The sequence below is a fragment of the Xiphophorus hellerii genome, chromosome 16 (genome assembly GCF_003331165.1).
Source record: "Xiphophorus hellerii strain 12219 chromosome 16, Xiphophorus_hellerii-4.1, whole genome shotgun sequence".
NCBI classification, from domain to species: domain Eukaryota; kingdom Metazoa; phylum Chordata; class Actinopteri; order Cyprinodontiformes; family Poeciliidae; genus Xiphophorus; species Xiphophorus hellerii.
Genome location: NC_045687.1, coordinates 25,041,170 through 25,185,348, shown reverse-complemented (window position 1 = coordinate 25,185,348; position 144,179 = coordinate 25,041,170). Strand labels below are relative to the sequence as shown.

Sequence of the window (144,179 nt, the reverse complement as noted above, 5' to 3'; positions counted from 1 at the left end):
GAAAGTTCTCCCTGACGAGGGAATTAAAGCTCCATTTCACTCTGCCAGACGTTCCCGGCAGACCATCATAAAACTTTTGGGCCTGCCAGGTCTGACCGGCATCCTCTGCCACCACCAGAGTCAACTCACCACCAGGTAGTGGTCAGTGGACAGCTCTACACTGCTATTCATCCGAGTGTCCAAGACATTTGGCCACAAATCAGATGAGATGACAGCAAAGTGGATCATTGAACTGCAGGGTGTCCCGGTTCCAAGAGCACATATACCAGCTGTGAGGAACCAGCTGAGAACTGCGTGCAGTTCTAGTTCATTTTGTGTTCCTATATCATATCTCCCAATTATTTTTACTATTCAGAATTGTATAACAAAATTAAACCAAACCAATTTAAGGCACAATATACAGTAAGTATAGTTAAAGAAAAATATTTCTTAAATCTGCTTTCAATTGATAACTAAGCAACAAAATGTGTGAAATACACTGATACACTGACTGACCGGTTATTTCACTGAACTTTCGTACTATGATAATTCTAGGTAAATACATGTACAGGCTTCTACTCTAATAACTGTATTATGAGGAATGCAGAGTGAATTTTGTAATCCTTTGGTCATGACTCTATCATACAATGTTTGGGATGTGGGAGAAGCAGAACTTTCCTTTCAGTGTTTCCAAGAGGCCAGACAATGAGGTCATGGCATGTTATCACTGGTAAGAAATGGTTTGGTTTGATAAACCCCTCAGAGACCTTCCCCGCTTAGAACCCAGAACAATATGAAAGAGGTTGCAAGGCATAAAGACTTTTATGACACTGCTGACATGAGTATTTTTTTATCGCTGGCTGAATTATAGGGTCGGTTTGAAGTTGCTCATTCCACTTTTATGACTCCATTGGACACAAGAGAGACAGATTTCGTTGTATTTGTCTGCATCCTTATTGTTGCAGGGTCAGGTTGAGGTTGCCAGTTCACTGTTTTTCCATCCACTGTTTGTGAGTCACCGCAGAAACCTTTATTTTGTGTTCCATTTGTGTCAGTTCCAGTCTTTATGTGAATAGTTCAGTTGGTAACCTCTATTTGTTGTAAAATATATATGGCTTCCCATTTTTCTCACTGTGGATAAGGGGTTGTTGAATAATTGCAAGGTTTCTTGAGTCCATCCTCCTTTTATGGTTGTTTTTGACATGGCTCTTACCTCAATGTGCCCCACCTCACCATAAATACCGAATGTCAATGAGTTTACATCACTGTTTTCAACAATCCAGTGTAATATTAAGGTTACTGATGCTTTCATTTAGCTTTCTGTTATTTGGCGCGCTATGGAGGGCAGCAGTGGACCAGGTTTGATAGGTACCAGAACCAAGAAGGGATTTTTATTACAGATGCGTATGGACAGTGGATGAATCTTTATTCAGAAACAGTGTAGTTCCAGTTCAGTACTTCTCCTGTTCCACAAATGAAAAAGGGGCAAATGGATAATGCTCAATCAGAAAGTAGTACTATGTATAGGGATGCAAGTTATTGATTAATGAGTTGATCTAATGTTGATTGATCATATTGATTGACTAATGGTAATTGATAAGCAACCATTTTCTGAAAGCCCTGAGTTTGCTCTTATATGAAGAAGGTTGACCGTCTTTTCATGAAGAAAAAAAATGAAAACATGAAGGGCTGGATTTTTCAGACTGTTAAATTTTTTAAAAAACATAACATTTTAACAGTAATTTGTGTCAGCTGTATTACATACTGACTGAATAAACATAAAATCATATTTGTTTCACATTATTGAACTTAGACAAATTTATAAAGAATAACAAACTGGAACACTAATCGAAGGTCTAAGTAGACATTTTAAGTTAAACGATTGGAACCAATTTTAATCTAGTTGCTTTCCTAGATCTGTATTAAAAGGGATATATTATTCAAAATCCACCTTTGTAGCCCTTAAATACATTTTTTTGTACTTTGAGTTTCTAAGAGTGCAAAAAGGTTTAATATTTTTCTTTCCCAGAATTGCATAGAAATCTTTATATTCTATTTGGGTTATATATTTTTATAAAAATATTTTTCAACCTGTTAATTTTTCTCTATTCGCTATAATGTTTTTTTTGCCTGTGACATCATTGCATTTGCTGTTGAACTGTTAAACAAGGTCATGACGTTCAGCTAACCAGTGTTGTGAATGTGCCTCTTTTTTTTTCATCCCAGCGATTTTGTAGTCCAAGTTCAGTGGCAACAAAGTTGTAAGTAAAACCAGTCAAAATGTTTGGTTCTAGCACAGGATTCCTTAAATCGCTCTCTGGTATCAGAGACTCTTTGAGGTGTCTGATTAAATTGTGTTTTTCTCTGGAATATACCCACATCAGTGGGGAAAGTTCATTCGGGAGCACTTATGGACCACTACTTTAGCAACTTCCACCAGTATCAAGAGGGATTTTCTGAAATACTTTGTGTGATTGAGGTGTCAGTTCCTTCTTTCTATTGAAATTAAGACACAGTAAAGCAGTAAGCTCCAAATAATGCTAAAATGACAGCTGGTATGGATGCTGAGGGTGTAAATACAGTAGTAACTCTGTTGTGATGCATTTATTTGAATTCTGCAGGTTGGTCGTCTTCATTCTCCTGCTCTGGATCAGACTCTGGCTCCAATGAGTTAGGTTGGATTAAAAAGTCTTCCGTTGTTGACAACTTTAATAAACTTTGGAATAAAAACCAAAAAACTAACAAAAATAACATGAAACTAAGGGAGCTAGAGCATCACAAAAATGAAAAATCCAAGATAAAAGGACAGTAGACTACTGACAGGGAAACAACAAGATTTAACAGGATTTGACAGGAGGAACCAGGAAGGAGTGTGAACAGGAGAAGGGTAATACTGTGAGGGTGAATACTGGAACAAAAGACCTGGGCTAATTAGCTAACAAGTTGCAGGTGTGAAGGGGGAGAGAGAGAGAGAGAGAGAGAGAACGCTGTGAGGGAGGAGTGAGGGAGAATACACAGAGGACTAAAAAAATGGATGTAAGAGAAATAATTTAACTGTTTCTATGTATTAACTGGGACCACAGTCAGAGATTTTTGTCACTGTAGAGAAAAAGTTACATGTATTCATGTGCTTGATGTGATGTTTTTTGTTGAATATTAAACTGAATGAAAATGAAATGCCATTGTATATGCCATTTTTGTCATTTAAAAAAAATTGGGTAAATAACACCTGACTATTCTTTTGCTATTGCCTCTGTCACAATGACAGACAGCAAAGAAGTCTATCACAACCTTTGGTCTTAAAGGTTAAGAAAAGTTAAGGAGTGCCATCCATTACTGTAATTAAGGTAATGTGTTTTGAAAGTACAGTTGAGCTGAGTGCAACTCCATAAAGAGCAAAATGACAATAAGTATTACTTTGCAAGTTTCAATATGAGCCTAATGTTATGCTTCTGAAAAGAAATTCAGAAACATCAAATAGCACAATACTGAAAATACTGCTGTACAACCAAGGTATTAAGGTATTGCATATGTGTTCTCCTTTAAAAGGTCAGCTTGTTTCATCTCTTCAAACAAATATTCTAAACTTACAATCAGAGAACATGGTGGAATGCAGCGTGGAAAGATAAGAAAGGTTTAGGGGTCAACCAAGAAACATTTTTTTACCCTGACCTTCTGCGATAAGAGTTTTGGTCATTTTAACAAGATGATGGTTTTTGGTACATTCAGCAGAAAACTTAAGTGTTGGATCAGATTTCAACAAGACAGCATGACGCCTGCACTGGTCTGTCAGTAGAAAACAAGAACTTTGCTGCATTGTTCTTGCTTATGACTATTCCCTTTCTGACATGTCAGTGTTGTCAGAACATTAGCATGGACCTCTCTCTCGATTTGATCAACTTTATTCATGTTAAAAACTGTTCCCCGTCTCATTTTCAGAAAAGTGAAACTGAATGAAGTGTTGAACAACAGCAAAGAAAAGCTGCTGATTAAATATGAGAACATTTTGTATTAAATTTAATGTTTCAGCTCGTTTCAGTGTTACTTTTGATTATTTCATGTTTTTCTATCTTGTTTCTTTTTAGCTTATATGAACTAACTTCACAATATTTTGCATTGAGGTACTTAAAATCTGCTTTCATGTCTTGTTCTTTTCTACTACCATCACACAAGCTATTTATCCAGAAAACCAGTCAAAAAAGATTTAGAAATGACCATATATTTTCTTATATATCACAAAGGTTTGTTCTCAAGCTGTCTGTTCTCTTTCACAGTTTAAGGTTGACACCCTGTCCTGACATCATCACCACCAGTCTCCATCTGGGCAAGTATGTGTGTGTGAGGGGTTAGAGAGATAGTTTGGCTCCTGGGACTCAGGTTTCATTGACTTGTGTTGACCTTTACTGGGGTCACTGTGAGGTTGGGTAAAGAGATTCTTGACATTTCTCTCCATAACACCTGACCCAGTACATAACTCAGACTGAGTGTGTGTGTTGTGTGTGTATGTTGGGGGTGGCTGTTGGAGGTAAAGCACACATATCCTGCAGCCATTTATATGAATTATGTTGGTTATCAGTTTTCACCAAGGTAGTCCGCTGACAGTTTTATATTTATTGTATAACTCAACATCATTAAAGTCATGAAAGGGTGACAAATATAGTCAGCACTGTCATAAATAATTTAGCTGTAAATATAAACTGTGCTTGTTTAACACTGTTGGAAGGCAGCCTGTGGTGTAACAAAGCCTTGAAGTGGATTTTATATTTTATTTTTAAACCAACATAAAATGTATGGCATCTATTTGTTTTTACTGTACAGTACACTGACAATGCACACTGCTGTGGTAAAACCCAAACATTTATCAAAGAGTGTGAGGAGTAGTAAGTAAGTAAAGTCATTGAACCACGACAACATGTAAGGTACATGTGTGTACAAAAGATTTTGATAAACTGAGCTGGGGAAGTCATGGATTCAAACTATTCAAATTTCATTCCAATAGTTTGATCACTGAAAGATCGGTAACATGAGCTTGTTACGTTTCATTGGTATTTTTACTTTGGTATTAATTTTCCTTGATGATAAGATAATAGAAACAAGAATGAAAACCACATATAAAGTTACATATAAGTGACCATAAAATCCATATGTTGACAGTTTTGGCTTTCGATGAGCAAGTTTTGTTTTTGATACCGAGGTTGTTGGAAAGCAGGCAGACTGATGAAAGCTGTGGAAGGCTGTGGTGGATGACCGCAGAGCGTGTGGAAATCGGATCCTATCTGACGGCAGGACCCAGAGGTGGTGTGGAAGCACAAGGAACGACTTCAACCTGGAGGCGCAGGGAACATGAGACGAGAACATGAAGCAGGATAGAAAGTAGTCAAGAAGTTGATCAAACAGCAAGAAGGTAAATTCTCAGAGAACTTTTTCTACCAGAAAAAGTTGAGTGTCAGGCAAAGACAGATAATCCAACAGCTTCTTAAATCCCCTGCAGATGATGGAATGATTGTAGACAGGTGTGGAATCTGCAGCAACGATCCTCTGTTCAGGAAAGATCACACAATTGTATGTTGCGTGATTAACTGTTGCATAATGCAAGGCGAAAACTGCAGACATTCAGTCTGTAGATGGGCAGAAAATGAAGACATTCTTAGATCCTCCTGTGTGCATCTGAACTGAGAAACAGGTTATTTTTTATGCAGATAATACGATACTGAGAGTGGTGCACAACAACTTTGTGTTTAAAGCCCTGGATACATTTGGACAGCTTATATGAGAATCAGTTTAAGCCTTTTATTCTGTTGACCACAATGTTCATGTGCCAGAATCTGCAAAGATCACATTGTGTGATGTGAAAAGATCAATTGCTCCATAATGGTGTACATGTAGCTGCGTGTTATTTTCTGATATATGTGAAATGAGTTTTAGACATAAAGTACCCAGTCATTTCTTGTTCTTTTTGTTTGAAGTCACTGAAAATCATGTAATTTCCAAACAGTTCATTGCATTCTCTATGTTGTTATGGAGAAATATCACCCAGAGTGTACTTTAAAAGCCTAAGACTGCATGGTGTGTATGTTTTGTGTACATGCCGCCATGTGTGCATACACAGCTGACCTTTGCTTTCTTATCTGTGCCTGCAGTGGCCTTCACAATTTGTTGCCTTTTATGATTCAAAATGTTAGGACCTAAGAGTTGATCAAGCAAACCCCAAACAAGTGACCTTTCAATGTGAGAATGAGAAGCATGAAAAAATTGACATTTCATTCCACCATCATTATTACTGACCACAACAGAGTTCTGTTCTATTAAAGTAACTTAGAATGTTTTGGCATATTGGTAAAACATATCCAATATATCCAATGTAAAAAGAATTCTTCATCTTGACCCATAGTCTAAAATGTTTTCCATATCTTTGACGTTGACTCACTGGGGTGAATCAAACTACTAAAGCAGAGGACAGAGAGGTCTACTTGGGAGTCTACACCTGTGTTTCCATAACAAAAGTGCGCAAATTTAAAATACGTACACTATTTTGTAATTGTGGTGTTTTCATTAAATAAAAAATTACGTTAAAATCACAGATGAATAAGCTCCATAACAATCATGTAAACAGCTACATCAGTCGCCTTAGCGCCATTCAGTGATGGCACTAACACTCTTCACCTATCAGCCAATCAGAAGCGACGTCTGCGTTTTATTCAGTTGTTGGAGCGACACCAGCTCCCCGCCTACTTGGGAGCAGCTGCAATTTTTGGGAAACTGTGGTTAGTGAATTTACAGAAGAGTTATGGATTCAACACGTTGGAATGAACTGTGAAGCTGTGAGAGGTCTGGTGGAGTCAGCTGCACAATGTCCAAACGAACATAAACAAACCATCACCCTCCTACTATTTCTTATGGTCTCCACTGTTGTTTTGCCCAGTAGTAACATCTGGCTTAGACTTAGACTTAGACTTAGGCTGACTTTATTATCATTTTGCATGCACAGGGTGTATACAGAACGAAATTTCGTTGCATACGGCTCAGAACAATGTTTTGAGGTTCCAATGTTATGAGGTTACTCCAGAATAAAATAAAATGCAATATAAAATATAAATATAAATATAAATATAAAATATAGAGTGCAGGAATGACAGTAACATAGAAGTTATTTAGCTATTTACATGTGCAAGGTATGAAGTGGAGACCAGTTTTTGAGTGCAGTCCAGTTAAGAGTTCAGCAGTCTGATGGCAAGTGGGAAAAAGCTGTTTTGGAACCTGGTGGACCTGCACCGGATGCTGCGGAACCTCTTTCCAGAGGGCAGAAGGGAGAACAGTCCATGGTGGGGATGTGAGGGGTCACTGACGATGTTTCGGCCTCGGGACACGCAGCGCTGGGATGAAATGTCCTGAATGGAGGGAAGGGGGCCCCGGATGATCCTCTCTGCTGTCCGCACCACTCTCCTCACGTTCTTCCAGTCGGAGGCGCTGCAACCTCCACACCACACAGAGAGGCAGCTGGTCAGAATGCTCTCTATGGTGCTTCTGTAGAACGTCTTGAGGATGGGCGGGGGCAGGTGTGCTCTTTTCATTCTCCGCAGGAAATACAAGCGTTTCTGTGCCCTCTTGACCAGAGACGTGGTGTTCACAGTCCAGGTGAGGTCGTTTGTGATGTGCACCCCCAGGAATTTGGTGCTGCTGACCACCTCCACAGCTGAGCTGTTGATGAGCAGTGGAGCGTGGCTGGGCCGGTTCTTCCTGAAGTTGACGATCATCTCCTTCGTCTTGTCAACGTTCAGGATCAGGCTGTTGTTTCTGCACCAGTCCACCAGCTGCTCCACCTCCTCTCTGTAGTCCAGGTCGTTGTCGTCTCTGATGAGGCCCACCACCGTTGTGTCGTCCGCGAACTTCACGATGTGATTGGTGGCGAGCCTGGGGGCGCAGTCGTGTGTCATCAGAGTGAACAGCAGAGGGCTCAGGACGCAGCCCTGAGGGGAGCCTGTGCTGAGGGTGATGACATCAGAGGTGTGTTGTCCGATCCGGACTGACTGAGGTCTGTCGGTGAGGAAGTCTAGCAGCCAGTTGCGCAGGGGGGTGCTGAAGCCCAGGTGTCCCAGTTTTTCTGCCAGATGCTGTGGGATGATTGTGTTGAACGCTGAGCTGAAGTCCAGGAACAACATCCGTACATGAGTGTTCTTCTCCTCCAGGTGAGCCAGGCTCAGGTGTAGGGCGGAGGAGATGGCGTCCTCAGTGGAGCGGTTTCGGCGGTAGGCAAACTGGAACGGGTCGAATGTGGAGGGGAGTCTGGAGACGATGTGTTCTTTTACCAGCCTTTCAAAGCACTTCATCATGATGGGAGCCAGTGCCACAGGCCGGTAATCGTTGAAAGAGGTGATTTGAGGTTTCTTTGGCATGATGGAATGATGGAGGCAGTTTTGAGACAGGCTGGCACTGTGGCTTGGTCCAGTGAGGTGTTAAAAATGTCTGTTAGGACACCAGCCAGCTGACCTGCGCATTCCCTGAACACCCGCCCAGGTATGTTGTCAGGGCCTGGGGCCTTCCGTGGGTTGACTCTTTTCAGAGTCTTCAACACATCGGCTGTGTTCAGGCAAAGTGCCTCCTCTTCCTGGTGGGGAACAGTTTTCTTTGCCGGAGTACTGTTCAGTGCCTCGAACCTCCCAAAGAAGTTATTGAGTCCATTTAGAAAGTCAGCATCAACTTCGCCCACTGGGGAGGAGGATGGATTGTAATCTGTGATCGCCCGTATGTCTTGCCACATACTCCTGGTGTTGCTGGTGTCGTGGAAGAACTCCTGTATTTTCTGACTGTGGGTTCGCTTTGCTAACCTGATAGCACAGTTCAAGTTGACTCTCGCTGTCCTCAGTGCCTCCTTGTCGCCAGACTTGAAGGCTGAGTTCCGTGCTTTTAGCATTTCCCGTACCTCCTTAGTCATCCAGGGTTGGGCTGACAAATTCCCGCTGTCTGCCAGAGGCACACATGCATCCAGGGCTGTTGATCACATGACTTTTCTGATGTGAAAAAAGTGTTTCCTGTGCAGTTTTGCGAAGTACATAAATTTGGATATGGCCGAAAAACCACCTCATCTTAGTGTTAAAACCTTTTATCCAAAAACGTACAATTTTTCAAAATCGGCACGTTTCCATTAAGCAAATTAATTTTTGTAATTTCAATTTACACAAGTCTATGGTTAATGGAAACGTAGCTCGTAAGACTTACTTCACACCAGACTAGGTGTAAGATCCAGGAACCTGAATAAATAATATGTTTTATTTCTATAATACTTTTCTAAAAATTCAAAGACAAGGATGAAACAAAAAACCATTAAGCATACCAAAAAGAACTGTGAAAACAAGAATACTTCAGTACACAGCACTTGATATTAAAAACACAGGATAAGCATAACAGGACATTGATCACTCATTAAACGCAGTCCTAAAAATGTGTGTTTTGATATGTGATTTGAATGTGAATAGGTCTGTACAGTCACAGGTGTGTTTGGAGAGACGATTCCAGAGTGTGGGAGCAGCAATGGAGAAGGCTCTGTCACCAGGTGTGGTGCTGGGTCCTGAGTGGTGGAGGAGACAGGAGGTTGGCATCAGAGGAGCGGAGGCTGACGATTATGGAGGACTTTGTGGGTAAGAAGGAGGACTATGAAATGGATGTGCTGAGTGACAGGGAGTCAACAGAGCATCAGGTAGTGTGATCACAGGAGTGGGTGAGCTGCAGAGTTTTGTATGTGCTGGAGTTTGAGGGCTTTGAATGAAGAACCATAAAGAAGTAGTCCCAACCTGGTGGTGGGAAAGAACCCCCAGTTAAGCATTCAAATTTGCCCAAAGGCAGGTGAGACCCACACTGTGGGTGAGCTGCGCCGTGTGGCTCATCCACAGGGTTTAGTATGGCTCCATTCATCACTGGGCTGACAAATTCCCGCTGTCTGCCAGAGGCACACATGCACAAACACATCAGCTGGCTGCTGTCCACCCACACAGCACCATGCGGTCAGACTTTGAATCCTGTTATCTGCAGGCACTGAATATATTCTGTTCATCTGACAGAAATGAAGAGTTTAAGAATTTTGAGTTGGTTGGTTTTTCATCCCTTTCCTTTCCTCAGATACACAATAAAAAACATTAACTTCTGGATTCAACAGTGTAATAAAATAGATTTTGAAAAATGGATCCTGTGGATGGAACTTGTATAAACACTTTTTAGTGAAATCTATATCTCCATCCATTTGTACAAAGGTAGAACCAAGACCTTGTTATGTAAGTGGCAAGTCTCAAGTCTTTTCACTAAAGTCTCCAGTTATTTCTCAAGTCTAGTCCCAAATCAGGACATGCAAGTCCCAAAACGTAAAAGTTCCCAGTATTCTGAGTTTGTGCTGAAATCTGTGGATCCCGTCTCTGTTGGAGAAAGGTGGTCAAAGCAGTCCTGACTGTTAACAGCAGAAAAAGAAACTTAATCTTTCGGCTGTGCTACCATTTGTCCAATGTTTGTCACCATGGTGAAGCAATATTTTGCCTGCCAGGGTAGCGCATGTTGTCAACATGCTATCCATAGTAAGATTTTGGGGTGTGAGTTTCAAGGGTATTTTTTTTAAGAGTTAGTTTCTACACTGATGCATTAAAACTACACATTGCAGCAAGACAAGATATCGACCTAGATATATAAATATTACAACTCGGTATATCAAGGAATAGTTATGAATTCACTAGTAAATATTCATGATTTTTTTGTATGTGTGCTGGAGTAGAGTTGGATGTTTCTGGCTGTGTGTGTGATTCGCAAATCCTCCCTTTGCAGCCGTGTAAACAGGTTTATTGGATAACAAAACCTTGTGTGTACATCTGCACTCTTGTGATTGAGCAGGTGGTCAGTCCAGTCTCATTTTCCATCCACTCCCTGACACGCAATCTGACAAACACACCAGTAGAAGCTCTAGTGGAAAGAAAATGTATGTAGATGTGTACACTGACAGAACAGCTGTTGCACAGAATGCATCTCTAATTTGCTGCTTCTCTATTTCTTTGCATGTGTTTGTGCCAATTTTCTAAATGAAGGAGAAATCTCTGTGGAAGTTCTAGTATTTTCTCTGCATCTGTTTTAACGTACATATAGAAGCGTAGTTCACACACACTCCCTAGATCTGATACTTCCAGCACATTTTATTACTTCCACGAAGGCTATTCAAAATGCCTTGACCATGACTATACATATGGTAAAATCAACATCTCTTACTCCACAAATGTGCCACAATTTTTTTTTTGTTAGCAAAAGTATTAAGTCCTCCCTCTGTGATTATGTATTCTAATAAATTCAGCAGTCACAATGATACAGCAATCCAGTACCTAGGGATGCAGACTGTTTCTACAAAGCCTTTGTAAAAGGTTGGATAACTCTCATGAGCTTAGGGAGATCCAGGGTCCAGCAATAAGTCCAGTCATGAAACTGTCCAGGTTCTGAACATGGCACACTTACAGTAGTTTCACCGATCTTTCCCAGGATGTGTTCATGATTCCTTGGCAGGACTTCAGGGAGGCCATGGAGAACAACATCAGTACAACTTTAGGGAGATCCTAGAGGCTCATGTACAAAAACGTGTACAGCATTCACACTGAAATGTGCGGTAAGGGAATGATTCTGCAACTTGAAGTCACATAAAAACCTTTAGATGTACGAAGCCATGTGTAGACATGTCAGCACACACACTTTATCTTGATAAATCTGTACTTGTAGTCAATTAGATGCAGCTAAACATCAACTGGATGTTCATCCAATCCAAGACGATTGATTTTCACCCCTACAGATGTATGCAAATTGGTATGAATAACTAGAAGGCACCCACCACATGTCTGAATACCCATGACAAAAGCAACAGTAAGTAAAGTAAGTAAGAGGAAATTTACAGGATATGAATTGTAGGTGTTAGTGACAAAGGCCACCGATGACAGTGGATAAACTGTTTTCCTGTAGAAAGTTGTTTCTCTGCCACCTCAACTGGCTCCTGTTGACATGAAGGAGCAGCGGCTCTACTCTGAGTCCCTCCTGGATGACCAAGCTTCTCACCCTATCTCTAAGGGAGAGTTCAGACACACTGCGGAGAAAACTCATTTTGGCCGCTTGTATCCATGAACTCATTCTTTCAGTTATGACCCAAAGCTCATGACCATAGATGAGGGTAGGGTATACACATTGTTAAATGTTTTTAAGTCTGCCAAATTATCTTCAAACTGGTGCTGTACTGCACCATATTGGTTATTGCACATTCCATTAATCTAAATGTAAAAGACTTTTTACATTTATATCCATGTCCTACAATTGATTCTGCATGAGTCAGAAAACTGCCTGGAAACACATGACAATATATTTTTATGACGCTCACAGTACTTTTTGAATGATGCTGTTTCAGCATCTCTTTTCAAGCGTCACATCAAGTTTCAGTTGATAAAAGTGGGACCAAAAGAATAGCAAAAGGCAGTCTAACACTGTTCAGCAGGATCAGAAATGCAATGTACAATTTTCTTGCACACTCATATGCTACGGCCTGTTGCTAAGGCAACACAGTGACAGAGAGACTTCAGACTCATTTTAGGGTCACCCAGAGTGTGAAGAGAGGGAGGAGGGATGTGTGTGAGTGCAGGGAGATCTTGCTGAGCACATCTGTCACTACCTCTTTGGTGTCTTGCCAAAGACCCAACCTGGTTTCTGAGTGTTTGAGTGTGTGGTGTACCAGTCACTGTCAGCCTTCACCATCAGTTTTCACTTAAGAGGGTTTGTCAAGCTGAGTTGGATCATAAAACAAGCAACATTACTCAGATTAGGGCATAATATCACTGTAATACATCAGGCGAAGGTAAAGAAAACAAAGCAAAACATTGGGGTTAAAAATACTCCTGATGTCTGAGACTCGTGTAGTGTCACTGTGGGAGTTATCTGTTGGACCTATCTGCTGACTGGAGTATTTCACTGACTGGCTAAAATATTTTGGATAAAGCTATCCAAAATATGTAGTTTAGTTTAAAGCTCAATGAAAAAACATTTTCCAAAAAAAGCCACACAGACGTACCCACACAAGCACACAATGAGAGTTTAAAAATAAGTGAGCTATACTACCACCTAATGGAAGCTTGGGATAAAAGCATCTTATTCTGAAGGTCTGTTTTGCATAGGAGAACCACTAATGCTATCTAAATCAATATGACATTTTATGAAATTCTTTTCAATTTTAAATATTACAGTATTTTATGTGCATATATATATACAGTATATATATATATACAGTATATATATATATATATATAGTATATATATATATATATATATATATTTTTTTTTTTTTTTGCTTTTCTTGTTGTCTTTCAAATTGTATACCTAAAGGTGCAGTTTTAGATTTATATGCTGACCATATAGAAAACAAACTTGAAAAGTAAAAATCTGTGAAGGAAATTTACCAGGAACTACAGTCAGAAAAGTATTCACTATGTGTTTATAGCATTCATTGTCTATTAACTCTATTAAACATTATGTTCAAGGGCCTCGTCCTTTAGTACCTAATTACCCAAACCCCCAAACTCCCCTAGGCAGTTTGTTGTTTGCAGTTTATTCAATTACTTTCTTCGACACTGAGAATTGAAGAAAGAGAGCTCTAGTCATAACAACAAAAAGCCTTGAATTTTGTCCAACCACCTACAATGATTGGCTCCATTAGGCTCCATCCACGCAGAGATGATTACCATAAATGTTCATGAACAGTTAGGAAAAACTGTGTCCACATTAGAGTTGCAAACAATTAATTGACTTACGATTAATTGTCTATTAATGCTTTATTAGATTCACATTTGTTTCATTCTAATAATGTCTGCTTTAACCTTTTTTTCAGGTTAAAAAAGGTTAAAGCAGCTACAACTACAACTACAATGGCAGTTGTAGTGAGGCTGCCATTCAAAAGAATGTGCTGCTAGTCATACTTCTTAGGTTTAGCCTGTTGTAAGAGAAATAAAGATGGCTGCAACAGGACAGTAAAACAGTCCAAATGGAGTGTAGTGGAATACGAAATTCATTTTATGCTGTTCTGTTTTCAAACATAAAACTCAACAAGTTCCGTAGCTTTCACCTTAATACCATTCATTCACCTGAGCTGCATGGAGGAGCAGCAGCTTCTCAACCACTGATGTTGAAAAATCAGCATCATGTTACAATGAATGTTGTAACATGATGCAAAAAAGACATGATGCCAATAAGCATGGTAGATTTCAAAGGCTGTCATGAGTTAATGCACTTCATGGAGCAAAGTTTTAACATTCCTTAGAGAACAACCCCAACCAGATGTTTAGAGAAGCGCTACAATAAGAAGACAGCTGAACTGGAAGCCCAACTTACAGCACAAAGTGTCGTTCTCACCACTGACAGTAAACTCCCCTGACAGCAGAGAACTAGATCACAGTTTCTCTCCACTTCTTTGACATGGATTGGCAAGTAAATTTGTGGTCCTGAGCATCTCTCTGTTCATGGGAGATAAAGTGTTTGCCATATTTCATTCTTTACATCTTTTTATTTTTCTATTCAGCAATCTAAAAGGTTCCTGTTCCTGCGATATTTCATAAATATGTCAAAGTTTAATAAAGTGAGATAACCCATATTTTCAGTTCATTCAGTTGGCATTTAATACAGCTGACACAAAAAATGTTACACTATGTTGATGTCCTTCTTTTAAATTCAGCATATGAAAATTGTATCCCTTCTTATGGAAAGACTGCATAAAAAGTATTTCTGCTAATGTAAGACTTTCTTATGCAGAAGAAGTTTGCATGAGAGTTCTCATGAAAGAAAGACTTATGCAGTGTGACGCTAAGGGTAGGATACACCTTACCATCGTGCTGAGGTGTATCCTTAGCACGACGCTCAGGTTTGTCCTGTCAAACCAAAAGCACACAAAAAAATAAATAACTCTAAGTAAGTGTGAGTGGGGTTTGGAGATAATATAAGGGCCCAGGAAACTACCGTGGCTCATAGAAACTGCTCCTGGAGGGAAAGCAGTCCTCATGCGCAATTACTTTTTAAACAAATAGCAAATCAGCCAGTTGTGTGATTTATGCTTACTTAGGCTCCTAGTTGTGGTAAATGCAACTTGCTGAAGTGTGTGAACATCAGAATGGGGAAGACGGATGACTTAGGTGACTGTGATTGTGACATGGCTGTTGGTGCCAGACAGGTTGGTCTGGGTTTTTCAGAAACAAGATAGTTAGTAAACTTTATATACCACCTTTTACAAATACAAATCATAAAGGCTTTCTAGTAAAATACAAACATATGAAAAGAGAAGAAATTGGTAAATAACAAAACATACAATCATGTGATACAAAGTAACTCAAAGATTGTCTGGATAAAAGTCTTCAGCTTTTTTTGAAAGAGACAGTGAGTTAGCATGTAGAGACAGTATTTTTTAGCTTGTCTTAAGTAAGATTATTAATGAATACACTCAAGAACACGAGCCACAAAATGCTGGAAGCATTTATTTAAAAGTCTATTCAAAAGCTAATCATTACACTCATTCAACTTTCTTTGGCAAGTTTTTATGCTTTTCTTTCTAAGGTTACTAAGGTTTTGAGAGCTTGTTAACCTCTCACATACACAACACTTCAACCCCAAACAATGGTGGTTTTGTGTTTGTCCTTCATTCTCTCTTTCTGTCAACACCTGCTTTAAAAATACTTAGGATGAAGTAATATTTGCTTCCAATCATTTGTCTGTGTTTGGATAAGAGGCAGAGGCAGAGACCATTCCACATTAGAGTGTTTGACTAAGGCTCTACAAGCTTGTGTGTGCAAGTGTAAGTTTGTGTGTTCCTGTACGTGTGTTTTTGTTGGCAGCGGACACTAGCATCAAAGTCTGGTTAAGCTGATGGAAAATGCTTCTTTCTCAGCAACAGAACAACCCAGAACAGGCAAACACTTCACAGTCAAAGACTCAGCATTGCCACTGTATTAAAGGCAGGGTGTTGTCCATGAAAAACAGACAGGCCCACGTTCCACTCTACTCCAAGCTGTATATTGTGCAATACATGTATATATAAACCACAAAAAAATAAATAGTTTAAATTAAGAAAGTATACTTCAGAAATGGCTTGAAACTGTATAAGTTTTTTCCTGACAAAATTGAAAAGTGGCTCCTCCTGGAGACAATTGAACCATTGAATCAGGAGCAAAAGGGTTTCGCCTGCAAAATTTCCCTGACCTGTCTTCTTTGAGCATGCTGCCTTTTCAGGCTGTCATAGACATATTTCTAGTAAGTTGCCTTCTGTAAGAACTTATTGCTCCCTCGGTAGCTTGGTATTTTGAAGATACAGAATGGCCCCCAAGCAACATTGCTTAATTCTCCTGGGTCTAATAATATTTGGTCAGCAAGCACACATTCTGTGTGAGGGACAAAGTAATCAACCTGCTGCACAAACGACGAGCTGATGCTGTAACTGTGAGTTTAACCATAGGCTAGTGGAAAGACTTTAACCAAGGAGTTACAAACGGCATGAACAGATGCTTTGGGTCTTGCTCCTGTATTGTTGTGGGGTCAGATCCAGGCTCAGACAGGAAAACGGCAGCCTCAAGTTGATGGTGAAGGTTTGACTAAATAAAAGCTGACAAGCTAGAATGATGTATGTGGCAAAATAACAGGCTGGAAAGCAAAAAGCAACGGGTGGTTCAAGAAAAGCAGCACATTCTTTACGTCACAGAACATGGTGACATAAGGAACCAACAGGGTTTTAATTACTGGAAAAGTGGATGAGTTGCATGAGAACCAGGCGTGATTGATAAGTGGAATACGTTACAGCTGGAGAAAAAGCAAAGCAGGAAAAGGTGTGAAAGGTAAAAGTAAAGGTGACTAAATACACAGAAATTCATTCAGGGGAAAGAACAGAGAGGAGGAAAGGCAAGTGAGTGTTCAGAGCAGAGACAATGATTACAGTTAGAAGAAGATATGCACATGTAATGACTTACCACTCACAACGTGATTTATTAAAGCAGAACCAGATTTTGGTGATATTTTTAAAAAGCAGATGCAAACTGGGACGCAAAAATGTCTGCAGTGACTGTGGCGAGTGGGCAGCATAGATACAATGACAGAAGACATTGCTTGTCAAAAATTTGGAATATTTTAAGACTATAAAATAAAATATTGAAAATTAAATGAAAATACTCTCCACAGATGATCATTTTAAGCCGGAGGGTTATTGAGTAATTCCAGTGCATCATCACTTTATGGCACCACAATATTTTGTCCTGATGATCTGCAAGAGTGTGTCTGCCTGAGCCAATTGATTACAATTCTACATGCCGTCGTTGTAAATTGTGTACAACAAGCCCAGGAACTGCGTGTGCATTTTGTTTTAGTTTAAACTCTGTGTGTTCTCATGAACTACTACTTGGTTTGTTGTCTGTTTTTTCTGCAGATTTAAGGTTAAATGTTTTATTTTAAGATGTCTGAGTTACAGTTCTGCTTGTTAATACCCACATTTTATTGTATTCAGTGTTTTGCTTTTTGAAACTCTGAGTTTGGCTTTTGATTGTTGTTAATTCTCACCTGTGATTTAATAACAGAACTGAGCAATACATCACTTCACTGTATGCCATTATCAATGAGTTTTTATGTTGAGTCGTTAAATTATCAATATTAACAAACAATAAATAAACATAAATCAAAGAAATCAATTTTAGCCCCTAGACTTGCATAAAATCCACAGAGCAAAGAGTCCTCCTTCAGTTAGGAGTTTTATATTCTGTTCAGGTTTATATTTGATTTAATGTTCTGGCCTAAAGGCTGGAAATTATATAGTATTTCACAGAAACTTGCTCCTCCAAATCAGTGACATAGAAATACTTTTGTAGAGTAGACATATGACTCTTTCTTGTTTCATATATCATCTTACAACTGCCAGAGGCTTCCCATCTACGCCAAGACTGCAGATAACTCTTGAACCACACTGCCCCAAGTGGCTGTATCTCTCTCTCTTTGTCTCTTTCTCTCTTTCTCTTTCTCATTCTTTCTCCCTCCCTCTCAGTCTGTGTGTATGAGAGAGAGGCAGCAGTGGGGCAGAGGGGTTAAAGAGAAAGTGGTGTGGATAAAGGAGTATCATAAATTGGACCCCAGTGTGTTACCTCTAATTTTACAAAATGAGACAGATGATCCTCTTAATATTATAGACTGTGCAAATTCTAACCCAAACAGACGCACGTAAACTCTATTCTAACACCTTTCACACTGCACTGCCCTCTAGAGTTTAACCTAAGCAAGGACCACGATCTCCATCACACACACACACCCCCAAGCGCGGACACCCCAAGAGTCTTCAGATTTATCACAAAGCTTTTTTTCCCGCGAGAAATATTCAGAGCAACTGGCTGAAAACCAGTGATTCTCAACATTTTCTGCCATGATTCATTTTCAGATTCTGTTATTATTTCAGGTTATTGCTGAGCTTTTTGAATGAAGGGTCAACTAGTTATTTCAAAGTAGACTTGGCTCATTACTCACAGCTTTGGAATCGGGTGGGACACTGTGAGCTTAAGAATACAAGATGTGCTCCTTTTAAATGTTTGACTGGTTACCCATTAACCTACAAACTTGCTCCCAACATTTTAACAGCTAGCCAGTGCAATCTTCCCTTCAAATAAATTGAAGAATAGGATTTAATTTAAAAATGAACAGTTCAGGTCTCAAGTTAGACTTAATTATACACTTTAATCAAGTTATATTTATTTCAATACTTGCATGTACACAGTGTTAGGTTACTTTGCTATTCCTTTTCTGGATGCACAAAAGATTAAAGAGCAACAAACTGTGTTGACAGTCAAAGCTTCTGCATTTCTGTGTTCACAAGTTTATGATAGTTTGCTCAAGTGCTTTAATCACCTACACCAGAATTGTTTAAGTTGTTGTTGACTTTTCTCTACATTATTCTACTTTTTACATGTCAATATTTAAAATTATATTTTAAAAAAAAACCATGTAATTGCATTTCATTTAATTTGCTTTACTTAATATTCTGTCCAAACCAACTGAACAACGTTTCTCGTTGCTGTGTAGATGTTTTCATATTTGGTTCCAAAGTCACATTTAGGATTAAATGTGACAGGGTTACACATTTGGAAATGCACTAGTATAAAGATACATTGACTGGTACATTGACTCGCTAAGACCGAGTCATGGAAAGTGAAACTCATACATTACATCCTGTGGCACTGCTGGGTGTAGTTGAAGCCAAGGTTTCTTTAGAAGCAGCCTTCAGGTCATCTGCATTGTTGCCACTGATAACTCTGATCTTTCTCTTTACAAAACTCCACAGGATCTCTATGGGATTCAGGTTAGTCCACTTTGTTGATGTTACCACGGTGATTAAAGAGCTATTGGCATTTTTGGTAGTGTCCTAAACTTAGCATTTCCATCTCTTCCTTCTGCTTGTCAGTGCTCTAAACTTTACTGGTAGATGGCTGCATTGACTGTAGACAGTTGACCAACAGACAATATCACTGACAGTGCAAACTTCACACTGGACTTCAGCAAAGTGGATTTGGTGGCTGTCTAGGCTTCAGTCAGTCTTAATATCCAAATAAAGTGGAAACCTTTCTTCTGAAAAGAGAACTTCCCAAGACTATACTGTACATAGGCCATACTATAATGATTACAAAGCATTTATACATTAAAAAATCCTTTTTATTTGATGTGTAATCTTGTAAAAAATATATTCTTACAAGTATGACACAAACACTTTCAGATACTTGTTACAGTGTAGTTGCCTTGTCCTAAAAATCTCTGTGTCTTCTCACATCCCCTCCATTGAAGTTTAGGAAAAATGTTAAACATCATAAACATTATGTTTTTTATGATTTTTAAAAAAGACATTTGGAGTTTAAGTTTCTCTCACGAATAAATGAACAGTGGTTTCCAATCTATGTATTATTTATCCAATTAACTTTTTAAACATTTTAGACTGTGTGGACAAAATAAGTATCAGGAGAAAGCTTGTACCAACATTGGGGGAAAACTCTCCACCTTCACAAAGAAGTGTAAAGGCAAAATTATAGGTCTGAAAGAAAAGCCTGTGAAGCCCTTACTGATAACTGGAATGTTAATGTTACCTCAGGATGACCTCAATGTGGCCCACAACTGACCACATAATGACAACACAACCAGACAGAATTACTATATCAATGCTTCCTACAGTCAAATTAGGAGACTTGTTTTCCAGCCTGGGGGTGCGGACTGATCAAAGAGCAGTGTAATCAGCCCGTGTGTGTGGGTGCATGTGTGTGTGTAAGTGGCATTCTTTGATCTAAGTCCTTGAACTCTGTATTTCCTTCCTCCACCTCCATTGACATCTGATCTTCCTTGTACCTGCATGGTTTCATGACTGTCTTCTTACAATTTGGATCAAAGTTGTTTGATACTTTCACCTTTCAGGTTGGGAGGTTGGTAGCCAGGTGGCCAGTGAACAGATCCAGCTACACAGTGTAGACGAGTGTGTTGTATTGATTTGATGGATCAGAAAAGGGCCACGGTGTTTCCCCTGTTGGGACTTGGCTTTAGGGATACAAGGGAAGGAGAAAGGGGGTGAGCTGAGTAATTTTTAGGGGTGCACAGATTGTCGGCCCTGATTTCTTTAATTTTGGGCGATTGCTTATTGGTTGATACTAGCATGTGAAACAATATTATTCAACAATCTTTTCTACCACCGCAAGGGATCTGAGCGTGGTCTACATCTCACAATAGTTGGTCTACTGTGGACAACTTTGCAACTTTTTTGCTATATTTAGTACAAAAACAAATCGGTGTGGCCAAAATCAATCTGGCTTTTTCAATATAGCTGATCAGCCAGAAAACTGCAATAGGTGCCCCCCTCCTTTCTTTAAATAACATAAATAAAAGTGACACCAGCTGATACCTGCAGGGGAGCAAGCTTCTGCTAATAAAACAAAATTTAGCCTGTTTAGCCCTCCCACAGCGACATTTTTACTTTGTGAGCGGTCCAACGGGGTCACACAGAATGGGTGCTTTAACAATTGTTTTTATTTTCTTTTTTTTGCATGAGATTCCAGAAACTGATGGGACAACAGCCACAGGAAGAGTCACCACGCTTCTTCTGAGCGTCGCACTAAGACCGAGTCATGGTAAAAACGTTGATATCTTTTCCTGCTTTACAGGTTTTTGACTGTGTTTTTCTTCTTCTTTTCTGTGCGCTCTCTCCCGCGTGTAACAGAGTAAAAGCACATGTTCTCGCTCAGTTTTTGTCAGCGTAGGCATTGGCGCAATGACTGCACAAGCCGAGCAAGTGGAGGGATGTAGCTTAGTGCGCACGCAGTAGCGCTCAGTTCAATGACTCCGTCAAGTTGGCGGGCGACCATTTAGGGAGAGAAATTGCTCATGATGTGATCTGGCTGTTAATTGAACGGCTGATAAAAATTTATAGCAACCACTGTGAACACTGACAATTACTAGATATCGCGATATTCTTGTTGCGACGGGGGTTGCGGGCGGCTTTGGGAGGGCGGTTTCGTGGACGGGTCAGGCAGCTCCCCTGGATAATGGTAAGGAAACACTGGAGTAAAGGTTGTGACAGTCATTAACACTTTGAGGTTTTTACACCTCTGACTAAAAGCTGACAATGCTGAGTTGGAATTAGCAGAGTTTCTTTTTTACAACAATTTTATTTTCAGTCTTGGTCTGAAAAGGTCGATGCAAATGAAGCAGAACTGTATGTCCGATAATATATTGACAATTTCTGTGTTTTTTAGGTTAAGAAACACCACACAACAAAAAATCTTTTTTCTTTCTCTCTCTGAATCTCTCGCTTACACGCACACACACACCACGGCAGAGACTTGCACGCCCATAGGTGTGTATGTCCATGAATGTATTGTGTTGTCTGTGTGTTGCCACGGTTCAGTGTGTTTGTATAGCTGTATTTACATAAATGCGACATGATTGCGTATATGTATTAGCCAACAGGGTGTTGTCTGTTAGAAGGATTATGTGTTTCCATGGTATCACTGTGTACGGCTGTGTGAGTGTCACACCGACATCATCACAAGATGCCCTACCCACCGCTATACGCCCTAACTCGCTATGCCAACCTGACACTGCGTGATAACGTTAATCATGTCAACCAATGGGATCACCAGACGTTGTCAGTTTTTGCAATCTTTCCGCCATTTGAAGGTCAAGGCACGCAAGGCTCCTCCCACCCATTGCCCCGCCCTTCCATTCCTTCGGTTGGATTCTAGTCTGGCCAAATACTGCCCCCTTGTGCCAAATTAGTCTGTGTTCCTCTTTTTGCCTTTTTCTTTATTGTTCCTAGTTTTGATCATCTGTTTTTCTTTGAATGACAGCAGAAATTTTGTTTTGTTTTGTTTCATTTTTGAAATGAAAACAAAACAAAACCTTTCTGCCATTGTTTCAAAAATAGGTTTTAATTTTTCTTTTGTTTGCTAATTCTTTCTCAGGAGATTCCGAAAAACTCTTTTCCTGGACATTGAATTAATCTTGAGTTTTTAATTCTGCTCTCACACATCACCCACTTCTGGAAAAGGTCTTAACGAGGTGAGAGTTCAGTAGGAGTTCACTGTCTCCTCCCTTCAGCCAGTGACTTATCACTTCCTATTCACAACAGAGAGAGACGTCTATATACATGCGTTGGTTGACATATCATGATGTGATTTTTTTTTTTGTGCATGTATTTGCTTGTCTATGTTAGAGTGTACACTAATCAAAACTGTAATCACACGATGGCAACAACTGTTAAAAATTGGATACAGAACCAATGAACAATTCAAAATAAAGAGAATGAATTTTTCATTTTAAAGCAGAAAATAAAGCAATATAAACCCATTAGTAAAATGTAGCTCTCATCTTAGCAATGAAATGGTATTTATTTATTTCAATAAAAATAATATACTTTACTGAGAAAAAAAATCAAATAAAATAGAAGAATTTTAAAAAGTATAGAATAAAGTATAAAGTATAAAGTATAGAATTCAAAAAAGTTGACTTGTCACACATTTCTATCACAAAATTCAAGTAACTGGTTTTCAGTGCTTGTCACATTATATTTTTTATTGAGATTTTTACCATTCAGTGAAATGTTCTGCTGCGGACAACCATACAAACACCTTATCAATTATCAATATGGGATTCATATGCAGTGATGCTGAAATGACAGTGGGATGTTTTATAAAATAGCTTTTGTGATGCAGGATTTACAAAAGAGCATTTAGTTGGATGACATGGAGTTGTCTTGCTGTCTGCAATGAGCCTGGGCTTACGACAGAAATGTTGGACTAGTTTTGGTGGTCGAATTCAATTTTAAAAAGTAACAAAAGTTAGCTTAGCAGCTGAAATATTCATTGTATGTGAAAAATAAATTATAAAATAAGGAGGACTATATACAAAATAGATGCTACACAAAATAGATACAAAAGAATTTTCCAAATTAAACCTACATCTAAAAAAGAAAATAGAAAATGAAAAATTCTACCATATCATTTAAATTAAATTTTTACTACAAAAATGTATTTATATCCATTGCTATCATTTTGTGTTAATCTAATGTTAATTTTAATTTATTATAAAAATACTTGCTTTTTTTTTCAAAACTTATGTATTCAGCAAACTTTTTACCTTTGCTAATTGTTGCACTATATGTTATTTTTCCTGCTTAGCGTTGTAAAAACAGTTCATCTCATGACACAAAACAACATTATAACTAGTAGCCTGCTGTTTCTATTGTTTTAAACCCTAAATCTCTTAGCTACCGTCCAGCTGTTAGTCAACATTGAAACAATGTGTAAGTATACTGGCCATGAATGGGGCAGGTGTGTTAAAGTATTAATTGTAAGTTTAATCAATATGAACAAAAAACGTACGCTTGTACCAGTGGGGACATTAAAAAAAACTTCTTGCCCTTCTCATGACCTAGCTGTTGGTTCAAGTTCAGTTCAGTTCATTGTATGTTCACATGGTGATCACACACACTTGTTCGTGTGTGAAAGGATGAAAGACTGTTCTGCTGCTGACAAGCTCTCACAGCCTCCAATTAGTGCAATATTCTCAAATAATGCTGCTGAAATTATGGTGGGACATGTCTCAGTAAGATTATGTATAGTTTGCAATGCTTGATTTCCGAAATAAGTTGTTTTCCAATTTAATACTGAGTTACAAATGGAACTGCACACTAAGGAGATGAAATTAAAAAACAAAACAAGAAAAACCTTTTGCATTTTAAACAGACATTTGATTTTAAAAAAAACAATTCTTTGAACTGTAAAATGTGTTGGACTAAATTAAAATTTGCATTAAAAAACTGCACAATACATTAAGTGATGTATTTAATTGATTGATTTATATATTATATATATATGTATATATCAAATGAAATTTAGAGAAACAACACCAGAGTAAAAGAATTGTTACATGTCTATTATTTATCATGTTTATAATTTGAACTGAAATCATTTCTGTTCATAAACTACAAACACATGATGAATGTCGATATTTTATATAATATACATTTTATTTGTTTTTGTCGTATAATATAATTACCTATACATATGAAAAAAAAACTGACAAAAAAATTAAAAGGAACTGCACTAATATTATCTAGTCACTCTGGATGAGAAATTACAATTTGTACAAAAGTAACAATCACAACAAAGAAATGTATTTAAAATGTATTTTAATTCAATGATCCCTGATTTAAAAAGACCTATAAACAATTGTAAATGCTGGGATATTCTGTATTATTTGTTTTCAGAAACAAATATCTTTGTTTTTTATCTACAAATTAATTTTCCTGCAACAGTGTTTTTTTGTTTGAATCTTGTTTTGATTGTAGCAGAGTATATCCAATTTAAAAAATAAATATTTTTAAATAAAACATCAAACAATAGAAAGCAATTCATACAACACAATGTTAAACTGATTTAACAAAACCTTCAATTTTGAATCGATGTGTTTGTGAATTATTTGAAGCTGAAATTGTATCATAGTTCACATCCAAATGTTTAAATGTTCAGTTTACATTTTAAATTTTCATTCAATTTGATTTCCTGCTTTTAATGATTTATTGGTTTTACACACACAGATACACCCCCGCACACGCCCGCACACACACACACACACACATATATATATATATATATATATATATATATATATATATATACTGTATATATAATGGGTTATATATATAATGTGTGGGTGTGTGTGTGTTTAAAATATGCCTACATTTTTTATTTTATGCATTTCAACAGCATACATGCATACAAACCAAATCACCAATAAATAATCAATAATTAAAGCAAATTTAATTTTGTTACCACAAAGCTTTTCATAAGGAGATAATTTTAACATCTAGTTATTGTTCATCATTTATGCAGATGACTTATAAATAATCACTTATGTGTGTGAAAATGTGTGTGTGTCTTCATACACCAACATCTTTTGTCAGACATTCAGAAGATCACTGAGTAAATGTAGCCCTGAGTTCAAAGCGCCTGAATCCAGTTAATTTGCTGCTGACATATAAACACACACACACACACACACAGAGAGAGAGAGAGAGAGAGAGAGAAAGAGGGTGGCAAAAAGACTTGGATGAAAAAAAATGTAGGTGTCAAAAACAGGAAGACAGAGAGGAAAGAGAAAAGCAACAATACAGGCCAGATGAAGGATGTACAGAACAACAAGGAGTGTGAGAGAGAGAGGAGGTTATATACAGTTCAAGGGTTCAATTTCTGCTCACTGATGTGCATGCGCACACTCACATGTTCTCCAGTTTATCAGGTAACTGATGCAAACCAATCTGTGGGCGTGTGCGTGTGTGTGTGTCCACTCTGTGCACTCTTTAACCTCAGGAGGCTGCTGTCTCTGTGATGGTGAACTTTATTCTCATAATGAGACAAGTGTGCAAATGCGAGTGTGTGCGTGTGTGTGAGTATGTTAGTGGGTGGGTGTGGGTGTATATACAACCACACAATAGAAGCTCTACTGTTGGCGTCACTTGGTTACAAATTTGGTCTCACCCAGCCCAATGGATACTAGACACACACAGACAGCCATACACACACACTGATCTGTATGGTAATGTGAACTTTGTTTCACCTAAAAACGAAGCATTTGACCTGACCGTGTACTCCGCTTCACTTCTCGCTCTCCTCTCTTTCATCTTCATCACCTCCTCTCTTTCCTCATGTCAGTTCTTCCTCATTCTGGGTTGTGGCTTAGATTACAACAATGTTTGGATAGAAAGCAATCTCATCACTTTACAATTAATTGGGTTTTTTTTTTCAATCAAAGCAAAATCCAAAATATTCAAAATATGTTTGATATTTAAACCTTCAGAGAAAGTACATCTCAGTCTCAGGTGAAATTTAACCTCTGTTTCCATGGTGACACTGATCCAGTCAATAGTCTTAAGTGTTTCTGAAATTGAATTTACGGTATTTCACTGACTTTGTTCTGTTGTATGTACTTAACAATGCTAAATTTAAACAGTGTTATGCAAAAATACAATTAAGATAAGAAACGTAGACTACTGGCTACAGTCTGATTACAGTGGTACTGGTTACAGTGGTACTGGTTACAGTGGTACTGGTTATAGTGGTACTGGTTACAGTCATACAATCCAACTGACACATAGGATGATGCAGATTTTAAGTTAGTATTTGGCCTTTGGTGTCAATTCATGATTTTATTGGGAAAGTCATTTATAAGATCAATTTAATTATTTATTAAAGGATTATTTATTATTATTACTATTCTTTCTCTACTTACTTATTTATGTATTTATTTATTTAATTTGAATTTGAATTTGAAACATATTTTAAAAAAGAGAATGTGGTTAAACTTTGGACAAGTATTGCAAAATCAAGAACAAGCAAGCGTGTTCTGTTTAGGATTTGTAAAGAAGCATTTGTAATTCTGTGTTCCCTAATACATGTGTTGGTGTATAAGTAAAAGTGAATGACTAAACTTCAACTTCACATTTTTATAATGACCTCTAGGTAAATGCTTATTCGTTTCTTTAAACCCAAATTACAGTTTTATTGGATTTAGACAGACAGCCTGTTTCCTCGCCTGAAGTGGAACTGGTTCACTTTAATCCTCCTGTGCTGCATTCAAACTCAAATAACATTCATACTTTCCTGATCCATCAGCACCCACCTGCCTGTCACCCCTCCAACAAATCCTGTTATGTTGAACTCTGAGGAGAGAGGAAGAGAGCTCAGTTCACCCTCCATCCAGCATCAACCTCAGATCTGACTTACCTCCTCCTGAATCTTCAGGGTTATCTCTGTTTGAGACATCTCTGGGTCATCAACCCATTCTCCTCCTGCCCAACTTTCCAAATCTCCTCCCACCATCCATCCAAATTCACCTCAGATACTAAGAAGAATTTGCAACCATGCTCAGCAGACCCCTCTTTTATAATAAAGGATGGGCAAGTAAGCGCATTTCAGCTTCATCATACTCTCTTGGTCAGAAGGTTTGGCTTTCTGTGAAACTTTCCCCATTAAATCCTCTACTGGTAAACTCTCTCCGCTATCTGGACCCATCTACCGTAGAGTATGTCATCAGCCCCATCAATGTTCACCTTTCATTTCCCTCCTCACTTTCAAGTCCACCATACCTTCAGCGTCTCCCAGGTTAAACCAGTTGTTTCCAAGCCATTGTGCCCTTCTACTGAGCCCCCTGCATCTGCCCAGGCATCCTGCCTACACTATCTGGGTGACTTTTTTTACCAGTCGTTGGGGGCATAGGTTCCAGTACCTCGTTGACTGGGAAGGATACGGTCCTGAAGAACGTTTCTGGGTTCTACGATTCTTTTTTGGGCTTTCACTCCAAGTACTTGTGATCAGCCACCAGGGGGCATCCATTGGTGAGGGTTGCTGCCAAATTCATTTATCTATGTGAAGAGTGGCTGTGCTTCTCCTTTTCCTCTCTCCAGGTGTGCAACTCGCTGGTGGAACACTTGCAGCCTAATTATGAAGATACTATAGAGCAACAGGTCTGGGTTCCCTCTGACTGATCCTGGATCATCACTCTTACTTATTGGAAACCGGCTGTGTCATCCCTGAGAAGCCAAGTTTTGGCTTGCAGTCTGGTCCAGTTGTCTGAATTGGAGCTTGTTCACCTGAATCATCCTGCACTGCATTCAACCTCCACTAACATTCATGCTTGTCTCTTCCATCTGTGCTCTCCTGCCTTTTCACCAGAGTGTTGTTAGTCACCAGAATAACTAACATTTACTCAATTAAAATGAGTAACTTGAGTAAAACATTTTTTTTATTAAAAACTGTACTTTTAAGAGTATTTTTACTACAGTGGACTTTTTACTTTTATTTGAGTAATTGTATTATGAAGTACTGTATCTCTACTCTTACTTGAGTAACATTTCTGTAGTCTCTACTCACTGAATGAAGAACAAACATGTTTTAATCAAAATTCACCAGACAAAGACACACACCTAGAGTTTATGTTAAAGTTTCAGAATTTTTTTATTGAAAGAAACTGATTTGGGAAAAAATGATTTTGCCTGATTTTGAGTTTTTTTGTTACTAATATGAACTATTGGTATTTTGTCCCTTTGATGATCTAATTTTTAAATATTAAATGATTGATAATTTCATCACTTTCTCTGTAGTTGAGTAGACTTTTTACTAAATACTTTTCTACTCTTACTTGAATAATTTCCTGGACAGATACTTTTTACTTTTACTTGACTAAAAATATGTTGAAGTAGTTTTACTGTTACTTTAGTGCAGTTCTTGGGTGCTCTACACACCTCTGTTCTTCACCCTCCAACAAATCCTTCCGCTTTCGTGTTCAACTCTGAGGAGAGAAGAAGAGAGACGTTCATCTGACATCCAGCACCTGCCGCCTGCCGACCTCAGATCTAGCAGTGCCACTCACCTCCCACTGAATCCTCACTCCATGCTGCACAGTCAGCTCCATCAGTCAACTTAACTGTTTAATTAATGAAACATGCTGCTCAGTCTAACTATTTATGCGTCTAGAGCAGGTCCTTAGGAAGGCTTCAGATTCCGCTGCACATTTTTATCCTGAAAAAATTAACTTGTTAAAACTTCCATCACTGCCTGTTTAATGCACCAGAGTCAGGGCTCTAACCAACCATGACGGATTAAAATTAAAAGATAGATTCAAATTTAAAGGAGAACTGAAATCAAATCTCAAATATTGATATTCCATGAGCATCTCTTAGCAAAACACTTCCACAACACATTCCAGGGATTCATGTCTCCGACCTAAAATTTAAATAATTTGTTTATAGGAATTTCATCAATAGATGCCAAAGTGGGATCCTTTTTTTTTTTGGCTGGGATTGGAATTACCGTCCAGTACTGTCCTCAGAACTGGACGGTTCCTGTTGAAACAACGCTACTGTCTGGGTGTTTATTAGTGGAATTGGAAGAAAAAAAACCTTTGCATATAAAGAAGACTTCAGGTTCAGACTGAACCTGAACTGACAGCTGGTTCCATTCAGACTGAGCTTCTGATGATCAGGACCATCATGACCAATGAGATGACGCAATGAACAACTGATATAGGAATGTGGAACAGTGAGAACCAATTACCATTTGTAATGTATAGTTTGAGCATGTAGTGCATTAATACAAGTTCATATTATGGTAGCACATAAAGACATGAGTACATTCTCACTTGGGATAAGCTCCTCGTTTTATCACAATCCATATGCCTTTATTTTTATAAGTTCAAATCACAATTTTTACATCTGAGTGTTCTTATTGTCTTGTAAGCCCGTGTGGGCTGATTAAGTTTTTCTTCTTCTTTAGTGAAGCTGAAAATCAAAATTCTTGTAGGATTTTTTGGCTGGTTCAAAAAAATAATTGCAATACATAGAACCATGTAATGTTGAATGCTTGTAGTTTCTGGCGCCAGCACTTACGTCACAATTTGGGGTGAAGGTCATTCATGGACAATGCCAAACACACCCCAGTATTTTTTCAATATTCAGTGTAAAAAAAAATTTATAACTTTTTTTATTTTATATTTCCTTCACCTGATGTTTGCTCAAAAGACTTCAGTACTCATTAATTCTATTATTGTGAGAAATAAGAGGAACGTTTTTACATTTTTACTCCAGTCTCTGGATCTGCACTGCTTTTCCCTGCATGATGTCATTTTCAGTGGCAGGTCAGTCAGGGTGAGCTGGCAGTTTCCTGTCATGTGACTCATATAAGGATAGTAGAGTTATTTGTCTTCAGAAATAAAAATGTTGCCATTCAATCAACAGAATATGACACATTTCAAGATTTCTATTTGATTGCTAGATATTTAGATTTTATTGGTTACATCTCCATATTTAGCAGTTAATGACCAGATAAGTTGATCCATCAGATAGATTGTATCTGATCTCATCTCTTCGACTTTGCTCAACAATTAGGAGTAAAAATTCTTCCTCTGCTGCCTCACCATCACCTCATCCTGGGTAACATGAGGATGTTACCCAGGATGTGCCCTCTCACACAGTTTTCCTTTTCCTGCTTTTCTCTGCACACTCTGATGGGTCTGGTGTTAATGATCATTTTCCTTGTTTACCTCCATTTCCTTATCTAATCTATCACTTCCTCCTTCTTCATCTACAACCGTAATTCCAATGAAGTTGGAACAGTGCATAAAACACAAATAAGGACAGAATGCAATGATTTGAAAATCATTTTCAACAAATATTTAATTCAATTTACTTCAAATATATTTAATGTAAAAAAAAAAAAACAGAATGTAACAGTTTGTTGCAAATATTCAATAATTTGGATTTTGATGCTTGTAAAATGTTCCAATAAAGTTGGAAGAAGGGCATGTTTACCACTGTGTTACATCACCTTATCTTTTAATTAATTGTTTGGGAACATCTGGAGGTTTTGTGGGTGGAATTCTTTCCAGATCTTACTTGATGTAAAACTTCAGTTGCTCAAGAGTCCGAGGTTTTTGTTGTTGTGTTTTGTTCTTCATATTTCGCAGGCACACTCTTGATCTTGTTTTAGCCAATGGTTTTACTGTTTGTAACCTTGAAGGGGGGTGATGTCATGTTTTCAGACCAAATGTCTGTTATTTTTGTCATGCCAATCCTCCATGGTTAAACCTCGTGCCACTGCATCACGTTTTCATGTTGTTAACTCCTCCTCTGCAGCTGAGTCAGTGATAAGTCCAGTTGATTCTCTGTGTTTTAATTCAGACGTGGAAGAATTTTCTCCACATTTTCATATGACTTGTTGGTTTTGGATTCTTTGGCTCCACTGAAAATTAGCCGCTCCAGACCCAGATCTGAGCCCGGGTTGAATGAGGCTATTCTTGCTGCCAGATGCCACTGCATCTGTCTGACCTGCTGCAGCCGTTCGCTCCGTCACTTTCTCTCAGGTCAGCAGATCAGTTGTTGTTAATTGTCCTGAAATTGAAGAGGAAGTTGAGAGCTGACCGCTAGGCTGTGATTATTTATGTAAATGTGTTTCCTATTTTTATCAAATTTGGAAAAATCTCAAAAATGTTTTCACATTGTCATTACGGAGTATTTAACTGCAGAATTTTGAGAACAGCAGTATATTTAATACTGAAACAGAAGTAATAACGGTGAAACATAAAATGGTGGGAAAAAGTGAAGTGTGAATACTTTCGGTTCACACTGAATGATTAACCAGAAACAGAAGGAAGAACATTTTAAATTTATAGTAGATGACAAGCCTTTTTATTAAACAAAAATAGTCCAAATAAAGTTTATGTAAAATTATTGGTCCAAACGTATCTGTCAAACCTTTGCACTGATATTGTTGTATGAATCCAGTGTTTATCTCACCTATTACCGCAAAGGTTGTTGTAAAGTCAAATGAGAAAATGATTACAGTGAATCAGAACACATACACAGTGGGCTGTAAATTATGTTTCCCTATGCACAGATGGTTTGTCTACATGTGCGTTAGTGAGTGTGTTTGCATGCTTGTGTCTTTCTGATTTACAACCTCTGACATGTCAGGAGGAGAAGGAAATTAAAGTCTAAGACCAAAGACCATAAATCTACGCAAGGACACACACATACACACCCACACAAACACACACACACAGAACGGCTGGTGCACTAATTAGCTCTGCCATGCTGAACACACTAATCACTATTGCCTCACTCTGTCTGCTAATTCAAAGATCAATTTCATTTTATGGATTCTTCATTGGAATTGGAATTCATGCAAAACCCTGCCACCCTGCCCTGAAAGACAGATTTAACCACCTGTTATAGGATTGCTAATGTCAAAGGAGTGTGTCGTATATTAGACTGTTATAGTTTGTCTTTATTTGTAATAACCTAAAACATCAGATTTCTCATTTACTCATATTTAGAAAGGTGAGTTAATTAAGCAGTTTATCCAAGTTAGTTGATCTGATAAAACCCAATCAAGATTCCAAAACAACATAGGTACATACGTAAATAAATGAGAGAAAATTAGAGTTTACTAAAAATACAAATATTGGTAGGAAAATAAAATGTTGCTAGAAATCTCTCCACCAGTCATTTTTTGTCCCATCTATAGGCAAATAAATACTTTTTAAAAAACTGTATATTGGTCGATGTTATGAATCTCCAGTACAGCACAATTTACATGATGACATTTAACACTTTAACAGAAACTAATATTACAGAATTATACAATATTAGAAAAGCAACAGCAGATTCACAGCAATAAAGTCATGCATAAAATTCAAGTGAAGATAATTATCTAACAATGCTATCAAGTTCACTGTATTATTCAAGTTAGTTAAACAAAAGTTTTCTGAGAAAACCCATTAGATTGCATCAAATCATTCACTGGCTGCATTCAGTCTTCTTGCAGTACATAGTGACAGTGATCAGTTACTTGCATTGTGTCATTTTCAGCAATCCCTCATAGTGAGCATGAATGTAGCAACAGCAAAAAGCAAACTCCCCTTCAACAAGAAGAAGTACCCAGCAGAACCTGGATCAGTATGAATGACCATCTGTCGACTATTACATTATTAACAACATAGTTTCTTCTGTCTTTCCTGAAAACATTAAGCTTAGATTCCTCTGACAGGATACTTTGATTAGGGTTGACAATTTAAAGGACAGCCTGTGTCTGTTAAGAACCTGAAGTGTGAGAGTGTCTTTGTTAGAGTTCATATCGGGCCTCAAACCTCCAACCCGAGCCCAGAGACATTGTGTCCTGGACCAATTCAACAAAATAAATGAAGTCTGGATAGAGGCCTGATGCTGCAGTAAGCCCAATATTGGACAGTTGCTGAACTCCAGTCTGACTTTCCTCTCTGCTGGCTTTGAAGTGTGACTTCTACCAGTCTAAGCTTTTGTTGGCTTCAAGCTCCATTTTGTTGCTTGTTGGAACCACAGGATGAGTCAAGGTCAAATCTTCTTTGATGTGTGGTTGATAGGAGTGGAAAAGGGTGGAGCCACATTCATATAGTGTGCTGTGCTTATTACAGTGTAATTAATGTTTGCACCTTATTTTCTTTCTTACCTCATCCAGGTAACTATTTGCTCCTCTAGTCAGACTAGAAGAAGTAGAGTAACACTTCTTGTTTAGATTTATATGTGCTGTATGTATTAGAATAGAATAGAATAGAATAGAATAGAATAGAATAGAATAGAATTTATTGATCCCAAAGGGGAAAATCTTGTATGTTGACAAGCTACTCCATCCAAGGTCTTAAATGTTAGTGTATTATTATATGATATTGGAAGCTTATTAAAAGTGCACCACAGTAGCCCAACCCCCACCTTCAGCCAAATAATTTTGGCCCAGTTTCAGGTCAGGCGTTCCACCTTTGGACTGACCGTAGAAAACATCTCCCGGATCTCCTCCGACATCACCCTCAGGATTATTTACCTTCTGTCTACACTGCCCTCCATCCTCAGAACAGTATGGCGTCACATTCCTCTGCTTCACTCATCCTTCATCCTTCTCTTTTACTGATCTTTGGAGGGTAGATTTTTGCTGCACTGTGTGTTGAGGTGACTCTCCTCCTACATTTCACTCTATCAAGAAAATTACATTAAATCCGTATAAAATAAAGCACTAACGCTCGCAGAAAAAGGAAAATAAAAAAAATATGTCAAATATGTTGACTCACCCCAGAACTGCTTTCTTTTTAAGACTGCTCTCAAACAGCTCAGAGGATTGGTGCTAAATAAAAACTCTTAACAGTCAAAAAAAAAAAACAATCTAACTAATAGAATAACTTATATATCATTGTCATTACATGGTAGTGTTAGCTCTAAGGTTTTTGACCCAAATTCATTTCATGAAATAAAGTTTGATTGTTTTAAGTGTCTTTTCTGCTCTCTCTTTAGGAAAAGGTTTTGTGTGACAGAACAACTGAGGAAGAGAAGGTGGAGGTTAACAGATGGTCAGAGATGAATAAGTATATAAAGGTGGAAGTAAAGCTGGCTTAGAGTTTACAAGAGGAATGTTGCCGATGCCAGGGCAACAGGCTCAACACAGTAGTAACAGAATGGCCATAACAACAAACAACAGTGGGCCGGTCAGATTAGCCACTGTCACCCTGAGGCAGCTGAAATGTTCATAAAGATAGACTTTTCATGTATGGAGTACTGCAGGTATTTATGTTACTGAGACACAGAAATGATAACCAACACATTACATGGAATCTTGCAAAGCTCCATCTCTGTGGCAGCATACAGCATTAAAAGCCATATCTGCCTGGAGTGGAGAGTGTCTGTCAACTTTGCAACTTTAAGCTAACTGCACTACTAGGATGTGATAGGAAAATGATTATTAGTTAACATCTGCTGATCATGTTATATTAAATGCATGTGAACTTTCACAAAAAGAACCTGTTCTGGTAACACACAAAAAGTTGAAAGTTGTTTCCCTGCAGCTGCATGGAAACCAGACTCTCTCCCATTGGTAAGGATAAGAGTATAAGGTATAAGGATAAACCTGTTTGTATTGTGCAATATACAAATAAACCTGATTGAGTGATTTCATCTAACAGTGCTTGGTAATTAAATTTTTCCACAACTGGAGATAATTCTCAATTCCAGTTGTAGTCGGAGACACAAATTCTCAGACGGAAAATCAACTTGATGTGTTGGAAACATGTTTATTTTTACACATGTGAGTCTAAAATCAATGCTACATGCAGCAGCTCTTAAAATTAACAAATTAAAAGTGGATCACTTATGGAAAGTAAAATTTAAAATAAAGTCTGTAAGAAGTACTGCAAATAATGTCCATGTTAAAATCCTGTCTACTCCAAGTATGGTCCAGTAACTGGACAGCTGTTACATCAGATGTGACGTCAAACCGAGCTCCAAGTACTGATTTCCAAGATAACCAGAATGCATCATAAAAGCCCTATGAGAGTAAAACCAGACATTTGGAGTGAAGGAGACAAAACGGTTTGTCTGCCGGTACACTGCTATAATATGAGACATGTTGTTTGGAGGTTGCAGTGCCGTAAATCACGGGCTGATTAACCAATGAAGTCAGCTCTCTAGCTTGGCGTGGCTTGTACTAACCCTGAACAGGGAACTAAAAACAAGGAAGAGCCATGCAGGTTCTGCTAATGGAGATGGATCTGGCTGGAGCAGACTGGGTTGGAACCAGTTAAAGCTGCTCTACTGGGGAAGCAGCTAAAGACTCTTCAGGAAACCGAGCAAAAGTCTGGTCACATTACCTGGATGTCCCAGAATATAAACAGACATATTTATTGTTCATTGACTGATATTATTATTAAACTTATTTTTATGTGAACCTAGTTTTAGCTTATTGTGATTTTTTTCTTGTCGCTCTGTGACAGAATCAGCATCTGTTCCTTCCATCTGTGCAGCAGGCAGCAGATTAAAGGAACTGGATGACATTACACACACATCACATTCACACTGCTGCTGTGCAACCATCTCATCATGTTCATACACACTGTATGTTTTAGTGCACATGTGACTGTATTTATGTGCAGAGAGTTGATGGCATAGCTGTCAGAGGGTGGTTCATCAGGAGGTCAGACACACACATACCCACACACACACACACCCCATCTTCAGAAGGATGAATGACGTCTGAGAATTCTTGTTGCTTTTGTAGGGAAATACATGATGCTGAAGTAGTGGCAGTAGAAGTCAGTGCCTACTGCATTACTCAACTTGAGGGGGAAGTGAGGAGCCTCCTCAAGTTGAGGGGCCCACCGGCACCATGCCACTGGGCACAGAAAAATAGGATGGCGCCGGTGAGCTTGTTTGCCCAAAACCAAACAGACTAGGACCGCCTCTGAACACACTGCCAACCAATGAAGAGCTTCACCAGGGGAATCTTATGTGACAGCACGCTGAAATTCATAGAAGTAAGCATCCGACTGTCACAGCACTGTCACGAGCAAGTATTCTTCCTTTACCTCTAACAGACAACCAGAAAAAAATTTAAACTTCAAAGCGTTTGAGCTTCAGGTTTACTTCATTCCTTTTTTCAAAGTGTGTGGATAAAAGTAATCTCCTGGATTTTGGCAAATCTGCATAATTTCAGTTTAAAACAACCCTCATTATGTATACTTTTTGCATGTAAGCAGTAATACAGCCAGTTGAAAGTGGTTATTACTGCATTGATCGTTCTCACAACCTCATGACAATAAGTGACCAAATGTTTTAAATTGTCAGAAATTTCCGGGAATTGGGCTGTGGATTTCAGTAACATGGGATGTTTGGTCAGAAACGTTGTCATTTTGATAAACCCAGGTCCTTTTTCACAATGAGAGCTGGATTTTAATGGGAGTTTTACCTGGTTAAATAGAGGAAAATATTCTGATCTAGAATAGAATAGAATAGAATAGAATAGAATAGAATAGAATAGAATAGAATAGATACCATCTATTGTCCCACAGTGGGGAAATTCTGTTGCCACACCAAACTGTCAAGCATCCATCCATCCATCCATCCATCCATCCATTTTCTGTTCACCCTTGTCCCTAATGGGGTCGGGAGGGTTGCTGGTGCCTATCTCCAGCTACGTTCCAGGCGGGAGGCGGGGTACACCCTGGACAGGTCGCCAGTCTGTCGCAGGGCAACACAAAGACATACAGGACAAACAACCATGCACACACACACACACACCCCTAGGGAGAATTTAGATAGACCAATTAACCTAACAGTCATGTTTTTGGACTGTGGGAGGAAGCCGGAGTACCCGGAGAGAACCCACGCATGCACAGGGAGAACATGCAAACTCCATGCAGAAAGACCCCGGCCGGGAATCGAACCCAGGACCTTCTTGCTGCAAGGCAACAGTGCTACCAACTGCGCCACTGTGCAGCCAACTGTCAAGCAATCAAACCAAATAGGTTCACACAAAGATAGAAATATAGAATTCATAAAAACAAAAGTAAGAATAACTTACTGTAAAAAAAAGGGAAACGTTACAATGCAAAATAATGTGTAGTACTTTGAAAGAGTGTACTCCGACTTAAAGAAATGTGAAACTGAGTAGGATAAATGTACAAAATTGCATGTGCATTTGTGCAAAGAATTGTGCATACAACAGAGATGTACAAACACGAGCAGGGATTTGTTTTTAAGAATACCAGAGACAATACCAGAGAAAATTGAGACAATACCAGTAGGAATGATCCTATAGTTTTAATTGGTTTATTTCACTCTATATTTTTATGGGATGAATCTCATTGAGAAAATATATTTTTATTTTCAGGAGAGATCTGTCTTTGCCCTTGATTTAAAGATACATTTTATTGTGAGATGGGCCTGTACATTTTGTTCATTCAGTCTAGAACTATAAATTGTGTATGGCGCGTGCGTGTGGGCGTGGGCGTGGGTGTGCACCAATGTCCATGCAGTGACCTTTATCCTCTGTGCAATTACAAATCAGTAAAGTGGCTTGAAGATGACCTCTGACCTCTTTGTAAGTCTTGTCAATGCCCAACTTGGTGATTTTGCATAACACTGATTTTTTTTTTTAACAGATATTTGGTAAAGTATTTTTGAATTAAACTGTTTTCAGCTCCACTGACAGAGCCATATGTGTCATAAATCAAATATGAGTGTCTCTAAAAGCGACTTGCTTCCTGCCCAACATCTGCATCACATAAACACCTTGACATGTGAGTGTGTGTCTGTCTCAATCCTTTGATTGTGAGAGTGTGTAATACACTGATCTCACTGTGGTTTACTCTCCATATGTCTTCCTGTGTGACTGTGTGAATACTTCTCTTTCTATGACGACTGAATAGCTCACTCTGCTTTCCATACCTCCATCCTTTTGGAGATACACACAGGGCGATGAAAGGAATATCCGAGCTGCTCTTCTTTGATCGTGTTTTGCTTTTCAATTTTTTTCTGTCATAAGCCCACTGTTCCTGCTCACATCATGTTGTTTGTGTGAGCGTGTAAGCAGCCATTCCTTCAGCAATTCTACTGAGCAGAGCAGAGGTCACTCCCAGGACAAGCTTGCGTGTGTGGGGGTGTATGTGTGTGGGGGGGGGAGGGTGTGCAGTGTGTGTAAGTGTACATGGGGCCTCCTCTGTCCAAGATGAAGGATGATGGGAGAGAGGTGAAGGAGAGGTGAGAGGGTAACTTAGAGAAGGTCGGCCTGCGGTCAAATACAAATGCCTCCTCCTCCTGTCTGGGAACTGGAGCAACACGAGTGTGAAGAGAAGCCACTGTTTGTGATTATGGTCTTCATGGAGGTCTACGCTATTTCTTCTCTTCCTCTTCTTCTTTCTTTAGGCTCAAGAGGAAAAGGCCAGAAAGACATATTTGTTTAAAGTGATCCAATCTGCTGACATGGTTGAGTAGTGTGTGTTTCAAGCACATTCATACACACAGCCATGACCCAAAATGTGACCCTGAAAAGTAATGGATAAAAAATGAGTGTGAACTTTGACCCTGTTCTTCTCTCTCCCATTCCTCCCCTTTGTTTAGCCCTCAGTCACCTACTACAGTAAACTCCCTCCCTTGTTCCATTTTTCCTTCCCCCTGTATGTTTCTCTTCCTTTCTCTTGTGTTTACTCCTTTTTCCAGTCACTATCTTCTTCCTGTTTCTTTTGACATTTGATTTTTGCTTTTTTATATGATAGCATCTCTTTAATACTCCCAAAGGAGTAGCATAGCTTACAAGGGCTTCCAAAAACAATTTGAGATATGAACTTTAAATAATTTTTTTAGCAGTGGATAAAAGTATTTTTTCTTTCTGCTGAGATTTTTATTTTTTTTGTGTGTGTATACTTAAAGTTTTTACCTTTTCCATGTTGACCATCTTACAGATCTGCTCTAATTCAAAGATCTTGCTTAATTCTTTTGAGATTTTGTTTTTCAACTTAACATAGTTTCTTACATCGGAGTCCCAGTTACTGCACTGATACATTAGATTTCTTAAATCAAAACAGGATTCTACACGTTTTTTGTTAGTTGTTTTTTTATTATTATTTTTATGTTAAGTATTTTATCTCCCTGTTTTCCATAAACAGTAGAAAAGTAAATGTTTTTCAGTTTACTACATGCAATGTGTTGACATGCTGATTCATTTCTCACCTTTTAAGGTCCATTTTTCCAACACATACTATATTGTGAGGACCCACTACTGCTTATGTGGCCTGAAGCCCGGGCCCATGAGAAGAAGTGCTGTTTTTGGGTAAGTTAGCGGCTTGGCTATAGAAATAAATGAATGATGCTTTTTGCTCAGCAGACATTTCATCGGTGTCTTCTTTGTCATCTGATGCTGCTTAGCGTTTTTGGTGTGTTGGTTTACTTCACATTTTCAGGCTTTTGCCTGAAGTTACTTTAAGAGATATTCAGGTCCAATAAGATGACCAGTTTGGTCTTAACAGTCTAAGATTCCTGAAGGTTATGAAGTCGTAATCCAGGCTTTAGCCAAAGTATAACAATGTAGCTACACTATAAGACAGTCTCCATTAAGAGACCCACCTCCAAAACACGTCTCTAAACATGCACCACTGATGTTAGCAGGCTGTTTTCTGTCTAATGTGGCTAACGTTAATGCAAAACATGAGCTAAAGCTAACAATACACCTTTGCACCTTCGCTGTCTGTCACCCAAACATTTCATAAAAAAAAAAACTAATATAGGTTAAGTCCAAAAAACAGAAACAACTCAGTGAAAACGATGATTGCTTGATACTGTAGTCCAAACCGAAAGTGTGTGGCGCTGTTGTCCAGATGTTTTCTACTGGAGCCTATTTGAATTCAAAGGCCTTGATGTGTAGCCATGCTCAGACTTCAGGAGGAAAACACTAAGTTTTGAGACGAGATGCTTCTTATACAATTTTTATTTTCCATTAAAACTGAATTTGTATCCATAACTTGATGACTTTAAAGAAAATTGACTTCATGAGCTCAACAGAATGTACAATTAGCAACACATTGTACTCTTTAAAAAAATACAAAACATTACTTAAAGTATAAAGAAAATAATCTGTATCAAACATATTAAAAAGAAAGGCTTTAATAAAGACTTGCAAAGATTTGGTTGTACTCCAATATGATGCTTGAGAAAAAAGTGTCATACTGCTTATTCATACAATCTCACACAAATCACCAGCATAAATGTGTGAATCACTTCAAAGTAAGTTTGTTTTTTGTTTTTTTTTAAAAAAGCACTTTCTAATCTATTGTTATGATGTGAAATTATTATTGTGAAATTAAAGTATTTAAAATTTGCAATGCATACCTAGAGTGCAATTTGCTCTTCACCTCGGTAAAACAAAAATTGCTGCCACATGGCAAAATTCTGAAGAAGTTTGCAATGAAAAGGGCAAGAGTGTTTGGTGATGATAACTTGACTAAAAACATTAACATAGGTTTGCTAGATGTTTGTTTTTTCTTCTTCGTTGGTAGTTTCCAGAACACTTGCGCCAGGTTCAGAACTAGAAGGTGTGAATACATAATGTTCAATTACTAAGTCTAAAATGGATAGTGTATAGAGTAGAGTATGGGATAGCATAGGAATAATGAGAAAGTAAAATGTGAAACTGAGAAAAGGTGGTAATACAGGTTAGTACTAGACAGTTTCATAAAATAATTAAAAAGTCCCACCCCCCCAAAATAATTACAAAAGAATTGACAAGGTCGCCTTTTCTCATGACTCAAAGAACTTTTGACATTCACGATCACATTAAAGAGAAACTGAAACAAGTTAGGCAGAATTGTAAGCTCTTCTCCTTGGTTTGCCAGCTTTTGACCTTTTAAAGAATTATTGGCAGTTCTTCAAAAATGCTTGAGGAGTTATTAATAATGTCTTGGTATGATATGACCAAGAGCACAGATATATTCAGCGCAGTCAACAGTATTACTAATGTGTATGGAAGCTTGGACAAGCTTTCCACACACCGGTACAGACACACCGGTTTCTGTAACAAAATACATTATGCTGCACTTTTTTATTCAACAAGTGAGTGAGATGAATTAATGCATTTATTTATGCATTTATCAACAAGAAGCTTTCTGCACCATGAGTTCCTTTGAATCGACGCTTATGTTCCACCTGATGCCTTTGAGTCATAACTGGAACATTAATCAACATATTTGATGTATTTTGGATTGATGATTTTGATGATGGCATTTGACAAAATGTAATGTTTATTGCTTGTTTCATAATTAGTTACTGCATTTATGGTGTACAATACATAGAACTGCCTTGTTGCTGAAATATACTATAAACTTGATATATGATGATTAGTCCAAGTATGTAATAAATACAGGAAATTGTTGTCAAATATATAACACAACTATATTAAATTCTTACAGCTCCTTCAGGGCTTGGCCAGATTCTTGGCAGCCTGTTTGATCACTTTCTGAGACTGTGCTGAGATTTAGGAGAAAAAAGCAGTTTTATATAGTTGTTGTTGTTGTTGTCCCACATTTTCTCCAATTATTGAAGATTGCTTTTTCTGGGCCTTGTAACACTTCTAATAAAAATGTAAAGGCAAGGAAATAAATGACAATTATTTGCGTTTTGTGCTTGTAATCATATTGCAAGTAACACACACACAAACATGCACACATTTGCATATGCATACACGTACAAATTAAAGTGTGTATCCCTTTCATTCAGATCTACGTTGTATTGATTTTGCAATTTGGCTGAAAAATAATGTGTCTATACCTCCACGGCTCCACCTAAGTTAATCACACACACACGCACACACACACAGACACATATAGCCTTTTGGACAACCGGCTTGACTGAGTGACGCCAGACATTCCCATGAGCAGAGAGTGCTGGTGACGCCAGGCTGTATTGGGTTACATTAAACTCATAACATTAATTAAACCCACAATTGCTCGTCTCCTTCCTCTTTCCATCAGGTGTTCTGTCTCTCAGTAGTCTATGTTTTGTTATTTTCTTTGTGGGCAGAATAATGGGTGCCTACACATAATAATAATAATGTACAAAGAAGAAAAGTCATAACTTAGTCTCTAAAGCAATCAATTAGGATTTTAAAAAGCTTGTACCTAAAGCATATTACAATAAAGTGTAAATGTGACACCTGTAAGCCTTGTGTTCTACTGTATAGAATCCAGAAAGTAATCAAAGTGCTCCACTATTTCCACATTTTGTTATGTACAAACTTATTCCAAATTGTTCTAAATTAACTTGTTTCCTCACAAACAAATACCCCGTGGCAGACCTAGAAAATTTCAGCTGGAGAGCCGAGGAGGGCAAAGGAGTGACAAGAGATCTAGGCAGGGTGGCCATGCCGGAGCTCCTCGGTATCTGAAAAAGTTCACCAAATATCTATTTATTGTTTTATGTCTCTTCTAAGAAAAGAAAAAACATAACTTTTAGGTGTAGACATCCTTTCTCTTATCAGCCAAAATTACAAATTTTCACTACAGTTAGCCTCCTTGAAAATTCCACTGGTCTCTACAGTTTTCAGCTGCCAAACTTATCGTGGTGAGACTGTGGTTTGAGGTCCCAATATCTAGGGCTTGCTGTCTGGCTTCATGTGTGTAGACCACAAGGCATACTAGGTTTAGACTTGTAGACAGACAGAAGATGCATCCAAAGACCCTGAAGGAAACTTGGATGTTTCGAACGCGGTACCGGTGCCCACTCGGAGCCAGGCCTGGGAGGGGGGAGCACGTGGGCAAAAAAGCGTCATGGTGGCGAGGCTTATTCCCATGGACTCCGGCCTGGCTCACCCTAGAACATGGGCCCTCCCTCCTGCTCTCCACCCGTGGGAGGGAAATCGGGACAGTTGGATGGGTGCAGAGAAGGGAACCGGCAAGGCGATCGTCGTTGCAGAATGTGGTCTACTGTAACCTGGACTGCAAGTTGTCACTGTACAGTGGTCAGTGGGGCCAGAGCAAGCGAGCCTGTGTGCACTGGTATCGATTATGAGTGGAAGCGTTCCACAGCAACAGGAAGGAACAAAAAAAATCAGGTGTGTGGCCAGTGAGGAGGATTGATGTGTGCTCGAAGACCGAACAGTGATTTCCTGGGAGAAACTCCTAGCGAACGTGGAATACAAGGGGTTGGCTCTTAGCTCCCAAATGGGTTTTCGTCCGTAGGGTGGCTGGGCTCTCCTTAGAGCCTGAATACATATAGAGGACGCTATCTTCAGGGACTGTTTGGCTTTATGTGAGGTTTTAGATTAGGACTTCAGCATTAGATGCTAGATTAGATATAGAAGTTAGATGGGGCTTCCCTCTGAAGTTCTACCCGCGAACCAGAACTCGGAGAAGAGGAGGAGAGGATGGATGGATGGATAGATTAGATTAGATTAGATTTACTATTATTGCACAGTAAACAGTGCAATGACATTAATAGTATGCCTCTACTTTGGGCTTTATAAACAGTCAAACACATAAGACTGAAGAACGATCTGAGAAAAAACAGAGAAAAAAACAGTTTTTCAGACAGTCTCTCTGTCCAGTGTTCTCCTGGATGTTCTTCATAAAATTCAATGTGCAGGAAACATTGAGTTTTGAGACCATCCTGGTCTAACAGACGTCTCCCACCCAGCCTGATGCAGATCTAGAAGAACTGCAAAGATGAATGAGTGAAACTGGCTAAGGTGGGTGTTGCAACCTTGTGGCATCAAGTAATGGACAAAGTTGTGAATACTTATGTAAATGTGATTTCACGGTTATCTATTTTGAATAAATTAGAAAGTCTAAAAAAGAATTACATTGTAATATGCAGCATATTTGTGTGTAGAATTTCAAAGAAAGAGACTAATTTAATATAATTTACAATAATACTGTAATAACAAAATTAGCAAAAAGTGAAATGCTGTGAATACTTTCTGGATGCCCTGTATATAAAGCTATCTCCATAATACCATCGTCCCTTTGTGTTCACCAATTCTGTCATGAGACTTTACAAAGTACCAGTGTCTGCTGTGTGTTATGAGTTGAAACTGTTGACAAAAAAGTCGCTTGATAATATTTTGTTGTAATTGATGAAGCTAAACATGGTGAAAAACGAAAGCACAAAAAGATCCTACAATTATCAACAGCCTTAATTACCAACATGGGCATTGTCTGCCATAAGCCTATTTGATATATAGATATATAGTTAGATATATAAAAATATGTTATAATTGTTAGTGTTATATGAATGTCTTCACATTTTGTATTCATTGTGGAAGTTTTTTTTTTGTTTACATTACGAACCTGTACACTTTTACCACCTTTATGTCAAAAGTCATGCTTCCATGGACAACTAGAAATATGTCCGCTTAAAACCCGCTAAACTATTGAACCAGAGTTTATAATAGAGTGTACAGCAGTGAATATGACGCAGGGAGAGATATGGGATCATTGTGGAGATTTTACGATGGAAGACTATAAATGTGTCCGTTGTAAATTGTTTTGGAGATGCTGCTGCTTTCAGGGTCTGCTACCAGAGACATAAATCAGCACACACACGCATACAGATATAAATGCAAACAGTGTTAGAGTTAACCAAAACTACTATGACATCTTACTCTTCCTGAAACTTGTCATTTTATTTAAATTCAGACAATGCAAGTTAATTAGTGTAAGTACTTTAATCATATCTAAATACATGCTTCATATGACCATACCTGTATTCTTCTCCTGTCTTTTGTATTTTACTACAAATGTCTGCACTGTTTACCTCCTACAGTTTTAAAAAGGAGCTTTTCATTTAGTTTGGATATTTTTTGGCCAATCCAAAAAGTGGAGCAGAATGAGAAGATCAGACATTCCTTCCTGTGGCCTTATTTAATTAGCTGTCACATTCCAAATCAAACATTTTGATATTCCTAAGTGAAGCTGAAGTTTCATTTAGGTTCAATGTGAGCTAAATTTAGAAACAGAACTGCCTTTTTCTATTTTTTATTTCATCAATTTAAAAATACCAGAAGGTGGTTTCTAAAAGAAACAGTGTAACAAAATCTGCGTCTTTCTATATGGTTTATAATTCATAAGATAAACCATCCCTTTATTCCTCATGATAAAGGAATGAGTTTTTGAGCAGGATATCACAGTACATTATTAAATAAGTTAGCCATCTTTTGAATAATTTGATAACAAACACCAAAAATATTTCCCTACCTAAATATTTTTCCTCTCTTTTGAGCATATTTTTAGGATTAATTACTTAAATGGTACACAGAAATGCTGATTCTGCTAAGGAGAATTAATTCAGATTTTATCAGGTGTGTTTTACCTGCAGCTTTACTTAAAAATGAAAGTGGAATAATTCTTCTGACAGAATAAAACTGGACTTCAGTAGCCAGTTCACCTTTAGTCTACTTTGGGACAAAAACTAATTAGAATTTAATTTGACTACATTTTAATGAATTTGTATTTATCGTGACACACATAAGTGTTAGGTACTCAGGTACCTAATGTAATTATGAAAAAGAGTCCAAATGGTTTTAATAAAAATACACATAAATAATATTATGGGACAACAAGAATCAAACTACAATGTGAGTCAAAGAGGTGGATGAAAAACGTGCTGTTCATATCACACAGATTTAGATGGTAGTAAACTTATATCCTCTATTGTAGTGATAACTGCACTTGAAATAAAATGGAACAAAACAAAAACCTCCTCTCTTTTTGGCTGAGAAAACAGAGGATGGAGATCAGATGTAGAGCCAAACTGAAGACATGACAACATGAACAAGACAAAAGCCAGGATTGGATTAGACTCCATGTGTGTACAAGGCTGAGACTCAGGAATGCACGTGGCTCACTAAGTGATGTGTGATGTCAGAGCACCTCCAAGTGGCCAAGTGCTCTTTGGTTCCAGTTCTTCTTATTCTCCATGTTCCTTCTTCTCTCATTGGGACTGGAGTTTACTTTTTTATAACTACATGATATTTATGTTGGAATGTTGTCTTTCTCGTACAGTATTTTTATTCTTGATTTTTTTTTTATGTACTTCATATTTTATCTTTGCGTGAGTCTATTTGCTGTGATTGCCTGTGACGTTGCTACTGTTGCGAGGAAATTTCCTCATTGTGGCGCAATAAAGGATGTTTCAGTTGTATTCTTATGATTAAAAAAATCAACAGTAGTGATAGACTTGTTTAATATGAAAAATTATGAAAAAGAAGTATTTTATTATTAATTTATTATAATCTCTTTTTTTTCTTATTCAAATTATTGTTGTATTCCTTTCAGAAACAGGCTGTTAGGCATTTTGAACAGTTATTTTGTAACTTACACACAAGTGCAACTAGATTTATAGTTTAGATATTTGAGTACTAGATTAAAGAATTGTTTTCTTTAAACAGTAGCATTCAAAAGCATGAAAAAACATAAATGTATGGCTGCAAATTTTCTATGGTTTTACAACATTCTATACATTTATTCAAGTTTATAGAATTTAACTTAGAAAGATACATGTCAGGATAATGACTTTGTTTAATTTCTGTTAAGGATTCAGTTAAATTGATCTTTTACAACTTTTTAAAAGCCTTTACCAAACCATCAGTCTTTCAAATAAACAGTCTAGTCTCATATGTGGATTCAGACCCAGAATGATTCCATATTTTCATTTCTACGTTTTGGGTTTTAACAGAAATAGAAATGACTACTATTTAAATGAATCATTCTGAAGTTTCCTAGAGAGTTGACTAGAGTTTGTGTTCATTCATTCATTTTCACTTCATCATGCTGATTTATTTCGAAGTAGGTGTCTGCTTCTTTTGCAGGTCTTCATAGCAACAGCTTGAATTTATCAAATTTGTCAATAATTTGACCCATCAGTTTTACGTAAAGCTGTACAAAATAAATATATATACAGTATATATACACTATATATATATACAGTATATATATATATACAGTATATATATGTGTACATATATATATACAGTATATATATATATATATATATATATATATATATATATATATATATATATATATATATATATATACGTAGAACTGCAGAAACATTTTTTTCAAGTGGCGTTCAATTCCAGTAAACTGAGTCTAAGAGTCTAGTAGTCTTACTGACTCATTTACTTGTTTTGTGTTAGCTGCTTATATCAGGTAAATCATCTGTGGTTGTTTTTAGATGTGCTATAAACTTAACGGGACATTGTGAGATTTAAAAGGCAACAAACAACGTAAATACCTTTACTTCTTCAGTTTCTTAAGTGACTAATATTTCATCAAAATACAGCTGCCTATCAGAATCTGCCTCTTACAAACCTTCACTTTGTGTGTCTCAGCATTTTCTTATTCCCTTATTTCATTGTCTATTTTTAATTAGACTCATTTTACTCCAAGCAGAGAAATGGCAATCATAATTAGATTGTCACTTGTCACTCCAAACCCACTGACACCAGGTGACTGATGATCCGAGGAGGATGGGCCTCATTGTCCTTAAAGACCAGCAGCTCATAAAGTCAAGCTGCTCACCTCCAAACTCCAGACCTGACAAAACTCCTGGATCGGTGAGGAAACATCTGCAGGAGACACTGGGGGGAAGTCTGGCTGCCTTCAATTTAAGTTTGCTGTAGTAGGCGTGACCTGGATGACTGATAATATGCACAGGCGAAAGGAAAGTTTAGTTCATACATGAGAACAAAAAAATTACCAGGGAATCAAACTCAGAACCTTCTTGCTGCAAGGCAACAGAGAAACCAACTGTTCCACTGTTCAGAAATCTCCTTGTTCATAGCTGCTCTATTCAAATGTTGCTTCAAGACATTTCCTTGGATTCCTCCAGTAGAATTTCAAATGGACCAATCAGTGAGCAGAAGGTGAAGTTGTGAATGAAGATGTTGATTTTCTGTTTTAGATTTGTAGTTTGCCTGTAGTTTTAGTAGTGGCAGCAGAGGAAGTGAAGGAAGCCGTTCATCCTTGGTCACTCTTCCAAATACTGAATTAAATCAACAGCCGCCTTGTTCAGCTCAGCACTTCTCTCTTTGTAGCGGAGGATGGTTGGTACAGGACAGGACATTTCCAATAAGCTTCATGGCTTCAAACTGCTGCATTACACACGTCACGGACAAATGTTAGTGTTTGGGTAAAATTAAAAACGTCTACAAAGTCTACGCCTCCAGGAAGGAATCGTTTCCCAGTAGCTGAGAGTCCAGACACTTTAAACGAAGCAAAGCGTGACTGATAAAAACAAGAGGATGCTTTTATCAGGTTAGTTAAAACCACTACAGTTTTAATTTCTAGTTCTTTCAACCAATATATTAGAAATCCAATGCCTTTAAGACTCTGGAAACACCACATTAAATGCAATCACTTGGAGGAATATCAAGTGAACTCTGTTTTCTAAATTTTTACCTTGAACAAAGATCTCAAACTCCTGTCCTCAACAGATGGTCTCCTGCAGATTGTACGTTTCTCTGCTTTGAATTAAGATCAAACCATTAAGATCTGTAGGGTGAAGGGTGAACTCTACTCTGCCTTTAACTACATCAATGTAAACTGAAGACATGAAACTGACATCCCTTGGGTTTATGTTGAACTAAAGCTTCATTTTTATATATATGTATTCTATTCTATTTCTCAGGGTCAGTGTTTACCCTGAGACACATCTCAGCACTGAAGAGATGTACTGAATTTGTAAACCAGAAAGCTCCACACAAAAAACAGAGGCGAGCATTTATGGAGGGTAGAAAAGCAAATTACATGAAGACAATTACACACACACATGCAGGCCTAGCAGATGTCAATTGCAACTCCCATCCCACAGGCATTGATGAACTACTCGATGTGTGTTCACGTTTGTGTGGGATCATTTGTCTCCCTGCAGCTAGAGAGCAAGCTGTCCAAAACACAACCTGCTGTTTGGCCAAATCAAACTGATGGCAGGCTGTAGAACAGCTCTGTGTGATGGTGTGTGTAAACAGATATTTTTTCTTATGTTTTCTAGTTTTCTGTTATGCCAGTGACCATATATGGCCTTTCTCAAAGTCCAAACTACAGTCAGGATATTTACCAAATCCCTAGAAACAGACAGTTGAGGAAATATTGACAGTATTGTAGAATAATACACAGAAAAACAAAAAGTACCCTGGAAAAAAAGAGCAAAAGAAATCTGGTGTTTTCCAAAAATAGAGACAGGTTCTTTTCCCAGACGATCTCTCCGATGAAGATAACAGTCAGAGGATGCAGTGGACACCTCTTTGCCCAAATTCACACTGTGTCAGAATTTGTTGTGATCATCTGCTGGAGGGGTGAGTCAGATCTTCTAGTTCACTAAAATACCAGTGGAATTCTTTGACACCAGTGAAAAATGTAAAGACACACACACACACACACACACCCACACACACATATATATATATACTGCTCAAAAAAATAAAGGGAACACTTTAAGTGTTAAACACCTGTTTAAGTGTTCCCTTTATTTTTTTGAGCAGTGTATATATACAGTGCTGCTTGAAAGTTTGTGAACCACCCGAACATGGTCATTATTTTCTAAAGAAAAATTATAATAATCATGTGACATGAACATCCAAATCTCAAATTGTAAAGCAAACCTTCCAAATAAGGGAAACAAAGAAAAAAACGATACATTTTTTCATTATTTATTCAACAAAAGTATTTTATCTGTCAAAAAACTGAAAATCTGCCAAGTGCAAAAGTATGTGAACTCTTTCAGTTAGTACCTTGTGGCTCCTCCTTTTGCAGCTATTACTTCAACTAAACGTCTTCTGTAACCACAAACTAGTGTCTCACATCTGCTCTTTGGGATTTTTGTCTACTCCTCCTTGCAGAACTCTGCCAGTTGAGTGAGGTTGGAGGGACGTCTGGCATGTACTGCCCGTTTCAGATCTTGGCACAGCATTTCTATGGGATTGAGATCCAGACTTTGACTGGGCCAATCCAGAGTGTGAATCTCCTTTCTCTTAAGCCAATCTTTGGTGCTTTTGCTTTAATGCTTTGGGTCGTTGTCTTGTTGCATAATCCATTTCCGTCCCAGCATCAACTCCCTGACTGATGGCAGGAGATTCTGGTCAAGAATTTGTTGATAATCCTGGGAATTGATGGTTCCCTGTATTATATGGAGTCGTCCAGGTCCGGAGGCAGAAAAGCAGGCCCAGACTTTCACATATCCACCACCATGCTTCACTGTTGGGAGGACGTTCTTTTCTTTAAATGCAGTGTTTACTTTTTTCCAAACATGGCGCCTGTGATTGTGGCCAAATAATTCAATTTTGGACTCATCCGTCCAGAGAATGGACTTCCAGAAAGCCTCCGGTTTGTCCAAGTGCTCTCTGGCAAAGTTTAAATGGGCGGCTTTGTTCTTTTTTGAAAGCAGAGGCTTCCTTCTAGAAACTCTCCCATGAATGCCATGTCTATTGATATTTCGCCTGATTGTAGACGCATGTACATTTATCCCAGATGCTGACAGAGAGGTCTGCAACTCTCTGGAGGTGATGCGTGGGTTGGCCTTTACCTGCATTATCATTTTTCTGGTGCTTCTTTGAGCAAGTTTTGACGGCCGTCCACTTCTGGGCAGAGTTGCGGTGATGCCTAGTGCCCTCCACTTGTAAATGATTTGTCTCACAGTGGATGGATGAAGCTGGAATCTTTTGGAGATGGTCTTATAGCTTTCCCCAGACTGATGGGCTGTCACCACCTTCTTTCTGATGTCCTCAGATGTCTCCTTTCCTCTCAGCATTGTTGATCTGGTCTTTATGCCTTGAAACAACAGTGGTTTGGTTGGTTTCCTCTCCCATTTAACCTGTGCACCTCAAAACTTTTCCCAGGGATGTCTCATTTGATTGGTCTGCTTAGTTGATTGCTTGAGCACTCACGTGTTTCACCTGAGTCTTTTACCGGATTGTCTTTACCAGTGCAGCTGTGGTTCATTTACTTTTGCAGATGCTCTGATTCCATGTTTCATTTAGTCTGCTTGCAATTCATACATTTCCCTCAAAACAAGCAAATGGAATCGATGAACATAAACCTGACATTTCATATACAAAAACTGGTAATGAGAAAATAAGAAAATCATGTTTAAAAATAAGAAAAATCTAAACTACTCAACTAGTTCACAAACTTTCAAGCAGCACTGTATATATATATATACAGTACAGACCAAAAGTTTGGACACACCTTTCTAATTCAATGGGTTTTCTTTATTTTCATGACTATTTATAAGGCAAGAAATCCCACTTATTAACCTTACAGGGCACACCTATGAAGTGAAAACCATTTCAGGTGACTACCTCTTGAAGCTCATCAAGAAAATGCAGAGTGTGTGCAAAGCAGTAATCACAGCAAAAGGTTGCTACTTTGAAGAAACTAGAATATAAGGGCTATTTTCAGTTGTTTTACACTTTTTTGTTTAGTGCATATTTCCACATGTGTTATTCATAGTTTTGATGCCTTCAGTGTGAATCTACAATGTCAATAGTCATGAAAATAAAGGAAACTTATTGAATTAAAAGGTGTGTCCAAACTTTTAGTCTGTACTGTATATATATATACTGTACAGACAAACAGACTCTGGAAAAAATGAAGAGACCACATTGAAAACCTTGTGGTTATTCTACCAAATATTGATTTCTAAACTCCTCCTGAGTTCAAACATTGGTATTGTTGTTTCTAAATTAATATTAACTTGTTTTCTTTGTATTATTTGAGGTCTGAAAGCACTGGTTGAAATAAACTTGGCAAATAAAGCTGATTCTGATTTAATGTAAAGTTCGATCTGACTTGACTAAAACAGTTCCAGGATCTTTATAGGATCTAGATGAAGATCAGGTATTTTTCTGATCAGTCTATTGACAAGACCTCGTACCCAATATGTTGGCTTTACACACACTTGGAACTAACCGAATCTAACATTCAGTTATCTAATATTCAATAAATTTTTATGTTGCACATGACACATTTCAACAGATTCACCTTGTTGTTTCCCATTAAAAACCTACTGTTGAAAAATAAGTCTGTGCAAGACTTAGACAATGCCAGAAGCAATGTTATTGCTTGCAGTTGTTGATATTGTCTTTATATTTTATAAGATTTTATAAGATTTGATTATAATCATTTGGATTTAAGTTTTATTGTTTTGTATATGAAAAATGTACACTGACAATACACACCAGGTTCTGTATTTGAGTTTTCAGTGAATGCAGCACCACAAAAATGACCAAGTGTTTAAAATAGTCATCAAATACATTAATCTTAAGCAAGTAAAGCTCTAGTTCCACTATATTTCAGAAATGATCATATGTCTGAAAAGAGAAAGGACATTTGCTATTAATCATTCTAATCTCACAAAGTCTCAGTGCCTCGGGCTGACTGGTTACTGTTTACCTGTTGCACAGCCTGCAGACTCCCAAGATGGAGTTACCATACTCCTCTTCCTCCTCCTCCAGGCAAGGTTTGATATTAGTGTGATATTTGTTTGCTCTAAAATAGCAAGGCTCTCATGTCGCTTTGTTGAATTTATTTTAGTTAAATATCCACAGGGTATCCTATCCTAACCCTAACCCTGGTCCTAACCCGGCAAAACAACGCTACCTGTCGAGGGCCACAAGAATCACCAGGGGCCCCTCTCAGCCCTCTCCTACCCTCAGGCAGAAGATACCGCAGGCTGTCATGCAGAACAGTAAGATTCCAGATTTTGAATCGGTAATCTAAAACTATAATATTATTTTATCTGTCTATCTGTTTCCATGTGACTCTGATTGGCTGTTTCTGCTTTTTCTGCAGGTGGCTTTAGGAGCACTAGGAAAAGGCAGAGGAGCTCAATTTTTCCACAGATTATCTGTCTCATATTATATTGTCATGACATATGAACACTTTTAACGAATAAGTAAAAACATTCTTATAAAAGTTGCATACTGCACCTTTAATCTAGACAGGAAGTCAAATAACAGGTTTATGTCTTAAGGCCAAACTGCTAAGTCTGGAAAAATTTCTCAAATGATTAACAGTTTCAGGCAAAATGTTTTGAGTGACCTTCAAAAGACATCGGTCAAAAAATGAAACTTAAATTCTTTTAGTTTGTCTTGAGAGCTAAGTTCAAAAGCCTAATCTGTTACTTGATCAGAATAGCCGTGCTCTGTGGAGCAAATGATCAAACACTTTGTTTTTCAGAGTTCAGTTGAAGGGAGTTATTTTTTAACCAGTGTGTCATTTCTTTCTGCTGCTAAAATAATGCAGACAGTTTGAGGAGCTCAAGATACTTGAAGGTGCAACACCCCTGAATACCATCTAATTCAAGTGATAGTATTGATATGAAATGTATCTGTCCAATAGGGTGAATATACCAAGAAAAAAGAATTGGGCCCAAAACAGAGCCTTGGGGTAACCCACATATTAGCTTGGACCAATTCACATTGTTCAGAGGGTCATTAAAACCACACAGTGTGTGCCTTCTCCTCACACTGAAGGAACCACATAGTTCCTCGTGCCTCAAAGAGGCAAAAAACATCATAACGGACATTTCTCACCATGGACACCCACTCACTAAACTGTTCCTATAACACTAACAGCACAGAATAACAAACAGAAACTAGAAAGTGTGCATTTCCTATGAAAGTGCAAGTGAGAATGCTGAATTCTTTTGGTGAAAATGGCCAAAGTCTTTGAAGCTAACTGCTGAAGACTTGCAGAAAGGTAAGAAATAGTCCATGCAGTGTGAGAAACCCACGTAAAAGCCAAAATTAGCTAAAAAGCTAAAACTAGCTAAAATACCAATGATAGCAAATAGGCTACCACCACTTAATCTACTATACCTGGGGACGACGGTGGTGGGTGTTCGCCCTGCAATCAGTGGACTCAATTCCTGGTTCGCCCGCCCTCATCGTTTGTGTCTTTGAGCAAGATACTTCACCCCCTTGGCCACTAGCAGGTAATGTGGCTGAAGTGTCTTGCCCAAGGACACAACGACAGAGGCAGACAGAGTGAGAATCAAACCGGCAACCCACTGATTGCGCACAAAATCCTACTATCATTGCTACAATATTCCAGCATTCATGGTTCAGGATTATCTTTGTTTAACTGCCTGTCAGGCTGGAGATCGGTCTCAACCTGTTTTCTCCTGGTCTTGGTCTCGGTCTTGGATTGTCATGCCTCGGTCTTGTTTGACAAACTGGGTCAAGGCCAGTTCCACACTCAATAGTTTTGTCAAAATTACAGAAACTTAACTCCTTGATGAATTGCTTTTATTTAAATGATCATATTATAAAATAGTTTTTTAAAAATAAAAAATCTGAATTAGCCTGATTTTCACTGTTTATCACATTTCTGAAACAACTATTGAGCAAAGTAAGCTGACTAATTCAGTTTATAGAATGCATATTAATCAATCAATCAATCAAATTTTATTTGTATAGCACGTTTCAGCAGCAAGGCATTTCAAAGTGCTTTACATCATTACAAACACAGAAACACAATGCAATGTAGAATCAATCGAGTCAAGTTCCATCAATAAATTTGTAATTGATTACATTTCAAATACAATTCTAAACAGGTGGGTTTTTAGTTGAGATTTAAAAGAAGTCAGTGTTTCAGATGTTTTACAGTTTTCTGGAAGTTTGTTCCAAATTTGTGGTGCATAGATGCTGAAAGCTGCTTCTCCTCGTTTGGTTCTGGTTCTGGGGATGCAGAGCAGACCAGAACCGGAAGACGTGAGAGGTCTGGAAGGTTGATACAATAAAAGCAGCTCTTTAATGTATTGTGGTGCTAAGCCGTTCAGTGATTTATAAACTAACAACAGTATTTTAAAGTCTATTCTTTGAGCTACAGGGAGCCAGTGGAGGGACTTTAAAACTGGTGTTATGTGCTCTATCTTCCTGGTTTAGTGAGAACGCTAGCAGCAGCATTCTGGATCAGCTGCAGCTGTTTGATTAATTTGTTGGACAGACCTGTGAAGACGCTGTTGCAATAATCAATACGACTGAAGATGAACGCATGGATGAGTTTCTCTAGATCTTGCTGAGACATTAGTTCTTTAATCCTGGAAATGTTCTTCAGGTGATAGAAGGCCGACTTTGTAACTGTCTTTATGTGGCTCTGGAGGTTCAGGTCAGAGTCCATCACTACTCCCAGGTTTCGAGAGACTGCATTTAATAACTTAAATATTGATTTATTATGGCCAGTATTAGTGTAATTAGTATTTTTGGTTGAGTAATTAACTGTTTTTTTTTTTTTTTTACTTTTTTTTTGCATTTTGTGTTGAACAAAAAGCAAAGTCCAAAAAATATTTGTCAAAGTTCTAAACATTGGGGTTCGGTCTTGGTCTCAGCCTCAGAAGATCCTTGACTCCATCCTTGCTGGTTATGTGATTTCTGCACCACAAACTTTGCTCCAAATCTCATTTTCTCCCTCGGACATGTAGAAGGTTTCTGCCTTTCTGTGATTGGCCAGTACCTGATTACAGACCATGCAGTTGGGTTTTGGATTGTGGATGTTTTAGTATCTGCAACAGTCATGGGGGAAATTGTGCAAACTAAAGCGGAGAATTGCAGGAGGTAGGACTTTCCTACCTACCTCTCTGAGCACCCTAACTTCCAATTCCTCTGTCGCCTTTATGCCTGCAGTTCCTCTGTTGATTCCTTAGAGTTCCAGGTTAACGAGGAAGAATTTTTCTCTTGTACATTTCTTCTCTGCGGGGAGAGAGTATCAACTGGTTCTCTTTCCCCGCAGAACTGCAAGCAGAGCTCCAGTTGTTGAATCAACTATAGATCATTCTAAATACATATTAACTTATTATTTTCATTCCTGTGTTGTGCTTGAATTTTAAGGCCCTCTAGTTAATTCCTTATAGAAATAGACTAAAAGAACAATTTGTTTCATGCTGTTATGGTTTTTATGCTTTCTGTCTTTTCCTATTTTATTGCACTGGTTGGATGATGCTTTAATTTTCTTATATATACACATTACAATGACAAAGATCATTCTGATTCTATAGAATTATTTTATTCCTTTTATCTTTTGCTTATTTGTTCAGTTCTGTTTCACTTTTCTGCTCTTTTTCTGTGAATACATTTGCAACATTATCACTGTTAACTCAGTACCTCATCATGTGTTCAATGTTCTCATTTATTTCTCCTTTCTTTTGATTCCTGTTGACAGTGATCTCTTTAACTTAGTTTCCGCTTCTTCAGTCTCATTCATTGTTCTTCCTTTAGTTTTTCTGTTGCATATTTTCTTTATAAGTTTTTCTTTTAAGTTCTCATTTCAAATTTTTTTTTTTCATTTGCCTTCAGTCATATGGAACAAATGTTCATAATATTGACTTATTTTGATTTCTGCATTTTCTTTCTGTTACTTTTTTGTTGTTTTTCTTTATTTGCATCTTTGTAGTTTCCCTGTTGTTATCATGCTCATCCATTTCTTGTCCATGTTAGTGAAAAGCAAAGTCTGGAGCAGATTGTATCTATATTGAACAAGACCCACCTTTTCACGGTATTGTTACACCTAATGGCATCCTTTCTTTTGTTTCCAATGCTGTGTCACTATAAAAGTGTCATGGTGGTCGTAAAGTTGCAACTCTAGATTCTGTGATCTCCTTTGCACAAATGAATGAGAAAATAAGCAGATGAAACATACAGAATAGAACAGAATAGAATGTATGTGTGTGTGTAGTGTGTGTGTGTGTGCGTGCGTGTGATGTTGTAAGTAATTTAAATATGACTAAATGTTATATAAATAATTAAATTAATAAGCATGACATGGAAATATGTTAATCTATAAATGAGTCCAGAGAAAACTGACACTCAGAGTTGGGCATTGTGTAAAGTCTGATGACCACAGGCAGGAATGATGTCCTGTGGTGCAGGTTGGCATTATCAGTCTGTGGCTGAAGGTGCTCCTGAATCTAATCAGAACTTCATGAAGTGGATGAGACTCGTTGTCCAGGAACCTTAACAGGATCCTTCTCTCTGACATCACTGTCCAGTCCAGTTCCAATCCAACACTGTTGCTGATCTTGTGGGTCAGTCTGTTCATATAAGATTTAAATAAAAAATCATCAGAATACTCTTCAACATTACAGGCCCTACAGAAAGTAATATATATACTTAACTTTGTCATTCTCCCTGTTATCTTCCAAAGTGGTTTGGGTTATATCTTTACAAAAACTAAAACTTCAGTCTGTTCACAGATCAGTCATGAGTTCAAGTTTACTGAATTCTGTCTTTTACCAGACAGGTTCTTCTTAGTTGACTTGGTCGGTCAGATAATTTAGCAAGCATATATGAAGCTGACTTGTGCAAGGATACAAACTTGGTTTTTACAGTAGAGGAAAAGGCATTGACGTGAAACACTCCTTAGTCTTGTGTCCTAAGCGTTCCCTGAAGAAACCAATGGAGTCTCGGGTTCTATGTTTAATGGTATATTCATACATTCCAGAATTTATGCACCACCGCCAGGACTGGTCAGATTAAATGTAATCATCTGTACCTGCCTTCTAGGGTCCATGTGGATTCCCTACAGTCCAGATTTCTATGGAAGCACTCACTGTCTGTGCTGGTAGTAACATACGGTATATGCTTCCATTTAAAGAGTGCCCACTCATACAGACCAGATTAGCAAAAAAGATAACACTTGTTTTTTTTTAAATGGCATGGGGAAATGTGGTGTCCCCAGTTAAATGATTAATTTCTCTGGCACACCATCCAACAAATCATGCACAGATACTGATTCTGGGAGAGAAATCATCTTTCATTTTTGTTGAGTTTTCCTCATCTTCTCTTTTGACTGATGCATTATTATACTGATTATTATAAGACCAAAAATGGTACAATGAAAAGCCAAGAGGGGTCTTAATGTTAATCTTAGGATGTTGTATGGCTCCACAAATGCAAACATTCTAAGGATATGCTGTTCAGAGAACACAAGGCTGGCTCTCTAATCTCTTACTTAATCTCTACTGAGGTGTATCAGTCTGTCAGTGGTGGAAAATATGGAGCAACAGAGCAGACAGAGTAAAGAAAGAAGAATTCTCTGTCAGTAAACACAATGAGGGGTTTGAGAGTGTGTGTTCCATTTCCTGACCACCTACATGCAGTCTCAGCACAGTGCTCACAAGAGAGATCATTCCTCTGTTAACACAGCCCTTAATACACACATACACTCTGCTGTTTCTGTTAAATCAAAGAAAGAAAACCAATAACTTGCTGTTGACTTTGTCTCAAACATTTAGAAGAGCTCAGTGTCGATATGAAGTGTTGAGGGAAATAGCTTATACACGACAGATGTTTTTATCTTGAGGTCTTTTCAGTCTTTTTTTCGCTCACCATCAGTATGACTCTTCTTCCCCGCTGCTTCTAATCACCTTTCTTTCCCCTTATCTTCTGAGCTGATCTTGAAGGAACATCTGACTGAACTTCATCACATTCTTGGCCAACTTGTTGCTAAAGGGGCCTAACTGGTGTCCTTCAAAGGTCAGTTGTACCAGACAAAAGAGGAGTATATTGGGAGACCGATATATAATGGACATGAATGATGCCAAACCCCAAGCAAGCAGGATCCAAGCCCTTCAAAATGTAGCACTCCAGGAAATGTGTCTGAACTCAGCAGTGTGCAAATAGTCCTGCCTGTTTATTCTGGACTGTGCAGAGATGGCACAAAGATGGACCTTTCAAATGGGGAAAAAACTCAAGATCATTCTTTCCAACTTTTGAAACAAAATCTTGGTCTTGCCAGTTTGAAACAGAAGCATTAGTGGTAATGCTAGAATTGGACATGTATGCTAGCAGGCTCTTGAGTAAAGTGGAGGTTATATTTTCAGACTGTAAAAATGCTCTCCCTTGCCTTTCCAAGCCGTGAAACACTTTTGCAGTTATTTCAGAGAGCAGAAGGTTGAGACATGCCACCATTTTCTATACTGCAAACAGTTTAGGGAAGGAATGGTGTCTAATTGTGTGAAGGGCTCCAAGGGTACAATGTTGAAATGAAATATGACCAGAATAATAAAATGGTTTTGGGACATGGATTAACAGATTGCCAGCATTGTGAATGTGACGCCTAAACACCTTAGACTTGTCTGCAGTCATCCTTCATCAAGTCATCACTGCTTTAATAAAAATGTGTGCTAAAGACTCCAAGTCTGTGGACCAGCAGGCGGTTCTAAATTTCAGAGAGTTCAACATTCTAATTACATTATCTTGAAATATTTGCTGCGGATTAAAGATTATCTACAAAGAAGTACACTTTTTATGTGATTTGGAAGTTGCTGTTTGAGGTTCTTTACTGCTGTTTTACACAATGGTTTGTACTTCCGGATGTCCTTGCAGAAGTTGGACCAGATTCTCGCTTTTTGTTTTGTTCCTCTGGGTTATTTGTAACCAGGGAGACTGATGACCATATTCTTAAAAAGTAACGCTCAATTGGCTGAAGTAATGTTGCAGAGGCACCAACACGCCATATGATTGGATGATTACTCATCCACTTCCAGGCCTGCGGCTGTGAATCTGTCTCTTCCCTCACACGTGAGGAAAGAGGATTACATACTCCTGATCAAAATTTTAAGACCAGTTTAAAAATGGCAACAATGCTGTTGGATCTTAGCAATGTGCTAAGTTGAGCATCAAAATGTAAAAAAGAAATGTGAATGAGGGGGGAAAAAATTGAGTAAGCAATTTATTGCAAACAACCACTAAACCAAATTAGGATGTTCATCAACTGGTCAAAAGTTTAAGAATCTATCTAAAAAAAAAACCTAAAATAGAAATAAAAGTTTCAAAAAAGGACTTGAGTAGCTTGTTAATCGCCTCATGCTTGGAGAGAATGTTGCTCCAAGAGGTGAAGATGACTTCACAGAGGACCTACACTGTCTGGACCAGGTGTCCATTTTTGTATACTTCCCTTTTCATGCAACCCCAAAGCTATCGATCAATCAATCAATCAATCGAGTTTGTAGAGCACATTTCAGCAGCAAAGCGGTTCAAGGTGCTTTACATAATAAAAACAGAAAATTGCAAAATAATCTAACTTCCTGGTTTATAAAAACATCAATATACAGCCAACAATTGAACATACAACCTGGTTATGATATATGATTTAGATCAGGGGAACATGCAGGATGGTCCAAAACAGTGACATCATTTCTCTGGAAGAAGACTTTTGTCAGGAGGACATTGTGAACTGCAGCATTGTCCTGATGAAGAACTCAGCCATTGCCACACAGATGATGGTCTTCAATCTTAAGGGTTCCCTGCCTCAACATCTTCATACAGCTGCTGTTTGACGCATCTACACAACCTGAAGTTCGGATGTTCCACTGAAGGAAAAATCCCCCCAGATCATGATGGCATCCCCTCCACTGAACCCTCAGATCTTAGGTGGGGTCTTGTTATCAAGCCAGTAACCTTGGAAGCCATCAGAGTGATTAAAGGTTACATTTTTTATCTCATCAGAGATTTTTTTTTTTCCACTTTTCAGTGCCCCGTGTTTGATGCTCTAGCGCAAATTCCAAATGGGAAACTTTGTGCCAGTGAAGGAGATGAGGCTTTTGAAAGCATTTTTTGTTCCCAGATGCCATCTGATGATTATAGAACTGCAGTTGTCATCAGTGACAAGATTAATTTGGGCTGAGGATCATCTCATGTCTGGATTCTGTCATACACCAGGTGAACAAGCCACGAGCACAAAATGTAAATTCTTGTAGTGTTTTTATCCAGTCATAATAATTTGACTGGAGTGAACACTGGGAATGGACACATTGAAGCAGAATATGTAAAAAAAAATATCTAGTACAAAATAATACGCATTCTGCATGGATGCTCACTTTGTCTAAACATGCACATACACACACACACGCAAACAGACACCATATAAAACCACAAATTAGCATGGCAGCCATCTTATATCAGACTGATGGAGAGAGGAAATGATTGCTAAAATGCCAGAGGGAAGAAAACACTGTTTTCCAGTTGATTAAGTTTTCCAATTTCATTGAGACACAACCGTAACCTGATTCAATTAAAAGACCACTCTGGAGACAGACACTGTGTGTGTGAGCGTCGATGTGTATGCAGAGCTGATGGTTGTATTTTATTGAGTGGAAAATTGAATCAAATTGTTTCTCTCAGACAGTCTGTTCTCTGCACCCTCTACTCAGCCTCTTGTTTCTCATTCTTTGTTCTGTATTATTTCACCTTCTTTTCCTCTCTTATCCAGAGATATTATAACATTTTCCACCCTGTCTATCCAGGTCTTGAAGCTGCATTGACTTTTTTTTCTTTACGACTCAAGAGTAATGGGCACTGGTTATCTAATGGAATCAGAGCTCAATGAGAGCTTGTAAGTAAGCCACAGGGGTGTTCATGTTATCCTGTGAAAGGTGTCCTTTGATTTATCTGGGATCTTTGTAGACCACATGTTTTAATGGCTTAACAGCAAGTCACCAATTTTGAAACAAAGCTACCTTAAAACCTGTCAATTTACTGTCGTTCCCTTATGCAATATTAGGTTGTGGAAGTAACAAATCCAGATGGGAGACCCAGACGTGCTGCTGCCCAGCATCAGAGGTGGTTTAAAAATAATACCACAGACCTGGAATTAAATGATGTTGACCAGGTCATTGAAACTTGTAGTAGAAAAAGAAGGAAAAAAAACACTGGAACTCCAAGTGAGTCTTGCAGATGTGAAGTCAAGTCGATTCTATTTCTATAGCACATTTCAGCAACAACCTCAAATGTTTTTATTTGTCTGTGCAGTAAAGTGCATCTCCTGATGAAAACATGATTGACAAACATGATAAGAGGATAAAACAACAAGCAACAAACATTATATTTTCTCAAATGTAAAAAAAAAATAGTTATAAAAAACTTAAATGAAGACTAGAATCAAACAATGTTCCAGTTTTGAATCAAAGGCAAACCTAAACAAATGGGGTTCTAACCTTGTTTTGGAAGAACTGTGTTTCAGCATTTTACAGTCTTCTGGAACTGTACTCCTGGTTACTGGAGAAAAATACTTTAAGGTTGCTACTCCATGATTGGTTCAGTGGAGGCAGAGTGGATGTGAACCAGTAGACCTGAGAGGTCTGGAAGGTTGATGCAGCAGCAGCAAATCTTTAATGTATTGTGGTGCTGAACTGTTCAGTGATTTATAAACTGACAACAGTATCTTAAAGTCTGTTCTTTCAGTGGAAGGACATTAGAACTGGGTGATGCGCTCTAACTTCCTGGTTTTAGTCAGAACGCCAGCAGCAGCGTTCTGGATCAGCTGTGTTTGATCTCTCCTGAGCAGGATCTTTGTTTGGAGATGCTTTCCATCTGCTTCACCCTGCATACAGTCAAAGTAGTTGTTTAGTGAGCTCTTCAGGCTCAACATGTTCAGGGACGTTATGGATTACACACTAAAGAACGAATTTTTTTACATTTTTTGTTATCAAGAAAAATGGTTGATATGAGATATCTAGAAGTGACATGCATTAGATGGTTTACTGTAGTTCTTTCAATGACAAAAATAATTACATCAACATAGGCATGTTGATGCAGCAGTTTAATTAGTGGTTTTTCAGATCATAAGATGTTACACTAACTGACATGGTAACCAATATTAGCCATATGTTCTAGTTTCTTGATTAGTATTTCTTTGCTGTCCTAAATTTAGGTGAATTCTCTACATTTTATGGTGTTTTTTAATCTTTGGTTTGTCAAACCCAGTTATGTTCTTATAACATGAAAGGATAAATGCATTCACTGCTTACTTGTTTTAACACCCAAGAACAATATTTATGTCTTCTCTTGAGCACACACATTTAACATTTGTAACACAAATAAGCAAGTATGTGCACACACACACACACACACCTCCACACACACGCACACACCCTGCTGTGACCCAAGTGGCAACCAGCACAGTTGGACATGAAATACTATCCAGCACAATCATCTGCTTTTCTTACAGCTTTGTTCTCCCCATTTCTGTGTTATATCTCTGTATTTTCTTCGTCATTGCTCCCTCCTCTTCCTTTTATGATTTAATTCCTTTCTCAAAATAAGTCACATTTTCACCATGGTAATGTGTGTCTGGTAAGCCTTTGTTATATGAAGACCAGACAGCTTTTCCTCTTTTGGCTTTTTTACAGTTTTTTGTTTGTTTATTTTGTTTTGTTTAATGAAGTGATAAGGTGCAAAAGTTTGTCTTTCCTTCCATAATGACTGACCAACCATTTGACTTTATCGTCTGCTATTTTTTTTTCTTTTAAATTTGTTTACAGAGAGTATTAAAACTGTGCACAGATACTCTTTTTTTAAAAACAAACTTTGCAAAACCTAAACTTAACCCAAGTTAATCAATGGGATCATAAGAGTTAAGAGGTTAAATCAAACTACAACTAATCTTTAATACATTCCATAAATAGATACTTGTAAATATTTGTAAATTCACAAACTAGTATTTTAATGGCACTATTATTTGATCTTTTTAATACTTTCAGTTAAAAACTCATCATGTGTCTGGTGAATACAGCCACAGTAAAGGGAGAGTTGTTGTTTTTTTTTAAAAAAAAAGATCATTTAGACTCTAGTGACCTTCATGAGACAGTCCACCAACGGAGCAGCACAACGCCCCCTTAAAGGAATGTTTTAATGTACAAATTACATAAATGGCCAGATTCTAAAAATATGTATTCATATTATCTTTTTTAATTATCTGTTTATAAGATCAAGAAGTGATTAATGTGTTAATTACTACTTTGAAATACTTTGAACTGCCTTGCTGAAAATGTGCTATATAAATAAAATTACTTCACCTTATCTTTATGAAGTTACTCCAAGTAGCCTGGAAAATACCCAACAGACAAATTGTGCACCTTTCTTAGAATGTTGGACTGTGGCCTTTCTGAACACACATGTATAAAACAGTCTGTTTGCACTGTAGAAGTGTAGTATGTTGGCTATTCTGAAAACTATCGACAACAAAGAAGAAACCTTAAAAGTTTAGGGTTGGGTGGAACAAAGTAAAGGAGTTTGGTACACTGGCAACAAATCCTCTAATCAGAGGATGTTGTCTACCAGAGAACATATGGTAGCATTTGTAATGCTAATACAGATAAACTTCCTTTTCTCCCAGCGTTGTGAAGATGAAAAATGCCCCTATTGTGAAAATAACACCTACCAATGATACGCATGTGAAAGCCGCTGTCTGCATAAACAAACTGAGTTAAGAAAATGTGAAAATAATCTCATTGCTGTGGAAATGTAGGCAAGAGTTAATCAAACTTTGCCCCAGGTAAAAAGGTCAAAATACTGTATTTTCTGCACACAATATTAAATATATACACTCTTACACATATTTAAATGTAAGATACCTGAAACAGAAAAAAAGGACTAAATATTTGCTAAATACTTCCTTTTTTCAAGTTTATAAAAAATATAAAACATTCAATTTGCTGAAATCTCTAATTAGTGATGTGTTTTGGATAATCACATTTAAACAGTGAAATTACATTAACATGAATCAGTGTTGTTCAGCAGGTGGCTCTGTGTTCACAGAGAGAATTCATAGAGGACAGCAACCTGGACTTCAACCCTGACCTTTAACCTTCAGCTGAGTTCAGTTAGGGGTCAGCTTTCACAGGCAGAACAGAGCTCGGGTTCAAAGAAGGGACATAGAAGGCTCCGCTTTGGACTCCAACACTTTGCTCATCATAGGAGCGTCTTCTACACTTTCTGTCCACTTTCAGTGACATAGTTTACATTGAAGATTAAATCATGATATTTTTTTTGCCAATTCAGTGTTATTTGTATAACGTAATATTTCATACAGTCATATTCAATAAATTATAATATATGTCCAGGTAAGTCAGATTAAAAGTAAAACCTTTTCATAAAGCCTACATTTATATTCTTAAAAATATATATATATTTTTGTGGTCAGATGTAATATTCTAATGTTTTTATTATCTATAAGTGGAATCTGATCATAGTAAACAGAAGACTTTCAAACAGCCATCTGTGCGTAATTAATATATGAAATGTTATGCTAAGTGATGAAGTTTCTGAAATAATTTTCCTTCTCGGTACTATTTTATGTTTTGAATGTGTCTGTGGATCAAATGATCAGATTACCTGCAGTACAAAGTTTGTATTTTCAGGGTTTCCCTCTGAAAACTTGTTAAGTCCAGTGGCAGAGCTGCCAGAGAGGTCCACCAGTTTTTACTGTTTCAAAAATGTTAAGAGAAAATTTGAAAATATAACTAGATAGTTATGTGACATTGGAAGACATTATTAATACATAAACACCAGCTTAAAAAAGGCAAACTTCATAAAATACAATTAAAATAATATACAGTTTTTCCACTTCTGATTGGAATAATATGTGACAACAAGAACCAGCATCTAACAGAATGCCATTGTTTTTCATTTATGGATTTTCTCCCATGCATTTTTTCTGGATACGGCATACTGAGTAAGGCACAGTGCATACATTCAGAGGACTATTGCCATATTACCCTTCACATGTTTTTATGGTAACTGTATTAACACCCTAAAAATATACACAGCAGCAGTCATCTTAGGTGAGGTATGCATGCCTGTTCCCTGATGTTTATTGTTATTTAGCTCATTTCAAAATAATGCTTCCAGAGAAATTCATTTGAAAATGACCTCTGAACAATATTGTCACTTCCTACACAGATGTCATGGGGCGGTCAGTCTGGAGTCACATACAGGTCAGTGCAGTATGAAGTCAAGGGTCATCTCATTGCCCGTTGTAGAGAAAAGGTTAAAGCACCATTTGGGTCAGTTTTATAGTTGTCTGCTGACTCTTGTGGAACATAAAGTTTGTAGTCAGAGAGAGAGGTCTTTTCACCCAATCTAATAAATCAGTATAAAGAAATACTCTTTTCCAAATCAAATTCTTTGATCCACAATAAAAAGACACACTTAATATGTCCCACCAAAAGAAAAAGGCAATTTTATTTTCAATGCAAACTGATGTATTGGTTTTCCCATTGGATTACAATGAGACGTGTTCTCATTGTCTCACTGCTTAGAAACCTATTGTCAACTTTAACTGGGAACAGATTTTTTTTTTGACAATTTTGAAACATTTTACCATAGCAAGTAACATAATTTTCTCTGCAGTCAGTTTTCTGTTACGTTGCAGATGTTATGTAAGAGAAGATGGTTCACATTAGGGCAAGTGTCACCATCATCAGACAGCAAAGCATTTTCATTTCAAAGAGAGAATAATTTCATTCAAACCTGTTCTTGTGCCTTCAGCAATTAATGACACAAACAAGCAAATCAGTTGATCTCCTGATGAAAAGAGAGGACAAAGACTTCATTCATACCAGCATTGAGGGCATGACTTTACATTGTATTGTAAATAACTACACTTCATCAAAGAATTTAAAAACAAATGTATATTCTATATCTACATCCAATTGTCTTTTCTAAACAGAAACTGTCTCCACATCATGGTCCTAACGTACAGAAGTTGCATACACACAACAATCCTCCAGCACAATATTTTATGCACAACTCGGCACAAATGAGCATTGCATGAACGTGTGATGTCATCCATGCAAATCTTTGATCTACTGTAAAAATATGTCTGTGATGCAAATGTTACCAGCTGACAATAACAAACACCTAAATACACTAAGATCTGACTTCATTCATCCAAACCCAAGCGTTTCTCATGATTTCAATCTTTTAGTGCTTAAATTTTAATGTGGAAACTGAATCACATTTAGCCTCATGAAATACCTTAATACGCATCAAAAAATTATGGGAAAGTCTCAGTCAGATGTAAATTGTACAACTGTATTTGTTTTTGTTGACTTCCAGGTATACATACTGATTTGAATATGTATATGGAGCAGACATAATGTGTACAGCTGCACCCAATTCAAAGCAAGTCTGGACATTGTTTCAGAATGTCTTCTTACTGCAAACACTCAGTGTGAAAGCTGTGCACACTTCTTTCCACGAGGCCCTGTGAGCAGGAAGAGTGTCTCCATTCAAATCTACAAATCAACATTATCTAACAGATCAACTATTAGTTTCATCCTCCCCGATATTAGCTATATTTGAAAATCTGTTGTATCACCAACAGGTGTAGAGATAAAGATGATGAAGAGCTGAAAACTCCTTGACTCTCTTGGTGGAAAATATACTAAGAGTGTGTATCTATGTTTCAGAATATGATGTAGCTAGAAATAATCCACACCAGGTTGTTAGATCTACAGCATTGCACACTGTGGAGAAAATACTGGTTGTGTCAAAACCCTTTCACATCTCTGAGAACAACATCACACAACTGTCAAAAAGAACAAGGCACCTGCACACCTCCTCGACGTACATCTGTTCTTCTAATAAATTGTTTTTGAAGTAAAAAAGAAAGAAAGAAAGATATTGAGTGCTACCACTACTGTTGTAGTCCATATATGAGAGGAAAAGACAGATGGAGGAGGAGAGCAGAAACACTGCGGGTTCACCAGTAGGGCAACGGCCCTCTTCCTATTCTCCATCACCTATACCCTGGGGGCAGGCAACACAGCATGCCACTATGCTAAAATCTGTCCGTTTCTGTGTGTGTGTCTTATCATTTCTCACCTTGTGAGGCTCATTTCTTCCAACAAATACTACATTATGAGGACCCAGTCTTCCTCAAGGGGCCCAAAGTCTGGACCCCATAAAAAGAAGTCCTGTTTTTGGGTTAAGGGTTTGGTTTAGGACTAAAGTGTAAATAGTCAGCATGTACCTGGTAATGGGTATGTTGAGTCAGGATTAGGCTATAGAAATGAATGAAATACTAAATGTAAAGTCTTTGTGAGGTTAGGGAGCTGAGGTGACGGGGGTGTTATTTAAATTCGAAAATACTTTATTGATCTCAAAGGGAAATTAAATGTTGTTGTAACTCATTAATCCAAATTCTTCAAACAGTTATTGTAGATAGTAATGGATGCTGGCAGGAAAGATCTCTTATTATATGTTATTATATATTGATTATTATATGAAGACACATTAGGGGTAACCGCAATAGCTAATAAAACATTTACAAACTAAAAAAATTTACTGTTTCCATTATTATTTTGGGGGGTAAAATGAGAGCTACACAACAAGCTTATTAAATGAACAAAAATAGAGGCTTGAAATCTCAAATTTTTTAAAACAGCTTAGCTAGCATGACTTAAACTCTTCTGAGTCCACCATATTTAATTTGCATGACTTAAACAAACGAAGACAGTTTTTTGTGTGATTCTAAAGAACTGTAGCATCTGATTATTGAACACCCCTCATGGCAGCATTGAGGACATAATTCTGTGGATTCTGTGGCTCATGGTGAGCTCCTGATTCCACAGACTATGACCGAATTTCCAAACTCATGATGAACCCCACTCTGACTGGTTCAGAGAAAGGCCTGAACACATTCAGTTCTGTTAAAATGTTTACATTGTATGGTAACTGCATTTAGCCATTTTGTAAGGCGTTAATGGCTCTAGTAGCCTTTATTTGAGAGTGATCAGACAGGAAGGTGGTTAATGAGAAAGAGGGAAGGCATGCAGCAAAGGTCATCAGGCCGGGACTCGAACCTGTGACTGGCATATATACATGGGTCACGCTGTACCCATGCACCACCTCAGCATTTATTTCAAAGCTGTTTTGTTCAGGAGTTACAATATAAGTCCCATTACATTCTGGCCTCTGTAATTGGTCTTCTGTGGGTGTATTGTAGGACAATTTCCAATTGGAAAATAGTTCAAAATTGGTCTTTATTTATGAATTGGCATGCAGTTTGACAAATCGGGCTCACCAGATATAAGCTGGATAAAAGAATGCAAATCAAGCTGCTAATATGAAACAACAGCTTATACCCAATCCCTATCCCAAGGTCTGACCCAAACAGAAACAAAACAGAACAAAAGAACACGATACTGATGGGTACTATGGTGGGACTGTCTTAAAGGAAGGTTGCTTTATTTGAAAAAAATAAATTGTCAGCATTCCCTCGGAGCCTAAACTTAATTTCTTCTAGTTTTAAAAAAGACATGACTCCTGGGGGGTCAGGAGTTTTCCATGACAGTAAAATTCTTTGTCATGTCAGTAATGAAGTAAAGGCAATAACTTCCATTTGCTTTCAAACTGCTTTTTAGTGAAATCCTCTGGAAAATTATGTTAATAAATTCTGGTGTGATGTGAAGACATTGTCTGTGTTTATTGTTCTTTGTGCATCGTTTGAGCTCAGATTCACTCCTTCATTCATTGATCTATAACCACACCTCAGACTGACTGTAACCTACACAGACTGAAAGTGCCGATTCTCTGGCTCGTGGTGAGCTCCAAGTTCCTGCCCCAACTTGGAGGCTTAATCACAGATTACTCAATTTCACCCATGAGTATTCTTTCATATTTATGAGTAAAGGTTATTATTTTCCAAAGAAATAATAATAAAAAATACCCTGAAAGAAAATCTCACCCAGTGCTAAACAACGGACCAGCTCTCCTGGACTCTGCATCTACGAACAATCAATAGATTGTGTAATTTGCTTGTTTTCATCTTTGTACTTTTTTTGTGTGTGTCTATCTAATTAAAGACTAGATATTGAATCATTTAATTAGTTCCTTGACTGCATTGATTGGGACATTATTAGGCTCAATGCACCAGCAAGGCCCAAAAAGAAATTGGCAGTAACACCAGAGGAACAAAACCCAACTACTGTTTAACAGAGACATCCCTCGAGAGTGTGAAACCATAAAAACAAACTTTAAATCCCCCAGATAGATCCTGAAGGGATTACAACTGCACAACTTCAACAAAAAACTGTCAGTGCAAAAAAACTTTGTAAGCCAGTTCCAAATGATATGGAGCACAGCTTACAGGAGACTGTTCATTTCCAGTTGTTTATATTATAAATTAGGCTAAACATGACCTCAAATACTTTTTCTTTTTTTACAAAATTCCCAGTTTCACACGAATGGGTATTTCTTACAGTTGTAAATTAAATGTGACTGAGGCTGTTTTTACATACTCTATAGAAATTTCTGATTAGTTCTTTAACTCATAAAACATTAGATGCTGAAACTAAGAGTATTATCTCTCTTAGCCACTCTTCAAAATGGGAAAGAGAATATAATGATGGCATTCAGGTAACGCCATCATCATGAAAATGACCAAAAGTGGCAACTTTTCTAAATTTGTCTAAAGAGCTGCTTAAGCTGCTGAAGGATGTAATGACCACTTTTCCTCACTCTGATAAATTATCAGCATATGTCTATCTGTTATTTCAATAATTGGAAGCGTGATCAACACAGATTGAACGGCTTCCTTCACTTCCTCCACTGCCATTACTAAAACTAGGCAGACTACAATTCTAAAACAAGGCAGAAAATCAACATCATCTTTCAGAACTTGTCCTTCTGATTGCTGATTGAAATTCTACCAGAGAAATACAACTCAAAGGGAGAAAGCCCAGATGGCGCACTGGACTGAGATGAGAATCAAGCAGAATTTTTGTGGAAGGCCATGGCCAGACTACATTGATATGAACCCTCAGATCAGACATAGATTGGTCACTGCGTGCTCAACTTGGTGCCACAAAATTCATGCCACACACATTAAGCAATAACAACAGCACATTTATTAACTGATATAGCACATAGTTCTTATTGCAAGCCTTTCCATTTACTCACAGACCCATAAAGGCTGCACAGTGAATGGTGAAACACACCATGTTCACCCATCTATACACTCTTGCCAGAAAATTGCACCACCTCTCAGTGCTTAGTGAACACATTTGTCGCTATTGATTTGTTGGACTTTTTGTGTGTGTGTGTGTGTGCGGGGGTGTGTGTGGGGGTGTGTGTGTGTCCTGTCTGGCACTAAGAATTTTAATTTTTATTCCAGACTCAGAACTGAGAGCAACAATTTACAGATTTACTTCCACAAGTAAATCTGTTAACTATGAAAGTAAACAAATTTACTTTCACAAGTGGAGTATTAAAGTATTAATCACCTCCTTTTTAGTTTTGTAGGTGATGGATCTTTTTAAATTAATGATCTTGCCACTAACAGGTGTTTATATTATTTTGTACTTTTAGTGTACTGACATCCATTTAAGGTCTACAACTGAGATGACCTTGTAGGTTCTGGGTTGTCAGGGTTGTTTCTGGCTCCTGTTTCCTGAAAAGCTCTAACTGTGTTGTTCTTGTTGTGCTTGTTAAAAATGACAAAGCATCGCCTTCTGAACCAGGAGTTTGCACTCCAAACTTTATTATTCATCACCACAGACAGTCATTTTGATTCCCTGCTGCCATTTTCCAGCTCCTTTATCTTATATTGCCACCTGCTGGTTACCCTAGTTATCACAATTAACATTTTACTGCACATCCAGGCACTAATAATGCTGGCTCATCAATCTGTTTATGTATACAGTGTGATTAGTTCATTTGAATTTTGCTGCATTATACTTTTGCTTTGCTTTTTCATTTCTGTGATGGGCCTTTCCAGAATGCTTATCTCTCTGTTAAGTTGTCCTTGTAGGTTCTTTAGAAATCATTTGTAAAGTTTGGGATCTTCAAAGGATGTGCCAGTGTTTTAGAATCATTATTTTGAAACAAAATGTATGAGATCATGTTAAGCGGTTTTACTCATGTAAACCTATAGAAATTACAGAGATGTGAAGTGTTGTTAAAAGTGCTATTTTGATGCTTAGGACCAAGCAGGATAAATGGCTACATCAGCAAGGTTCTTGAGGTTTATAGGAAGGTGAAACACCTTGATCATTTTATCACAGATTAACTGGAGCATGATGATGATGATGATGATGATGATTATGATAATATGCAGACAACGTTGTAAACTCTATGCTCAGGCAAATACCATTGAATTTAAATTTAAAACATATTGCTCACTGTTCCATAAAGTATATAGAAGCATGCTATATTTCCTATAAGAAATATAACATTGCAGAAGTTTCATGTCGCATAATAATGAAATGAGAATTCTTTCTAACCTACTCAAAGGGGGGATTTCCAGTCGGATGTTTGTAACTGTAGGTGTTTGCACTTTTGAAGCACATTTAAGAATGTTAATGTTCACTTTTATGGATCAAATAAATGCCTTTGTAAGCACTATAATTACAGAGTCACAAATCCAACTGTGAGCTGTTCCAGTCGCTCATCCACTCTAAGGAAGCACTGCTTAAACTTAGTGTTTGTAAGCTGATTTATTTTAATTGTGCTATAATATTTATATTCTGCTTTTATTGTTTTAAATATATTTTTAGAATTTGATTATGGTTTTATATTTCATGTTACTTTGTATATAGATCTAAGTCTGCTGCTAAGGTTTGATTGATTGAAACAGAAAACACCCTCCATATTAATGCTGCTTTTCACCAGCAAAACTTCCTGCACGTTCAGACTGAAGGGTGAAGGAAGGAGCACCGACAGGTTGTTTGCCGTCCGGCTTCAGTCCTCAGAGCTGGTCCAACACACCTGATCGAAATGGTGCAGAAACCTCCACAGCATGTCAGAATGTTCTGCAGGTGTACTGAACCAGAGAAAGAAGGAAGGACTGACTTTGGACATCACTGCCTATGTTCCTTTGTCCTTCTCAAACATGCAGTTGTTGATTTCTTTAGCTGAGTCTGTGTTTTTAAACATCTAGAATGGCTGAGTTCAAATATAACAATTCCAGCAAAACTTTAAGTAGATTTTAAAATGTGTTGTTATTTTTACTTTATAAAATACGTATTTTTCTTTATTTTTATTCGATAGAAGCAGTTTGCATTGACACAATACTAGCGACATAAAACAGATTATCCATGTTAGACACACAGCTAAGCAAATGCCGTTGATCTTCACTAAATAAAGGCTGAACTGGTATTCAAGCGCCCTCTGGTGATTAACACATGCAACTGCGGCTTTGACACGACTAACTGAAAACATGTTTGTGAACATGTTTCTATAACAGGATCTTAATGCTTTCTTACATTTAGCAGCAGGCGAAGCAGCAGCATAACGTCCAGAGACAGGAGGCAGGACTTGCTTTTTATCTTGTAGTTGCATTTACCAATGAATGCCAATTTTAAAAAATCACAAAGTTTGATGTAAAATTATTTTATGTGTTTACACAAACAGAGAGTTTCCAAAATGATAAACAAGTAAAAACTGAAAATAAAAGCTTTATGACGTTGAATGTGACTGCTAAAACTAGAAAAACATGACTTCACACACAATGTTAAATCAGCTGAGGAATGACCTGGAATTTATGAGGATTTCTGTAAGTGCAGGAGGACTCTAGGAAATCCACAGCAATAAATGACCTTTATCAAGTCAGAGGACTCCAAAGCGTTTTACACTAAATTGAGTCATTCATGAGTCATGGTGAGCTGCACAGTACAGCAACCTGGGACGGTTTGACAAAGGTCAGACTGCCATGCACTGGCACCACCCTTTGGGCCCTCTGACCACCACCAGCAGGCAAGGAGGAGGAAGTGTCTTGCCTAATGACACAACGATGGAAACTGTATTTTTTAATAATCTGGAAGTAGAAAAACTGTTGTTATTTTTTTTTTATAAAATAAATTTGAAGGCCTGAATATTAAGCATGGTGAACCTTTAATGTAGTAAGCTGCTTTTCCTGGTATATACAGAAGTGTCTAAAAAGTATCTACCTGTTTGATTGTGGCCCAGGTATAAAGCTACAGACAAAGCAGCCGCTACACTTTTTCATATTATTTGTAATTAAGATTCAATTCAAAGATACTTTATTGATCCCAAAGGGAAATTAAATGTTGTTGTGAGTCATATTAATCACAAGGGAGTTGGGGTTGAAGCCACTGTCATCTAGACAAAGCAGGCAGCAGTACCATTCAGTCTGATTAAACTGAATGTTAATTTAATCAACCAATTACAGGCAGATTGTAATTGCATGTCCATTGTTCGTATATTGTTTAATTAATGTTGTAATTGCAATTACAATTCTACAATTGAGATTGTAGAATTGTATTGTCTGTAATAAATAGATAATACTTTGATCATAGCATTAACATAGCTTTAACTGGGTTATTTAACTTTAGTGGACTGGAGACCTGTCCAAGGTTTACTCCAACCATTGGCTCCCACCAATCTTTTGCCCACATCCAACTGGATGGATGGTTTAAATCCTAAATTAGGAATATCTTCACCAGAAAGATGTTCCCTGTATATAGAAGTGGAACAGAAAATAGGCAGAGGACCACACTCGTGAACACCAACTACTGTATGTAGTGTTGTTGTGTCGTATGAATTTCAATTCAATAAGTTTATGTACTAATTTGGAGTCAAAATCACATGAAGGTGTTAAATCCAAAGTTTGCGCCGGTATTTTGTGGCCACTAGATGGCAGCGCTGTGCAAGTTTTTGAATTGTGTTGCTGTTCTGTTTAGATCAGTGGTGTCCAGTCCTTAGGGACATTTTAATGTTGTCTCTGCTCCAACACCGCAGATTGAAATAGTCCAATTACTACCTCAGCATGTCATAATGTTCTGTAGAGGCCTGCTAAAGATGAGAGGCTGGACCCCGTCTGTTCTGGTAGGTACTGACCCTGCGTGATACATGCTAGGAGAGGGGGGCCATAGTAAGTTTATTTGTGCTTATCTATCTATACCTATCTATCTATATATATTTTTTTTTTTCAAACTGACTGATTTCTAAATCAGACTAGTTTTCTATTTCTGGTCAAGATTGTTAGGATTACCAAACTTGTTTTGTTTAGCTATATACATGCCAGAGTAATGAAAGCTAGGGGGATTTTCCCTGAATTATTTTAGGTGTTCTCAATTTCAGAAGTTTGAATACATTTCTATTATTCTTGGCAGTGTTGGCTTTTCAACTGTAATACTCAAATATACACTACCATAAGAGATGTGGTTAAAAAATATTTCAAAAAGTGCTATTACATGTAGATCATATTTTGCATATTTAATCCTTCCACAAACTTCTCACAATAACGTGCTGAAATTGTGACCTGTTCCTCCAGTCACAGTGGATGTGACCAGGCAACACATTCTCACTCCCGACTCATATTGACGCTTGGTCAGGTTCCCTTAGCGTCACATGTTGTACCCCTTCTGCCCCTTCTGCCCCTTCTGCCCCTTCGCGTCAATAATTGACGAGAAGGGTTCTCTCATTGAATGCTGTACGGCTCCCTAAGCGTCCAAAACCGACGATCTAGGAACAAATAAGATGACGAGTCTATTCTATTTTTTAAAAGGAACACAATTCGTGCATAGCTGATGTATTTCTAGGTTTTTAACAATTTAGTTAATTTTACTTCAGTTTTAAACGATCCTCCGGTTCTCTGAAGCCGCGATTTTATCTTCATTTCTGCTCATTTTTTAAAGACACGAATATTTTAATATGGTAGAATTACACCAGTTTCATTGATGTCATCGTAACTACATGATTGTAAATAACGTAATATTCTCATTTTTACATAATAATAAAAAAGAAACAAATACGTATGTTATTTGGAGTTTATGAGGTTACACATAATAGCACCTCCGAAGTTGTTTGCAGTCCATTAGTAATGAAAAGAAGAATTTTAATAAAAATGTTTAAGAAGAGTGAGGGTGGATTTCCTTTAGTGATTACATGCCAAACGGCTCTGTTAACGTTTGATTGAAATAAAAATAAGGACGGATCCCACCCGTCCATAAATCTAAGAAGAAGAAGAAGCTGACGTCATCGCATGCGACATTGCACCCCGGTGAGTACAAACCTGAATCTGTCATAAATGGTTTTGTACTATAAAACAAAAAAAATACTACAGAATGTTACGTTATAAAGTTGCTGGTTGCAGTTTTAGGACTTAATGGCAGTAGGACTGTGCCGCGAATGGTTGAAGACATTTAGACACGTTTGTAACATGTTTGTTATTTTTGTTGCCGGGAGAAATGCGAGGGAAGCTAGCTACATTAGCCTCTTGGAGCCCAGAGAGTTCAACTGAACCTGCACTTAATACATTTAATTAGCCATGATAGAGTCACAGAATTGTCTATAGTCATGCTTGTTGTAAAATTGGAGGGTTGCTATAAACAGCAACAGCCTCTAGGCTGTGATGATCCTAAAGTTTTGTCTATGATCCCCTGTCTGAATACACTGATTGCAGCTAGGTCATGTAGTTGAATTAAAAACGAACTTGGGTCATTACAGGCAAAGTTCTCTCCACCTGTCTACGTTGAAATAAATAACTTCCGAAATCTGAACATTTCTTTTGTTTTTTATGTCAACAGGTTCTTCTTTGATCTCATCATCTCACAAATATATTTCTGCTCCTTCATAGCTCCCACAAAAGGCACTTTTAAGAGCCACGTCTGTCAAATCTGTTTGTCATCTTTGTGTCCTTAATTTGTCTATTGTTCTTCACTTAATTTGCCAACAGTTCTGTTTGTTTGTCCATCAGAAGTCTTTGTATTCTTTTTTGCACTTTCCCATCGTTTTTTAAGTATGACACGCCCCAAATTCAGGCCATGCACACAGTGTGAAACACCCAATCAGGCAAACAGAAAAACTTGTTTCGTCTGCCACCAGAGTCTTTCCACCAAAAAAAAAAAAAAAAACTAAAAGAAAAGTTTCAGACATTCAACGATCAGTGGAGGGAAACCGTTTTAAAAAACAGGAACGTTTCCCGCATAATTGATTCTGCGCAAATTGCAGTAAGTAGAAAATTTTAGACTGAAAAAGTTCTGTTAATGAGCAAAATGATGAAAAACGACTGCTCTAATAAGATGGTGGGTTTAAGTAATTTGTAACATGTTCTTATCAATTGCAGTTGCGCAAACTTCATGCTTTAGGCTATAAGCCTATTTTATTTTTTGCTAAGGAAGAAAAGGTATGTCAAAACAGAAAAACTCCTCATTTGTGTTAAAAAACTAACCTGTTCTATGTTGTGGAGTAATTTCGATTCAGCATACCATTACCGTATAATTGAAAATAATTTTGTGCTGGGGAACGTTATCAAGCAAAATGGTGATTTGTTTCAAAAAGCAGATAAATATCAACATTATAGATGTAAAAACAAACAAAATCAATTACTTGGTTAAAAAAATATATTTTGCCAAACTATCAAGTAATGAATGCATTCATTTACTGATGTATGTGTCAAAAATAAGCTACATACATGTTTTAAAAGAAGTACTTACTCTTAGGTAACTGATTTCTTGTTGATCTTGGCCTCTTAAACAGCTCCTTCCCATCTGTGTCCCTTTTTCTCCACCTTACTGTGGGTTCAGGTATCTGCATAGGTACTTGATCTACATCTTCCTTCAGATCAACGAGCAAGTCATCAAGTTGTTGAAGCCTGAAATTTATTTTTTGCTGATGTATCTCAGCATCCAGGACCATTAATGGATCAGGGATGTTTGAGACACTCATGGTGACAGACAGACAGACAGACAAACAAACAAACAGACAGAACTGTTGGCAAATTAAGTGAAGAACAATAGACAAATTAAGGACACAAAGATGACAAACAGATTTGACAGACGTGGCTCTTAAAAGTGCCTTTTGTGGGAGCTATGAAGGAGCAGAAATATATTTGAAAAAGAAATGTTCAGATTTCGGAAGTTATTTATTTCAACGTAGACAGGTGGAGAGAACTTTGCCTGTAATGACCCAAGTTCGTTTTTAATTCAACTACATGACCTAGCTGCAATCAGTGTATTCAGACAGGGGATCATAGACAAAACTTTAGGATCATCACAGCCTAGAGGCTGTTGCTGTACAGCAACCCTCCAGTTTTACACTGAGGGAACCTGACCAAGCGTCAATATATGACGAGTCGGGAGTGAGAATGTGTTGCAAGCAACAGGACAGTGTTTAAAAGAATCCCACCTAAATGTCTCTCGGAAGAGGAGGGCGAGGCGAGAGACGGCAGACAACGCAATATCCGGTGGAGTTGTTGGCGGGCAGAAAGGGGTTGGTTGTGTATGTTAGCAACGCAGTTCAGGCTATTGTGTGATTGAGTTGCGAACGCAAATACAGTCTGCTCTAAAACTAGCCTGTAAGCCGTTGGATACTTTTAGTTTTTTTTCTCTGTTTAGCTCCTTGGCCAGTTATTCGTCCTCAGGACACTAATAAATATCAGTCTTTTCACTTCGGCCTGCTGCTAGCCGGACAAGCTCTCCGAAGGTTTCTGCAGAAAGGTAAGGCTCGTGTTTGTTAGCTAAGCTGGAGCGAGCAAAGCACGCCAGCCATGTTGCCCTCAAGACGCGGTTAGCAGGCCGCCTGGCTCGTTTTGATGCACGTTGTGAACTGCAGTCTACTGCGTTCTGTGTGATATTGAGCAGTTTCTCCCACTGTTAGCTCACTTCTCCTGCACGCAGCCTGTTGGCCTGAGCTGGTGAAGGCACGAGGCTTTCAACGTGGTGCAAACGGAATGGAAAACGACGTGCACCACGTTGGTTGTTGGCTCTGTGTCCGAGGGAAGATGCATGTTTAAAAATGTAGAATCTGCATCATATGTTTGCATTGTTGGTTGCTGCAGTGTGTGCATTCACTTTCTCGGTGACTTCCAGCTGCGTAAATGACGCTCCTCCAGTCTGAAGGGCACTTTATGGAAAAGATGCGTCTCTGACATTAATTTCGCGCTGAGCAGTGTTTATGGAGCATATTCTATTTTTTTTAATCTATAAAACTTCTATTAAAAATGTAAGCCGTACTTACATTTTTAGCAGCTGCAACCCTCATAAATCCGGGCCTGGTTCAGCTACCCAAAGTTCGGTAGTTGTACCTCAAACGGCTTCACTTTAAAAAAGTTTTTTTAAATGTAAACAGCTGAACTGTTTGGGCTTTTGGTTCAAGCGTTCGCCTGCGTAAATGTTTCTTTTTCAAACCATCTGAGTTTCTACTATAATATGTTCCGGCTGCTGGTTTTCTAACTCAGCACACTGATCTTTGCCTCTGATTCTCTTTGAGCATGTACTGTTGCATTCCTCCCCACTGCAAGCCCCTGTGATGCAAATGTAATCATCAGCACCAGTCTGCTGCAGATCTAATTGGTCCCCTCACACAAGTCTAGGTTGTATGTTCAATATTAAGTGCTGAAACTCCCAGGCTGAGGGTGGCACCAAACTTGCGACAGTCACACAAAAGTAAATCAAGGAGGTTGCAACGGTTTTATAATTTTTTATCAGCATTTTTCATGCTGGTATTTAAATAAATGACATCACCAGAAACAGAAGAACACTTTCCTTTACCTTCAGGGAAAATAATTAAGTTTGTTTAAATCGTTAGAATAGCATTTTCTTGATCAGCAATGCCTTGGTTTTAGTTATGCACTTCAACTGTGTGAACCGAGGCAATTTCCACAACATCTTTAGCAGGTCAACAGTAGATCACTGTTCTACATCACAGAATTGCATGTTTTCTGTTGTCTACAAAGAGTCCTCTTCAGACGTCAAACTGGCGGCCGTAGCAAAGAAGAGCAAGAAGGCTGAGGATGAGGAGCAGCCAGCGGCCCCAGCCCCAGCAGCTGCGGCGGCGACAGCCACTGCGGCAACAGAGGAAGCACCTCCGGTAGAAGCAGCAGCGGCGGCGGCGGCTCCAGCCACAGCGGCAGCTCCTGCAGATGAGGAGGAAGAGGAGGAGTATGTGGTGGAAAAGGTTCTGGACCGCCGTGTGGTGCGGGGCAAAGTCGAGTTTCTGCTGAAATGGAAAGGCTTTTCAGAGTGAGTATAACCTGCTCAAATACTGGATGCTGCTTTTTGTCCCGGGTGGACCTAGCACCACCTTTGAGATGAAGCTCCACCTCTGAGCTGCCACTTCACAGAGCAGCCCTCCCCCAGAACTCCTCCACTCAGATCCTTCAGACTAGCCAGCAGCAGTTAGCAAACACCTTTTGGAACTGCTGAGTTCATTATAGCAGCTACTTCTTTGTGAAATGCTGGTAAAAACGGTAATAAAGGGTAAATAGAGGAGCCATGTTGTGTCACTTCCTGAGGGTGGAGCTTCAGAAAGAGCAGGAGTTTCTTAAAGAGACAGAGGTCCAATTTGTTGTGACATCATATGAAAATCACCTCAAAAACAGCCAAGGATCTGAAGCGAGCAGCGCTGATGATGGTTCATGTTTTATAATGCCTTCTGTCCATGAAGCTGTTTAACAGAAGCTTCCAGTCGGCTCACAGTTTCTGTGTTACACTGACCTGGTAGAGCTTTCTCAAAGTTCACATTATTCTCCTGAACTTCTACCATCCTATGCATTAAAAAGTTTGCAAGGACTGCTCTTAAGTTGCTTTTTATATTAACAGCATTTTATATTTTTACAATTTATAGCATTTTATTTTTTATTTTATCTACTACTACTACTCAGTGGTAGTTGTTATTGTGTCTTGTCTCTATGCTGTAACTGCGAAGTAATTTCCCTGCTGGGGTGAATAAAGTACTTCTATTCTATTAACCTGTTGAGTTAAAGTGATCAGGAATCTTTATTATTATTATTTAAAGTGTTGAAGGATTGACTTCAACACTTTCTTCAGCATATTTTGATGTAAACATGAGCAAAAAGTATTAATTTCTGCTTGGTATTTTCAGTTAAGTGTCTTAGATGAAATGTTCTATTTTTAAAATGTTGCTGTTTATAGATTAACACAATTATATAAAACTACTGTTGGCTGGGTTATTGGTCTCTGCCACAAACTTCCTATAGTCATCAAAAAGTTATGTATACCATTTGATTTCCTGATATAATTGCAGATTTACAAGTCTTCTGAGAGGCTAACTTGGGAATTTTGGCAATGTTGTTTCAGAGACATCCGTGTCTGAAGTTATTATTTCTGTATTCATCTATTTAGCGAGGACAACACATGGGAGCCGGAAGAAAACTTGGACTGTCCCGACCTGATTGCAGAGTATATGCAGAAACACAAAGAGAGGGAGGAGAAGAAGAAGGAGAGTAAGAGGAAAGCTTCCAGCGAGGCGTCTGGAGACGCAGAGGAGCGGGCCAGCAAGAAGAAAAAGGAGGAGGTAATTTATTTAACGGCTCCACAGCCAGACAGCACCTGCTGTTTAGGTTCTGTAAGTTGCCATTTCATCATTTAATTTTACATCTTATGCTTTTGCTCTCCTTGTCTCTGTTGTACATTTTAATCTGGTATGTCTGTCCTTTGACAGTTTCCCACGATTTTTACCTCAGAGACCGTATAACTCGCATGTATCAAACTCAAGGCTCGGGGGGCCAAATCTGGCCCACCGTAGCTTTTTATGTGGCGCTTTAGACTCCAAATTACATTAATAAGTCTCCAGTTTTTCGCCTAATCAGACTATTGTTTTCCATGCCGCTCATAGCTGGTAGAACTGGTCCGTTAAGTTGAAACCTGGAGACGAAGGTATGATTCATGTAGTGCTATGCAATGGGAAAAATAACTCAAAACTACTCATTCTTTTGCTCTCTGTCAGCTTTACGCTACACGTAGACTTGTCGCCATAGCAACTGACAACAATGCAACTTGTATCAGGATTCAGCACCAAAAACACTCAAACATTACCCCCACATAGAACAGAACACTCAGTTACAGTTTTGGGTTTTATGCTTGGTGTGTGTTTTGTGAGTATTGGTAAGTGATCGATTAGTGATAGATTAGCCACCGCTGCTATTAGCCAAGCTAACACAGTGGTGGCTGATTAGCTAATTTAAACACCTGCTCTACCGATGTCAGGTTGTGTGTAGGTCGTCCCTTTTTATTTCTAAGCTGAACCAAAACACACCTTGTTCCACAGCACATCTATATGTTAAGTTTGTCAAAGTCAAGCATAACTGACCTACTTCCCTCTCCCTTGCTATTTTTTTTCTTAGTTAAAACTTATTTCTCACCTTATTATCTAGTCTTAGTGTAGACAGTTCATAGCAAAACACTGCGTCCCTTTTATATGGTCTTACATTTATGTCTAGCAGGGAAATGGGGGCGGGAACATGCTGCAAGAGGCCTATAGTTTAAAATAACATTGGAGCTCATTTAAGAATATTGTGATGTATATTGTCTATCGTGATATAGCAAAAATATATCAGGATATTAGATTTTCCTCATATGCCCCAACCCTACTGTTACTCTATATTATTGAAATCAGTCCATCGCAGAACATTTGCTTGTCTCTGACAAACTAACATTTTTGTTATACAATTGTTGTGGGTCTATTTCTCCGTCTGAGTTGCTGTCTATGAGTCATACCATGTGTGTGATGTGTGTGTTCTGCTGTCAGGGGGACAAGGCCAGAGGTTTTGGGCCGAGGCCTGCAGCCTGAGAGGATTATTGGAGCCACCGACTCCAGCGGAGAGCTGATGTTTCTAATGAAGTGGTGGGTTCTCACATCTGCTTTCCTCCTGCACTACTCAGAAACACTCCGAGATTCTAGGCTTTCTGATAAAGTCACATTTCACCTAAGATGTTCTATGCTTTATCAGGCAGTTTAATTAACCTGTCAATGTTTTAGTACTTGTTGCGTTTTATCCAAACCCCTAAGTGTTGGGGTTCACTGACAGTTGGCTGTGCAACAGTCCTCTTCCTCATGCTATTTTCTGCTGGCCTTTGAGTTCAAAGCTCAGAGTCAGCAGCAGGTTGCAGAGGAAACAGTCTTTATTGTCCCACTGGGGGCAAAACTCAGCAGTAATGGCAGCATTAAGATATGGAGGTTGAAAGTTCCAAAAGTATTGAAAATATGTAACGTAACAATATATATTTACCAATGAAGTGGTAATAATAAAAGCTAGACTGTAATCCAGATTTAAAAGTTCAGATGTGAAATATTTTAAAGAATGCTTTAATGTGCTTTTTGGTTTTTTTTATTCTGCTTTGGAAGTGGAGCTCTGGTCATGATGTCTCTTCTATTCAACAGCTGCATCCATTCAGGTTCACCTGAAAGAAAGTATCAATGTTTCACAGTTTCTTTCCCCCAGAACCTGACAATCTTTCTTCTTCTGAAACTGAACAGGAAGAACTCTGACGAGGCGGACCTCGTACCGGCCAAAGAAGCCAACGTCAAATGTCCGCAGGTAGTGATCTCTTTTTACGAGGAACGCCTCACATGGCACTCTTACCCCACAGAAGAAGAGGAAAAGAAGGAGGAGGAAAAAAAGGACTAGTGGATGAGAGGAGGTACAAACTGGGTGAAGAGGAAGTGTGGCGATGCAGGGCAGGAAATCAGCTTCCCACCAGTTGACTGTTAACTTTCAGTTTCTCTGACATCCTACAGTGTGAGGATCAGCAGCTGTCAGTGGAAGTGATAGAAAATCTGTTTTCCTGCCCTGTAAGGACTCGAGTCCTGAAAAGATGTTCCCACCCGTTAGCGGTTGCAGCGGTTTGTTTCCAGCAGGTGTGTTTGACGTCTGCGTTCTGTTCTGTCCCCTTACCATGAATGTGTTGTGCCTTCAAAAAGTATTCTTCCAGACCGCCGAGTATCCGATGGGAAAGAAAAACCAACATCGTTAAACATTAAGGTCAATGTTTGGTTTTGGATGAAGTTCGTCTCTCCCCAAAGTGTTGAGCTGATGGCGCTGCAGCCGCAGCAGAAAGAATCTGAGATGGGTGGGAACTTCTTTTAAACAATAGAAAAGCAGTGAATTTTCCAACACAGACAGAAAGCAGTTTTTTTCCTTTCTGTGACTCTCATTCAGAAACATTGCTGATCTGATCCCACCAATATTTTACTCTAAAGTGAACAGTTTCAGTGAAATCATTTTTTTTGCCTTATGTTTTCTTGTCTGAGGTAAAGTGCTCTGTAACAAAGTGGACTTCACTAGTATTAGGGTATGGCTCGCAATATGCTGAAAACTCTTCCTTTAGAAAATGGTTCATGTTCACTGTGTCCTACATCTGTTTTCTAGGTTATAAAATCTTAGCATGCACTGCTGGGCAACTCAACTATTCATCTGTTCTCAGTTGCCAGGCGTTTTTTTAAGACGCTCGGCATACAGAGAGGAAAAAACCGTCTCACTTCTTTATTGTTTTCTGTCAAAGCTTTCCAATTATGTGTTAACTGTAGCCCAGCTGTGCATTTCTATGTAAACTGTAGTAGTGTTGTAGTTTTCTTTGTTAGCACATTTGGATTGGATTGATTTCTTTTCTTTTTTTATTTTTTATCTGGTTTCTTCGTGCTTGTCATTCATTAGGAGCCATGCCGTTTTAATACATGAAGTAGTGACGCATGTATTGCACCTTCGTCATTTTAAAGATTAACAACTATCCATTCTGGCTCAACAGAAACCTGTTTTAAAGCATTTCACAAATTTCAGTTGTTGGTGATTTAGTTATATTTCTGTACCACATCTATCAGCAATTTAAATATAATTTCCTACATTTTAACCAAATGCTCTCTCTGCTGATGTATCAAAGTTCTATTCATCTGTGCTATGTATTCTATTTTTTATTTTTTTTTTCAGATATCTTTTTTGTTCCTAGTGGATTTGCTTGTTGATCTGTTGCATGTCTGTTGATCTACTTTTAAATGCTGATTTCAACAATAAATGATTTCGGACCCATGAGTTTTTTAATTCTTTTGTTCTATAATGAAACATGGACCACAGAAATCTGAACATCTGTAAGACCAACCATTGGTGACATTGATGGCTGTTGCACTAAATGAAGGTAACATTTCTGTGGCCTCTGGTTATTTGATGACTAAACACAAATGTTAAGTACCGTAGTTTAAAGTAAATCTGTTGAAAAAATGAGTAAAGTTGAAAAATAAATCCTCAAATGATTGGACTGGCCTTCAGTCATTTCCATTTGAGGCCAGTTCAAGTATTGCTGTGTCTTTCACCGCTTCTGTATTTGATTCCCTTTGCTTAATTTCTGGAATATTTATTCTGGTGCAACTCTAAACAGGTTGAGGTTTTAGTCTAGATTTAAAGGAATTCAATATTTCAGCTGTTTTGCAGTTTTCTGGACATTTTCTCCAGATTTATGGTGCATAGAGGCTGAATGCTGCTTCTTCATGTCTTCAGTTTCTGGATGCAGAGCCAACCTTCCAGAGGTCTGGAAGGTTGATATAAGAGCAGATCTTGAATGTATTGTGGTGCTGAACTGTTCACTGATTTATAAACAGTATCTTAAAGTCTATTCTCTCAGTGGAAGGACTGTAGATCTGGGTTTACTGCAGGCTGCTGCTTGAGTCCTTATCTGTTTTCTGCATCTGCCACTTGGGTCATGGATGATAAGTGGTATCATTCACTACACAAATGAACACCGACTGCTATGAAAGAGGGAGATGTGCTTGAGATCACTGTAAGAAGTGACACTCGCCCCAATAATAACCAGACATTACTGGTTGGCATCACAAATATCCCACATTAAGAGAAACTGCTGAAGTTTGAAGTTTTCATGTCACTAATAACTTCAAGACGTTCTCATGTTGTGGGGGAAACTTCAAGACACCTGAGAGCAGCTGATCCAACAAGGAGCTCTGAGGGAAATTTAACAGGAGAGTGAAGCCACCAGCTCAAAGCTTGCTTAATTTTACTGCCAGCAGATAGTATATCAGTGCAAAGTTATATTTTCTGACTAATTTTTCTAAGTTTGGTCATCTGATTAATCATTTGTTCTGGTAACATATTATAGTATAGTATTCTAATCAGAATTTAGAGTCTGCATCTAAACCCAGGTTAAAGGAACAGACAGTCAAACTGGAGCATTATACTTAATAAAGTATATTTGGATTTTCTGTTTACCACAAATGACTTCTGACTTTGTATGAACACATTTCTACACATTTCTTTTCTTGACAGGATTTTCTTGCAGATCACTGCAGAAAAGACCCAACCACCACTTCTGAATACATTAATGCATTATTGTTCTTTACATAGAACTAATACAGGTAAAATCAACATCCTGGAAAAAAAGTATAATACAACAAAAGTTACAAAATTTCAAGTCCTTTTCGATCTTCAATAGTTTCAGTCTTTGTGCTGAAGGTGAGGCAGCAGGGCGGCGCCAGGCTGCGCTGGGAACTTTACACCTTTAGTGTCTTTACAAAATGGTGCCGGTGAAAAGCTTCTCTTTGTTTCGCTGTGACGTCCACCTGTGGTCCGCTGCCTGCTGACCAGCGCCCCCTTCTGTTCAACAGAAGATGACCGGTGCTCCGGCCAAGGCTGGGATTCTCTGTTCTCCATAAGGCAACATGTCTTCTTCTTGTGTATGAAATCGTTACACTAAGAAGCGAAGATGCACATGCAGAACATCAGAATCATCATTCTTCAGTCTGAATAATTTTGTTTTAACCCCAAGTCATTGAGATATCATTTGATAAAAACTGATGTAGCAGATTTGTATCTATTCAAGCATAATCCAGTTCACAGATTTTCTAAGTACCAACGATTCGAATTGATCTTAGTTTGTCCAAATACCAAAAACAGTAAAAATACTCCTTAATGAGCAGAAGCCAGATTTAGCTCTGTTCCTTCAGGAGGAGAAAACCGACATGTTTTATACTCAAGTTTCTACAATGTTGTTTAAAAACAACAGAAGTTACAAGAAACTGAGTCTGGAAAAGCATAACATTTTGAAATGGAAAATTTTAGAAGCCCTGGTTTACATCTGTTGTGTACAGTTGAGGTCATCCAGAGGTCAGGAGGGTCAGTGTTTCATGCTTTGCCGGGTCCTTGTTGGAAGCTCATCCTGCCGGTTCCAACCTGATCAGTTCTTATTCAGCTCCTCCTCTTCTTCACACCTCTGTGTTTTTTTCTGCTTTGACTGGCTCTGACTGACGCCACAGTAACTGTATCATCAGGTCCAAAACGAAGCGTGTACTCAGTGGCGTCCAGCGGCCTGCCGTTGTCATCCGCCAGCTGGCAGAAGATTTCCTGGTACAACCTCCCAAATCTGCTCTTCATGTCCTGCAGGCGCCTAAGGCTGTTCCGCTTCTCCTGCAGCAGCTCTGAGCGCTGGAGTCTCAGGGCCTTCAAGTCTTCCTCCAACGCTAGCAGAACGTCTAGTTTCCTCTTCCTGCAGTTCTGAGCAGCTATCTTGTTCTTCCCACGCCGCCGGATGTCCCTGATGAGGGTCAGCTGCTGCTGGCTGAGCTGGCCGCTACTCAGCAGGTGGTTAAACTCCTCTACAGGCAGGTTAACAATCAGCTGGTAGGAGAAAGGGATCCTGAGGGCCCGGGCTCGCTCCTTGTCTCGGCTCCAGGTTTTAGTTTCTGGAGCCAGGCTGGAGGAGGAGTGGCGGCACGGCCTGGCTCTGCCGGCCCTCACTGATGATTCAGTCTGTATGGGGGACATCGTCCCAGGAGCTGGAGAGGACAGCGAGGACAGGGGCGGGTTGTTGTAGGTGTGATCATGGTCGATGTGTTCCAGCCAGGAAAAGCCTGGAAATAGTTTGGAATCTTCATGGTTAGCAGGGAACCGTGGTGCGCCATGTCCTCCAACCGCTCCCATGTCCTCCTCCACCTCCTCCTGCTTAATAGTCACCTCCACTTCTAAATGAGATCCAGCTGAGCCGTCCTCATCACTGCTGTCCACCTCGTCAGAAAACACATTCCCTACAGCCGACGCACAGGATGAAGAAGAATCGTCCGCTGAGCCTTCAGAAACAATAGAAGAAGAGGAGGAAGAAGGGCTGTGGATGAAGTCCAGAGACAGGCCAGAGTCTGAGTCCGTCTCCACCTCCGCCTCCGCCCAGACATCTAGGAGGACGCAACAGGAAAGATCAAAACAGCTTCACAGCTTGTTTCTTCAAAGTCTGAATATTTGTGACATTGCCTCTGATTTTATGAAAGTTGTTAAAAAATAATCTAGAGCAGATCTTTAGAGTCTACTCACCCAGATCTAAAGTCAGCTTTAAAAGAAAATTTGCACATTAGAAGCCATTAAAACCCTTTTTCCTCTAAATACTACATGTGTTGTCCTGTCAAATCAATCTGCTCAGAGCATTAATAAATGAATAAATCTGCAATAACACAGCTGCATTAGTTTGTTTTGACACACCTTTTTGATTCATCTAGGGGAGACTTAGTCTTTTTGAGTTTTGAGACACCTGGGCTCAAACTCCCAGGTGTCTGGTAGAGGAGTCAGGTTCACGACAAACAGCCTCAGCGTGGGGCTGAGGGGTTAGTCAAAGTAGAAGTTTACTGTATAAATACTTTACATGTACCTGGGTGTGTCTGAAAAAATTATGTAAATATGTGGAAATGTAAAGTATGGCCAACAGAAAATGATCAGGGAGACAGCCAACGGCTCCACAGCTCCACCAGAGGAAGCTGAAGTTTTAGTTCAGGTGAAATCTGAAAGGTTCCCGACTCGTCAGTTTGACCAATGACCTTTAGGTATCTGCTGATGCTGAAGTGAGGTTTTAGCTTGATTGAGCCAAGTCTCCATCCAAATCAGGAAACACATTGACATCACAAGGAAATACAAGTGTTTGGAATGGCCTAGTAAAAGTAAAGCTGACATGTGATCTGTGGGGTTGCATGAAGAAGAAAGTTTCTCACAATCTGATACATGTTAGGAACTTTTGTGAAGTAAAAAAGGCAAATATTGCTAAATTAAAGAATCAGTTGCTAGAAAACCAAGATGCTTCAAAAAGTATTGGTGTCCTCGATGTCTTCGTGTTATTGCACTTTTCCCTCTGACAGAATGATTTATTTTTAGCTGGATGGCAAAAAAACAAATGTGATATTATTTTTAAACTGGGCCTGATTTATTAATAATTCTGCTCCTTAAGCCGGTGGACTCTCTATAGTGAAATACCTCCCAGTCTGCTGCTCTGCTCCTGATCTTCCATCCAGTTGCCTCTTCTGTCAGCTACCTGATGGACTCCATCACAGTGTAGCTGCTCTTCCTCTCCAGATCTGGCTTCCAGCTCAGGACTGAATCCCTCCTCCAGTTCTCCAGCCAACAACTGAATGTCTTCCAAGATGTTCAAATCCTTCAACAGGTCACTGATGTGGCTGGGAAAACCGTCTGCATCTTCCTCAGCCAACACAAAGGAACTGGATGATGTTCGTCCAAAGTCCTGGTCCAGATCATTCCCTCCGGATGCTTGGCTGACACTAGGAGTTTTCAGATCGTATGAAGGAGAGTCTGAGCTGAATGGAGAAATGTCCCGAGTCAGCAGGTTCATGCTGAAGGCTGCCAAGTTATCTCCACCATTCATTCCTTCGTCAGTGTCTTCTGTAGGATTTTCGTCCAGTAGGTCAGTGTAGTTTGAAGGAATTGTCCAGGAGTCCATCCTGGAGTTCTCCAAAGTGAAGCCTGTGTTGATCACTGAACCGTCCTCATCCAGTTCATCACTGGGAGTCAATGGTAGCAGAACTGGCTCCTGCTCCAGCTGGTTAGCAGTCCCAAACAGATCTAAAAACAAACAGGAAGTATTAGGGGGGAAAAGTTATATTTGAATAATAATAAAAAGCTCTCTTTGAATTCATGATATATTTTAAATCTCTGCTTCTTTTGTATTTCTTAGTTTTCAGCTAATGAACAATTCGGTCCACTTTCATCTAAAACAATCAGAGCTCAATCCAAGGTTGAGTTTTTCTTTGCCCCGTGTGGCTCACCCTGCTGCCAGAAGGTTCCTGTGAGAGGCTCTGTCCCAGGACGGGTGCTGGGACATGGGGGCGGAGCTTCAGACCCATCACCTGGTGCAGTCGCAGGTGTTCTTGAGTCAGGGCTGCGGTTTGAACAGGTCATCATTTCAACATCTGTGTTCTGCAGATAAAAGATTACAGTTTCATCTTATTTCATCTGTATCTATGATCTTTTCAGAGGTTTCATGTCCTGTATATTTGAATCTCTCTTTTTTTGTTCATCACATGCATTTGCATCCCTTCTAACTCTGTTTGTTACCTCAGGCTCCAGGATGTCCATTAGATCCTGCCACTGGAGTTCCAGGTCGAGGCCCAGTGGCTGATTTTCAGGGAGCATGTCGAAGGATTCATCACTTCTGTCAACATCAGTTCTCTAAAGAACAGCAGAGGAGTGATGAGTGTCCAGACATCTGGGGTGGGGCTAGAGAGGGACGGGGGCAGTGGAAACCTCTGACATGACACTGTCATAAACATGATGTAACACCTGTTACGAAATGAAGGAGTCTTTATAAATGTTTATAACTTTTATCATGAAGTGAAATTCTGTAAATAATGCAGAGTTGCACTAAAAGTTGCATTAAAGTCCATTAAAATTGTGAATTTGGCATTATTCAGTAAATAATGACTCTTTTAATTTCCATTAAAACTTGCATGAAACATCCATTAAAAGTGTCAACTTTGGGGCGTGCTGTGGTGGCGTAGTGGTTAGCGCGACCCATATTTGGAGGCCTTGAGTCCTCAACGTGGCTGTCGCGGGTTCGACTCCTGGACCCGACGACATTTGCTGCATGTCTTCCCCCCTCTCCTTCCCCGTTTCCTGTCAGCCCACTGTCATATAAGGGACACTAGAGCCCACAAAAGACCCCCTGGAGGGGTAAAAAAAAAAAAGAAATAATAATAATAATAATTAATTTTAAAAAAAAGTGTCAACTTTGTGTTAAAAGTGTCGTTATTTACCAAATAATTCTTCATGACAATAGTTATAAACATTTATGAAGGTTCCTTCATGTTCATGACAAGTTTTATGTCATGTTTATAACGATGTCATGTCAGTCAGCCCTTCAAATAAAGTGTTAGCAAAGTAATATGGTAACACACACACACACACACACACATATATATATATACATATACATACATATATATATATATATATATATATATATATATATATATATATCCATTAAATGTATGGATATACATTTAATGGATGTATATCCATTATATATATATATATATATATATATATATATATATATATATATATATATATATATATATATATATATAAGTGATGATATATATATCATCACTTATATATAAGTGATGATATATATAAGTGATATATATCACTTATATATTTATAAGTGATATATATATATATATATATCACTTATATATATATATATATACAGTACAGACCAAAAGTTTGGACACACAGTTGTGTCCAAACATTTGGTCTGTACTGTATATATATATATGCATTAAAAGCCTTCTACTTTTGAAAGTAAATCTGTTGGGCCTGTTGGGTCGTCTGTTGACTCAGACGACACACTGCCAGACAGAACACGTTTAAAATAGAAAAAGAAAGAAATAAATGACCAAAAGTTCAAGATTAAACAAATTTTCAAGATAAAATATTAAAGATTAAATAATAAAGATTTTTTTTATTTCACATATCCAGTCTGAAAAAAATGATTGAAGTTTAAAAACTATTTTTCTGATGAACAGTTCTGGTAGATTAATGGAATTAGTGGAATGTGACGGAGGTCGTCCTGCTTATGGTTGGCTGCTTGTTTGTGATCATGTGTAGAAGAAATAAACAAGGTGGATTGCAAAACTGGGACATATAAGTACGAGTCAGGATGTGATGATCAGGTTTCAAAACAAGACAGACAGTCACGAGGTTGACTGCACAGCGCCTGATATTTAATACAGGAGGGGGATTTCAAAACACTGCTGTACACACTTTCATTTAAAGGAGCAACACACTCATAGATCTGTGTGCTGCAGCTGACTTTCACAAAGAAATCTGACACTGAGAGTCAGCTGCAGCTTTTAATCCCACGCAGCCTCCAAAGCAGAAGAGGTTGTTGCCTTCTAGGATGTTCTTGGCTCTCCATCACTGGTGTTGGTTTCTGTGTTCTAACATTGACAATCTGAAGTTTGAAGTCCTGTTTGCTTTCCACAGTTTGGACAATCGGGAATTGTCCTGCACAGCAAAGCAGCTTTTAGTGATGTGAACTGTAACTACCTTCCTACTGTCCTTCTTGTCCCAGTATTTTTACCAAATCTTTCTAAGATAAAAAGTCTATTTTTTGGCAGATTGTTCATTTGTTTGCACAATGATAATTTGCATTTAGATATTTATCTATGTCTAGTTAACTGTTCCCAGAGAGAATCTACACCTGAAGCAGAAAGAAGCCAGGCTGGGGTTGGAACCCAGGACCAGAATGCTGCAGTGCTTCGTGGGTGGACATGTCTGAAGGATTTCTAGGTTAGGAAGGCCATGCGAAGCAGAAATATGAAGACAGAGGTCAGAGGTCAAGGCCACATTAATTGATTTTCAGGCTGAAACATGCAGCTACAGAAACAGTCAGTCTCTCCAGTGAGAGATTCGGAGCTGCAGATTGAACCCAAAGCTCTAAAAGGACAGACTACTTTTTAAGGATTCCTTCCTTTTAAAGGAATGTGTGTTGGTTGCGCTGGATTGACAACGTTGATCGGGGCCTTCATTTATAAGCCTGGCTAAACAGCCAGGCTTATAAATGAAGCATGATGAGCATGATGTGGCAGGAAAACGTTACAAAACTCAAACAGAAACATTAAGGGCCGGCCCAGCAGAAAGGCTTGGAGATATGCTCAGAAAAAACAGGCCGCTTCATATCCTCACACCTCTAAATGGGAGCAGAACATGTCAGTGTAACTAAACAAACATCTTTGATTTTCATTTTATATTGTGGAATGAAGTCAGAGTGTGTGGCACAGCAACAGAAGCAGAAGTGTTCATTTACAAGGCGTTGCAGCCTAACTGAGTTCATTGCTTCATTTTTCTGGTGACATCAGGTTTGCTGGTGACTCATCAGTTTCTGACTCAGTGTCTCACATGCCACCGAGCTCAGCTTTTATCTTTACCCTAAACAAAGCCACTACATTGGTTCACACCCCGGGTTATGGAGAGTTATTGGTAACCCGGCAACAACAGTGGTGATTTCAGAGGGTCACTACTAAAGTTTATCTTGAACTAAAGTTGTTAAGAACTAAATAATTTTGCTTCCAGAAGGGTAATTTTTTGAAATAACACTTTTAATATTATCTATTCTTATTACTTATTACAGATAAATGGTTTCATATTTTCAAAAGACGTCACAGTAACCCACATTGTTTCATTTTGCACAGCAAAATATCTCTGACCTTACACTGTTTAACAGAACACAGATATCTTGTTTTCTTAAAGTGAATGTATTATTTAAAATGTACATTTTTGATGTTATTGTAACATTATGTTATAATGTTATTACTTAATGGAAAACATACATGGGGCATTGCTTTGATTCTTTCATGCATGTTTGAGGAATCCTTGAATCTCCTGTTGTAGCCATTAATGTGGAGAACCAGAATGTAGTTTTACAGTGGTTGGTTCTACATTCAATCTCAACTCTCATTGAGTGAAAGCAATACGTTTACATCAAGTTATTAGAAAAATACTTAGAACAACCCAGTACATAAACTAGGTGTCTGTAACTCGTCTGCTGGTCTCCAGCAGCTTTTAGAAGTGTCTCTGTACAGCTGGGCTGCATGCTGGTGTAGAGGACCAGAGACACAGTGAAACGTTACAGGACTCTGGCTCTCAAGCAGTGCAGCGTGAGACCACTGGTTCACAGAAAATACTGCTGGGTTATTTCTTTAGCCAAACATGTTGGATTTCTATTGAGATCAATGTTGGATAGTTTTAATTGAACATTAGTCCAACATTTATTGGAAGGTTAGAGGAGACTAGAGTTGTTCAGAGTCAGACCTTAAGCTACGTTAAACCTTCCTGGGAAGCGGGAGGCTAATTTTCTATGTAAATAATACAACAGAGATGCATCATGCTGCCCACTGTCAAGAAAACTGGCATAGGGTGTGAGATCTTTTCGGGTGCATGCAGAAAAGGTGTATAGAAGCCTGAGAGAAAAATACAGCAATCCTGTGATTTGATTATAATAAGAATTAATTGTATATGTATGATATAGGATATAAGTAATCACTGAATAACATTCTGAAATGTATGTCTGAGTAATGATCTGTAACAACAACAATTTATGTCTGATGATTTATAATAAGTGAAAGATGTGATTTATTGTTAATGAATATCAAAAGTTGTGATGATTTGAAATCAATTTCATAGTAATACAGGATAGATGTGTTTAATGAATAGTAACAGATAATATAGTGAGTTAGAGAAAGAAGAGGAATTTATGGGTGAGGTCCTGATAACAGGAAATGTCGCAAGCGGTTCTGAACAGATGGCCAGAGCACACAGGAAGGGTGGTACGGTGAAGTTGGCTAAGATCGACAAGGGTTGGGGAAGAACGGGACTTTCCACACTAGTCAGCAGACAGGAGGGGACATCGGGGCTTTGCAGCAGATGTTCAGGAAGTCACGTAAACCGAACACTCTACATACACACATATGGTAGAGAAGTGTATAAAAACGGGCTGAAAAGAGGAACCAACCGTTCCTAGTCCAGCGGCGCTGAAGAAGAGACAACACGAAGGAGCAGATTGCAACGGACCGCACTTCAGAACCACGGGGGAGCTCGGACTTCACACCGCTAAGAAAGGACTGGATCCCACCGCCTCAGCTCCGGTTCTTTATTCGACCGTCGGTCCCGTCTCAACCCAACAATTTCAAACTCTGCAACAAGACTTGGAGGAAGGACAAAGATCCCTAAGGGACAAGGAACTGGGTTCTGCAAAAGGATTCGGACCCGTTCTGCTTTGTTTCCTTTCTAAGGAGGACTTTTCCACACAAGGCAAAGGCCTCGACCAAGGATGCTAGAAACTCCTGTTGCCAAAAGATCCACCATCGTCTGGGTATGAGTTGAATCTGCTTCCTAAAATTCCATCTTAGAACGTGCGACATAAGATAGGGAAAGGAGACAGGGTAGTATGATTGTACATGTAAATTTTATTACACTGTTTTTGAATTATATACAATTGATTGTTGATTTGTATGTCGCATATCCCTGCTTAAGCGTGCTTAATAAATTCATACTATAAAATTCTAATGAGGTTGGTGGACATTGGAATTAATCGAGTCATTTGACTATTTTTCAGTTCTTTTAATTAAGGTAAAACTAATGTACATGATTCCAGAAATTAGGAGGCTTCATAATTTCCTTTGGTGAGTGTAAATAATGACCCTGGGACTTATATCCAAGTCACTAAATCTAATCTAGCCGGTTCCAAGAGCGAGTTATAATTTAGAAAGTGAGCTACCGTTAACAGAAGTGGTTATTGGAATTATGCAGCTGCAAAGGCTACTTAGCTGATTGTTTCTTAACTGCAAAGGGTCGTAACTTCTGGATTGGAGGTAGTTAGAGCTAGACGAATCGCTTTCGCCACCAGTTTAAACAGATTATCTCTCATAGAGCACTTTTAGGGTAATACCCGGGTCTCAGAGATTTTCCGGACCTGTTAGACGGAGAACTGGGCAGTAGTCAGCCCAAGGGAGTTGTGATGAAGAGGGCGGAGCTGACTATTGCGCGATAACAGACACCACCATGATGTGTGATCATCTGGCATACCTGCTCTCCGTCCTCCAGACCATCCAGAACTTCTCCTTGTTCCATCGTTGGCTCACTTTGGACTCTCTCTACCTGACCCGGTGTTCTGTCCATCAGAGAGTTCTGGTCAGGAAATCGTCCAGAGAGAGGACCTGCTTCCTGCTGGACCAGCCATGTCTCCAGCTCTGCCTGAGGAACCTGTGAAGAAAAGCTTCAGATAAAGACTTTTTACAAACATAGGCTATATGAACTTTTAATTAGAAACAGATTGTTGTAGTAATAAAGCAGATAATGCTTCCTCCTTTTATGATGATCCTCTTTTTATTTTCAATCTCATTTAGGCGTTTTTTTCCCTACTTCAAAGGGAACTTGTTCTTGTTATTTTACTGTTTCGGTTCTTCATTCTTCATATTTTATGAAATCTTTGCAACATAAATGCCTTATAAATGATTTATTCAGTTTAATTCTTTTAATTCAATTTTAAATGTTTTTTCTAAAGGAAGTGATTAAATATTCCTGTTCAGAAGGAAGTGATGATACAACACACAAATTTGGGTGCACACTTTTACATTTTTGGTCAATTTCTATATATACAAGCTCATGGTGTGAGTGGCTGAAGAAAAGCTGGTCCTTATGAGGGTGTGTTTCTTTACCTGTATCCGGTCCAGAGAGCGGACCCAGCCCAACAGCCTGCGCGCTGTGAAGAACTGATCCAGATCCACCGTCTTGGGGTGCAGGCTGTACCGGTTGCGGAGGTTCAGGATCTCTGTGTGTGTCAGCGCAGAGGACGGACCCAGAATCAGCTCACACCAGGATGGAGGCATAAACGCCTCCAGTCCCACATCCACCCTGACTCTACAGAGACTCAACAGGATGGCCATCTGAATCAGTCCCTCTGTGAAGTATTCCTTTATGTGTAACATGGTCCTTTGGTTTGTGCTGTTTCTCTTCTTAGAAGATCCGTCCAGAACAAGTACTGCTATAACATGGGTCTCTGTGGGAGCACGTGTGTAACTGTAGTTTGGATTTTATGTTAAATTGTGAAATTATATTTTCTCTTCATTGTTTTCATAGATTACTGAAGATAGCAAACATGCCATGCTGCTTCACTCTAACAAGAGAAAGATCTCTGATGAGTTTCTGGCCGGTGATCAGGGTGGGTCTTCTTCAGAGTAGAGGTGTGCCTTCAGACCGCACAGGAAAAAAACAGGAAAGGGAAACACTCGTTATTTTCTCTGACACACACAGGAACTAATGAAATAAATAAACCTTCTTTTGGGAGTAATGTTCGTCTTTCTGGCTAAACTTTGTATGTTTTAATGATTTGTTGCTCATTTTTAGGTAAGTCATGTACAGTGCATCCTGAATGTATTCTTTTGAACGTCTCCCTCTTCTGTTATTAACTTTTTATTTTTCATAGCCAGAGAAAGTCATCAGTTCATCTGTTTGTTTTTGCCTGTTTGTCTTGCCACTCGAACTGAGGCAGGTTCTGGTTCTGGTTCTGCTGGAGGTTTCTTCTTCTAAAGGGGAGTTTTTCCTCTCCACTGTTGCCACATGATGTAACCAGCCATATTTGTCTTGCTTAATAAACACACTTCCTTCTGGTTTCATTTTCCATGCCAGAGCAACACAGTCTGTTGATACCTTATGAACCTCATCCTCTGGGTTGCTATGACAAAAACAGCATGGAAGACATGTATGTCAAAATTAAAAATGTTACATGTCCTGGTTATTACAGCTGAAGTTGATTGAAGCATATAAGCCTGGAAAGTGAAAAAAATAATAATTTATCTAAAAAAACAGAGGATTTTTCTGATTGGATGGGTTTTATTATGGAGGGAAAAAATATGCCCTGTCTGAAACAGCCTGTTGTTTAATGTATATCATACATATTTAGTTTTACATTCTTCATAAGACATGCTGACTTGTTGTTAAAAAAGATCTCTTGCTTTAAACCTAATAAGCCAATATTTGGTTCAGACAAAGTCACACGTCTTTGTGGTTAAATCCATTTTAATCTACTTATTGCTTCAGGCTCTGCTGCCTTTTGACTCCAGACATGAAGCTCAGATAAAGGTATTTAGTACTTTATTCACTGTTAATTATTGACACATTATGTCGTCATTCCTTATATGGTTACTAATTTGTCTTGTTAAAAAAAAAAATCAGAAAAATAAGCCACATCCTTTAGGCAAAATAAAAATTAAAAAATCTATATTCTGTAACATTTCACAGCTTAATTCAATGAAGACATCTTCATTTGACCTAACCACTGAGGAGTTAAAAATGGTTGGAAAAAATTGATTTTTGAAGTGAATCCTAAATTTGTAAGATTAGGGAAGATGTGGAGAAGTCAAAGTTCATTGTTACATGGTGCTATGAATGCTCCCCAACAGTCTGTCAATACAACATGTTACACAATGTTTCCAGCCATCATAAACAGATCTCTACAAAATAACCTAGGAATCAGCAAAGTCACTCTGAGGTCCAAAACAGCTAAGAAAACAAGCAGCTTGTGATTATACGACACGACTTTCTGATGAAGTTTGAGATCACAGCAGAGATAAACTGACAGTCAGTAGAAATCTGGATCTAGTTGAAGTGTTTCTTACCGGGCAGAGTGTTCACCGGTCAGCAGCTCAGATCCAGTCACCTTCACTCACTTCCACCATTCTCTTTCTGTTCTGACAAAGTTAGAAGCTGAGCCTTTTTAAAGCAGCTGGCCTGCGCTAGGCTCCTCCTCCTGGTGACTCACACCGTTACCAGAGGAGTGTGTCACTCTGTTGGTGTATGTTGCTCTGCTGGTGTGTGGCAGCTCTGCTGTTAACAGCGTAAACTTGCATCATCCTCCTGCCTGCTGTCTGGTTCCAGGATTTTCTTTGTGTTGGGAACTCAACAGTGTTAAGAAATAACAAGGATACACATTTCAGTGCTTCGTCCTCCAAACACAGGCAGACCCACTGAGTCAGAGTTCCTGCTGAGTGTTGAGAACAGCGGAGGAAACATGTGAGAAGAGTTGTCTAAATGTGGGTGACAATTTGGCCAATTCACATCTTCCCAGAAGGTTTTTTTATTCCTAAAAATCCATCTTCATAATCAGTAGTCAACAGTGATTCTACAGCTTCTCCTCACAATGTTCACATTCTGCAGCTCAGCAGACAGGAGGGACCTGCAGAGGACAGTGAGAGGAGCTGAGATGTGGTCTCCACAGGGCCCTAAAAGCTGAAGAACCTTTAATAAAAAAATTATTTTTTACAAATTTGTTAAAACTGCCACCATGTCATGACAGTTTGGTATGAGACATAACCTGTGAAAAGATCGATTACCTCGTCTGCAGTTGTCTGAATAAATGCACTGACCAAAAACAACCAATCGGAGTCAAGAGGACGAGCTTAATGCTGTCAATAATACTCATGTACTTGCTGCTAAATGTACTAATGGCAGAGAAACACCTCGTCGTTCCAGGAAAACCGTTTATCCATCATCAGTGGCCATGATGACTAGCGTTAGCATTCATGACAGACTTTGCTAGCTGCACCGCAGCAGAGAACAAGGGGATGTAGGGAGAGGTGGAATGAGCAGCACCACATAGAGGATGATTGACAGCGCTAAGACCCGCCTCCAGGTTCTGATTGGTTGTTTCTACTAGTATTTCAGGTAGAAGGCAGACGAGCTCAATCTTTTCACAGATTATCTGTCTCGTACCGTTGTGTCATGACAGGGTGACAGTTTTAACAAATACAGTATGTTAAAAACAATTAGAAAACGTAGATATTGCAGTTTTAAACCAGGTCTGGGGTTGGGAAAAGGGCAACTGAAATCTCTGCAGAACCCACACATCCTGGACACAAACTGTTTACACTTCTACAGGTTTGCAGCTCAAAGACAGCCCACCCCCAAATTAGATGACACATTCCAGGAAAAAAGCATTGTTTTTATTAAGACAAATGGACAAAATCCATACTGGGACAGTTAAACAAAAACATTTAATAAAACAGAGAAACAGTTTAACTATACAAGAAAGAAAGAAAAAACAGAAACATACACATGTAAAATATCAAATGGCACTTTGAGCTGGAAATGTTAGCCACTGTTTACATACAAATACAAATCTTTAACAACTTCATTTACTTGTAGATAAACCAGCTTGTTTCTTTCTCATAATAAAGTATTGTTCTGGCAGCTCAAGGTAATACAGTCATATTAAAGAATGAATACACAACACCACACTGGAATACCAAGCTGAGAAAATCAAATGCACACACATTGTAATATTCAGACCAGGAGTCTGCAACCTTTACATCTCAAAGAGCCGTTTCTGCCTCCGTCCAACTACATCAAGTCATTTAGAGCCACTGATGCTACAGAAGAAGAACAGACAACCTAGAAAATGTGTAATCTGAGCAAAAGGAAATTTGATTTGTCGGCTTAAAATTTTATTTTGACTTCTAGGTTTTAAAATGAAGATCAAACATTTGCAAAAAGAAAATTTCCTTCTTGGGAAAAGTCATTAAAGTTCCAACTTAATGACAAGGAAAAATGTTTATAGTAAAAAATGTTACTTGTACTTAATGAAATTCTGTTGTGGAAATTCAATCCGTTTGCTTCATAAAAAAAGTATATTTTTCTAAAGGTATCATTTGTTATGTCTATATTTTAAAACTTTAGTTGGTTCTGTATTTATGTTAAGTTATTAAAATCCATAATTGACGGTCCAAAAGCCATTTGAAGCTTCAGAGCCACAGGTGACACACTCTGATCCTATAAACTACCATAACTTAATATTTATCCTCATTTTCACAATAAGAACATTAAACACTTTCAGCTTCTTCATAAAAAGTTTTAACTTGAACTTCCCAATCAGGACGTTTCCCAAAAGGAAACGAGTTAATATCACGAGTGGTTTTCTGAGTGGGAACTTGTGAAATCTGACCTGTGAGCAAAAAGCAAACCAAATGCTACAACTGAATTAAGAAGAGCAAAACTGAAACCTTGTGTATTACTGAAACTTCAGTAGAACCTGTTTTCCTGAGTCCGTTAAGTTGTTTTGTTTCTACTCATCAAGATTTCAGCTAAATAAGGGAGAGAGTGTTACCAGTAAAAACCCAAACACTGCTGAGCGCTCAGCTCCCGGGTTAAATGTTTCCACGCAGCAGACGCCGCTCTGCACCTTTCAGCACAGCTGGAGGAAAATCAGATCACTCAGAGATCCACCAGTTAAATGAGTTGGATCAGATTGATCAGTTTGTGGATTCTGTAGATTTTCTTCTCCAAAAGCTTTACGATAAATTTAGACATTTAGAAAAAATCTTTAATGTGTTTCTCAGGTATATCAAGAAACAGATTCTTCATCTGCAGCCATATAGAACTGATTTTCTACATTATCTTTATCGCACATAATGCAACTGATAATCAGCATATTCCTATGTAATCAATTTAAAAACGATCATAATCTGGAAAACAGTAACTTTGTAAATAAATATCAGTTTCAGAACCACCTGGTTTACCCGACAACAAGGACTACCAGACAATCCTTCTCATCCAAACACAACCATGGATATTTAAAAGCATTATGGTGTGAGTATAATTTCACTGATCCTGGTTCAGTCAGAATCAGTAAAGGCATCTGTCTCAAGTTATCATATGTGCTGTGATCAGTTTAAGACGGCAGCACAAACCCAACGTCCAGCTGAGACTTGTGCCCCACTTACATCGAGCCGCCCTTCAGGTAAACTAACATTTTCGTTGCGATCCAGTCGCTCATTTACACGGCACCGGTGAGCAGAATCCCTCACATCACCACTGTTCTTTACCAGTTTTATCTAAACGTGGAACTTCTTCCTAATCAACATCAGAAGACGGCGGCAGTTTCCAGGCAATGGTCTGGTGTAAACAAAGCCTTTGGGGACCAAGCAATGGTAGTCACATAATAATGTTAATTATCATTTAAAAGAAGAAGAAAAAACATCTATCAGACCCCCGAACCTGAAGAAAAGTGCATGAAAAATTAAACTTTCACCAAAAAAAAATAAAAACTATTTGACATGTCCTATTTTGTAAACTGCAGTAACTACTTGGTCACTTTTACCTGTTCTCCTGGTTCCCTGTCCTTAACAACAGACTCGATAATGATCGCCTTTTCACTGGTTAAGTGGGGCAGTATCACATAAAATCAACTTTTAGAGCTTTACATCATATTATAATGTTATTACCTCACCAAAACATACCTGGAGGGTTGTCTCGATTTTTACATGGATATTTGAGAAATCCTTTAATCCCCATGGCAACCATTCACCCATGGGTGGCGCTAGCCCCACCTTTGAGATTAAGCTCATCGTCAGATCAGCAGTTTCCAAGCTTCCACCTCACAGAGCTGCTTTCCCCCAAAACTCTCCCACTCAGCTCCTTCAGACTAGCCAGCAGAAATTAGCAAACACCTGGTGGAAATGTGCAACTGCTGAGCTCATTACAAACTATTTTTCAGTGAAACGCTGGTAGAAATGTTCTTAAACGGTTAATAGAGACGCAATATTATGACTTTTTCAGAAAAAAAAGAAGAATTTAAAGAGACAAAACCCCAACTTCAAAGCGTTAAATTTCTTTTAAGTCATATTTGATTTTTATTGTGTTTTATAGATAGTAAAGGTGACATAGTTATTTAATTGCACTATAAAAAGGCTCTATGTGCCTGGATAATACATAATTACTGGCCCTTTAAAGGTTGAATACCACAATGTACAAACACGTAATGCAACAAAATCATCAACTGATGTGTTTTAGTGTTATAAAAAGGCCTAGTCAGGGGCCCCTCTCCCCCGCTTGGCACCGCCCCTTTATTGCATCACAGAGCCAGCTAATCCATGGAGGCTAATGGGGGGGGGGAGGGGAGGGGGGGGGGGGGCAGTGTCCTGTTAGTCGGTCTTCACAAATATATTTGCAATGACCTTCAACACATGCTGCTTAACTGAAGGTTTATCAGAGGATCACCATTTCCTGCTTCCATTACAGAGTATCACAGATGGGAAGAGGAAATGTCTTTGTCAAAAAAGAAATTATCAGCAATTAAGAAGGTCATTGATCAGTGATCAGTGATCACACTGGCTTCTTCATTATCTAAAACTACATTAATAAGCAGCCAGCCACTACTCCACATAGAGTTCTTAGTTGTTGTGTGTGTGTGGGTGTGTGTGTGTGGGGGGGGGGTGTGTGTGTGTGGGGCCGTGCATGTATGTGTGGTGCAACAGCTGAGAAACGGCTCTGGACACTCAGGGTGTTTGGAGGTCTAGTTCAAGTTCCAGGTTGGAAATCGCTTGTCTAGCCTGTTTGCTCCTTCATTGTTACAACATGATGTATTCATGTATTCATGCAAAATGATTTTTTGTTCCATTGGTAAATCCTGTAAACATTAACATAAGGCGTTTAGACCAGCTGGGTAGAATGACAGATGAAACTACAAATGGTTCCACAATAAAAAGGGAAACACCTTCAGTCCTTCACTCCATAACCATAACCACATGTGCAAAAATTGTCAAACTATAAAACTTGTCCAATTTGGTCAATTTTCTTCTGGTTTCTGATCAGAAAATAAAGAAGAGGTGAACCTTTACCCCTGCTCGGCGTTTAGGAGCCGGCCTCCTGCTCCTGCCCCAGGGCCTCCAGCAGGAGCCCCATGGGGGTCCGCTTCAGGCCAATGCTCTCCAGTTTGTTCTCCAGCTTGTTCTTTAGGTTCCGCAGCCTCATCGACGCATGGACCAGAACCACTGGAAGCACACAGGTACAAACTAATCAACCTTTTATGTACAACAAAATAAAGAATAAAAGTTTCTCTTTTGGTTCTTTTTTTATTTTACAACCATTATGGGGAAAATATCCTGAGCTGACTTCTGCTATTAGACAATATATAAATCCAAAAAACAAATGATCAGATTCTTTATCAAAACAGAAATGATTTTCACTAATCTCAATGGATAAGGGGCAGTAAACACATGCTCAGGTGCATTTCAATTAAAAAAACAACAAAAAAACATTTCTTTTAAGTTATTAAATTCAGATAATGAAGCACCTATGAATAGATTCATTATGTATATTTGTATTTCTAAAGTGTTTATTTCTGTCAACTTAAATTTAATCAACATCCCAATTCAGTTTCTCAGACAATGACAAAATGACATGAGACCAGATGAAAGCGTTAGCAGTCCCTGACATGGTGGGGTCATTTCCCAGCAGGACTTGCGTTCTGAGCACACCACAGAAGGGCCATCACCTTCTTTAATGACCTTGAGATTATGGTGCTGGATTAACCAGCAAACACTTGAGAATCTCTGGAGAACTGTCAAAAAGAAGAAGAGATGAGCCTGAACTTAGAGGTTGCGCTAGACTTTTTTGACCGACAGCATTTTAAAAAATCTGTCATGTACTATTTTTACCCGTCAAATTACAATCATATTAACATATGCTATTTAGCCGCATTTTTGTGTGGTTTAGTTAATATTCACCGAGTTGAATCGTGAATCCAGATCTCATCACACATAAAGCATATGAACGCATCTACAGTAACTTTTTCTCCGTGACAAAAACCACTGACTGTGGCCCCAATAATTTATAATAAATTAAATTAAATGACTCCACTTAAATTACCAGCACTTCATCTGCTGGGGGTCTGAACACACAGCCTCATAAATTCCTCCTGGTCGCCTCTGCAAAGAAATCTGTGCTAGTTCATCGGTCAGTTGGTTCTGGCTGATCCAAACCGATCAATTGAACTTTTTTATTTTTTTTAACCCTGTTCTCTCTGGGCGTGCGCTTTTGCGAGGATTTTTTTGTGTGGTTTCGCCTCCCCAAACGGACAGATGTTACGTCTGCCGCGCTTCTGAGCGTCGCTCTCCTTCTGGGTGTAGGAGGGTAATGTCTTCCAGCTCCATTTGTTAAAACCGGAGGATGAGTTAAGTTTAATTCTTCGCAGTGGCGGAGCTGCGTCCACACTGGTTGTGAAGCGTACTGTACATGTTACGGTCCAATTAATTTCTGCACCTTTATTTATTTCCTCAAGATAAACTCCCGGCTCCTCTGTTTAGACTATAAATGGTTAACACAACATTGCATTCTCTTTAGTTTTCTCTGTACTGTATGTAATGGAGACTGGAATTAAATGCACCATTTCTACCAAAGGTTTGGTATGAGCTTCCTAACCAGACGCTCCAAAGAGTCCGGTCTGTAACTCTTCAACACGCTGCCAGCTCCCGGTCAGAAAGACGCATTTAGTTCAGTGTCCATGAGATGATATTCAGAAAGGATTTTTTATTGATTGATTTTAGTTGCTTCTGCGATTAAATCTTTGCTTAAAGTCTATAATGTCTGCCCATGTGCACCAATCAGGGGTGTTAATTATAACCTGTCAAATGACCGACGGGTTTCAAATTTTCCGGTCGTTTAAAAAAAAAAAAAAACGGTCAAATACGGAAAATATTCGGTTAACGCGACCTCTGCCTGAACTACAGGCTGATCGCTCAATGCTACACTGGACTGAAAATCATTTCACTAATCTGATGATTCACATGTTCTGAGAAAAGATATTTTGGCTTTTTACTCACTTTTTATAATCATCATAAATAGCAAACATGCCCCTTTATTTATTATTATTTTATAATATATAGGATTAACTTTTCAAAATGAATTACTCAAATAGATGATATTCTTATTTGCTGGGATGCATCTATGTAAAGAACTCAAAACATGTTCAGTTGTTGAAAGAAAAAACGTCACAACTACCAGGCAGAAAACAAACTGAAGACCTGAAACGATGAATACAGAGCAGTGTGTGTGTTCACAGTCTTACTCAGTACTGGGCTTGCTATTCCAAACAGGAACACAGTCACTCCTCCCAACACCGATATGAAGAGGTAACTGGCCAAGAGAATGGCGAGCACAGCCAATAATGGGTGGTTTCTACGGAAACGGCGGATGGGAGCTTTGTTCTCCGCAACCCAGACGAAACCCAGGAACAACGCGGTGACCACCGTCATCCCAACAAACATCTGGATGGGCTGGAAATACCTGAGGGAAGAGAAACATCCTCACTTCACATGAGAAAAAATATTTTGGCTGAGCCTGAAAATAACGTCACAAATCTTCAGAGACGGCTGCACTGATCACCCAGCTTTGAAAAACCTGACCTGCCCATTCCAATTCTTGCCTACACTTTCTTTTTCTCCAAGATGCTAAATGTAGCAAGAAAGTCACTGAGTGGGTAACAGTGGGGTCACTATTGTTAACTGCAAACGTGCAGACATGACCTGGTGAGTGGCGTCAACAGTAGCTGACGCCACAGAGGACAGTAGCTGATTTTTAGACCTTTGCTGAGGAAGATAAGATCAGTGGATAAGATTAGCTTCATATGTAACCATGGGCCGATCACCGATCTCCCAAAATGAAGGAACTCCCTGCCGATTTATCGGTGCAGCCCTGTTTTAGAACAAAGGCCCCTTTGTTCTCCTCAAGTCAGGTTTTAGTTTTCATCTGCCACTCATTAGAATCAGGGGTCTCAAACTCATTTTCATTTTGGGCCATATCAAAAATCTGAAAGTCTTCTTAAAGGGCCGGTTGTAGGTATTGATAAAACCCACCAAACTGTTAAAATATCAATAAATAGCTGTTTGTTTCACTATTCAATAAGCTTTTCTTAAAATTCAATTATATTGAGCATCTTTCCACACTGGTCAGTCCATCCAGGGTTTTGTGAATATTTTTGAGCCATATGTTTTTTGTTTGGGTTTTTTTTGTTGGTTTTTTGCAATCAAAATCACAGATTTGTGATGTTAATTTATAAATATTTGTAAGGAATTTTTATGATATTTGCGCTAATGTATGATGCTAAACGTAACTTTTTATTATTCGCCATATCGAACATGGACTGTAGTCCATGATCTATAAAATATATTAAAAAATATAAAAAATCTATACCATAGTCACTTGACATCAAGTCAGGCTGTGGCAGCAGTAACTTAAACCCAATGTTTTTGGCCAATTTGAAGAAAAAAATTCCAGTAAAATTCAGAAGGAATGTGGGAATCTGTGGATTCTGTATGACTTTTGCAGATTGGTGTAAAACTGGAGGAACTAAGTGATCCATATAAAAAGATCCACATAAAAAGCTATGGCGGGCCAGATTTGGCCCCTGGGGCTCGAGTTTGACACGTGTCCTAAATGAAGGACTTTTCATTCTGAAATATGTCCAGCTGTTGATCCTTTCACAGTTTACAGCTTTAGCTTTTTCTACTCCAGCTGATGACAACCTCCAACTCTACAGTACAGCTAACTAGAGACGTGAACCTTTCAGTTCTAGTTCTAGTAATTGGATTCGATTCCGATATTTAGTATCACAATTCTATTCAGAATTTTCATTTCAAAACCCAATTTTTAGTATTTAAACATTTTAGAGATTCAGTTTAAATGATGTGAGTGGCAAGAGGAAAAGGACGCAGCCCTGTATGTAAACGTGGGCAACATTTTACACCTGTTATTTTTGACTTCATCAAAGAAAGGTTCCCGTCCACGAACAGCGCCCCTTCCTGGACAAAGTGGACCAGAGCCGAGCAGGGTGAGACCTGGTCCGAACCCCCTGCATCTCCAAGGTGGGGGAACTAATCAACCAAACCAGCTGCATGAAACACTGGCTGCTGAGAGCGAGCGGAGAATCCCAAATAAAATGTCCATTTGCACCGAGAATATTACAGAGTTGAGTAAAGAAAAACTGTGAGAAGGAGAGAAAGGAATGATCTGAGGGAGGACGTCAGGATAATGAAACTTACCCCACAAGGAGCAGGACGCTCAGCGCGGACAGGAAGTAATTGCTTTGATAATACAAAAGGTTGTTGATCATGCGGTTGTTCCAGCGGTCCAGGTCCCGCACATCTGGCACCGCAAAACGAGCCGAGCTCAGCAGAAAATCATCCAGGCTGCGGAGGGGAGGCGGCTGCACGCCTGCCATCGTTCCCAAACCAGAAATAAACTGGGTTTCCCAGAATGCAGCGCGGTGAAAACGAGAGGCGGAGAGGCGCGTCTCCGTGTAACGGAAGTGAGCTTTTTCCTGACGTTTCATCATGTCTGCTTCATTAAACTCACAGCATCCAAAGTGACGAGGCTAAAGGAAAGCAAAAATATATCAATAAATAAAAAGAAACCCTTGTTGGAAGAACCAAGGGACTTTTAACACGCTTATCAGCCTCGTTGCGGGGTTAGGAAATTGTTTGTTTGTTTTTATTACGCTAATTTACAGCAAGCGTCAACAATAACTGCAGTTTATCGTCAGTCCATATTCAATGAACTCAACCTAATTCACTCTAACACAACCTTATGCTACACTCATTAGCTCTGTTCCATCAAATAATATAAAATCAATCCAACACTAATAGCACTGAACTAATAGCAGACTGCAAACGCTGACCTCGAGCAAGCACAGGGAGGAAGTGGGGAGAAACAACTCAATATTGTATTGTTCTTTGATGTATGCAATGTTTTTTATCATTAGTCTATTTATTTGTGTTTACGCGTAAAGTTATTTTAATTACCTTAGCTTGCTTTGTCTTTTAAAATGATAAACATTCTGGTAGGATTCTGTTAGGGTTTAGATAAAGTGAGGCTCACTCATTCCAATCTGTAAGTGGAAATGTGAGCGTGTAAAACTCCACTCTAGATCTAACAGGGAGTTAATTAAGAGAAACCAGATTGGAGAAATATGATTTCTCTTCATTTAGCAGAGTTTCTGATGCACATTATCAAATCTGATGAAAGTTTTTAGAAAAATATTCCTGATATATGAAATTCACTGTCATCACTTTATCAAAGACAGAAAATAGTTCTTGAAAAATGCATGAAAATCAAAGCCGCATAAACTATTGTTGTTTGTTTGTTTTTTGTTTTGGTTCAGGGTTGAACCCACACAGGTCATGGTCCAGCACACATTCACTCCTAAGGGCAAATAAATAATAAAAAAAAAGGTTTTATTGGCTCTAGTGGCCATTATGTTTTGACAGTGAATTGACAGGAAAGGGGGAATGAGAGAAGACAAAGGTCACCAGGCTGGGAATCGTCACAGGTTCGATTCCGCTCTATGTGTGGGTTGTGCTTAACCGCTGCGCCACCACAGCACCCCAACCTAAGGGAAAATTTACCATTGTGTTTTTGGACTGTGGGGAGAAAGTCAGAGTAGCTGAAAAGAATCCAGAGCATACAAACCCCAGGCTGGGATTCAAACCCAGGACCTCCATTCTGTGAGGCAACAGTGTCAACAACTGCAGAATAGAATTGGCATTAAATACAGAAATTCTAATTAATCTGAAATTAATTTAAATGAATTCTTTAAACACAATCATTGAAAAAACATAAAAATATTTTTTTAAAGCGGATATACACTAATGAATGAAAATATATTCATTTAGGCCTTCTAACTGAAAAGCAAAAAAAAAAAAAAAAATCAGGAGACGCACAGACTTTTATTATGAAAGGCGGGAAGAGAGGCGGAAGAGGCGTGGTCCTGGAGCGTTCTCTGTTCTATTGGTGGTTGTGTGCTCGTGGCTCCAGGTCGGGGGCGCGCGCCGTGTGACAGCTCAGGGCTGTCCACGTCAACACAGAGTGAGCGCAGCGGCGGCGGCGGCGGCAGAGATGGACTCCACGTCCCTGGTGAGCTTCTCCGCTGTTAAATCATCTGCGTTAGTGGACACGGGCAGCAGCACTGCAGGCTGCAGTCAGTGTCCGCGGCATGTGTGGTATTAATCTGCTGGCTGTCGGTGGTGGACATTACAGAAGACAGTCTTGAATAAGCCAAGCGGGGGAGTGGACGAAGCTTGGTTGCATATTGTCCATAAGATTTTATTTCTTCCTCAGTTCTGACGGGATCTCACACTATTCTTTTCAGCTCACCAAGGCCGATTTGATCAGGGCTTTCTCCATAAAACCGCAGTGTCGTTCGATTTATTTTTAATCCTATATTGGTCTAAAAATAGTATCCCTTGCTGGTTGAGAACTTCTCCGGGTGTTAACACCATTAGAATGGACTAGTTGATCCACAGCTGTTTTGTTCTATCTGAGCGCAACAGGACAGGCAGTGGAAGTCATGGCTCGATGTCTCCACGGAGCACTTTTAGAAAACAGTGGTTCCAGACACACACACACACCAACACACACACACACACACACACAGCGCTGTGCATTTAATCTGGTAACTGTATTTCCAGCGGCTCTGCGTGTTTCAGTGCGTGTGTGGAGCGTGAATGTAGTGACGTGTATTCCAGGGTAGGTGCCACGTCCACCGTTCTGCCTCGCGCACCATTTCTTCAGCTTCACCCAGGTTTCTGGAGCTCATGTCTGTCCTATCAAGCTCCATTTACTGTTCAAACGCTCCGTCCTTCAGAGTACAGAGCTGCATTATGTGGAACAGTTGGTAAGAAAAGTTCAACCCGAGGAGAAATTCTGGGAAATCGAGTTTTCATTCTTCACGTAACGTTTTCCATTTAATGGTAATCAAAGATAAAGACCTTAAGTCTCAAACCGCTTAATATGATAGAAAACTTACATTAAGTCGGATTTTTGCCCAATGTGGCTCTTCAGGCTTTCCAGTGGCTTCTCACTACTTCGGGTAAAACCTATACTAATAGTATATAAAATAAATAAATAAAAAAAATAAAAAAAACCTGTAGATGTAATTTCAATGTTTGTTTTTTTATCCGTATTTACCTACATTTCTTCAACGAAATGGCAGCGCTGTATAAATAATTTTTTTGTGTATGTTTACATTTTTGCCTTTAAGCTGCAAACTGCACGCATAAGTACTGTTCATTTAATAAAATTATGTTTGGTCAATAATTTATTTGAGGTGCTTGCTAGATATGTGGTACCGTTTGTAGAGTTACAGTCAAAAATTAACTGCAACAATTTGGTTATCACCGGAAATCTATAAGAGAAAATAAGTAATTCATTTTCCACCAAATAAAATGAATGTAACAGTTTCAAACTGAATATTTAATCATATAGCTAGATATTTAGTGTGAAATATTTAGCTTGAAGCTAAATATTCGGCTCAAAACTAAATATTTAGCTCAGGGCGAAATATACATTTGCAAATTCACCTGCCGATAAACGGAAGTAGACTGTCAAAATAAAACCCGGGTCTCGGTAATCTCTATAGCCTATAAACTCCTGGTGGTGAGCTGGCGTTGTTGCTGTAGATCTATTGTAGCGTCTTTATTTCCGTTAAAATGCCTCGTCCTGTTTAAGCTGAAATGTTGTACATGTCGAGAGGAGAAGGAACATTGGTGAAGTGATGACATGAGAAACTTCTCTGTTTGCAAATCCCAGCTTTTATTTTGGTAGTCCACTTACGTTTATCTACAAATAAATTTGCATATCAGTATTTTCGGAGATAGTTTGTTCTGTGCAAGTAGAGAGAGGTTGCAGAATCGCAACTCTACATTGAAACTTCCTCCAGCCGTGTTTTTCTAGTGAGGACGGGTGGTGTGCCACATCACACTGCCTCCACCGGAAATGATCGACAGAGAGAATTTAGCAAGGTTTTTATCCCACATGCTCAACTCTGCAACCTAAAACATAAATGTATTTTCTTACAATAATAATAACCAAAAATAACCAGACTTTCCAACAGTATAAGATGCTTTGGAAATTCAATTCAAATTCAAAAATAGTTTATGGTGTTAAATGTGCCTTCAGCACATCATCACCTCAAGGAGACAGGGACCCAGTTTCAAGGCATTAATTTGTGAAGTCAAGTCACAATATGTAAAATAAAGTTTATAACAGAGGTTACATAGTTACTTCATTGTGCTACAAAATGCCACTATGTGGCTAAAAAACACATAATAATGTCCCTTTAATTAATGCATACGTGTGTTTGTACGTGATTCCCTGAAGTCACCATATTCACTTTCTGGAATGATTGAATCTGATTCTTGCATTCACTCGCACACACACTAGAATAAAGCCGTGGTGACTGTATTGAGTCACTGACTTTGCGGCAGTCCCTGATCCAGAACAAGCACGTGGAGACAGAGGAAAGGAATGATCCCATTTTTGCTGGGTGTGTCCCTACTTCAGCTCCCTGGATTGGATCTGCTCCAGTGTGTGGACTCTTGTTCATTTGGGTCAGTTGTGATAGAGCTTGTGCTCATCAGTTAGTTTTGTGAATCACATCTGTGACAGAAAATACTCAACCGCTTTCAGATTCTGTTGTGCGCACTTCATTATTCTCCCAACATTTCACTCTGTTTCCACACAAAGTGTCAGATTGTGTTTTCTTACAATACTGTCTCTGAATACTGATGTCCCAACTGCAACATCCCAGTCTGCTCTTCTTACTGTGCCGCTGTTGGTCTGTGATTTGTTTGTGGTCACCACTGATTTGAGTAAAGCTCGAACAGGTGCTGCTGGAAGTCATCTAACTTCTGCCTTCTCCCAGGTCTGGTTCCATCTCTTTAGCCTGAACTCTTTGTTTTAGTGTAAAACTCACTACCACAGCCTGGCATCAGACTAATAATGACACAGAATTTTAAAATTAAATTATGTTTTGATTACCAAAAAGAAACTGTAAGGGGAATTTCTTGGAATACATGAATATATTCCATATAATCACGTTATAATCACGTTATGAATATAACGTGATTGACTAAGTGGTTGGAAACTTCAGCAGAATGGATTTTATTGCCAGGCCTGAATGTTAAAGGAAAAAGTCCAGGTCATGTTGGTCATACTATATTAATGTTGGCAGTATGTTGATAATTAGTGTTCATATGTCACTCTGTTTTGTCAAACATCTCTTTGGAGTTAAATAAATAAATCTCTTCTATAAATAAATCTCTTCTGGAGGCCGAAAAGACAGAAAAGATTTACATTTGACTCCTTGCTGCTACGATTCAGAAGCATTTTATAGGTAAAGAAAAGCTTCAGTGTTTTATGGAAGTTAACAGCCACGTAAAGGAGAAACTGCTGCTTCAGCTGCTGAGGATGAAGCCAGCTGACTGAGTGAGGACACACAGAGTGCTGCATGTTGCTTGCTGGATCTTGGATTAAAGAGTGGGTTGTTGTTGCTTGTTAACATGGTCACAATTTTCTTCTTTTTTTGCCTTTCTGTCACAATTTTACATCTTCAAACTAATTTTATTTTGGATAAAAATAACCAGAGTAAATTCAAAAAGCAGTTTCCAGTCATGATTTCATTCATTAAAGGAAAATAGCTGTGCAAGCCAATATGACCCTTTGTGACAAAGAAAACCCTCACTTACTGTGATTAAACTCCATTTTTGAGAAAGCCAGGCTCATTTCCAAATTCCCATGTTCTATTACTACCTCACTGATAGATCATTTGAAGTAGAACCTGTCTAATGGCTGAAGTAGGGATACAAGTCAGTGACATCTGTTAGTATGGAGAGTATTACAAAATCATTTCTAAGACTTTTGGAGAACCATTTTAGAGCCGTTATTCACAATGGGAGAAAACATGCAGCAGTGGTGAACCTTCTAGACAGTCTGGCCAAACGGAGTTACTCCAAGAACCCATCAACGATTTAACCAGCAGGTTGAACAGCAAGCCAGAACAACATCTATGCTCTGCACACCTCACTTGCTTCAGTTAATGCTTGAGTTCATGATTCAAGATAGAAAACGGAAATGGTAAATGAGTATTCTAGTTGAACACCGTGAACATGGCCTTCAGATGAAGTGCTGTCCTTCTGAACTCGGCTCATTTAAACTCTTTGGGTGGAGAGTCACCCAGCGTAGCTGTTCTCTGCTGTGCAGTTTGGATGTAAGAAGCACAGCAGCATTTGAACACTTCAATGTTTGAGCTGAGTGCAGTGATGTGGCGTTTAGCTGATGATGCTGTTCAGTGTTCAGTACGACTAGAAGAGGGGCACTTTCACAAAGTCTACACCTTGTAAAATCCTGGCTGCCTGATTCTTTCCGCCCTGTCTGCAGGTCAGACTTTGTTCTTGTACACATCTTGTTTTATTATCAGTGTCAGAACATCCCACCTGCTCCAAGTTGTAAATACAACTTCATTTTAGGTCACTCAACACCACCTTTTACTAATGTACGTCAGATTTAGTGCTTTTCTAATGTGAGGCCCTGAATATGATGGAGGTGAGGCTCAACGGATCCGTCATCTCTCTCTGCTGCTTTGACACTGTGGCTGAGTTTCTGGTCTAAGTTCTGTGATACACTCTGACTGTGAATCTCTGCTAGTCAGTGCATAACAGAACTTTGTCCCGTTCCTGAAGACTCTTCAGTAGGACAGCCCTATAAATGATTTATTATGGAATGTCACTTTTCCTCGACCAGAAACAGATTTAAAAAAAAAACTAGTTTGAAGCTCAAGCTGGAATGGATCCGACTGCATTAAGAACCTAAATGTGATGGCTTCACCAGGGGAGAGAAGAGATGACAGATGTCTGTCAGTAGCGTTAGCCTGTAGATGAATAACAGACAGTTCAGAGCCGAGTATTAACTTCATCCAGATGGATAACAGAGGCAGAACCTGAGACCTGAGAGGAGGCTGATGACTGTAGATGCTCTGAGAACCAGCTAACTGGCAGCCAGGAAATAAAAATTTGTTTGATCTCTATTGAAAAAGACAAGCGTTACCTGGTTAGGAAAGGTCTAATTCACAACACAGCCAGGTGTGAAATAAACGTAGCTGGAGAGCTAACATAATGTAGCATCAGGAAAACTGAGCACCTCTAAGTTAAACCTCCTCTTGTGTGTTGTTGCAGGAACCCTCTCTTTATACAGTTAAAGCTGTTTTTATTCTTGATAATGATGGCAACAGACTTCTGTCCAAGGTAAGGCTTAAAGTATTTCATTAGATTTTATTTTACTTAGTAAAAAATATTTCCTTAACATGTAAATATTGTTAGTTTATCCCTTCACAACCATTCCACCTCCAAAAGATAAAAAGCCATCACTTTGAGCTGGTTGATAGAGATGCCTGGGTCTGATATGAACACTGAACTGATTTTCTGAACTGATCAGAGTTTGAACACTGAAAAAACCCAAAACCTGCAGATGGAAGCAGATCCGGGTGAATGTGTGTCAGTGTTTGAAAAACTGCTGTTGAGTAGTTATTGTTCCTTTAATGAAAAGTTGTGACCCGGGGCGTGCTGTGGTGGTGCAGGGGGTCAGCACGCCCCACGTTTGGAGGCCTTAGTCCTCGACGCGGACGTCGCGGGTTCGACTCCCGGTCCCGACGACCCTTGCCGCATGTCTTCCCCCCTCTCCTCACCCTCCTTCCTGTCTGCCTACTGTAGAAAAAATACGAGCCACTAGCGCCGCAAAAACTCTTCGGAGAAAAAAATGGAAAAAAAAAAAAAGTTGTGACCCAGTGCTTAATTCATTTTGCAGCACTATGAGATTTTCGACAATTTTAGATTAATATATTTTCATATTTGGTGTTTCCAATATTATTTAATGCACTTTAAATAGTCCTCATGTTCAACCCAAATGTCACTTTCATTACTATAGAATATACATTTATTATAATATAAAACTGCCATTTCATAAAACTGCACAAACATGCTTTTGATTATCATAATTATAGATGAATTGTAAAAATGAAGTAGGAAAAATGTTAAACTTTTAATAGAAATTAGAACCTAGAAGTTAAGTGGTTGATTTAAAAAGAAAGGAGAAAAGAGAGAGAAAAGAAGACCCAAACAAGTGTCTGCTGTTGAAGAGCCGTACAGCCAATCTACAACATGGCTGCCATGTTCCTCACCTGCAGTGAAATAATAAAGACGCCACTGAGCTCTGATTCATACTGAATAGTTATAACTTTGATGGGGATCTCACATTGCAAATCACTAATACATTTTATTGTCAAAATAGAGTTATTGAAAACCTAAAAATTGATTGATACAATCAATTACTGACTAATTGATTGATTTGGTGCCAACACCGTTTTATCCTGTGATGTGTGTCGCTCTGTTGTAGTACTACGACCCCGAGCTTTACCCCACCATGAAGGAGCAGAAGAACTTTGAGAATAATGTCTTCAGCAAAACACACAAAGCAGACAGTAAGTTTCTTTATTTTTGCATCTTGTGTTGTAACTTTACACCTCACACCTTCATAGCCTTAAGTCCTGCTGTACAGAGGATTCACACACATCTCCAGTGTCAGCTGTGGAGTGTTCTGCTGCTGGTAGCCCGAAGCAGTTTGCTGGTACCTGCCGTGGAGCTGGTACCTGCCAGCTGGACCGTGTTTGTGACTCTGAGCTGTTGAATGACCCTTAGGAAATGAAGCTGTTTGGCTTTGGGAGTGTTTAAGCAGGTTGAGTAGATGTTCAGAGAAACCTGATCTCCCTCTGCAGTGGGTTTTAGAGAATTCACAGCGTTGTTACCTGATCTCCACTCGCTCCTCTGTCCCCAACCCAGCATGCCACCCTTTGTTCCAAACTCCTCCCGTCCTCCTTTCTGCAGGCCTGTTTTCACCTTTATCTCCTGCTCTCTCCTCCTTTCTGTAGCTCCACCCGTCCATTCATTCCTTTTCTCCTAGTTTCTCTGCTGCTTTCATTTCATTTCATTCTATCACGTCTCCTTCCTTGTATCAAAGTTTTGATTTAAAGAATAAGTCCTGAATCACGCCGACTCATCCCTTTCTGTGTATTTGTAGATGAGATAGCGTTCCTGGAGGGGATGACCATCGTGTATAAGAGCAGTATAGATCTTTTTTTCTATGTGGTGGGAAGTGCTCAGGAAAATGAGGTACAGTGATTTTAGCTTTTATAGGAACATGCTATATAAGTGTCTTTTTTAAATTCTTCTTTTTCCTGGGTGGAATGATTATACAAAATACAACATCAATGAGTTCTAATTAGTATAAGTGTCAATATTCTACCTACATGCTCAGATATATTCAGAAATTCACCAAAATCTTAGGTCATCCTTCTCTAAGTAGTAAAATCTACAGCATCTTTAATCTTTAAAACATCTGTTAACACCTGGTTAGAGATCTTAAGAAAAAGGCAGGTGATATTTTTTCTTTACCAGAATATAAAAGATATGTTTGAGATCACTGATTAGACGGACCGATACTCAGAACTATGGGAAAATCCAAAGAACTCTGAAGATCTGAGAACTGTAGATGTACACAAGCTTTAAGTCTTGTGAAACTATTTCTTCATTTCTGCAGATTCCAAAATCTTTGTTTCAAACAATCAAACATAGGTTATTCATTTAGCTATTTGGACGAGTCATCACTTTGCCCAGGTCTGGCAGAAGGACACTGAACTGTATGAACATTTCTGAGCTTGTAGAGCGGGCATAATTTTAGTCATTGCTCATTAATATTTACAGTTTACTTCTTCTTTGAAAAAATTTTATTTATTGTTTTATTATTTCTCTCTAGAAACATAACAATTCAAATAAATCACCAAAAGGTGTAAAAGAGTGCCATGATGAGCAGAACTGTCAGAATATCGTCTCATCACAAGATGAGACGATGATTGTTGGGATTTTCTCTTGCTACATTTTAGCCTTTGGGCTTTTGAAAGAAAACAGTTTTGTGTGAAAATCAGTGACTAGTATTTTATTTAATATTTTCCTTTTCTGTTGGTAGCTGATGCTGATGTCTGTGTTGAACTGTCTGTTTGACTCCGTCAGTCACATCCTGAGGTAATTTTTTTTTATCTTTCTCAAATTCCTTTTGAAAATGAAGACAATTTTAGTATATAAATGATGTCTGTCAGCAGGAACAAACCTTTCCTAGATGTTTCTCTGAAAAGGATACTACAAAAACCTAAGCTGCTCTCAAAGGAAAAAGATTTGTGGATATGTGTAAAGGAGCTGGATTTTTGATGCATTAAATATAGATCATTTCTAATTAGTATACAAGAATGTTTGTAAATAAATAAACCAAGAAAAGCTAGCAGTGAGTGTAGAAAGTGTGCTGAAATGACCCAGCAGAAGAACAATTGTTATTTGTGATGGAGTTTATCGATTTCTGCTCTTTTATTGTTCCTCTTTCACTTTTTTGTTCTTTCTTGTTCAGTGACCTTGAGTGACTTGTAAGGTGCTTTCAAATAAAATGTATTATTATTTATTATTTGTTTTATGTATTTACTGCTGGGTCTTATGGGTCTAAAACCTGACGAGGCCTGCATGACCTCAAACATGAACAGACATTTGCAGCAACAGTAATGTTAGGATTATTCAATTCATATACTGTAACTTTATCTGCTTTTGAGGGGCCATTTTAAGGCATAAGAGTTGTACAATTAGACTAAAAAGTGATAGCTCAGACAATAGAATTTATAAAATATAATATAACAGCAATATCCTGGAACAGTATTCATATCTTGGTCATCTCTTCTGTGGTCTTAGTGTTGACTCTGTCTCTGTTTTGGTGGTCTTCATTTCAAACTGGCAAGCATGAAGTACTAACAGTGGCTTCTGTGCTGCAGAAAGAACGTGGAGCGAAGGTGTTTACTGGACAACATGGAGGGAGTCTTCCTCGTCGTGGACGAGATCATTGATGGGGGGTAAGGAAACGTTCACTCAATCGTCACTTTAGCTTTTGAGAAAGTCTTGTTATTGTTATTGTTATTTCTCAAAACTTTGTATTCCTATTAGCTTTATTCTGTTGAATGATGAACAGTCATTCTGTTTGGCTCCAACCCTCTCCTGATTGGTTGTTTATCTTCTGTTGCCAGGGTGATTTTGGAAAGTGATTCCCAACAGGTCTTACAGAAGGTCAACTACAGGGTAGGAAGGCTATAAGTCATTGTAATTTACAATCATATTCATTTCAATGTTTTTCACTATTAGGTGATCAAATGGAACAGGAAGCACATTAACCGTCTAAAATCCCAGCAGCTGTGTAGCTTGTTTCAAATAACTTTTCTATGATTGGCTAAAGTTTGCTACAGTGTTTTCGGTGGCATCTTGTTTACCTTTGTGTCTCTCCTTCTCCCTGTCTCTCCTGTTGTGATTGGTGTCAGCTTATGTCTGAACCAGCCTATGGCTTCGTCCTGTTTGATTACATCACCGGTAACCTAGAGGCACAGACAGACAGGAGCCAGCTGCTGTAGACAGTCAGACAGACCCGGGGTGAGAGAGACTGACGGACTGAGAGTGAGAGGAAGACAGTTTGGGGATGGAAGGGCTTTAGAAATAACAAGAGTCTGTGAATGCATGTTGAGAGCATGCAGACTGACCCTCTGATTGACCTTGGTCAAAGTTTTTAAGTTTTGTTAATTAATAACTGGCACAGTCAACCATCCATCTAATAATGATGCTTCTGGACTGACTGACTGAATGGGAGAGAGAGTTTTCTTACCCCACAGGCAAACCATTAACATGTTAAAACTAGACTAAAATGTTACTGGTTTCCAGTATGGGAAATTGCTGTTATTAGTTGTGTTTCCATTAACCATAAAATTGTGCAAATTGAAATTACAAAAAAACATTTATTTTGAAAAGACTCACATTTTTCTATTGAAATGTTGTTGCTCTACCATAAGGTGGTTTTTCAGTTGTATCAAAATAGACGTATTTTTCCAGATTGCAATGGAAACACTTTATTCACATCACACAAGTCATATGATCAACAGCCAGATGTTACTACTGGAGAAATGACAAAGAAGACAACAGGAAATGGTGTTTGTATTTTGGACATTGTGCAGCTGGCTCCACCAGAGCTCCACAGCATCACAGTTCATAAAAAATTGTGTGTCATCCCAACGGGTTGAATCCATAACCATTATGTAAAATCATAGACTACAATTCCCATAAACGCTGCATACGTAGCCACTACCAAGCAGGCTTATTGCTCCAACACCTGAATAAAGCGCAGACGTCTTCTCTATTTGGCTGATAGGTGATGAGTGCTATAGCACAATGGCTCCGTTCTAAATATGTCTCATGTAACTGTTGACATCAGCTGCTACCAAAAAATTTTTATGACTTATCCTGTGAACAAGCTTATTCAGGTTATTTTAATTTAATTTCTTATTTAATGGAAACGCCGCATTTGTGAAATTGTGTTTTCTCAACATTAGCAGAATAGATAAACATTTGCACACATTTGTAATGGAAACGCAGCTACACATGGAATGGTGCCTGTGCTGCTTTGCGTCGGCGCTGTGTGCCTGAAGAGTTGCTTCTGCACTTTCCTTCATTGACATGTGAATGTTTTCTTTTCCAGGCTGATGACAACCCATTAACTGAACAAAGTGTGGCTCAGGTAACTCACACCGACCACCAGGCAGCATTACTGCAGCTCCACCTCAGATTAGACAGTATGAAAGAGAATATAATATCTGATATTGTTTAACATTGTTATTGCATCACACATGTAGTAGGTGTCAATGTAACTGTGCTGATCCACAGCAGCCATTAGGTGAGAGTTTGGGTAACATCATGAACAGGTCCAATACTTCTCAGAGACACACAGAATAAATAACCTTCACACACACTCATAATGAAAGATCGATTTAAGCTACAATTTAATGCGACACCTGCTAAGGCTAAGCAGTGGCACTGACAGACAGACAGACATTCTGAGCAGCTTTTGTCAGCTTGACTCCCAGTATTATTCTATACAGAGTAAAGCAGCAGAAATGGCAAATATTCTACAAAATAATACATTTTATTTGAAAATTTCTACTTTATATAGGAATGTTTTACACTGTCATATCAGAATAATAAATACATGGTATGGAGAACAGTACTATAACTTCAATGATCTATAAATAAGTTATGATGTTTTAGCACTATGGATCATTGCTGCTGCTCTGTTTCATGTTGAAGCACCTCGATCATGTTAAGCATTTCTCTTTTAAAATTCTTATGTAAATATTGGAAAGTCTTTTTGTTTTTCATTTCATCTCACTGGAGTCTCTTTCATTCCCATGAGTACCACTCACTGACTTTGGTTAAACTCTGAAACAGACCAGAGGTTTGACGGATTTCTCATTCTGTTTATTTTTGAGGAAATTTCAATCACTGATTTGAGGACAGAAAGTCCACTTTGTTTACTGATAGAATAAAGATACTGAGACGATTCTGCCTCAGAGTTTCTTTCCTTGATCCGAGTTAAATGTCTTTAGTCAAATAAATTATTACAGGAAAAATACAAGATCCTGCCAATTTGCTGTCCATGTCAGCTTCAAAGGAAATGATGTTGAGGAGGAGTATGTCATCATACACTGATGACAATTCAGTAATGGACTCCAGAAATGTACCAATAATTTTTGAATACCTGAGTCTCACCAAACTATCATAACATCTGCCTCATGTTACACTGTCATGACATAATGACAGTTTTAACAAATATGCAAAAAACACATTTTTATAAAAGTTACCTATTGCAACCCTAAGAAGATTAATTACTCTCTAATATAATATTCACTGTATTTATTATTTGTAGTTCTATATTTAGGTTACCATTAAACTCTTCTTTGACGTTTCAACATGTACACAGACTAACAACCTCACATCTAGTCAGAGAAATGCTGCCCTTATAAAATCTTTTTCTTTGATGCCATCAACAGCATGAAACACAACCATATTCATCAGTCATGGATTACACTCACAATGAAATCTTGTGACTTTGCGTTTCTTGCTCCAACAGAGGGCACATTCCCTTAGCATCATGCTAACTCTTTAACAGCTCAAGCAGGCTCCACTGTGAATGCTTGTTATAGAAAAATAGTTTCTGTTCTTGCTTAATAACTGCAGCTCTCGAAAAACTAATATTCTCTCCTGATTTCTTATGTTTCAATCCACTTTAGCATGACGTTTGTTTTTACTTGTGATGATCTGTGTATTTCTACGATGTGTGTACATGCTTTCTAAGTTTCTGTTTCCTGCTTTAACCTTAACAGCACCTAACAGAGAAGCTGGCACTGACCACTAACGTAAGTGTGATGTCTTTACACCAGCCCAGTTCTGTTTCAGTCAGAGCTCCAGGCTTCGGCGCTCTTTACAAACCCTTTAAATATTTCACTAAGCTTAATATTTGGCATCTTTCTCTTTGGTTTTTCAAGTGGTTTCAAACTCCAAGCTTCATATAATACAGTGGCTCTAAAAAGCCTACACCTTGTTAAAATGCCACTCTGTGATTTAATAACACACACACACAATAAACCATTTCGGAACCTAATGTTGTGTTATTTCTGTGCAGTTTAGTAGAAAAGTAAATCAATCTGTTAGAGGAAGAAAAAATGGGAATACTCTTCATATTAGCACCTTGTGATTTAATTTCAGCATCCAGTCTTCTATGGCTTGACAATATTTCCTACTCTACCCTGTAAAGGTTCTCCTGTTCTACTTGATGCTGAGGAAATCGGCTCTACACAGCTTTCTGCAGGTCACTCTGTAGACCTTCTGTTGAATTTAATTCTGCAAGGTCCAAAACGTGCTTTTCTCCTGGGAAGTGACTCTTTTGTTGATTGAGATTTATCATTGATTATGCTGCTGGAAAAAAGATCATTTTATCATAAGCTGTTGAACAGACAGCTGAAGGTCTTGGGCCAAAACTGACTGATATTTGGAACTTTGACAAATATTTCAACTCTGTCTAAGTGACCCAAAAGCAGAAGAATATAGAATTCTTTTGAATTCTGTTGAAGTGTGCAACATGGCAGATTAGATGTGGAAAGTTTAGAAGTAATTTGTAAAGGGGATTATTTTACAGCACATGCCTTGATACTTTAACGAGGTTAAACACTTCTGACAGCCATTGTAGTGGACAAAATTGAAATCAATCATAAAATATTTGTAGTTTTCATGTAAAGGCAAATAAGTCTTTGGTATCTCATTGATTATTCTTTGTCATGGTAACAAGTAATCTTTAATATCATTGTAGTTCTGCATCTATCACTAACAGCAGTAACAGTGAAGTTGTTAAATTACTGTAGTGGCCCAGAGTTAGAGGGCCATAGGGACCCTGGGGGCCATGGCAAATATTCTACAGAAATATGGGGACCATGACCCTCTGGTTCCCATGGGGATCCAAAAGGCCATGGATACTCTGAGGAACCTTGGGGTAATGGGGGTCATAAGGACCCTGGTGGCCATGAGGGCCATGGGACCTGAACCATGAGCCAACAGGCAGGCCGCTGGTCTGTTACTCACACACTCCTTACATCTTAATCTATGCATAAACACACAGGTCTGACTGTGTTTCACTGCTTGTTGCCTTATAGTGGTAACACTTTACGCCCCCTGCTGGCAAAGCATAGAACAACATTTAAACTAATGATTGTCTGTGCAAAGATTGTTTAAATATTTACTGCAGTTAAATGGAAGAACGAGTATTGCAGTTATTTAGTCAGCAGCCTGTGCCAGAGTGTGATTGGATGTTTGTTGTTTTGGATCTTGCTGACTTCCTCCTGTAATCACGTCTCTGCCTCAGAATGCCTCCGCTCAGATGAAGATGGGAAAAAGTGTTAAGCAGAAATACCAGAAATGATTGTACTCTAAATCCAATACCTCTTCGTGTTTGTTCTGAAATGAAGGCATGACACTACAGAAGTCCCAAACAGTTTGCCTGACCTCTTATGGTGGGATTGTGGTACTGCATCACTCAGTCTCATTTTAATCATCTCCCTTTCTGTTCTTCTTTTTAGGTTTTGCAGTCAGCTAAGGAGCAGATAAAATGGTCCATACTAAAATGACCTTGGAAGAAAAAAAGACAAAATGACTGATCGGTTAAAAAAAAAAAAAAAAGTAAATATTTTCTGTCTCTAAGCTATTTTTGTAGGTCCATTTGGACAGGCCATCAGCTGGCCTATCAGGAGCCAGGAAAGCATTTCTTCTGGTCTGTCTGTATGATGGCAGTTTGTTACTTTTTGTGTGAAATGTATTTAATGCTTTACTTTATTGTATTCTGTTTACATGTGATGGTAGTAATGTAGACATGTGCATGGTTTGTAGCAAGCCAAATGGTGCTGTTGGTTATAAAGGGACAACCAGGAACAGAACCACCGCCTGGCAGTTCAGCATAAGGGTTCCAAACAGTAAAGACAAAATATTAAATAGAATTTTCAGTTACAAACTAAAGAATATTACATATGCAGTGAGGTTTTCTGTTTTGTTTGTTTTATCCACTGTCACATAAGCATGTCCACTGTAAATATCAGTATATTTGTCTTTCTATGGATAATCAGAAATACTGGGGATTAATAAACACAATGGCAACACACACATTCTGAATTGTCCTTCAACGTTGTTTTGTTTGAACATATTTAAAACTAAAATACTGAACTGTCGCAGATGAGTTGGACTGTAGTGAACATTGCTCCAGTATCCTCTTTCAACAAGAGCGACTTTTCATAAAAACACAAAACACAGTTTATGAGCGATTCTCTACTATAACATTTAATAACTAAGTCTGCTGATAGGCTGTTTAGGAGTCGACACGCACAGATGCACTGAATAAAAGATGCAAAACTGAAATGTCTCTTCTTTTTTTTATTGGTGTTTAAATAGATTTTTGATGTCAAGAAGTAAATAAAGAAGGTAAATGTGTACAAAGTGTTACAAAGAATATGTGTTTTACCTTTACAGTGAGAAGTCAAGATGTTCATAGATACTAAATATTTTCATAGCTGGAAGTGGAAAAATGCCACACTTGTTTTGGGGAGGATGTTACTGAAGCAAAATGATTTCATCTGGTGATACTAATAAACATGATTATACTGGTGTTATTCTCCTCACTTTCTCTTTTGATTATTACCCATTATTATGGGCTTTTTTTAGGACAGTATGGGGAAACTTCAGGAAATCTGGAAAAAACAAACTCAAGAGCAGAACATGTGACAACTCTCAGCCAATCAAATTCCAAATCTTAAGAAACTATATGAATAGTTATGAGCAGTAAGGACCAATTAAAATCAGGGGGTTTGGTCACGAATGTCATTGGCTAAAGTCATGTAATGCCAGTCAGCACGTGACAGGGGTCCTCCAGCCAATAATCATGCTTCCATTTCACAGTGATCTGATTGGCTGGATGTGTCTCCCTCCCAAAAATGATCCCACAAGCAGAAATAATCAGACTATTAATTCCTTGTTATTTTTGTTAGGTATAGTTTAAAACTGGAAGAAAAGCCTTGTACAGATCAAAACATAACAGGGTAAATAACACTGTTTCAAAGTAGTTTCTTCTGTTCAGAAACAGAACTGCCCTCTGTTTTATCTAAGATAAAATCTATTGCAACCTTAATCTATCAGGCTTAACTGGTCACAATCACTGCCTTAAATGGAAGAAATGAGGGTCATACTCCCATTAGTACCATACACATGGGATGAAACATGGGCAAAGGTTTTTATATGTATCTATTGATCTATAGATCCAAAATTTTATTGTACAAAAATGGCAAAGAAAAAAAAACATCAAAAACCAGTCAAATCCAAGTTAAAATAATCATGAAGACACTTTTAACTTTAAGCTTCACGGTGTTAGCATACCATCGATAGGAAAGAATAACACTGATAAAATAACAAACAGTCCTTAAAAACATAAGAAAAGTTATAAATTCCTTTAAACTTAAGATTTTAATAAGCTTACACTGTTGTGCTTTTCTTCTGTGAAATATATTTATTCTGAGTGTCAGGCTGAGAATAAGCCTGAGGCCACTGTTTGTTGATACAGTGGCCTCAACAAACCCATGCCACTGTATCATACACCCTTTTAATTTGTATTTTTATTATTATGTTTCAGAACTTTAAAGAATGGCTATTTTAGAGCTGACTGGAAACTCAGTTTGAGTATTTTCAATTAATTAAAGATAACCAAGTCCTGGATTAACTATAAAACAATAAAAGCATCAGAAAATGGTCAATGTTACTATTTAAACATTTTTAATAAGACTGCACTGATGGTTTAGAACAGAGGAGAGCAACTCCAGCCCTAGAGCCGCTCTGCTGCAACCTGTGGACCAGTACCTGCTCTAACACACCTGGATCAAATCAGTGCAATTAGCAGGACTCTGGAGAACCTGACTGCATGCTGACATAATTCAGACAGTTTATTTTGGACACAGTTAAAAGTTCCAAGACACTGTCCATCAAGGACTGGAGTTGTTTAAGTCACTTTGTTTTGCTTTCTTTTTTTTTGACACTAAGGCAATCCAGGGTATGAGATGGCGATAGCAGCTCAGGGAGAACAAAGTCGGTGTTCTCTCTGAGCTGCTATGGAGCTCTCGGCTTTCATAGATGATTTGTCTCATATTATGCTGTCACAACATTGTCAGTTTGAACAAATATGTAAAAAAAAATTTTGTAAAAGTGGTATACTGCAGCTTCAAGAAGAAAAAAAAAGCTATTCATATCTGACTTTATGTGAAAAAGTAATTGCCCATAAGCCTAATAACCGATTTTTGTACCCCTAGCAACAACATACCCAACATACATAGATCGCCCAGGCAACAGACTGGCCCCAATAGTGAAGTTATAAACAAGACAGAGCCGGCTGGAATTATTGAAGAATTTAGATCCAATAATTGAAGAAGTTTGGAGACTTTCAACATTTAATTTCCATTTAGGATTGATATGGTATTTCTTAATTCAATTTAGTACCTGCCATCAACTATTTGTGATGTTGTTCCCCTTCAGATGTTTATGCTAGAGACCAGAATTCAGGGTTCCATTAATAACATAAATCTGTCCAGAACATAAAACAGCAAAGCAGTTCCAGACTTATGTTCTTAAATATGATGTTATTTTACACTAGACACAGGAGGAAACACTCTCTATATGTATTTGGGTATTTTAAGATGGACATTTGATTTACTTTTTGGTCTGCAGTGGTTTTGGCCTTGGAAAAAATTGCTTTCTTATTGTTGAATTAACTCTGACCTTGCCTAAAGCCCATGAGGCCTGCAGTGCTGATGATGTCTGTCTGTTTTTCTTTGGTGACCTCCTGGAAGAGTCTCTGCGTCTGCCTCTCCAGGAAAGGCCAACCTTCCTCTCCTAGGAGGGTTCACCAAGCTCTAACTGTGGCTCCCTGGAGTCGCAGGTTCTGTAGGTTCTGAAGGTTCTGATTGATTTCTCTGTTATAAAGGTCTGGCTGAAATCAGGACTGTGAAATAAAATGAGTTATCCCAAAAAATTTGCTTAATTCCAGTTAATTATTCATGATTGATGTTGGTTTCTCTTGGACAGATCATATGCTAACACACCTGTGTCCTCCAAACCAGTAAAGTAACTAAAATAGTTTGAAATAGTCACATTTCCTTGGTAGCAAAGGCCTTCTTACTGTAGATCAACATCAAAACTCAATTATTCTGCTGACAAAAAAGTAACTGAGGACATGTTAAAACACAACCACCATTTTTAGATTAAACATTTTCTTCTTCACTCTTACAATGCATTTCCATCCATCCATCCAACAGAAGTACAATTTCAAGGCATTAAATTACAAAGTAAAATTTGTTTGAAGTCATATTTTGATATACAGTATATAGCGTTTTTATAACAGCTGAAGTCATAGTTACTTGATTATGCTGTAAAATGGCACTATGGGCCTGAACATACATAATGCTGCAATAAATATACAGAAACAAACAAATATTTTCAGAAGCTTCAGAGGGAGGAACACAGCAGCTCCCAGTCAACCATCATCCACTTCATTCTGTTGGACAGGAAGTCCTCTGGTTTCATCAAACAGTCACAATCACGCCCTCTGCTGTTATATGTGCTGCAGTCAGGCTCAGTTCCATTGGCCGCTGGCTCGATTTTAATGCAGCAGCTGATAGGCTAGTATGGTGACAGTGATGGATGGGTGTACTAGTGATTGGTTCATTTCACTGTGATGTCACCAGCCGTGGGCTGGCAGTGGGGAAAGAGACGGTCAGTGTGTGTTCATGCAGAATACTGCGTCAGAACAAGTAGGAGGGATAAAAAAAGATAAAGAGACCTTACACACACACAGGAGAGAGAGGAAACAAAAGTGACTGGGTGGAGCCAACTCTCTCTCACACTCTCTCTCTTTTGCTCTCTCTTACTCTCTCTCTCTCTCTCTCTCATGTATCTATCATGGGTCCTTCAAGTATACACTTAGCCATGTTCCATACTGTTTTTTGGTTGTTTGCTTTTTATAAACTAAATCTGTGCAGAGGATCAGGTTCAGACATGTTTGTATCTTTTTCGTCTGATTCTGTTATATAGAGATCATTACTGGATTCTCCCCTTCACTGAAGTAACCTCCTAACTCTCAATTTGCTGCCCTCATTCTGGCAGAACTTTCTGCCAAACCAACCCAGGATAACATCAGACATTATTTAACAATGCAAACACAGTGTCAAGGCTGATTAAATGCTTTGTAAACTCTGTTTTGAATGATTGTCCTGCCTTCACTGCTGTAATATAAACTTCTTTCCAAAAGCAATATTGTAACCTCACAGAGACGTTTCAGCTTTTCATTAAGCTCCTCTTTGCTCAGCCAAACGATCTGCCTGCAAAGTCTCACCTTTAATTTCATGTGGAAATGTAATTATATTATTCTTGTACAGCGGGCTCCAGCTGGAACCCTGCCTGTAAAAATTAATTAGCATCTTCAATGTGCCAAGTCCCTGACAACATGAGGAGTCCAGTGACGGAGACAGCTGCAGCCTCCAGAACCCCCCAAAAAACCCAGAACTCTCCAGAACCTAACCTTCCAAAACCCCACAGATCCCCACCAAACACCCCAGAACCTGCAGAATCCTCCAGAACCTCCAAGAATGATATTAACTTTGCTGAATTTTCATTAGGATTATTTCTTGACTGGAATCAGAAGCTTTCTTCAGAAAGAAAACCTTATAAAAAAAATGTAAGCATATTGTCTTGTCTTTTGATAGAAGGAGAACTGCTATGTTTTCTTCTAATTAATACCTGATGTTCTGCTTTGTGGTGAGATTATTAAAAGTTCAGCTCAGCCTAAAATACTTTACATTAAAAACTTCAAAACGTTCAGGTACAGGGTGCTGCGGTGTAGAAGGGTTTGAGCGCTTAGTCCTCAGCGCGGGTTTGAGTCCGATGACATTTGCTGCATGTCTTCTCTCTGTCACAACCCTTTGTTGTCTAATGACAGAAAAGAAAAGAAACAACATTAAGACACTCAGTGAAACCTTTTAATGTCAGCAGGAAAATCAAGAATATATAGAAACGGTAAAAATGTTTCAGGATGGGACAACAGAATGTGTGTCTGAAAGGCTGGGTTTTCACCGGTCAGAGTTAAGCACCACACAGTTAGAACCCTGACTGTAGAAACTAAACCCACTGAGCCCCATCAGGGAGCTCCACCCAGACCCCAGCTCCAATCAGTCTTCATTCACAGCGTGGCCTCTGTAGGGCTGGACTGGGTGGCTCCTTTCTAAACAAACATCAACTGAAGGAACATAATGCAGGCCTTGGTCGAAGTAAACCGAGGAGCTGCTCATGCCAACATCTGGCTGAAGTTCATCTCTGTTCCAAAGCAAACAACAGAGGCGCAGGCACATATTGTCATATAATAGATGTATAACATAATTCTTGGGATCCTCATCTTCATACTCAGTCTATTGGACTCGACACGGTACCAGTGTTTGTGTTTTCTAAAGAAAGACACAATCTACTTTCTGTTTCACTTTGTTTAATTTAAATGTAATTATACCTTATCCTTACATAATGCTTCTAACAGACAGTAATGGAGGAAACTTGTACTTTATCAATCTGAGGACTTTACATTGACTTCCCTTCATTTTTTTAAGGTTTTATTAGCTCTAGTCCCCTTTAGTTGATAGTTAATTGACAGGAAAGTGGGTAATGGGAGAAGGGGGAGACATGCAGCAAAGACATCTCTTCGCCAGGCCCGGAATCGAACCTGCGACAGCCGCGTCGAGGACTAAGGCCTCCATATGTGGGTTGTGCTTTACCCCGGCGCCACCACAGCACATCCCTTCCCTTCATTTTTAATTCATTTCCACAACCTAACCTAACCATTACCAGTACATGCCTGGGCAGCAGAGGGTCTTCACAACGTCAAGCACGTGCAGAGGGGGGGGCGATGGGGGCTTGAGCCCCAGCCCCTTTTATCCTTGATGCCCCTAGTGTCCTTTTTGATTTATTTTTTTTCGAAAAGGTTTTTTTTTTATTTTTAATTTTTTTTAATCTGTATGCTGTATGTCAGAAGGCCTGCTTGTGCCCCTCAACAATATACACATATATATATATATATATATATATATATATATATATATATATATATATATATATATATATATACACTGCTCAAAAAAATAAAGGGAACACTTAAACAACACAATATAACTCCAAGTAAATCAAACTTCTGTGAAATCAAACTGTCCACTTAGGAAGCAACACTGATTGACAATCAATTTCACCTGCTGTTGTGCAAATGGAATAGACAACAGGTGGAAATTATTGGCAATTAGCAAGACACACTCAATAAAGGAGTGGTTCTGCAGTTGGGACCACAGACCACTTCTCAGTACCTATGCTGTCTGGCTGATGTTTTGGTCAGTTTTGAATGTTGGTGGTGCTTTCACACTCGTGGTAGCATGAGACGGACTCCACAACCCACACAAGTGGCTCAGGTAGTGCAGCTCATCCAGGATGGCACATCAATGCGAGCTGTGGCAAGAAGGTTTGCTGTGTCTGTCAGCGTAGTGTCCAGAGGCTGGAGGCGCTACCAGGAGACAGGCCAGTACACCAGGAGACGTGGAGGAGGCCGTAGGAGGGCAACAACCCAGCAGCAGGACCGCTACCTCCGCCTTTGTGCAAGAAGGAACAGGAGGAGCACTGCCAGAGCCCTGCAAAATGACCTCCAGCAGGCCACAAATGTGCATGTGTCTGCACAAACGGTTAGAAACCGACTCCATGAGGATGGTATGAGGGCCCGACGTCCACAGATGGGGGTTGTGCTCACAGCCCAACACCGTGCAGGACGCTTGGCATTTGCCAGAGAACACCAGGATTGGCAAATTCGCCACTGGCGCCTTGTGCTCTTCACAGATGAAAGCAGGTTCACACTGAGCACATGTGACAGAGTCTGGAGACGCCGTGGAGAGCGGTCTGCTGCCTGCAACATCCTTCAGCATGACCGGTTTGGCAGTGGGTCAGTAATGGTGTGGGGTGGCATTTCTTTGGAGGGCCGCACAGCCCTCCATGTGCTCACCAGAGGTAGCCTGACTGCCATTAGGTACCGAGATGAGATCCTCAGACCCCTTGTGAGACCATATGCTGGTGCGGTTGGCCCTGGGTTCCTCCTAATGCAGGACAATGCTAGACCTCGTGGCTGGAGTGTGTCAGCAGTTCCTGCAAGATGAAGGCATTGAAGCTATGGACTGGTTAGCCCGTTCCCCAGACCTGAATCCGATTGAGCACATCTGGGACATCATGTCTCGCTCCATCCACCAACGTCACGTTGCACCACAGACTGTCCAGGAGTTGGCGGATGCTTTAGTCCAGGTCTGGGAGGAGATCCCTCAGGAGACCATCCGCCACCTCATCAGGAGCATGCCCAGGCGTTGTAGGGAGGTCATACAGGCACGTGGAGGCCACACACAATACTGAGCCTCATTTTGACTTGTTTTAAGGACATTACATTAAAGTTGGATCAGCGTGTAGTGTTATTTCACTTTAATTTTGTGTGTGGCTCCAAATCCAGGCCTCCATTGGTTAATAAATTTGATTTCCATTGATGATTTTTGTGTGATTTTGTTGTCAGCACATTCAACTTTGTACAGAACAAAGTATTCAATGAGAATATTTCTTTCATTCAGATCTAGGATGTGTTATTTGAGTGTTCCCTTTATTTTTTTGAGCAGTGTATATATATATATATATACTAGTTAATTTTTGTCTGGCTGTACGGAAGAGGATTAGGGCCACCGAAAAATAAAAAAAAGAATTCTGACTGTAATCTCAGAATTCTTTTCTTTTTTTTTTCGGTGGCCCTAATCCTCTTCCGAATGGCTGCCCTCAGTCTAATAATGACTCTCAGTTTCTCTGCCTCCATGTTGTTCAGACTCCGGGTCCATGGTGAGGAGGAGGGGGCGGATCTGTCTTCTAACTATCAAATTATGGGCAATAATATTTTTTATACACTGGTTTGTGAATAAAAATGTAGGTCTGATGTTAACGTTAGAAAAACTTTCTATTTATATTTTCGTAATTGTCCTCGCAATAGTTGGGAAAAAAACTCGCCTCGCCCCTAAACACAGAAATGCTTCAGAGAAAACTTCTGACTTTAACTTAAGTCAGAATGTCCGGTTCGCTACAGGCAGCTTGAGTCGGTCCACCGACAGATAGAAAGAATATCTGTCTTTATATCAGACATCCTGGTATAAGACACGGTACTGCTACTGTCACTGCGAGTCGCGACGCACCTCGAAGCGCCGATACCACCTGGTACCACCTGCTCTCTGTTCGCTCTGCTTCTCCTTAACGTTTCTACCAGGCGGGTTAAAGCCGCTGCTGACGGGATCTGGGCTGGAGGTCAGCAGCTGTAAATAAAAGCTATTGCAGAACCTCAAGTGTTAAAGGAAGATTCGGTCCAATTAGAGTCACAAAATAAACATCAGAGAAAATATTGTAGCAATAATTAGAACTGCAGCAAAAAGCCAAACATGCCACAATGAAATGAATCAAAATATCTCCAGAGCATCGGGGAACTGGCATAGGGGACACCGGGGAATTCCAGGTAGATTCCAGAGATGTGCATCGCAGCAGCTGTTCCTCCAGGGCCGGGCAAAGGTAATATGGGGCCTTAGGCAGAACCCCTCTCCCCCTGGAACTCGTCCTACTAAGAACCTCAGCATCACTAACATGTTTAAATATAGATAAGGTGAATCTGTGAGAGGGAGACCAGGTTTATTGGCCGAGTTTAAAATCAATCACTGATTATTGGTTATTTGCTGTGATGTATTTGTGAACAAACCCAACTCAAACACAAAGATTGCACCATATTGTAGCCATGGTAACACAACAATCAAACTATCAAGATAATTCTTTAAACTTTTACAAAGTAAACTTCCTAATTAAATCCTAAATGTACAAATTTTTCTCTCAGCTGAATGCATTAAATAAAATTTAGCAGCATTGTCATTCTCTATGCTACAGGTTTAGATCTATGGTCTGTGTTGCAATTAAACCATTTCTAGGGGCCCCTGAGTGTCTGGAGGCCCCTACCAGTAGCTACAGCTATATATTACATTTGCTTTGCATTTCCCCACATGATGGCAATGGTATAGTATGATCCAATTAGATTCTTGATCAATGTGGGTTGTTGCTATGTTGTTGTACGGTGTTTTAAAATCTTGTTCAATGTCCCTTTTTTTAACTTTGAGCCCCTGCCCCTCCAAAGGTCTCTGCACAGCCCTGCACAACGTAGTATTTGTTGGAAAAATGGACCTTACAAGATTATGAAGAAATGCTAACACACACACTTTATAAATGATGCTTCTGCACTTGAAAAAACAAACTGGTTCCATGCAGGATCTCAGCGCTCTGATTGGAAAAACACAAAACCAGCCAACAGAAAAGCATACAGAAGCAATTAGCAGCTGAGAAGCCATTTATCCCAGTGTGAGGGTAAACAAGCAGAGACAGGCTGGTGATAAATAGAAAAGAAGCTGGATACAGAGAGGCTGGAGAAGCTGAAAACAATAAGAGTGTTCTTGGTTAACTTATTTATCTTTCTATAAATGTTACATTTTTGTTGTTATCTTCTACGTAAGACTTACATTTGGTTGGATTTTAAAGTCCCGTTTCACTTCTTTGACTCAAGTGTTGCAGATTGTTCCTAAAATAATCAGATTTGAACATTTAGTGTGTCACATATGACTTACTCAAATTAATATTATTTCATCTATGTTGAAAACGAATTGTTCTTTGCAAAATAATTTATTTACATTGCATGTATTGTCAGAGTATATTTTCAATGGTTAACTAATTTGGCCCACAAGGTGGTGCCAAAAGCCAAGACCAGTTCCTGACACACACCTCACACCAGTAATAATACATTTAACTGACTACCATTGCCCTTAGGTGTGTGGCATGGTTGCTTGTTCTGCATGTGTGTGTTGCCTTATGATGGTGCAGGTTCTATTCCACCTTTGGATGGATGGATGGATGGATGGATGGATGGATGGATGGATGGATGGATGGATGGATGGATGGATGGATGGATGGATGGATGGATGGATGGATGGATGGATGGATGGATGGATGGATGGGTATAGCAGAATGTGGCTATATGTTTTTCTGGATGGTAATGAAGGAATAACTCTAACCCTTACTGCTGATTTAATAAAAGATGTTGAACTTCTGACACTGCAGGCTTGAGGAAACCTGTACTGAAATAGATCTTCACTTATAATTAAAGACTTTATAAATGAATCTAATCAAAAGTGATATAAACATGAATGCAAAAAAAAAATCCTCAGCGTTTATACTAGACAGCAGAGATGAAACAGTCACAGAAAACACAACCACATCTTGGCCTTCTGCAATGTTTAATTTGAAATTAATTCAACAATTTAAATTTAAGTGGAAATGATCTTTTTAGGTGAGATGTAGAGGAAAAAATGCAGAAGTTTTTCTGTGATGTTATGCATAATTTAGGGAATGATGGTGCCTTGTTCTGCTTCAATCAAAATGTGTCAAACAAAAACTTCTAGACAGTTTTTCATAGTGATTTTCCCAACGGCTTTCAAAAGGCATATCCACACACACATGCAAACGCACATAAAGCCCTCTGAGTAGTTGTCCGTTCTGCTTGTCTGAGACGGCTAAGGCAATCCAGGACATAGGGGAGGTGGCGAGCCTCTTCGGTTGGTTAAGGGAATGATTTGACTGACATTTAGCTGCAGCTGGGTTGGATGTGTGTGAGCTGCAATGCTTCTTGGCAGATTTTGATGTGTCCTGTGGAGAGGAGTGCTGACTTGGATCATCGTAACATGAGTTGGTCCTTATAATGATGATGCTCTCAACCTATTTTAACGTTCAGTGTGCGGGAGTGTGTCTATGGGGGCGTTGGAGTGGGTGTGTGTGTGTGTGGGTGTGCGTGGGTGTGCGTTTGTGGGTGTGTGTGTGTGTGTGGGTGTGTGTGTGTGGGCGTGGGGGTGTGTGTGTGGGTGTGTGTGTGGGTGTGTGTGTGTGTGTGTGTGTGTGTGTGTGTGTGTGTGTGGGTGCGTGTGTGTGTGTGTGTGTGTTGCCACACAAATGTACTTGCCTATATCAGGGCCATACTAAAACTAATTGGAGACACTTGTTAGAGACTGGGGTCTGAACTCTTTAGTATAATATCAAAGTACACACACACACACATGCACACACACCCCTTCACACATCATGTTTAGGGTAATGATTACCTTGTGTTCATTTATAATCAATCTCAGACTCTTGACATTGGCTGTAAATAAACAGAAGTGTGTGTGTGTTTGTGTGACTGTGATTTCCTTTTGGCTGGTACGGAACACCAAGCAGGAAAGTAGCTTCGGCATCTATCCATCACTGTGTCTCTGCTGCAGTGCACATGCCTTGATTTGCCTGCCCACTCTCTGTGCAGGTTTGTGGTTTAACCCCTGTGATTGGTTGTAATCTCTTACACATGGCTGAGGCAGAGAAATTCATTTTTCTTCCTACACACAAGCTCACACACAAGTTTTATTGGACGAAATCCTCAGTTTTACATTTAAGTTGACTGACAACAAATCAGTTTTAATTGCAATGTATGAAAGTTGAAGACCATTGCTCAGACGCATTACAAGTGTCAACTTTTCCTGCTGCTCCCAACATTTGCCAGTTCTTCTGTCTCCTGGTCATATATTACTGAGCTTCAAGGGTTTTTCCTTTGCTGACCAGCAGGACTGGACTTGGTAGACCTTTCAGGGACAAACATTTTGGCCCAGGCAGTTTTGGTCCAGGTGGCCCACCAAGATTCGTCAGCAATGTTTTGCCAGTTGATGGTCAACAAGAACTATAAGTTCAGCTTAACCATGTTAAAATAAACTGATTTATGTTTGCCACTTTAATACTTTGAACTAAATCCACCTTTAACAGTTTATTTATCATAATTTGTGAAAAATATTTTTGTTATTTATATATATATATATATATATATATATATATACTGTATACATATACTGTATATATACAATGACAGCATTAACAAATTAGTATATGGATTATGCCATAGCCTAGCTTCTGATTTATTCTCTACTGTCTTTTTTCACTTAAACTTTATTTTATAGTGGCTGAATTTCCAAAGCAGCTCTTCTCTGTCACATATTTTACAAGATTCATCAACAAAAAGTTACTTGTTGACTGAAATATTATTGCAGCCTATCACCATCAAGTCTGTATAGATTTACCAAGAGATTTTTTCTAATTCAAATTCTTATTGAAAGGTCAAAATCCCAAAGCTCCTGTCAATAAAAATATATGATTACAAAAGAAATCACTGTAACTGATTGATTGAAGAGTTGTAGTTTGAGTTTTCAGTTAATGTCCTTTACATATAAGGCAAATTGAAAGACAGAATAGTCAAGTATAAAGTGATTGGCCATAAACGACCAATACAGATGCTCACAAAGCTGAAGTGTGTGAACTGATCTGATGGTCACTCCCGGTCCTCAAAGACTCAGCGCAGGCCTTGAGGGGAAATGCTTTTATGCAACAGGCAAAGTTTGTGAGTAAAATATAGCATAAATCTATCCTTCACCCTGAAACAGACCGCCGCTAAATGACATCCAGATGAGATAACATAATACCAGTTATGTTAGCTCACTTTTTGCAAACTTCACAAAGGGAGCTTAATTAGATACTAATATGTAGCTGCAGATTGAGGATTGAAAATTTCAACTCTTTGAAGACCTTTCTTCTCTCGACTAAACATATGCTTCTCTAAGAAGAATAATCAAAGCAGTTCAACTCAAAATTTCAAGATTCTGCTTACTGGAGGCCTTCACCTGTTTCTGCACACTCTGTTGTCTCTGTCTGTGCCCAAATAATATGTAAAAAAAAGTTTATTATCGTGAAAAACAAGTAAACTTGACCAATCCTTTTTTTACTGATCTGTAGCAGGAGGAGCTTTTTTCTGTTCCTCAGTTTCTCCCTCTCTATTGTCTCCTCCTTCTATTCATTCCCAGATGGACAGATTGTCTCTTGACTCACCCTCCAGTCACATTTGACCTGGAAGTGCTGTGATTGGTCCAAAGGTCACCCAGCTTGTCTTTGATTGGCTCTGAGGTCATTCCATTGAATGACATAGGCTCCACACCAATCCATCAATGTCACTGCTATTTCTGTTGACACTCAGTGTAAATGTGTGTGTATGATAATTTCTGCATGGTTTATGCCTTAGTTGTTTACATTTGTGTGTGTGGTCTTGTATTTGATACATCGCAAGAACCATTTCTTAACACATAATGAGGGCCGACTGCTGCTGAAGGGGATAAAAACCTGGGCCCCGAAAGCAGAACGCTGTTTTGGGGTTATGGGTCAGGTTTAGGACTAAGGTGAGAATTGAGTTTAGGTTAGGGTTAGGGCTAGTCTGCAGAAATGACTCAAAAATAAATGGAAGTCAATGCCAAGTCCTTGTGACACTAGAAAGACACTGTGCAGGGGGGAGGGGGGCATGTGGCTGTGTGTGTCTATAGGTGGGTGAGCCATTTGCCATATGAAAAAACATCTCCATCCTGTAGTTGCCCAGTATTTTCAGTTCTAAGCTGATCAACAACACAGCGATGGGCTTCTTGGTTTTGAAAATAGCATAAAAGGATGTTTTTTGAAATCTATCTGCTCCATTCTCAGGGTGTTGTGAATACTTCAAATGTATAATGTGTAATTGTCCTGCAAATACAGACATCTGGTTAAAATCTCTAAGAAAGAAGGAAAAGAAGTGTCAAGTATTTACAATTTGTGTTGTAGATTAAATGCAGATTTTTGGAATTAAAAAAAAAAAAAGAGGAACAAGAGACAACTGATGACTACATTCCCACTCAAACAAGTTTAAGAACACTACAGTATCTATAAAAAGTACTAAAACTACAAAAACAATGCTAATGTCAAAATGAAAACTGATATTTACAAATTAATATAATTAACATAAAATAAGTGTTTGTATAATGTTCACCCCTTTAAGTCAGTATTGGACAGTTGTTTGACTGCGACCAGGGCCTGGTCTGTGTGGATAGGTCTCAACAGGCTGGCACATCACTACACTGACTGCAATCTTACTACTAAACTGTTTAACCTCTGTCAGGTTCCATGGGATTCCAGTGTAGACAGCTGTTAGGGGAGTTGGCCACCCCAAAACATCTACCAAACCATTTTTGTGTAGCTGGATGGAAATAAATATTCTCTGTTGCAGATGGCAACAATTCATCCTACAGAATTTCTTTATGTTTCTTTATGTTTTGTTGCATTCATTTTATCTTTCTCTTACAAGTCTTGGAGGTCCTGCTACTAAGAAGAGTTGCCACAGCATGTTGCTGTCTCCACCACGCTTCAAGATGGGAATCTTGAAAGCGTGATTCAATGGTGTGGTTCTGGTGATGTGCAGTGTCTGGTGTCTGCCAAACACAGCATCTGATAGCATGAGATAACTTAAATGCTCCATTGGAGGTTTCTTCATTCAGTGTGTGAAGACAGGCTGATCTAAGCAGGTTTACACATTGGCCGTATTCCTTCCAGCAAACGTTCACTTTAACTTTGACCTGATTAGCTTGGGGCGTTCTTTTGTCTTCATGCTGTAATGCTAGCCAGGGTTGCAGATTAACGTCTTTATGCTACTTGAAACAGTCGCTGCACTCAGGTGATTTTCATTCCACTCATTGTGAGACGACCAGCACCAATTGGAGGGACTTTTGCTAAAATAGACCAGTCACTTTAAAGGGGGTCAATATTCATGCATTGACTTGTTTTTTGATAAATATTTTAGATTTCGTTGTAGTTATTCTGTAGAAATTAGTTTTCACTTTGACATGTGAAAACTGACAAGAGGCCCCAAGCCAATAAGCAACTGATATGATACAAATGCCCCAGCTGCTTCAGGTATAATACATCTTGGACAATTAGTGAAAAATCATCCTTGCTTTCACTGAATCAGCCAGATGCAGATCAAACACTCTGCAGAGGAAACAGAGAGGAAAATCTGTTTCCTGGGAGGATGCTTCCAAAACCGGCTGCAGTTTGACAATTAACTTCTAATTAAACTGCCGACATGTCGTCTCTGTGTGTGGTGCAAATGTACAGTCAGGATGTAGGTGGCAGTGTACATGAATAAATTACTTTACTCCCTCTGTATCTGTGAGTGTTTGAGGCCATAACCTTGTCAAAGCAATACAATAACATAAGTATGACACACAGTAAGGACATGAGATTAAACTAAACAAAATCTGACACACTAAAAGGGCAATGATCCATTACTGCTAATAATACAGAGACAATACAACATAAATAAACAATACAGCACAACAGATATTGTTGACAGGTGTAGGAATCAACAAGTCCTTTTCTTTTTTTTTCAAATGTTTAATGAAAGCCTTATGTGTTAATTGTCTGTTTTTATCTGGTTGTGAGTTCCATTCCTGGGCAGCTCTTACAGATGGGCTGACTGACTAGATGCTCTTCCACTGAGGGTTAACTCAGTCTCTTCTCCCAGAGGCTTCATTCACATGTTCACTGCTTCTCTCACTGATCAACTCTGAAAGAGGAGCTGGGGATAAGTGTGGTTTACTTTATAACTCAAGCATAAATCTGCTGGTTTATGCAGATCAGTCCCAAGAAAATCCATCAGGCACCTCTCAAAGTCATCTTACTACATATTAATCACTTTGATCACTGTCAGTGTCCACAATCAGGTCCCCAGTTTGAAATCCTGCTGGGCACTGATGACCTTCTGCTCACAGCTCTGGGAATCTGCATTTGCAGTCTGTTCTCTGAACATGGCCCATTTCCATTCCATATGGAACATCAAGTCAACTGTCAGTAGTATGAGTTGAAGCCTCCCTGTCTTCGGTCAGAGGTTTCCATTGGACCCTCTCTGCTCCAGGTTTACCAGCTTCGTCTGTCAGCTTCCCTGCCCCACATCAAACTCAGTGCCAAGTGGTCATCAGCTGACAGTTCTGCCCCACTCTAACCCAGTTTGAATCCATTCAGTGTTATTCAGTAAAGTTATCATCTAAATCATTTCAGTGTATTTTGAAAATGAACATATTTGAAAAGAACCGTTTGTAAATCTTATATCTTGTGTCTCATCCCAGTATTGAGTGTCTGCCTCATTTAAAGGCATTAGAAAGATATGCTTTATGTGAATAACATATACCTGATGAATAGTTTCTATTCACGCACCAGTGAATATAAACTATGTTGCATTTGTCACAAAGGAATTTAGCAACAAAAAAAAAAGTTTACAAAAATTATGCAAATAGATGTTTATTTCTTACCTAAGCCATGGCAAAGATGTGAAGCAAAAACTAAGCTTAGGTTTTCCTTCACCTTGTTGCTTGAAATGCCTTGTTGCTGAAAATGTGTTATATAAATAAAATGATCTTACCTTAGGTTCGGATTATCCTTCTGTTGTCTATACCTGTTTCTTCATGCAGGTCACAGTCGTGCTGGTGCCAAAAGGCAGGATACAACTTGGACAGAGCGCCCTTTGTACACACAGGACTCACAACAATGCACACACACACTCTCTGCTAAGGGCAATTTAGAGAACACAGTTAACCTAACATGCATGCTTCTGGGCTGTCAGAGGAAACTGGAGTACCATAGAAAACTCACCCAGGCATGGAGAGAAAATGCAAACAGAATCCAGAAAGACTCCAGCCTGGAGTTTCAGCCAGGATCTTCTGGCTGTTCTGCCAGTTCTACCAGCTGTTCCACCTGGCCTCGATGAGCTCTACTTCTGTTATTTATGGTTATGATAATGACATGTTCTTTAAATATGTCACACATTACAAACAGTTGTAGTACATCCATGTCTAAAGGTCAGCCCCTTACTGTGTTATAACAGAACATCCTAGATTCTCCCTCCCTCTGCTTCCCCGTCTATCGGAACATAAACTATCCTTCCTTTCACAAAATAATGTGCATTTAATTTTATTTATCCCAAATCATAACATCATTGCCGCATTCTCCAACATTAATACATATCACATGTTTTCCTAATGCTGCGCAGCCCTAACACCCAGTGAAAACACAGAAGAAGTTCTGATTCTTTCTAATACAATTACAGTACTGGTAAAGAAGACACTGAATTCAAACAGTTTTATAACTTTATAAAAGCACCCTTGATTATTTTTACTTTAAAAATTTCTGAAATCTATTTTTTAATTTTGAGTCCAACAGGGTTTTCTCTGAAAACCTCGAGGCCCCAGAAAAAAACAGCTAAAATGACACACATAAGAGTTGTCACTAAATCCTTATTGCTTAATATGAATCATTTTTGGTTGGTTGATTCAGATTTGAAGATAAGATGGATATACTGGTTGGTTTTATTTGAAGTTGGTAATCGACTGGGTTTTTTTTTTTAAAACCCAGAAATTTTGGTTGTTAAAGGCTCATCTTGGGACAGACATTGAGGCTATAAGTGATACAATGTTCAGTACTTGTTTGTCCTCATTCAAATAAACAATAAAACAAACAAACAAAGTTGACATATTCTCTTTTGTCTTTTTGAACCCCTTAACACACACACACACACACACACACACCCATGCACACACACACATGCATATGTACACAGACAGACCCACTCCATACTGAATTATACCAAACCCAACCCCACTGTGGATCAGCTCCATGTGTCCTATTAGTGTCACAATTACTTCTGTGTGTGGGTGTGTGTGTGTGTGTTTGTGCGTGTGTGTGAGTGTGTCAGGTGGTACATAGCCAGACTAGATTCCGGTGGGTCCTTCTCCCTTGACACACACAGACACACACACACACACACAGAGACCTCTGCCAGCTGCCCCTCTTCTAAAGGGAATTGACTCTGCTCCAACCCCCAGCTGAGCTCCGAGGTGCAGGACGAGGGAGCAGCTGTCCATGGTGTGTGTGCCACGGTGGTCAGCTCTACATGGAGAAGAAGACCTGATTACTTGTGTACCACAGGTCTGTGTACGTGCGCGTCAGTGTGTTAGGCTGTTCCAAGGAGTAAGTTTGAATAATGCTCACCCTGTGTTTTGTTCAACCTTCCTCTGAACTGGCAAAAAGCAAAACATACAGGAGAGATAGAGATCATGAGCAACCTCTCTCTTTCTTTATCATATTCTCTCTCTCCCTTTCTCTCTCTCTCTCTGTCTATCTCTGTATCTCTCTCTCATGCTGGTGTCTTTTCATAAGGGTTTAACCTTATGTCAGAGCTGATTGATAGCCGTAATAATGATTGGATAGAAATATATGTGGAGGCAGGGTGTGTGGTGAGAGGGGAGGGTAGAGTGAGAAAGGTGGAGAGAGAGAGAAACAGAGAGAGAGAGAGAGAGAGAGAGAGAGAGAGGCTACTCATGATCCCTCCCTGTGTCTTTTGTTTTTTGCTTGTTCAGAGAAATCCACATAACCAATCCAGCCCCAGAAAAGGTCTGGATCCACCAATCAAAGATAAGACCCAATGATTAGAGGAGTAGGAAGGTGGAGTTTGATTGCCCACTGATGCACAAAGACAAAGAAATGATGTGGAGAGAAATAAAATGACTGAGAATGAAAGAGTTTTGTTTTTGAACATATTCAACAACAGTAAATCTTCTTCAGTGTTTCAGTTTACAGAACTGACTATATTTGCATATAATAGGAGTAAACTAAAAAACCACATACACATTATCTATGATTGTTGCTGTTTCATAGCAGATGACGTCAGCCTGCTCTCATCTTTGTTCTCAATAGATGTCAAAAGTTATCAAGTCAGCTCAAAACATTATGAAGATAAATCAGCAGTTAGTTTTCTGGATGGAGTGAACTGCTGTTTACTAACAAGCTAAAAGGAATCATCTGCTGTTTGAAACTGTGATACTTTTACATTTTAGGCAACCAAATGTGTTTTTTCTTCCTACTTTTCCCTTCAGATGGCTGAGTTTCTGAATGCAACTTAGTGGCATGAATTGTTTTAAGGTTAATGTGTTGTGCAAAAGCTGTGAAGCAGGTGGTAAAAAAAATGTTGGAAATAATTTGCATATTCATAGATTCATGAATTTAAATGAAGCAAAGGTTCAGTTGTAAATTTTGTTATATAAAGACATGAATCTATTTATTTTTGAGGCTTCTAAACAACTGAATATTATTAGCAGAGATAAACTTTAATGTCCCTACTGTTAAGCAATGTGACTAACTACTAATTACTAATTATCACTCAGTTCCATGTATAAAGATGCATGCAGGTAGCTACATGTTTTTCACAAGCTGCTCACTTTACTGAGATACAGATCAGGAGACATGTAAGGAAGAGGAGGGGCTTGGGGGGGAGTTTGATGAGCCATAGTGCCTCTTATATACACACTTCTTTCCATTAAAGCACATATGCAGAGGAAACACACAACCTTCAAGCATCTGAAGCAGACACTTGAAAGATGGTGCTCTCTCTCTCTCTCTCTCTCTCTCTCTGACTAGATTATTTGTTTCTGGAGGTATATATATACTTATTTAACTTGTATAGCTTGAGCTGTGTGATGTTCTATAGCTTTACATATGTGGGCTGTGGCCAGTGTTGTGCATGAGCACATTCAACGAAATGCATAGAAGTGCAGATCACTTTTTTATTTTGTTGGCCAGAAAAATCCTATTTTCACATTGCAAAATTAAAGAGAGTCTATCTCATCCTGATGTAATTTTGCAATGCTCTGTTCAGCATTTTTATTTATTCACAGATGTTTTCCTCAGACTGAGCTGTCTGAGCATGGTGGTGTAGGCAACATTGGCAATGTGTAGTTATTCCCTTAAACCTGATTCCCTATTATTCTTCATGCTTAAACAAAAGAATACAAGCTGAAGGCTTAAGCCATAATCATTAAACTAACAGTTGAAGTTAGGCTACACTTTTTTTGCATCATTTTTTTTAATGTTTGTGGGTAGAAGATAGAACACAGACATAGAAGCTGCAGCTCAGCGTTTGTCTCTTTCAACTTTTCTCTCAGATCATCATACAACTAGAAGCTGAAATTAAACCTCGGTTGTCCTCAATACACCAAGAGTGAATAAATTTCAAGTGAGCAAAGACAACAGGAGAGAATTAAACTGATGTTAATAAGTTAGCAAATCCTAACTGGTCAATAATGTCATGACCTATTTAAATATTTGTAAGCTTTATTGTAGTAATTGGTTGGATTAGATTTTAAATATTTAGAGTTATCAGCGCAGAATTCAACTCAACAATAAGAAAGGTACAGAATGCCACATGCCACAGTTTAGAGATTTTAGTCACTTTGAATACCATGTATTCTAATTGTGTAAAACTTTGTGTTGGTCACTCACATG

The 144,179-nt window shown here is 38.8% G+C and overlaps 4 protein-coding genes across 8 annotated transcripts; 2 read left to right on the top strand and 2 right to left on the bottom strand.

Moving 5' to 3' along the window:
• Positions 1-79,784: 79,784 nt before the first annotated feature.
• Positions 79,785-84,912, top strand: cbx1a (chromobox homolog 1a (HP1 beta homolog Drosophila)). Its single transcript, XM_032586642.1, is given in 5 exon segments — positions 79,785-80,107; positions 81,230-81,401; positions 82,635-82,655; positions 82,657-82,730; positions 83,364-84,912. Coding segments are annotated over 5 exon segments (726 nt in total). The 5' UTR covers positions 79,785-79,799; the 3' UTR covers positions 83,515-84,912.
• A 1,146-nt stretch (positions 84,913-86,058) lies between these two features.
• On the bottom strand, positions 86,059-98,538 carry nfe2l1a (nfe2 like bZIP transcription factor 1a). 2 transcript variants are annotated; one of them, XM_032586641.1, is made up of 7 exons: positions 98,334-98,538; positions 96,375-96,905; positions 95,743-95,919; positions 90,211-90,324; positions 89,922-90,072; positions 89,116-89,718; positions 86,059-88,052 (listed from the first exon to the last, which is right to left on the bottom strand). In XM_032586641.1, the coding sequence occupies exons 2-7, from the start codon at positions 96,642-96,644 to the stop codon at positions 87,073-87,075; spliced, it is 2,295 nt and encodes a 764-aa protein (XP_032442532.1). In that variant the 5' UTR covers positions 96,645-96,905; positions 98,334-98,538; the 3' UTR covers positions 86,059-87,072. The 2 variants fall into 2 exon arrangements, with proteins under 2 accessions (XP_032442532.1, XP_032442531.1); XM_032586640.1 differs by lacking the exon at positions 98,334-98,538 and having other exon boundaries at positions 96,375-97,421.
• A 1,096-nt stretch (positions 98,539-99,634) lies between these two features.
• Positions 99,635-107,751, bottom strand: praf2 (PRA1 domain family, member 2). Its single transcript, XM_032586638.1, has 3 exons — positions 107,529-107,751; positions 105,557-105,774; positions 99,635-103,481 (listed from the first exon to the last, which is right to left on the bottom strand). Exons 1-3 carry the CDS (start codon positions 107,705-107,707, stop codon positions 103,342-103,344), a joined length of 537 nt encoding a protein of 178 aa, XP_032442529.1. The 5' UTR covers positions 107,708-107,751; the 3' UTR covers positions 99,635-103,341.
• Positions 107,752-109,271: 1,520 nt separating this feature from the next.
• copz2 (COPI coat complex subunit zeta 2) lies at positions 109,272-124,425 on the top strand. Of its 4 annotated transcripts, none has more exons than XM_032587967.1 (10): positions 109,272-109,398; positions 114,495-114,563; positions 115,711-115,795; positions 116,392-116,483; positions 117,337-117,392; positions 118,181-118,258; positions 118,430-118,481; positions 119,923-119,961; positions 121,604-121,636; positions 123,350-124,424. In XM_032587967.1, exons 1-10 carry the CDS (start codon positions 109,381-109,383, stop codon positions 123,395-123,397), a joined length of 570 nt encoding a protein of 189 aa, XP_032443858.1. In that variant the 5' UTR covers positions 109,272-109,380; the 3' UTR covers positions 123,398-124,424. The 4 variants fall into 4 exon arrangements, 2 of the variants coding, with proteins under 2 accessions (XP_032443858.1, XP_032443857.1); XR_004342442.1 differs by lacking the exon at positions 121,604-121,636 and adding an exon at positions 118,718-118,826 and having other exon boundaries at positions 109,282-109,398; positions 123,350-124,425; XR_004342443.1 differs by lacking the exon at positions 123,350-124,424 and adding an exon at positions 118,718-118,826 and having other exon boundaries at positions 109,282-109,398.
• The last annotated feature ends 19,754 nt before the right edge of the window (positions 124,426-144,179 follow it).

Bases quoted from the DNA above. Each gene is read 5' to 3' on its own strand.
- nfe2l1a (XM_032586641.1), bottom strand. From the start codon at position 96,644: ATGTTACACATAAAGGAATACTTCACAGAGGGACTGATTCAGATGGCC. The intron at 95,920-96,374 runs GTAAAGAAACAC...TTTTCTTCACAG, and splicing joins GCTCTCTGGACCGGATACAG to GTTCCTCAGGCAGAGCTGGA. The intron at 90,073-90,210 runs GTAACAAACAGA...TTTTATCTGCAG, and splicing joins TGGACATCCTGGAGCCTGAG to AACACAGATGTTGAAATGAT.
- copz2 (XM_032587967.1), top strand. The intron at 114,564-115,710 runs GTAAGGCTTAAA...GCTCTGTTGTAG, and splicing joins GCAACAGACTTCTGTCCAAG to TACTACGACCCCGAGCTTTA. The intron at 121,637-123,349 runs GTAAGTGTGATG...TCTTCTTTTTAG, and splicing joins AGCTGGCACTGACCACTAAC to GTTTTGCAGTCAGCTAAGGA.
- praf2 (XM_032586638.1), bottom strand. From the start codon at position 107,707: ATGGCAGGCGTGCAGCCGCCTCCCCTCCGCAGCCTGGATGATTTTCTG. The intron at 105,775-107,528 runs GTAAGTTTCATT...CTCTTCCCTCAG, and splicing joins AGCGTCCTGCTCCTTGTGGG to GTATTTCCAGCCCATCCAGA. The intron at 103,482-105,556 runs GTAAGACTGTGA...GTGTGCTTCCAG, and splicing joins AATAGCAAGCCCAGTACTGA to TGGTTCTGGTCCATGCGTCG.